Source organism: Callithrix jacchus, chromosome 4 (assembly GCF_049354715.1).
Source record: "Callithrix jacchus isolate 240 chromosome 4, calJac240_pri, whole genome shotgun sequence".
Classification (NCBI taxonomy): domain Eukaryota; kingdom Metazoa; phylum Chordata; class Mammalia; order Primates; family Cebidae; genus Callithrix; species Callithrix jacchus.
Genome location: NC_133505.1, coordinates 18,375,570 through 18,477,376, shown reverse-complemented (window position 1 = coordinate 18,477,376; position 101,807 = coordinate 18,375,570). Strand labels below are relative to the sequence as shown.

The 101,807-nt window shown below is 40.8% G+C and overlaps 1 protein-coding gene and 1 long non-coding RNA gene across 10 annotated transcripts; one reads left to right on the top strand and one right to left on the bottom strand.

Annotated features, from left to right (window-relative positions):
• Positions 1-438: 438 nt before the first annotated feature.
• LOC118152774 (uncharacterized) lies at positions 439-21,210 on the bottom strand. Its single transcript, XR_013533757.1, has 5 exons — positions 21,109-21,210; positions 20,341-20,408; positions 19,378-19,538; positions 2,997-3,167; positions 439-1,681 (listed from the first exon to the last, which is right to left on the bottom strand). It is a non-coding gene; the product is annotated as an uncharacterized LOC118152774 (long non-coding RNA).
• EDN1 (endothelin 1) lies at positions 11,721-101,334 on the top strand. 9 transcript variants are annotated; one of them, XM_078368357.1, is made up of 11 exons: positions 67,989-68,119; positions 70,065-70,120; positions 71,727-71,896; positions 90,194-90,324; positions 91,579-91,618; positions 91,890-92,006; positions 94,182-94,246; positions 95,880-96,048; positions 97,930-98,088; positions 98,253-98,396; positions 100,112-101,334. In XM_078368357.1, the coding sequence occupies exons 7-11, from the start codon at positions 94,183-94,185 to the stop codon at positions 100,215-100,217; spliced, it is 642 nt and encodes a 213-aa protein (XP_078224483.1). In that variant the 5' UTR covers positions 67,989-68,119; positions 70,065-70,120; positions 71,727-71,896; positions 90,194-90,324; positions 91,579-91,618; positions 91,890-92,006; position 94,182; the 3' UTR covers positions 100,218-101,334. The 9 variants fall into 9 exon arrangements, with proteins under 9 accessions (XP_078224480.1, XP_078224483.1, XP_078224481.1 ...); XM_078368355.1 differs by having other exon boundaries at positions 67,989-68,169; XM_078368351.1 differs by lacking the exon at positions 70,065-70,120.
• Positions 101,335-101,807: the final 473 nt, after the last annotated feature.

The following is a 101,807-nucleotide window of genomic DNA, read 5'->3' as shown; positions in this document are numbered from 1 at the left end:
ATCTTACCCTACGATGTTAGAAATCCACACGAGATTAATATTCAAATACATGAACATATCTTTGTTTTCATTTGCAGCACAGGATCTTTTATTGTAGTTCTGCTTAATGCTGAATAGGCTTGAAAAGATATATCAAGTACAGGTGTAAACAACATGTGACTTCATTAAGGTAGATGTAGCTATATTGCGGTGATGGCAATTTGGTCAGATTCATAGGACAATGAAGATCTATCAGGGTAAGAGCTCATGATCTGAATATGCAGACAGTCTAATAATTCTTACCATATGTATGTTTATTTTTTGTAATTTCAGGACAATTTTTTTAGAGACAGGGTCAAACTCTGTTGTCCAGTATGGAGCAACAAAGTGAGACTGTGGAGGGCAGTGGCACGATCATAGCTCACTGCAGCCTCCTGGCCTCAAGCAATCCTCCCACCTAAGCCTCCCAAGTAGCTGGGACTATAGGCACATGCCACCATGCCAGGTGTTTTAACTTGGCTCATGAACTCTATCATATCTGTTATTGTAGAGAACTGAAGCAATCCGAAAGAAAAGTGTTTGGAGACTTTGAGTAGATTCTCAAGACAAAACCCAAATGCTGAAACGTTGATGCCCTCACTACAGTCGGTACAGGAAAAGGTGAATATTATCCTGGATGCCCTTATACTGATGCAAGTTGCAAAGGTGAGAGCTTGCATCTGTCAAAGTGTAGAGTTGGTTCTTCTTACATCATAAAACGTGGAAGCTAACATCTCAATGACTTACCTTAAAATCCCATTTTTTCTCTTTTGATCATACTAATGCATTTTGGGGTACAAATAAGAGAAGCTATTTTCTTTGCCAAAAATAGCTTGAGAGTATGATCTGAGCTGAGATATAGAAACTATAGAATACCTCATATTTCTTCTCTTGAAAGCTGATTACCCATCTATCCACATTCATTATTCTGTAGTTTATTCTCAGTGTATTTTCCTAAGATTTGGAAATTTGACAAGTTCATAGATGGGGCCCAAAGTTTCAAACACTCCCTGTATTAACAGTAGATTACAAAGATAGCATGAAAAAGAGGAAAGCAATTGAAGATGCCAACTAGTGCACCTAAAAATCAATCTAATAAACTTGTCATGTGGAGTAGCCAAATACAAAATAATTCACATGTGATATCAGTACAATTTTTTCCTTAAAACAAAAATTTCCTTTTTATTTAAAGAAAATAAAAAATAAGAGAAAGTAAAGTATATGAAGTATCACACTCAGAAATGGCTTCTTCCTGTCATGCCTCAGGGATGTGAAGCAAAAAGATAACAGGTGTATAGATCATAAAGCTGGCAGGTTATGGTATGAGATCTATTGTCCCATCTCCAGCTAGCAGCAAAAGTTCTGGTGACATGTGAATTAATATGAAATCAGGTTTCATAGTGATTTCAAAGCAAGTTTTCACTTTAGTTCAGGGCTGACAGAAATATGTTTCTTTGGAGGGGAAGGATGATGTGACATAGTGATTGAGTCTTGAACCAGGGACCAGAGTACGTGGATTCTTGCCCCAATCCCATCTCTTGGGTTCTTTGTGATTTGCTATCTCTGATCTTCCATTCCTTCCTTTTCGAAGAATATTGCGTGCCATGCCTGCATCGAAAGAGTCTTGCAAGGAAGATCCAATGAGGAAAAGCAGTAGAATTACCTAATAATATATAAACAGTACTGTGCAAGTGGAAGGTGTCATTAATGACATCAGAATGTCTTTGCAAGTACAAATGAGGGTGACACTGTGTGCATGTGTACTGCAGGATGTGGGTCCAGTCACATAGTGGCCCTCCCTGGTGACTCAAGAAAGGATGCACATCTCGGCACCAAAGGAGACCTGATTTTGCCAAAGTGAAGAAGCAAAAATGATGCCAGAGACCAAACGGCAGTGTAACATTATTTATAGGAGACTCTGTATCACAGGACATTTATAGGGAGAAAACTTACGTGTAAAAAAAGAAAACGTACTTTCATCTAGAACAGCTAAGAAAAATGAATTAAAAAGAAAATTCTGGTAAAAATTTAAGCCAAAATGAAACGAGAAACTTGAGGAGTCTACCAATGCTAGTTGTAATCCTTCTGAGAAACAGGAAGACTTGAGAACGAGTGAATTCCTAAACAAGGTAGAGCAAAGCTGTAGTTTTTACTGGTCTAACATCCTCTGTAGTATTAATTAGATACAGGAAACACTCAGAAGAAGAACTGAGAGAGCAAGAGAAGGAGAAGAAAAGGCAAATTTAAAGGATACGACTCCTGCTCCGTGGAGCAGACTCTGGCTTTAGCGCCCTCTTGTGTTTATTCAATATTCCGTGCAAATGAATGGGTTGCCAGCTGCATTATGGAGTTCTTGGAGATATGTGCTACGGTGATCTTGCAGATAAAAGCCCTTCTTTCTTAGATGAGAAATTTAACTGAGATAACTAAGTTTTAATCACTTAATTTAATCTTGTCCTATTTGGACTAGAATTTAGATGTCCTGATTTCTCATCTTTTTGCCACCTTTCATGGTTTTTCACATTTATAAGATAAGATCATTTAATTATCGGACAGTGATTTTCACTCATTTTTGGATTCTGTCTAGCCATCTGCACCCAAAATCGTAGTATAGCACATACCTCTAATATTCATATATAACCCCAAATTAACTATATTGTCACAATTTTATTATATCCCTTGAGATACAAGATACAAAAACAAGGGATAGAATTTATGCTTGCATTTGTCTATGTGAAGTTACTAAAGTTTGAACAATAAATAGCTAACAAAAATAAATTTAAAATAAATTCAGATAATTAAACTCAATATTATTTTAAGGAACTACAGTGGCAGAGATTCTAGGCCAAATCACATTTTAGAGAGGGAGAGAGAGAGAGAGAGAGCGAGAGAGAGAGAGACTGATTTGGGGGGAAATGTGAGCAATTTGTCAGAAAGTAAAAGAGAACTATTTGAATTCTTCCATCAAATCATTTTACCTAGGAAACAGATGATGAAGGATTGCCTTTTTCTTTTGGCTTCAAGAGACAATAGGCAGTGTTTCCAGCAAACATCATGATTTTGGCTCTCCCAAAGCCTTTGTATTGAGAATGCAGATGATATATTTGTCTCTGTTTTGTGCTCAGGTCTGGAATTTCCTAGAATGTTACCTACAAAACATATAGATATTAATATACTGAAGGACTGTTAGCACAAATGTCAACACTTTTTCTTTGTCACCTATATAACAATTATAGTATCATCACACTAAACACAGACTCAAACGTCTCTTCATTCCAGTGTTCCAGAATGGAACACAAAAATGGTATATTTTGATCTGGATTCATTGCCATCGATTAACGTGACATTAGCAAACACTCCCATCTGGGCAGCCCACTTTTGCATTTTAATTTCATTGCGATCAACGTAATGAAGCTGTTGGTGGTTTCTTCCATTTTCCCTAGTATTTGCCTCTTAAATTTGAACTGCAGCCCTTTGTACCTCAATCTGTTGTTACAGATGGAATTTTTTAGAATGCTTTTTCTGTTTCTCCGAAGCAGTTAGAATAGACAAAAAATCACTTCACATCATAAGTTTAAATTCCACCGATAAAATCAAAACTTTTATGAGCCATTATGCAATTGTCCCATAGAGTAAAAGGTTCAGCTGAAAAGTGATATGTATTATTATTTCATTGTAACTTAATAAAATCTTCCTAGGGGAAGTCATTATTTATTTAAAAATAAAAAGCAGTAGAAATCTTTGAGGTATTTTTTTACACCTTTCAGGCTAAGGTTTAATATTCATACATGTATACATACACACAATGAATACATATACAGTTAGAGGTAAAATTTCTGAGAGAAACATTTTTATATTAAAAAGGGGCCAGGCGTGGTGGCTCACTCCTGCAACCCCAGCACTTTGGGAGGCCGAGACAGGCAGATCATGAGGTCAGGAATTCGAGACCAGCCTGTCCAACATGGTGAAACCCTGTCTCTACTAAAAATACAAAAATTAGATGAGTGTAGTGGTGCGCGCCTATAGTCCCAGCTACTCGGGAGGCTGAGGCAGAAGAATCACTTGAACCTGGTAAGTGGAGGTTGCAGTGAGCCAAGATTGCTCCACTGCACTCTAGCCTGGGCAGCAGAGCGAGACTCTATCTCGAAAAAAAGAAAAAAAAAAGAGGAAGGACTTCTGATTATGAACATGACCTCGTGATGGGTTTTGGACTGAGCTACTGAAAAGTAATGAACTCTCAAACTGGACAAAAATGATGAAGTAACTGTTTTCAGACACTGGACAACTTGCCACAAAGGGCTGTCATCCCTAGGAGATGGAATCATAGGCAGGTAGATACAGCTTGCCTTCAGCTTTCTGCCTGGGGCACTTTCCACACTGTGATATAAGCAGTTCACCCAGATGGACAACAGTGGTCTTGCTGGGTGGAGGAAACATTAGAGTTCAGGGCCACCGAAGCCATTATAATTTTTGAAGAGGCATCTCCAAAGATGAAAAAGCTACACAGAAAAGTAGCTCTAGAAATCTGCATGTAGGTTCTTTTGAGTCATGGCCATGCACCTGTGAAACTCCATGATTTCTGGCAGATAAGAAATATAAGAGGTTCTGAGTTGAATAGGTTCCACAGTGCTGAGATGCTGCAGGTTCCACACTGCTGAGGGGCACTGGCCATCTGACCTGGCAGAGTGGAGTTATTTCATATAATACCTCAGGCATTCTGTATCACAGAAAAGCCACACCTTAAAATAGGGCTGATAAACCAAATAAAAAGGGAACAAAAGATTTGAATTAGAGATTTCATTTTAAAAAGGTATACATATATAAATGGTTAATAAGCACATGAAAATTTGCTCAATACCAGTAGTTATTAGAGAAATGTGAATTGAAACAACAGTGGCCTCTCCACCGCTGTACCCACTGGAGTGGCTGTAATAAGAAACAGGAATACCAAGTGTTGGCAAGGGTGTGGAGAAATAGGAACCATCATGCATTCGAGTAGAAATGAACATGGTATATACACTTGGAAAAACATGGTTTATTGTAATGTTGAGCAAAAATTTATATTCAGCCTAGCAGGTTCACTCCTAGAAATCTACTCGAGAATTAATAACATATCTACACAAAGATGTCTATGTGACTGTTCACCACAGCATTATTTGTAATAGCCAAAAGCAAGTAAAGATCTAAATTTTCATCAGCTAGTGATCGGATAAACAAATGTGTGTATCCAGCAATGAAATTGTATATTCAGCAAATAAGTGGAATGATTACTGGTATATGCTGTAAAATATAGTAAGCTAGAAAAACATGCTAAGTGAAAGAAGCCAGGCACAAAAGACTATTGACTTTATATGCAATGTCTAGAAAAGGCAAACTTAGGAAGTCAGAAAGCAGATCAGTGGTTGTCTTGGGCTGAAGGTAAGATTTGGAATTGACTGGAAATAGCATGAAGAAACTTTTTGGAATGATGGAAATGTTCTTATAAAGGATTGTGGTGATGGTGACACAATTCTATAATTTCACTAAAACCATCAAACTGTTAAAAAAAAAAAAAGGGGGTATACTAGCCATACAGGAAATGCTACCTAATAAAGCCTAAAGTCAGTTGATTTACCAGTAGATTAACTGCCTGCCAGAATAAAACTCAACACTAAAGAAAGGCAACAAAATCCAAACTCTCAGCAACATAGCAGCTGCAATATCCCATACGCGATGAAAGTTACTAGACATGAAAAGAAGCAAGAAAATGTGACCAATGCCGAGGAGAAACTAAAGCTGAAAGAAACAGACCTGAGATGACCCAGATGTTGGAATTATGAAATAGAAACTTTCCGAGAGTATTATAAATTTGTTTGAGGATAAAAGAAGAGCATGAATTTTTTTTTTTAGTGGAAAGATGAATTTCAGCAGAGAAATCAAAACCATAAAAATTAAATACATGGAAAATCTGGAACTAAAAAAAGTCAGAAATAAAAAATTCACTGGATGGGCTGAATAGCAGATTGAAACATGCAGAAGGAAGTATCAGTATAAGTTAAATATAGACCAACAGAAAATATAAATTTAAATAGAAGAGAGATTTCTTAAAAATGAAGAATTTCAGCGGTTCATTGAGATATTATTAAGTGGTAACTGGGGTCATAGAAGGAGAGTAGAGTTCAGAGCAGAGGATGCATCTGCAAAAATAATGGCTGAATATTTTCCAAAGGTAAAAAATACTGCTATAGTTCGGATGTTTGCCCCAGTCAACCCTCATGTTAAAATTTGATCCCAATACTACAGGTGGGGGCCTACTGGGAGGTGTTTGGGTCATGGGGGCAGACCCCTCATGAATGGATTAATGCCCTCCCTGGGGGTGGTGAGTGAGTTTTCCCTCTGTTAGTTGCATAAGAATTGATTGTTAAAAAGAGCCTAGCGCCTCACCCACCCCTTGTGCCCTCTCTTGCCATGTGATCTCTGCACACACCAACTGCTTTTTGCCTTCCGTCCACCATGACTGGAAGCCTCTTGTGGCCTTTGCCGGATATAAATGCCCAATCTTGAACTTTTCCAGGCATCCAAATCATGAGCCAAATACATCTTTTTTTTTTTTTTTTTTTTAATGGAGTCCTACTCTTGTTGTCCAGGCTGGAGTGTAGTGGAACAATCTTGGCTCACTGCAACCTCTGCCTCCAGGATTCAAGCGATTCTCATGCCTCAGCCTCCAGGTAGCTAGGATTACAGGTGTGCACCACCATGTCTGGCTATTTTTTTTTTTTTTCATATTTTTTGGTAGAGATGAGGTTTCACTATGTTGGCCAGGCTGGTCTTGAACCCCTGACCTCAACTGATCTGCCTGTCTTGGCTTCCCAAAGTGTTAGGATCGCAGACGTGAGCCACTGTGCCTGGCCATAAATCTTTTTTCTTTTATAAATAACCCTGTCTTAGGTATTTCTTTATAGCAGCACAAACAGACTAAGAAAATGACTACTAACGTCTCATTAAAAACAATACCACACAGCCTGTGAGGGACAACCGTCTTTAAAGAGTTGAATTATCAGCTTAAAATCTGATATCTAGAAAATTATCCTTTAAAAATAAAGTCTGAGAGATTTTCAGTTGATAAAAGTTAAGATCATCTATCACTTATGGCTAGCAACATAAATATCATAAATAAGATATTAAACCCAAGTGCATCTTTAAAAAAATGACAAGTCACAACCAAATGCGGTTCATACCAGTGATGCAAAGATAGCTCCATGTTAGACAGTCTGTTGTTTTACCATATTAATGTTACAAAGATGAAAATTCATCATATCATCTTCATAGATGCTATAGAGGTTTTAGATATGTTCCTTGAGCTCTCAAAAGTATTAAATCATGAATAGATGGATACTTAATAAACACACAAAAGTTTCTAGGACTGCCACCATGTATAAGACGGCCAGGGGAATAAAAAAGAGAAATGAAAAGGAAGAAGCAACTGTATTGATATTTGTAGATTCTGTGATTGTACACATGAAAAACATAAAAACAAGTGAATTTGATAAGATATGAAGTTAATATCAAAATTCAATTAATTACTTAGAATCAGAGCATAAAATGACACCACTTACAATAGCTATAAGATTATAAGAAATAAATATAAGAAATATATAAGATCTATGTAAGATTTCAAATGCTACTAACATAAAAATATTATCAAAATAGAATGATAGGCCTTATTTCTGTGCAGATAGATTCAATATTGTAAAGTTCAGTTTTCTTAAAATATGAGTTTAATGTGATCTCAATTTAAATACCAGAGAAAAAATCTTCAGAATTAGATGAACTAATTCTAAATTCAATGGAAAAATAAAGAAGTAAGAAAAACCAAGTAAATTTTGAAGAAATATTAATAAATTGTTCCTGTCCATACTCCAAATATTATAGGTAATAATTAAAATATAGTTTATTATTGACAAATATATATCCCTATAAATGGGCAAGACTACAGAGTAAAAAAATCTATAAATATATATAGAATGTATATTTTGTATACAATAATATTTGAATTTCACATCACTAGAGAAATGATGATTTATTTAGTAGATAACAGTGGAGTGTTTTAGTAGCCAATCAAGAGAAACATTAATTTGAACCCCCACCTTACTCTTTTGACTAAAATAAATTTCAGATTGATTAAATATTTAGTATTTTTAAGTGTTTAATAAATATGAAAATACTAGTTAAAAAACTGGATAATTATTTTTAATAATAGAGTTTTTTTAAAAAACCCTTTCTAAACACTACACAAAATTCAGCAACCATAAAGAAAGACTAATAAATTTGTTAACATAGAAATGTGTTAAAAATTGCATGGATAAAAAATACAACATGCAAAATGAGTTATAAATGGATAAAATACCTACTAATAGCTAATCGATATGATTTAAAAAGGCCAATAATTCAAAGAAAAAATGAACAAGAACATGAAGAAACAGTTCATAGGAAGAGAGACGTGAAAAAATTTTTCATCTTTGAAAAATCTACCTCATTCATAAGTGAAATGCCAACTAAAACTTCTGTACGGTATCCATTTCCCACAAATGATTAACAATAATACAAATGTTTGTGTGCTATTTGAAAGACTATATTGAGCAACAATTAATTTCATATACTATTGATGACAGTAAAATAATTAGTCCGACCAATTTGGAGGACAATTTGACACTTTCCAACAAACATGAAAAATGCATATTTCTGGGAATTTATTCCATTTTTAGGAATTTATTCTTATTAACATACATGTGGGAAAAATTTGAACAATGATATCTATGTCATATGTGTAACAGCAAAAGTTGGAAGCAAGCTAAATGGCCAAATAAGGAAGAGATTCAATAGACTGTAATTTATGCCTTCAGTGGAATACTGTGCAGTCGCTGAAAGAACAGATAGTGAGGGTACTCACATCATATTGTTATGTTGGGTTGTATTGCATTGTCCTGTATTGCATTGCATTGCATTGTATTGATATGTCGCTAAAACATGCTAAGTTAAAAGGAAACCAAATTGAAGAACAATGTGTCTGTTATATGCTACCTTTTGAGAAAAACTATAAATATGCATGCACACATCTCTACTCTTATCCTTTACACAGATTTATGCTGCCAACATTCATGCCTTCTGGCTACAGGACTTGGGAGTAGGTAACAGGAAGAAATGGGACAGGCTGAAGCTTCATTCTATATATAACCTTTTGTTCCCTTTGAATTATTTACCGTTTGTATGTATTATTTTTAAAAATAGAAAATAAAAATGTTCATAGTTGAATAAGCAGAATAGAAACATTTCAGTGGCTTTCCATTGAATCCAGAGCAACCGTTTCTTTCCAGAGTACAGGCCCTCCTTGTACTGGCTCTTTCCCATTTCTTTCTTTTTTTTTCCCACTCTTGTTGGCCAGTCTGGTGTGCAGTGGCGCGATCTCAGCTCACTGCAACCTCCCCCTCCCAGGTTCAAGTAATTCTCCTGCCTCAACCTCCCGAATAGCTGGGATTACAGGCATGCACCACCACGCCCGGCTAATTTTTGTTTCTATTTTTAGTAGAGACGAGGTTTCTCCACGTTGGTCAGGCTGGCCTCGAACTCCCGACCTCAGGTGATCTGCCCACCTTGGCCTCCCAAAGTGCTGGGATTTCAGGCGTGAGCTACTGCACCCAGCTCTCCCAGTTCTTAAATCCCACCTTGTTCCTCCGACCTCCTCTCACACTGCAGTTTCCAAGTGTATTGACCTTCTTTCAGTTCCTTGCACAAGTCAGTTTTGCCCCCTCAGAGCCTGTGCACTGCTTGCTTTCTGCCTCCAACTCTTTTGTCCGAACTCTGAATTCTTGGGCACCCTCTTTCTTACTCTTTTGGCTTTGGGGTGGTCACCCATTCAGAGAGATCCTTCTTGGCTATCCACTCTAATGTAGAGCCCTTTTTCCTTAGTCTTTTCTTGGGGCACCTAATTCCTTCCATTCATACTTAATTTCTTTATCTGTTGGCTCCTATAGTATTTTCCCATACCCCTCCCCAGGATGGTAAAATTTTATTGTCTTGTCAATATAAGAGTACTTGACACATTGCAGCTGAGTTTGAATGCTAACATCTCTTGAATAAATTAGTTCATCCATTTAAGACCAAAAGTTTGTATTACAAGTTAGCATGAATAAATGTCTTACTGATTGGTATATAGGTGTAAAAATATGGCCCTTATTTTCAGTATTTTCAGCTGTCAAGATGCCAAATATTTTCTGCTGCTTTCTAAGCTGAACTTCCTGGCACAGCTGGTGTATATTTCTTGACAATCTCCAAGCTTTGATCACTTAATAAGAAAAAACAAGCACAGAAAAATGGTATTTTAGCTGTTACTAAATGGGCTAATAACACCAGTAATAGTGTTGAAAAATTTTTCCAAAGTGTCTAATTTTCACAATGGCATTCTATCTAACAGTAAACTAAGAGGTAAGCTGATATATTCAACCACACTTGCTTAGGCGCACTGTTACTTTGTCTACACTGATTCGTGAAAGCATTGCCCATTGTCAACCAATCTAAAAAGGACACAATAGGCTGGGCACAGTGACTCACACCTCTAATCCGAGAAATTTGGGAGGTGTAGGTGGGAGGATGGCTTGAGCCCAGGAGTTCAAGATTAGCCTGGGCAACATAGAGAGACCCCAATTCTACAAAAAGTTTTTAAAGAAGTTAGCCAGGTGTCGTGGCTTCTCAAGAGGCTGAGGTTGGAGAATTGCTTGAGCCCAGAAGTTCAAGGCTGCAGCAAGCCTGATTATGCAACTGTACCCCAGCCTGGGCAACAGAGTGAGACTGTCTCAAAAAAAAAAAAAAAAAAAAAAGTGAATACAATTTTTAAAGTAAATAAACCAAAAGAATATACTAATATATTCAGAAGTCAATAGTCAATATTGTTTAATTTTGCTAAAATCCAATACACAGTGTAATTCCAGAGCTGAACTTTAATAATAGTACCAATGTAACATGGGAAAGCTTTTCATATTTTAAACTGCTTTCCTACATGTTATCTCATTTGATGCTCACCATGAAACCACAATAGAGATTATTTTGGCCAGTGTTTTTGTCAAATTATAAAATATTAGACATGGAAAATGTTTATTGTCATTTACTTCTATTCCTCATTTTACAGATCAGGAAACTGAGGCCGGGAAACATAATGAAAATATGTTCAGGCCTCACAGCTAATGAGGGGCTAGAACCAGGATCTCAGTCCTCTCTTGGGCCACTAGACAATAGCTAAATATGCTTCTGCAACACCTTCATATTAGACAACTGACTTTTTAAATGTACAAATTAGTTTTAATACTCAATCAATTACAATATTTTTTCTTAAAACATGGAATATGGTTCTATCCAAAAGATAATCTACATCCCACTACCCAAATAAAACTATTATTTTTATTTTTGGGTATTTTCTTCAGTATCTTTTTTTGATTTGTATGCTTCATAGAAATGTGTGTGTGAGTGTGTAAGTTTTTTACCTCTCTTAAGTGCAAATTTTTAAATTTTTTAATGCAGACACAATATCTGTACACATTTACGCAGTACATGTGATATTTCATTACATGCATAGAATGTGTAATGATCAAGTTGGGTATTTGGGCATTTCTATCACCTCCAGCATTTATAATTTTTTTTTTTTAATTGGGAACTAATATGGTTTGGCTCTATGTCCTCACCCAAATCTCATGCTGAATTGTAATTTTCAATGTTGCAGGAGGGATCTGGTGGGAGGTGATTGGATCATGGGGGCAGATCTTCCCCTTGCTGTTGTCATGATAATGAGTGAGTTCTCATGAGATCTGATGGTTTAAACGTGTGTGACACTTCCCTCTTTGCTTTCTCTCTCTCCTGCCATCATGTGAGGACATGCTTGCTTCTGCCTTCGCCCTTCTGCTATGATTATAAGTTTCCCGAGGCCTCCCAGCCATGCTTCCAGTACAGCCTGTGGAACTGTGAGTAAATTAAACCTCTTTTCTTCATAAATTATTCAGTCTCAGGTAGTTCTTTATAGCAGTGTGAGAATGGACTAACAGGAACATTTTAAGTTCTCTCCTTGAGCTATTTTAAAATACACATCTTTTTTTTTTTTTTACAATACAGCTAAATGGTTTGTAAAATATTTGCAAAACATTGTCTCACACAGTCACGTAACTTCAAACAGTAAGTTCATCACCTAATATTATTGTACAAAGAAGCTCTGTGACTAGAAGCTCCCTGGGCCTCAGTTTTCTCTTCTGTAAAATGGGGATAATCATACTGCTAATTTCATAGGGCTGTTAGGAGGATTACATTAGTTAATTTTTGTGAAGAGCTTAGAATGAATTCAGTAACATGGTCAGCACTATGTTAAGTATTTATTACATTAAAAAATGTTATAATTAAATTCAAACTATTCTTTCCAATCTTCAACTCAGACCTTTATTTAATTTAGAAAGACACTTGGAAACTTTCAAATTTTTACTTGTCAATTTATTTCTGCCTCATTATAACTCATAAAAATGCTAGTTATTACTCCTGTTAAAGTAAAATGACAAAAATATATTTTTGCTCATTTTATTCTTACCAGTGGTCATATTCTTACCAAATAAATGTTTTCTCTGTGGGCCGGAGCCATTACAATGTTTTTTATTTATTTATTATAAATTATAAAATGATTTAACATTTATTTTGGGATATATGTGCATGTTGTGGGGGTTTGGTGTACAGATTAATTTGTTATCCAGGTGAAAAGCATAGTACCCGATAGACAGTTGTTGATCCTTATTCTCCTCCCACCCTCTACCCTCAATAGGCCCTGGTGTCTGTTGTTTTCTTCTTTGTGTCCATGTATACTCAAAGTTTAGCTGCCACGTTTAAGTGAAATCATATGGTATTTGGTTTTCTGTTCCTGTGTTAGCTTGCTTAGGATAAAGGCCTCCAGCTCCATCCATGTTACTACAGAGGACATGATCTCATTCATTTTTATAGCTGCATAGTATGTCATTGTATATATGTACTGTTTTTTTCTTTTAATTCATCCTACAGTTGACAGGCATTCAGGTTGATGCCATGTCTTTGCTATTGTGAATAGTACTGTGATGAACATATGAGTCCATGTGCCTTTACGGTAGAATGATTTATATTCTTTTGGGTATATATCCAGTATTGGAATTGTCGGGTCCAATGGTAATTCTGCTTTAAGTTATTTGAGAAATTGCTAAACTGTTTTCCACAATGACTGAACTAATTTGCATTTTCACCAGTGGTGTGTAAACATTTCCCTTTTCTCCACAACATTGCCAGCATCTGTTATTTTTTGACTTTTTAATCATAGTCATTCTGACTGGTGTGAGACGGTATCTCATTGTGGTTTTGATTGCATTTCTCTGATGATTCGTGATGTTGAGCATTTTTCATATGCTTCTTGGCCATGTGTATGTCTTCTTTTGAAAGTTGTCTGTCCTTGTCCTTTGCCCAATTTTTAAGGGAGTTTTTTTTTTTTTTTTTTTTTGCTTGCAAATTTGTTTAAGTTCTTTATAGATTCTGGATATTAGGCATCTGTTGGATGCATAGTTTGCAAATATTTTCTTAAGTGATCCTCCCCCATCAGCCTCCCAAAGTGTTGGGATTACAGGTGTGAGCCACAGCGGCTGGCCTCTGTAATTTAATTATATGCTCTTGGCTTAACATATTCTTCTTGGCCAGGAGCGGTGGCTCACACCTGTAATCCCAGCACTTTGGGAGGCCGAGGTGGGTGGATCACGAGGTCAAGAGATGGAGACCATCCTGGTCAACATGGTGAAAACCTGTCTCTACTAAAAATACAAAAAATCAGCTGGGCATGGTGGCGCGTGCCTGTAATCCCAGCTACTCAGGAGGCTGGGGCAGGAGAATTGCCTGAACCCAGGAGGTGGAGGTTGTGGTGAGCCGAGATCATGCCATCGCACTCCAGCCTAGGTAACAAGAGCGAAACTCCGCCTCAAAAACAAAAACAAAAACATATTCTTCTTATATTTTTATTATTCCTGAAAGTTTTTCAAATTATAATTTCAATACCTAGTTAATATGGTACCTAATGAACAAAGAGTAATTTACTTGTCTTGTTTCCCATTTTGGACAGTGAGGCTGTTTTCACTTTTTGCTTTTATAAATAATTCTGAAGAAAGCATTCCATATATATATCATCATCAATATCACTGATAATTTCTATAGGATAATGTCCATGAAGAATGATTACAGGATCAATGGGATAAGTATTTTTAACATTACTGACTCATATTATCAAAATGTTTTCTTAAAATGTTGTGACAATATCACTAACAGTGTGCAGAAAAACACTTTTCAAGGTCTTATCTTCATTAGTGTAGTCATTTAAAGGTAAATTGCTAAATTAATAGGTTAAAATGACTCAGAAATTGTTCTTTCACTTTGCATTTATTTGCTTATTAATGAGATCAAACATCTTGCAATTTGTTTATTTGTAGAATATCATTTAAAGCTCAATTAATCTGCTGTGTTTTTTAACAGCAAGCTAGGACACCACAGATGCAAAGCAATGGAGAGCAGAGATGTTTAGTGACCCCCTACTAAGCTGCTAAGTATGTCAAATGATATTGTTGGGTGCATTCATATGCAAGTTCTGAGAAAGAGACAAAGCAAAAGTCACAGACTTGAGCACATGATACAACAAATACTACTTCACACTGGCTCAGTTTTAGAACTTAAGGGTTTTTAGTTCTTTGTCATGGTTTTTACTAACCAAATGCTTTAATGAGAAATCATTAACTCAATATTAAAAGGAAATAATGGATAGCATGAATAGCTTTTGCATGATGGGTATAGAGGAGTGCTAATTAGGTGCATGTGGCAACTGAGCACTTGAAATGGGGCTCGTATGAATTGAGATGTGCTGTAAATACAAAAATACATACCTTATTTTGAGGACTCAGAACAAAGAGAGGAGAATGCAAACTATATCATTAATGATGTTATTGATTATATGTTAAAATGTAAATATTTTTAAATAGTGGATTGAATTAAACCTATTAAAATTAACGTTACATATTTCATTTACTTTTATAATGTAACTTCTAGAAAATGTATAATTGCATATGTGGCTACCTTTGCCCAGCATGGGTCTAGAGAATTATTATGATCTCAGATTTTAGGAAGAAAGTTATAAAATTTTAGTTTTTTGGGCAGAAATCTAAAGGAGAGGAGAGGAGAGGGGGAAGAGAGAGAGAGAGAGAGAGAGAGAGAAAATCTACCACATAATTAAATTAAGTAAAGGGAGTGCTACAGCATTGATCATTATGACCGGCCAGGAGGTCTCTGATAAACTCAGATATTTATTCACAGATTCAGATTGCAAAGGGCCTACTACAAAGAACAAACAGGTTGGGCACGGTGGCTCATGCCTGTAATCCCAACACTTTGGGAGTCTGAGGGGGGCAGATCACTTGAGGTCAGGAGTTTGAGACCAGCCTGGCCAACACGGTGAAACCCCATCTCTACTAAAAGTACAAAAATTAGCTGGGTGTGATGGAAGGTGCTTGTAACCCCAGTTACTTGGGAGGCTGAGGCGAGAGAAATTGCTTGAACCTGGGAGACAGAAGTTGTGGTGAGCTGAGATCACGCCACTGCACTTTAGCCTGGGCGAAAGAATGAGACTCTGTCTCAAAAAAAAAAAAAAAAAAAAAAAAAACCAAACATAACTAGCTGTTGTCAGGACTCTTACAACAGAACAAGGTAGAAGAAGCTAAAGGGCTTTGAACACTATGTTCAGAGCATGAAGAAGAACCAGAAAGGACAGGCACTGCTTAGGGAAGCTGGGAAAATATTAATATAAAGAAAATCAAATTATGCAATTCTCATTCTGTCTTTGTCCTCTATAAGGAAGACTGATCTTCAAACTGAAAAATATGAAATTTCTTCACAAGAAAAACTGAATTCAAGTTAGAAAAGTATATGCAAGAGAATATCAAGGTGTTAGAAATACATTTTCATCTCTGACTCCAGATAAATTATATTTCTCGGTGATTAAATCATTGATAGTCTTTGGCACTTTAACTTGATTAGTTCTAAAGTTGAACTAATCTAGCAACTAGATGAGTTCCCTGAGAACATGGGCCTGATCTGTTTCATTCACTGCTTTATTCCGGCATCCAGAACATTGCCTGGTGTAGAGTAAGTGCTCAATAAATATATGCAGATAAATAAAAGAACAGAGAACACAGAGTGGCCAGATGATTCAAACAGGAAAATGTTCTGATTTCAAAATGGGGGAAATAAGGATTCTGATTTGTATAGATACCCAGGCATCATCCAGGCAAGATGTCAGCAGTTAAAAAATTTTTGGAATGGATTAATTTGAAAAAAACCTTCCAATGTGCTAGGGTTCTTCTGCAATTTTACATATAGTTTAATCCATACAATAACACAGTCAACTGGTGCTATACACATTTTGCAGGTAAAACTGAGGCCCAAGAGGAATTTAAGTAACTTGCCTGGGAGTGATATAGCTTATAAGCAGAAAAGCTGGCACACAGAATACATCTGTCTGACTCCAAATTCAACTACTAGTTGTCCTCAGAAAGGAAATCATGATGACTCTGTGTATGAACCAACCTGTGTATGATAATCATGAGTATGCTAAACTGTCCCAGTTTCCTTTTTAAATCAAATTGCTAAATTGGTTGATGCCATAGATAACTTGTTTATGTGCTTTTTTTTCTTTTTTTAAAAAAAGCATTAAGATCTTTACCCATATCTGAATATATAAAGAAGTTTCTAGTAGAGGTACTCTACTGGATAAGACAGAAGTTCAGATACCTGCCAAATTCACCTTTGCAGAACTTCATAAAGCACACTGCCGTAAACACAGTGTAAGGGGATTTCATCCAGGCATTTGATAAGGTCTCTTGTAATAGCATTGCAAATAAGGCTGGATGACAATCAGACCAATTAGTAGTATGTGGAACCACGGGCCCCTATTGATGTCAAACTGAAAAGAAGTCTGAGTCTTGTGGCAAAGAGCGCTGTCCTTGCCCTTTTTGTATTCAAATATGTGGCCAGTGACTTGGAGAAAATAATAGCATTCCCATGTTTAGCTGATCACACAATTTTATACCAATTCCTACACTTGGACAGTTGCATACAGCCTCTCCTACTTTGTGTGTGAGGAGCTTCCTCTAGTAGAGGAAGTGATGTCAATGGAATTCCAATAAGAGGTATGTCCTATTTAGACATTTAACCCATGAATTTGTATATATACATTGTAAGTCATCTTTGGCACTTCAGCCCTCAGCCAACAGAATCTCAGTCTCCATTCCTACCATTACTCCAGAAGGGTTCTTGGGTATGGATGAGGCATTCTCCTTGGCATGCATTCAAGTTCTCCTCTGCAGCCACTAGTCCTGTCGTCTCTACCCCACAACTATGGAATATCTCCAAATAACTACTCTTTTATTCTCCCTGTTAATGAAAACTTCCGTTAGGGTGACGTGAGGTTAGTTGTTGACACAACTTCCTGCTTCAAAAATAATTCCTTCCTTCCCATCTACACTTGCGACCCCAGTCACAGCTCTGAATTGCGATTTCCATTTCTGACACATTGCCCTTGCAGAGACAGAAGAGGAGTCTTTATCCACCATCCCCATGTTAGAATCCTCTTCCTAGCTTCTCAGTGAAGTTGCCTCACTCTCAAGCTCCCCGGCATGTCACATTCCATTTGTTTCATTTAACTAAGATATATTTAGCTTTATGCTATGCTAGGAGCTGATAAGAAAATCATTATTACAATTAAATGAGATTTATTGAGTGCTTATTCTATGCTAGGAACTGAGCTAAGAATGAGGAATTAAAAAATATATATAAAGACATATTCCTTGCTCTTGAAAAATGTGAAGTTTAGAAAAATGTAGGTAATAAGTAAATCAACTTCAATTCGGGTAATAGATGCTAGTAGAAACACATGTGTGATGCTGTGAGACCTTGGTCTCTAAATCATTCTGAAGAGGAAATCACATGAGGGGAGTCTTTAAGAATAAGTACAACTGGCCCTGTAAATTAAAAGGGAGTTCGGAGTTCCAGGCAGAGTGTCAGCATGAATGAAGGCAAGAATGACTGCTGGGATGAAGTGTGGGGAGCTGCATTCATTTTAGCATGGGAAAAGTATACAGGCTAGGCATGGTGGCTCACGTCTGTGATCCCAGCACTTTGGGAGGCTGAGGCAGGCAGATCACCTGAGGTCAGGAGTTCAAGACCAGCCTGGCCAACATGGCAAAACCTGTCTCTACTAAAAAATACAAAAATTAGCCGGGCATGGTGGCATGCGCCTGTAATCACAGCTACTTGGGAGACTGAGGCAGGAGAAACACTTGAACCTGGGAGGCAGAGGTGGCAGTGAGCCAAGACTGAGCCACGGCACTTCAGCCTGGGCAACAGAGTGAGTGAGACTCTGTCTCAAAAAAAAAAAAAAAAAAAAAGCAAAGAAAAAAGTCTAGAGTAGAAGAGAGATGGCAGGAAACAAGGTGGTGAGAAAGATAGGTTGAATTTGGATCATAAAAGATTTTAGACTCTCTTTGGAATTATGTGGGAGCCAAGGAAGGGTTTTAAGCTGGCTTATGACAGGATCTGGTTTGCATTTCAGAGGGATCACTTCTGGCTGCTGTAATGGATTAAGATGGTAGGGAACAGACAAGAGGAAAGGCTGGGTGCAGTAGCTCAGACCTGTAATCCCACCACTTTGGGAGGCTGAGGCAAGGGGATCACAAGGTCAGGAGATCAAGACCATCCTAGCCAACAAGGTAAAACCCTGTCTCTACTAAAAATACAAAAATTAGCTGGGCGTTGTGGCATGTACCTGTAAGCCCAGCTACTTGAGAGGCTGAGGCAGGAGAATTGCTTGAACCAGGGAGGTGGAGGCTGCAGTGAGCTGAGATCGCGCCACTGCACTCAAGCCTGGTGACAAAGCGAGACCCTGTCTCAAAAAAAAAAAAAAAAAAAAAAAAAAGGAGGAAGGATTGTTAAAGGGATGGGTAGTCATAGAAACAAAAAGCGGTGAGGGTCTGAGCTGGCCCCTGAAAGCAGATGGGTTTGAAAACCATTTAGGAGGTAAAATAGAAAGAATGTCATAGAAATTTAAATTTGGGGGTGAGGAAGAGGGAGGAGGTATAAAGGAACCTGGGTTTCCGGCTTGGACCAGTTGGCAGGACATGGGTGTCATATACAGGCTATTGCCTAAAAGTGTAGGTTAATTAGGGGAATTCTTTTGGCCTCATTGTTGGAACTGTTGAGTTTGAGATGCTTGTGAAGCACACAGGGGATGCAGTTGCCAGAACTTACAACTCCAGAAGAGTGGGCTGGGCTAGAGACCATATTTGGTCGTCACATATGGACATCTTTATATGGACGTCATCAGCATATCATGGCTCAAAACCAGGGTCTTGATGAAGTCATCCAGGGAGATGGTATAAGATGATCAGGGCAGAGAACTAAGAATAAAACTATAGAAAAAAGTTTATTGTTAGTCTTTGTTATCTTATTTTGTTTTGTTAAAGTGGGGAATCTTGCAGATATTTTAAATGCTTACAGGAAAGAGATAAAGGAGAAAATTTGAAGATGCAAAGAGAACATATAAGTGATAATTTTCCTGGGGGCAGAATGTATTTATTTATTCATTTATTCAATAAATACTGAGTGCCTCTAGTAGGCTGGGAATAAAAGGCCCCTTCCCTCATGCAGCTTACATCATAGTGGTAAGGAGAGTCCCACAGGAAATAAATAAATAATAGGGTATGTTAGAAGGTGACAGGTGCTACAGAGAAAGATAAGGCTGCATAATAAGGATGAGAGTACTGGTGGAGAGGACAGTGCATGTGAGATTTAAATAGTGATTAAGGAAGAATTTCCTGAAGAGGCAACAACAGTTGAAAGGCAATGAAAGAGAGAGCCAGGCAGATCTCAGGGGAAAAAACGTTTCTGGGCAATCTGCTTTATTCGGAGTCTGCTGATTAAATGTTAATCTCATCTAAAAATTACCTTTATGGAAATGTCTAGAATAGTGTTTGATCAAATATCTGGGTGTAGTTAAGTTAACAAATAAGATTAACCATCACAGAGGCCAATGACAGAAGCAGGAAGACCAACTAAGAAGCTCTTGTGCCTGGGTGCGGTGGCTCATGCCTGTAATCCCAGCACGCCTGTAATACTTGGAGGCCCAGGCAGGCATGTCATGCGGTCAGGAGTTTGAGACCAGCCTGACCAACATGTTGAAGCCCCCGTCTCTACTAAAAATAAAAAAATTACCTTGGTTTGGTGGCGCACGCCTGTAATCCCAGCTACCCAGGAGGCTGAGGCAGGAGAATCGCTTGAACCTGGGAAGCAGAGGTTGCAGTGAGCCAAGATCTTGCCACCGCACTCCAGCCTGGGTGACAGAGCAAGACTCCGTCTCAATAAAAAAAAAAAAAAAAAAAAAAAAAAAAGCTCTTGTATGAGGACAGTGGAGAGGTGATGATGGCTTGAGCCAGGATGTCACAATGGAGGCATTGAGAAATGGTCAAAGCCTGGATGTCTTTGCAGGCAGCAGTCACTGTGCCAGGAGTCTAAACATGACAGGAAATGGTTTCTGTGGTCAAGTTCCTCACAACCTTTAACAGTTATTAAAACTGTAATTGTGGCCAGGTGTGGTGGCTCATGCCTGTAATCTTAGCACTTTGGGAGGCAGAGGCGGGCGGATCACCTGAGGTCAGGAGTTTGAGACCAGCCTGGCCAACATGGTGAAGCCTCGTCTCTACTAAAAATACAAAAATTAGCTGAACATGATGGCACACGCCTGTAGTCCCAGCTACTCAGGAGGCTGAGGCAGGAGAATCGCTTGAACCCAGGAGACAGAAGTTGCAGTGAGCCAAGATCGCACCACTGCACTCAAGCCTGGCTGACAGAGTGAGACTCCATCTCAAAAAAAAAAAAAATCGTAATTGATTATTTGTTCATGGCATCTCCATTACCTTGTGAGACTCCATCTCAAAAAAAAAAAAATCGTAATTGATTATTTGTTCATGGCATCTCCATTACCTTGATTATACCTTCCCAGCTTGAATCATACTTAATATCTTATTCCAGCAGAATGGCACTGGAACTTACAGGAAGAGAGGACACCAGTCACTACATCGGACTGATGCATACTTACTATCAGTCCTGCTCATAATTCCCAACAATCACAATGAATACTACTAACTCATTAAATCCCACATAGAGTGCCTTGGCTACTGAATGCAGATAACATAGAGTGCTTTATTAGGTCATAGAGTGTCCTCAGGTCTCCTTTAAGTGGGATAACAAGAAGCTAGAGATAATTTAAAGATGAACAGCTTAGGTGGTGGTCATAGGGGGTCGGGAGATGGTCTGGAAATCAGGTTTCACAAATAAATTGGAACAGTTAATTTAGTGAATAGAAAATGTATTTATTCATTTGACAAAATTTTTTGGTCCTTTCTATCTCTCTTACAGGGATAGGTCTTACAGAGACAAGAATAAATAAAATTCAACTTTTGTCTCAAAGAATCTAACAGTGAAACAGAGTAGGGATAAAGAAAAGAAATGATTTGTTTCCATACGGTATGCTATGAGCTATGATGGGGGCTGGTCCATGCTACTCTGGAAGCACATCAAAGAGACACCAGAGCTAGTCTTGGGGGATCTGAGAAGGCATCTTAAGATTGTCAGAATTTTAGGAGCATAGAACATAGTTATTTAATGAGCAACTTTATTAAAACGATCCATTTAAAATTCAGAGTTCTCTACCCAACTGTAAACCACACAAGAAAACTATACTCTCTTATTCATCTTTTTTCCTAAGCATTTACCACAATTCCTGGTCTGCACAAATGTCGACTGATGTGAACTCACCAGAATAATCAAAGAATTATTTTGGGAGAGGTGATATAATGTAGAAGATCACATATCTGGACTTTGGAGCCAGAGAGACCCGGATATGAATCTCCAGTTTACTCATCTGTTAGATGGTGCTAACAATAACTTTTTATGGTTACTATACTATGTGAGATGCAAGCCACTGCTTAGTTCTTAGCACAGTGCATGTGTAGAGAGACTGTGAGCATTAGTTTCCTTCCTACTTTTAGATGCATCCTTGATCGTGACTACTTGAAAGCAGCAAAGATGCCTTGGATTTCTGTCCACACCCAAATCTCATGTCAAATTGTAATCACCAATGTTTTAGGTTCAGCCTGGTAGGAGCCAGTTGGTCGGGGAGCGGATTTCCCCCTTTGGTGCTGGTTCTCACGACATCTAAATGTTTAAAAGTGCGTGGCACCTCCCCACTTCTCTCTCTTTCTCCCACTCCAGCCATGTAGGATGTGACTGCTTCCCTTTACCATCCATCTCAATGACTGAAAGGTTCCTGAGGTCTTCCCAGCTGTGCTTCCTATATAGCTTGTGGAATCATGAGCCAGTTAAACCTCTTTTCCCTATGAATTACTCAGTCTCAGGCATTTTTCTTTTTCTTTTTCTTTTTTTTTTGAGATGGAGTTTTGTTCTAACCCAGACTGGAGTGCAGTGGCGTGATCTCAGCTCACTGCAACCTCTGCCTCCTGGGTTCAAGTAATTCTCCTGCCTCAGCCTCCCAAGTAGCTGGGATTACAGGCATGCATCACCACACCCGACCAATTTTTGTATTTATAGTAGAGACAGGGAATTTCTCCATGTTGGTCAGGCTGGTCTCGAACTCCCGACCTCAGGTGATCTGCCCACCTTGGCCTCCCAAAGTGCTGGGATTACAGGTGTGAGCAACCTTGCCCAGCCTAAAGTATTTATTTACAGCAGTGTGAGAACAGACTAATCCCTGCCCTTTCATTGCAGTGACTATCAATCAGTTTTTTAAAACAAACATGTTTTTCTCTTTACTTATCATGAGATAGTTTGAGTGTACTATGTCAGGTATTTGAGTGGAAAATATAAAAGCTATATATTGTACTTATCTGGCCCTCCTGGTAGAATTTCTGGTGCAGAGCCCAACCTTTGCTTGCCCAAATCAGGGTTGTGCTGCTCTCATCACCTTTCCCAGGAAGCTCAGTGCTGCCCTGGCTGTGGTGGGGCACAGAAACCCATTTACCTTCAATATTCAGATGGTAGAGTGGATGGTCCAAGTTGGACTTGGGAATCCCCACTCTGATTTTGAAGCCTAGGCTTGAGATGGGGACTAAGAGATGAGAAATGTTGTAAAGATGGAGGCCAAGACTGCTGGAGAAACTGAGATAGGTGGCAGAACTTGACTCCAGAGGCTGCACTCAGACTCTGGACCAGATTGAAGACTAGCAGATGTAGGGCTGGGGTCAGAAGCAGCTTTCCATCAGAGAGCCCACAAGTGTGCCATGTCAGTTTACTGTTGCCATGGCAACATCTGAGCTTACTTCCCCTTTCTATGGCAAGACCCCAAAGTTACTACCCCTTTCCTAGAAATGTCTGCATAAACTGCCACTTAATCTAGATGCAATTAAAATTGGGCATAAATATGACTGCAAAACTGCCCTGAGCTGTTACTCTCTGCCTGCGGGGTAGCCCTGCACCGCAGGAGCAGTCCCGGAGCTGTAACACGGCTGCTTCAATAAAGCTGTTTCCTTCTACCTCCAGCTTGCCCTTGAATTCTTTCCTGGGCAAAGCCAAGAACCCTCATGGCACAAGCTCCACTTTCAGGCTCACCTACCCTGCATCAAAACCATGCAAATGTGGGGCAGGCTTTCAGAAAGCTGAGAGACTGGCATCTAGAAGGCCATTATTTGAGGTGGCTTTCTTTTAAGCATCCTGAAAGCATTTCCACTGGGCATTTCAGATTCATTTAAGGGGATCCAGAGGTATGCTTCTTAAACTTTCCAGCAAAACGTCCCTCAAGCCAAAGGGAATAAACAGGTAGCTTCAAACAGTCGGCCTCATGCCCGGAATGTATTTGAAATCTTGTTTTATTTTAAAAATTATATGACTTTTGCATTCTACTTTATAATATCACCATTGTTTTAATAACCTTTCCCAAAAAGTCTTGGCATAAAATGAGCACTGCAGAAAAATGTTTCATATTCGTTTTTGGCCTTATATAATCCTTGGCACACAACTTGAACTAAGGCATACCTAACCCAGATTGAGAGGCATGAACCTAGAGACGAGTACTGAACCATTTGATTGGATGCATCCTCATTCTTTTGAGGCCTGGTAGCTTACAAACCTAGAGCAGAAAAAGCAAGCTAGTGGGTGGCCAATAAATCGTGGTTGAATGATATAGGTCTTCTCACGTTCTTATCTTAATCTAGGCATTTTCAACACATGCTTTTCTTTCTCTAGAAGCTTATTTCTCTTTATTTGAAATCAAACAAAGCTGGTGGCAATGGTTCACGCCTATAATCCCAGCACTTTGGGAGACTGAGGTGGGTGAATCGTTTGAGCCCTGGAGTTTGAAAAAAGTTTGGTTGGGGAGTGAAAAAAAATAACTTTTATGTCTATCCAATATTAAAAATTTCTTTTAAAACAAGTTTTTTTTGTTTCTAGTAGCTCCTTTCTTTTCTTTCTTTCCTTTTTTTTTAAAACACATTATAGGTTGGTTTTATGGCTATGTATGGTGATCTCATGAGAATACCATAAAAATAAGCTTTTGCTGAGTTGGAGGATAAAAGGAAATGGGAAGAAATCCAAACGCGTCCCAATATTACAATAATGGTTCCATCTGCATTTAAGAAATTATTTTTCTGCAGCTTAGTGATTTGGAAAAACGTATTTTTAGTTTCCTAGGAATAAAAAAAATTAAAACAACTTTAGATACTACATGGGACAAATTTTAATTTTCTACTACCTTCTATCATAGACTCTTTTCTTCTATATTTTATTTTATTTATATGTTTTTTGAGACAGGATCTCATTCTGTCCCCAGGCTGGAGTGCAATGGTACGATCATGGCTCACTGCAGCTTCAGCCTCCCTGAGCTCAGGTGATCCTCCTACCTTACCTCCCGAGTAGCTGGGACTACTGACTAATTTTCCTTTTTCTTTTGGTAGAGATGGGGTTTTGGCATGTTGCTTAGGCTGGTCTCAAACTCCTGGGCTCAAGCTATCCTCCTGACTTGGCCCATCAAAGTGCTAAAATTATAGGTGTGAGACACTATGCCTGACCTGTATTTTGTTATTTTGAGAGATTTATTCTAATTCATAATTTGGAGTGCATTTCTCATTTTCTTGTTATGTTTCTAATAAGGAGAAATGACTGACTATTTTAGATTGAATCCATTCTTAATTATCTCTTGATACTTGATTTAGGACATTTCTGGATTACTTTTCCTCTTCCTGGTCCTTTTCTCTTTCTTTCCAATTCGTTTGTCAGATAAATGTTGGTTGGATAAACAAAGGAGTTGGTCCCTAACCCGAGAATGCAAATTCATTTTTTAGTATTAAATTTAAAAATACATTCCAAGAAGGTAAATTCAACCCACCCACCCCCTACCTGAAACACTGAGTACTGACTCTCGTTCTTTCTTCTCTTGACATGTCCTCTGTAGTGTGAGCATTAGCCAAGTGTCAGAAAGGTTAGTCACTAGAAAGCTACCTAGAAATCAGAATTCCCTCTTCTTTCAATTTTTGTGAAAGTTAAGTCATCATGGGGCACACGTTCTGAAATCCACAGTCTGTAATGAATGTAAACACAGAATGGGGATTTGTGAATGGGGCCCCAAAGGGTTGGCTTTCTAGATTCCAAAAAAGGACAAACATTTTCAGATGTTGCATGCACAGTGATTTCAGACATCATTCATGACAGCTCATTTCTGCATTTTGTGGTCGGACTCTAAAGTATGTCATCGCAGAAGTCTCCCCATCTTGCCCTGAATTTGGTGGGAGAAGGGTCTGACACAGGGAACTTTGTCCCTGAAAACAGCACTGTGGCAGCTAGTAATGACCTTATATGGTAGCACGGCTTTACACTCTCTGTCCCAGAAAGATCTGTATGGAATGTGGTGACTTTTGATGCTGATAAGGACATTCCACAGGAGAATGCTGAGGTCGGGTTGACGAAGGATCCCTGTGAACGGTTACCCATTAACGTTGGTTCTGGTTTCAGACCAGTGAAGAGTAGCCGTCGGCATAGTTTTCATTAGTCAGACATTACAACCTGGGTCTGGCCTATTTTTCTTTGAAACATTTGGAATTGTCAAGCCAAAATGCATTTCCTATGGAGTGAGTGAGTTTGCCTCTGCCAGACTTTCCATGTGGTAGTTTATTATTATAGAAGTGACATGGGCACCCAGAGTCCCTGGCAAGCTATTGTTTGTCTTTGCTGAGAACAATAGGAAGAGACCAAAAAAAAAAAAGTCCTTCAGAAAATAATTTATCTAGACTTTTGCAAGGCAATGAGAAAAAAAATTGCTATTAGGCTGAGCCATCTACCCTGTGTCACTGAGGATAGAAAATGTCTCTGAAGATCACTCATGTCTAAGAAGTTTCACGTGGATCTGGGTCCAATTATGGCTTAAAATGTGAAGTTTGGGCCGGATATGGTGGCTCATGTCTGCAATTCCAGCACTTTGGGAGGCCAAGGCAGGTGGATCACCTGAGGTCAGGAGTTCCATACCAGCCTGGCCAACATGGTGAAACCCTGACTCTATTAAAAATAAAAAAATTAGCTGGGTGTGGTGGCAGTCGCCTGTAATCCCAGCTACTTGGGGAGGCAGGAGAATCACTTGGACCTGGAGGCAGAGGTTGCTGTGAGCCAAGATCATGCTACTGCATTCCAGCCTGGGTGACAAAATGAGACTCCATCTCAAAAAAAAAAAAAAAAAAAATGAAGTTCAGGGGTTCAGAGAAAATCCTTTTCCCTCATAAGTGAGGAATGAAGAACAGAAGCACTCTGAGGATACTTCCATGCGGTCAGATGGGCACACCTAGTAGAGTGGCTTTGTCACATTGCACTATCTATTGTGGGACACTTCTCAGCTACCAGACACAGAGTTTCTGCTGGGCTCAACCCAGCTTTTCGTCTTTGTGTTGCCAGCACCACAGCACCCTGCATAGCACATAGCAGGTGCTCAAACTTCCTCCCTTCCCGTCTTCCTCTTTTACTTCCCCTTCCCCGTCTATCCTCTCCTTTGTCCTTCCCTTTCTTTTCACTTTCCTCAACCTCATTTACTGAGAACTTCTTATATCCCAGGCACTGTGCCCAAGCCTGATGCATGGTGAATTTCAGTGACATACATCGTCCTAAATATTAAGAAAAAAAATCCCGTGACCAAGAGCCTTTGGTTTTCAACCTCATTCTGTGCAGCTTTCAATAACTTCTGGTTTCTGCACTAAAATAAAATCACACTCATTATTTATTGAGCATGATCTACAGACCAGGCCTAGTAGTAGTCACCTACGTCATTAATTCACTTATCCATTCACAAATATTTGTTGAGTACCCATTGTGTGCTAAGTGCTGGAATTACAGCAGTGAATAAACATGAAAAGGCTCCTGAAGCTCATGAGTGTCCAATTACTTGCATTACTGTATTAAAACTTATATTATTCATGACTCTCTTGAAGCTCCTGGTGGGGTGAAGGGAGAGAAGCAATGCGCAAGCAAACAATACACATGTATGACGTCGGGAGGTAATCAGCAACACAAAAATGTAACGACATGGAGGCACTGGAGAGAACTAGAGAGGTCCTATGAAAGCCAGTGGAAAAGCACGATAGCCAGAGGGAACATCAGGTGCAAAGGCACTGGGGCAGAGAGCACCTGCGTGTTCAGGATTGTGTTTTGGCTGGAGCAGAGGTGATGAGGGGGAAGTGACTGGAGAGGAGATCCACACAGCTGGCAGGAATGATGTCTCCTACAGCTTCTTAAGCCACTCTAAGGGCCTGGCTCTCCCTCTGAGTCAAATGGGAAGCCAGTAAAAAAATGTTGAACAAAGGCACGTAGGGCATGATTTACTGCATGGTACAGTGGTTAGGTCCTGGGGTCTTGGGTCAGGCTACTGTTTTGGGACTGTGCCTGTGTTTCTTGTTAGTTGTGTGATTGAGGTTAAGTTACTCAACTTTTGTGCACCTCTGTGACAACCAGACCTACCCCTTCAGTTGTCATAAGGATTCTATAAATTAATATTTGTAAAGTCCATATTGGTTAAGTATATAAAATGAATGGTTTTTAAAACATCACTTAAAAATGCACTGGATAATTATGAACTGCCTTTGAACAGTTAACCAAGTGACTTCCCAGAGGGCACAGGTCTTAGATGAGCAGGTCAGGATCCAAACCCAGGTCTACGTGATCCTGAGACCCATATTTTTTTTACCATACAGCACAGTACTTGCCTCTTTCCTCTGCAGTTTCAGCTGCTGGAGCCATCATTAATTAGATAGTAACAGAGTGTATTATGGGTTGAATTATGTCCCCCTCAAAATTCATGTGTTGAAGTCCTAATTCCAGGTACCTCAGAGTGTGACCTTATATGGAGACAGGGAAAGGTAATCAAGTTAGCATGAGGTCACTAGGATGGGCCCTTGTCCAATATGACTGACGTCCTTATACAAAGACGTCCTTATATGTGTTTTTGTTTTTGTTTTTGGAGACAGTCTCGCTCTCTCACCCAGGCTGGAGTGCAGTGACACAATCTCAGCTCACTGCAACCTCCACCTTCCGGGTTCAAGCAATTCTCCTGCCTCAGCCTCCTGAGTAGCTGGGATTACAGGTGCATGCCACCACACCTAGTTAATTTTTTTTGTATTTCAGTAAAGACAAGGTTTCACCATGTTGGCCAGGCCAGTCTTGAACTCCTGAGCTCAAGCAATCCATCCTCCCTCCTTGGCCTTCCAAAGTGCTGGGATTATAGGCGTGAGCCACTGTGCCCATCAAAAAAAGGATATTTGGACACACACATACAGAGAGAGAGAGAGAGAGAGAGAGAGAGAATGCCACGTGAAGATTTGAGTTATGTTGCTACAAGCCAAGTAAGTTTGAGAAGCTTGGAAAGAGGCCTGGAATAGCTCCTTCCCTGGCATCTTCATCTTTTGAAGAGGAAGCATGGCCTTGCAAACACCTTGATTTTGGATTTCAAGCCTTCAGAACTGTGAAATAATACATTTCTCTTGTTTAAGCCGACCCGTCTGTGGTACTTTGTTATGGCAGTCCAAGGGAACTAGAACGCTGTGTTTAGTTATCCTCAATATTTTATGCACTCAAAGAAGCCTTTGCCAAATGTCTAGTGAAGACACAGTGCTAGACTCCTTCCCTAGGGAAGGGAGCTGGGTTTTGTGCAATTTCTGTATTGTCCAAACCCTTTGTCCCAGGAGTGAATGAGAAGCTGCAGCAAGTCACTTACAATAAAAGGGTGATTGCAAGTAGGAGTGATCACCTGGGTCTCTGACGTGTGCTAATTTCCTCATGTAATTAACCTGTCAACACCGTCTGTTAATAAACCTAGGGGGTTGCCAACATTGATCAAATGCAACACGAGGAAATTGGATCCTATGGAAAAAATGTCACATCAAAGTTTCAGAAGCATTTAAAAAAATCTGTTCTGATTCTGCTGAGTTGTTAAGTAAGACAAATCATTCCTGACGAGTTAAGATCGCTGGCACCTGGGTCGTCTGTTGAGGCATCTCATTTTGATTGCCCGTTGCATGGTTTCATTTCAGCCTAAGATCTTAATTCCTGCAAATGATTTCCCTAGCATATATGATGAAAAGTAATGTGCCTCCTGAAGATGGATTTAACAGTATTCAGCTATGGGAAAGACCTGTCAGGAACTGGGTCTTTATTCATTCTCTCAATGTTTGTGCAGTGCAGTGGCATGTGAATGTTCAATAAATATACTTTCATGACCACACAATATTTTCTCTTAATCTTGATCTCTTCTCCTAGGTTATTCAAATTCCCTATGTTAATAATAGAGAAAAGGACCTATAATTTCCATTGAATTCCTGTAGCTTACGCGCTATGCTAGAAATACTTGGCAAATTTCCCTGTAGCTGCTGTGAAACAGCCTCAGAAGCTGGCGGGGCCATCAGTGGAAGGTCTGATACATTGTTCAGCAACCTCATAACTATCTCACAATTAATCTAGATTTGGCAGGGCGTGGTGGCTCACACCTATAGTTTCAGAACTTTGGGAGGCCAAGGCCCGGGGAGTACTTTAGTCCAGGAGTTTGAGACCAGTCTGGGCAAGACAGAGAGAACCTGTCTCTAAAAAAAAATAATAAATAAATAATAAATAAAAAATTAGCCAGGTGTGAGTGTTCATGTCTGTGGTCTCAGCTTCTTTGGAGGCTGAGGTGGGAGGATTGTTTGAGCCCCAGGGGGTCAAGGCTGCAGTGAACTGTGATGACACCACTGCACTCCATATACTAGAGCCTAGACAACAGAGTAAAATTCTGTCTCAAAAAAAAAAAAATCTAGATTTACGGATTATGGATGTGGAAGACTATAGATCTTGTTTTGAATTAAGCTCTGTCACTCACTATACCTGTTTTAGAAATACCTTCTGATGGCCGGGCACGGTGGCTCACACCTGTAAGCCCAGAGCTTTGGGAGGCCAAGATGGGTGAATCACGAGGTCATGAATTTAAGACGGGCCTGGCCAACATGGTGAAACCCTGTCTCTACTAAAAATACCAAAAAATTAGCCAGGTGTGGTGATGGGCACCTATAATCCCAGCTACTCGGGAGGCTGAGTCAAAGAATTGCTTGAACCCAGGAGGCAGAGGTTGCAGTGAGCCAAGATTGTGCCACTGCACTCCAGCCTGGGTGACAGAGTGAGACACCATCTCAAAAAAAAAAAAAAAAAAGAAAGAAATACCTCTGGGGGCCATGCTCCCTAAAAATAATTTACATGAAGAGTATAGACAGTTTACTTCTTAAAAAGCAATTGATTATCTGAAAGAAGGAATGTTCATAATAATTTTTCTGGTCAATGCTTCATTCATGTTGATATTTCCATAGATAACACTAGTTACTTTTTGCTAGTTCTTGATTTACATGTTTCATTAACTTAGCTAGATGCCTTGTAGCACCTAACAGCTCACCCTTTCTGAGCAACTTCTCAGAAAAGGATTCATGACAACTTCATTTTGTACAGCTGACTTACCACCCCAAACTTGTCCTGTGATGAACCCCAGGAGCACTTGAACCCTCGGCGATGGCAGTCAGAAAGTATATGCTAATGTTAAGCAATTCCTGTAAAAGGGAAGTGAGGCAGTGGTTCACCTGATACTGGAGTGTCATAACCAGACGCATGAAGTAGGAAGGAAGCCTCATTGTGGGGCAGTTCCGCCACAGTATGAGTGGCTGCAGAAAAAGTTAGCTTGAGGGTTCTGTGCTGCACCATGTCACCTAGCCCTAAATTCATATGTTCAAGTCCCAAACTCTAGTGCCACAGAGTATGACTGTATTCAAAGATGGGTCTTTAAAGAGATAATTCAGTTAAAATGGGATCCTGGGAGTGGGCTTTAATCCACTTTAAATGGTGTCCTTAGAAGAAGAGGAGAGGAGGACACACACAGGGAACCCTACGTGAGGACATAGGTAGAAGGCACCATCTATCAGCCCAGGAGGGAGGCTTCAGAATGAACCAGCCTTGCTGACACCTGAGATCAGACTCCTCCAGAAGAATGAGGACATAAACTTCTGTGGTCTAAGCCACCCCATCTGTGGTGTTTGTTATTGAAGCCCTATCTGACTAATATAGCAGATGTTGGGTTTATACAACTCTCTCCTTCATAGACTGCAGAGGAGTTAATCTCCTACTTCTTGCCTGTTTTCCCTCAGCATGAGCCACCCTGGCCTCCTTGCTGTCCCTCCCATGTGCTGTTCCCTCTGTCTGAAACATACGTTTTCCAGATTCCTGGCTCCTTCCCTTGGTTCCTTCAAGTCTGCTGGCATCTTGCCTTCTCAGGTCTCCTCTGTCCACTTATTCAAAGTTACAAACCAACCACCTCCTACCGTCCCCCAGCACTCTTTATCCTCTTTTTGTTTTTTGAGATGGAGTGTTGCACTGTTGCCCAGCCTAGAGTGCAGTGGCATGATCTCAGCTCACTGCAACTTCCACCTCCCAGGTTCAAGCCATTCTCCTGCCTCAGCCTCCTGAGTAGCTGGGACTACAGGTACAAACCACCACACCCACCTAATTTTTTGTATTTTTAGTAGAGATGAGGTTTCACCACCTTGGCCAGGGTGGTCTTGATCTCTTGACCTTGTGATCCACCCGCCTCTGCCTCACAAAGTGCTGGGATTACAGGCATGAGCCACCATGCCTGGCCCTCCTTGGTTTTTTAATTTCTCTCTGTAGGGTTTATCACCTGCCAGCACCCTATAGAATGTACTTATTTAATCATTGGACTTCTCCATTAGAATGTAAACTCCATGAAGGCAGAGATTTTTGTCTGTTTTATTCACTGATATATGCCACACAGTAGGATACTGCAGGGCATGTAGTAGGAACTCCAGAAATATTTATTGAGTGAAAATATTAATCATCATCATCATACTTAATGTGAATTGAGCAATATGTGCCAGATACTAAGTGCTTTACATGTATTGGTTCATTACATATGCATAGATACACTAAATATCTGTTCCCTCTGTCGGAAACATACATTTTAATAAATATATATAATTAACATATTAATTATATTTATATTTAATTAATTAACATATTAATTATTATGGTAATGTATTAAGTATTTCATGGGTACAATAAAAATATTCCTGTGTGGTTGAAAAAATATTGATTTATTTCCTCTTTGTTATATATTGTGGGAATGTGAGAAATAGGTTAAGGAATTTGCTTAAAAGCAGAGTAGGCAGTGATAAAGCGTGTAGGGAAACTTTGATTCAGGACAAAGATTCGTCTTATCAGAAAGGAGGTTCTGTATAGTTGGGTGTGGTGGCAGGCGCCTGTAATCCCAGCTACTCTGAGAATTGCTTGAACCTGGGAGCTGGAGGTTGCAGTGAGCCAAGACTGTGTTACTGCACTCAAGCCTGGGCAACAGAGATAGACTGTCTCAAAAAAAAAAAAAAAAAAAAAAAAAGGGAGATTATGATACATGGGAACTAGGATTTACTAGTTCCCAATGATTCAGTCCTTACCCTGTAGGAAGCATAATGTCTCCCTCAGAAAACCAGGGAAATAAAGAATAAAGCAATCTGCAAGCTAGAAAGTGTAGAAATGAAATGCAAAGACTGGATTACAAAGCACAGTATTGTGCCCCATCCAAACACTCCCTACCTTTCTCACTATAGCCTTCTAGATAAGAAACAGTTTTTGATTGGCTAGTATAATTTTGAAGCCGACAATTTCTTGGAAATACTAGATTTTAATCCTGGTTGCGTTTGTGTTTTGTGATCTTTATTGATTACCTATTTCAGCATAGTTAGAGTAGTTTATAGTTGCTAGGGTCAATTATAATGTAAAAAACATCCATAATGCTGTTGGATTTTTTTTTTAAAGAAACAAATCTAATGAAAACCTATAATTTGAAAGCATAACAGGTGTAAAATTGCTACCTCTCCTCCTTCTGCTCATTCATCATCTCCTGGCTTGGAGACAGCGTCTGGAGACCGAATTGAATAATTTGTAGGGGGAAATGATACACCTTTGTAAATTAAACACAACTGCCACGAAGATTGATTAAATACAACTTACCTGAAACCTCATTACAGATTCAGGTGAAGTTCCTCATCAGTCTTTCTATGGAAAAAAAGAAGAAACAGCTCCCAAATCTGGATATGGTTTCCCCTCTAATAGATCTCACTTTTTAAGAAGTTTTCCTTCTGTGGTATTAAAAAACCATTTTTTTTCTGCTGCTTAGAATCCTGAAAAGTCATAATGCCTGATAAATGAATGCCTCATTTATGAGTCACATTTACTTTCACACATATATGTGGGAGAATCCCTAGAGGTGTGTCTGGAGATTACTAATGGTAAGTCTTGATTTATTAACTCAGGGGAAGGTACATAGACTGTCTCCAAGGGTCTGTACTCCTCTCTCTTATTAGAGTACTTTGAATAATTTTCCCTTACCACATTGTATATATATACACATACACACACAAACTTAGATACTTATGTATGCATATATGTATATTTATATAAACATATGTATATTCATACATACATGTATGTGTGTATACATTTAAGTATTGTCCAAGTTTGAAAATAAAAATGATGCATTTTCACCATAAAGAAAAATCATGTAATGCAGAAAGGAGCAAAGAAGAAACTAACAACTCAGACAAAATCACATCTCCCCAAGGAAAAAAAAATAGTCTCGGTCCTTGGTGAGCATCATTCTAGATGTCACTCTAAGCCTATATTGCAAACTAAAATGCCTTCAGGAGTTGAGAGGAAATTTCATGGTTGAGATTGATGTCAGAAAACTCAATCCTTTCGGTCTACCTTGAGCTTTTCCACATGGGTATGGAGAAATCTTTCTCTACTCTAAAAACAATTTTTTAAACTACAGCGCAAGCACGATGATATATAGCAATAAATGCTTTCCTTGCTGGGAGAATAATAAGAGTGATGGCAACTGTGGCAAACTGAAGAAGATATGCCCCGCCCGGAGGATGCAGGTATTTTGCAGGTAAAGCAGATGGTTGCCAAGTGGCAGTGTGGTCCCAAGCGGCAGTACTGTCAGAACTTCTGCTCTGCTACAAGAAGTGAGACATTTCCCTTTGTACTAAAAACTTTCTACTTCAAAAATGTTTTCTCGAAATTGTTTAAAGTCTCCATGTGATGGCCCACACCTGTAATCCCAGCACTTTGGGAAGCCGAGGTGAGAGGATCGCGTGAGCTCAGGAGTTCAAGACTAGCCTGGGTGACATAGTGAGACTGCATCTCTACAAAAAATACATTTCTCCCTGTAGGGCTTATCAGCTGCCAGCACCTTATAGAATGAACTTATTTAATTATTGGACTTCTCCATTAGAATGTAAGCTCCATGAAGGCAGAGATTTTTGTCTGTTTTGTCTGATAATGTCTGACATTATCTGGAGGTGGTGGTGCATCCTGCATCCAGCTACTCAGGAAGCTGAGGTGAGAGGATGGCTTGAGCCCAAGAGGTAGAAATTGCAGGGAGCCGAGATTTGTGCCACTATACTGCAGCCAGACTCTCGCTCTCTCTCAAAAAAAAAAAAAAAATGTTGTAAAAGTGTTACAGTGTAGCCTACTCACGGCTATTTGTTATAGACAATTAGATAAATGGATGGATAGATAAACCTATAGCTAAATAACCAGCAAGTCAAAAGATTTTTTAAAAAATAAAATAATTCCATAGAAGCTACTTACTTTTTAAAACATCAAAATTATACTTAAATTTGAAAGAAGAAAACAAACTGACATTAAACTGAAAGAGTTGCTAAACTTCATTAAGCATTTCTTCACCACCAAAGAGTCCTCTGAGCTTAAGAAAATTATTGTGGAAAACATTGTGAGATTGGAGACTTAATTATTATAATAAATGATCACTGTATTTTTAACTACAGGTATATGCTTTAGCTTAAGACTATATGGATTGACTTCCTACTTATCATATCAGCCTTAGTCCACTTTTCTCAAAATGGTAGGGAATTATGAGAATCTCATAATGTGGAGTGATCTTCCTTCCTTAGTACTTCTTCCAGTGGTGGAGGTGTGCTTAAGAACCATAGCACACCTGAATTTTCTGTTTCTTTTTATCAACGTGACTACGACTCTTTAATGTTTATGGAATAATGCTATGCCTTTCTTATTTGGTTGTTGCTAGATAAAATTTTTCATTCTTTAAAACCTGGCAGGTGCAGTGGCTCATGCCTATAATCCCAGCACTTTGGGAGGCTGAGGAGGGAGGATTGCTTGAGCTCAGGAGTTTAAGACCAGCGTAGACAACATAGCAGAACCCTGTTTCTACAAAAAAATACAAAAATTAGCTGGGCATGGTGGTGTGCGTCTGTAATCCCAGCTACTTGGGAGGCTGAGGTGGGAGGATTGCTTGGGCCCAGGATGTCAAGGCTGCAGTGAGCTATGATGGTGCCACCGCACTCCAGCCTGGGTGACAGAGTGAGAGCCTGTCTCAAATAAATTAATTTAATTTAATAATTTTTTATTTAGAGGTACCAGAGAAAGTGGTTTTTGTAATCCTGCAACATTTTGCTGTGTTTATCTAGAAACTTTTCTCAACTTTCTTTAAAGGTAGTATATTTACCAAGAAACTGTTATGTGCAATCAGTATGTATCATACCACATAGTGTGAGTCATGGAGTTTATTTCCAGCATTTCTGGACGTATCATTAATTTAGCAATCAGATACTAGCCTATATCATGCGGCCGTCTGTAATTGCCTGCTTGTGTAGCCATATATACTATATATCAACTTCCTGGGTTATTCAACAATGGTGTCCCCAGTTACATTTTTAAAATTTAATGTATTTTATGACTAAAATAGATCTTACAGATCAGTCGACTCTTTCATCTTACAGATGATGCAGTTGAAGCTCAGAGATCAATTTGAAAAGCTTTTAAGTTCTTCAAGGAACTGAAAATCACTCAAGCTTTTTGTACCCTCACTCCTTTTTTCATCTCTGATGTGTAGAACAGCATCTTGTATGATCACAGATAGATCAAACCCAACAAAAAATCTGCTGCCCTAAGCCCCAGTATTGAGAGGCTGCTGGTGGTGAGTGAAGAGGCTTTCCACATTTTCAAAGCAACCTTCCTGCCCATGACTTCATAAGCACATGGACGCTGCTTACCTGGGTGTAAGGTGTGATAGGTGCCGGGCTTCATGGTGGGTGAAATGTATCTGTATTAGTCTGTTTTCATGCTGCTGATAAAGACAAATGTGAGACTGGGCAATTTACCAAAGAAAGAGGTTTAACTGGACTTACAGTTCCACATGGCTGGCGAAGCCGCACAATCGTGGCAGAAGGCAAGGAGAAGCAAGTCTCCTCTTCATGGATGGCAGCAGGCAGAGAGAGAGCTTGTGCAGCAGAACTCCTCTTTTTAAAACTATCAGATCTCATGAGACTTATTCACTATCAAGAGAACAGCGTGGGAAAGACTTGCCCCCATGATTCAATTACCTCCCACTGGGGTTCCTCCCACAGTACTTGGGAATTCAAGATGAGATTTGGGTGGGGACACAGCCACACCTGATCAGTATCTATCTCCAGATTTTATAGTAAAATATAGATTCGGCCGGGCGCAGTGGCTCAAGCCTGTAATCCCAGCACTTTGGGAGGCCGAGGAGGGTGGATCACGAGGTCAAGAGATCGAGACCATCCCGGTCAACATGGTGAAACCCCGTTTCTACTAAAAACACAAAAAATTAGCTGGGCACGGTGGCGCGTGCCTGTAATCCCAGCTACTCAAGAGGCTCAGGCAGGAGAATTGCCTGCACCCAGGAGGCGGAAGCTGCGGTGAGCCGAGATCGCACCATTGCACTCCAGCCTGGGTAACAAGAGAGAAACTCCGTCTCAAAAAAAAAAAAAAAAAAGGTTCAGGGAATAGAGCTTCAAAAAAAGAGAGTACTCTGTGATTTACAGCTACCTGTATGTTTTTGTTTTGAGACAGGGTCTCACTGTCACCCAGGCTAGAGTGCAGTGGCATGATGATGGCTCACTGCAGCCTCAACCTGTTAGGCTCAAACGATCCTCCCACCTCAGCCACCCAAGTAGCTTGGACTACAGGCATGCCAGCACATCTGGCTAATTTTTTTTTTTTGGTAGAAAAGGGGTTTCATCATGTTGCCCAGGCATCTTAAACCCCTGAACTCAAGTGATCCACCCCACTCAGCCTCCCAGATTGCAGGGATTACAGGTATGAGCCACTGTACTCAGCCCTGACCACCTGATTAAGAGAATAATTTTAAAAGCTTAACCACCATTTGGAGATCAGAGGTCTGGATGAAAAAAAAAAATACTACCTTATTTATTCCTGTGAGCATTTTATTTTATATAATATGCTTTTTAAAATATGTTTTTACCAGACACTCCCTCCTGTACCAACCCCTCCTCGCCACCAGCACACACGCATGCTCTTGTGTGTGGGATTCATTTTTTTGTTTGTTTTTTGGCATTTGTAAAAATGGGTTCTGTGGTCAGTACAAATAATCTAGTGGTCTTTCACTCATCACACTAACTCCTCTCTCTCCCTTGAAGATGCTTTCATCTGACATTTAACATTACAGGCATAAGCATGCAGGTGACAGCCATACCATCACATCCACATGTAACTATTTTTTTTTCCATGGGAAGCAAATAACTTAGGAGTTTTTATGAAGAACACAATTGGTCCAATAGTTGTGTGTGTGTGTGTGTGTGTGTGTGTGTGTGTGTGTGTGTGTGTGTATTCAATGGAACAATGTTCAACCAACCCTTGATACTTTACACTGAAGAGAAATAAAAACGAGACCTGGAATGAAGAGGATTATCAATTATTTATTTAACGAAACTCAGTTCATGTCAATAAACATTCATTGTCAGTTTATTTTACATTGGGAATAGCGCTATGCTTCCAGCCCTGGTACTCACATCCGATTCTCCATCCAAAATCCTGGCTTCCCAGCTCCCAGACCCCTTTATGTCCACTCATTTGCTTCTCCACCACACCTTTACTATGTATTCTCAGACCTTTCAATATCTGTAACTGCGCCACCTCAACAATCCCAATTTTAAGTGCCCTGTCTCTGATTACAACCTCCAGACTTTCCCCAATATGCCCACTCCAACACTATCTTGACCTCCCAGATACCGCCAATCATTGGCACTATTTTTAAAAAGTCATTATTATTTTGAAATATGTCAGGAATCATTTCATACAAACAATATAAAGAATAACACAACAGTTATGTATCTACTATCTAACTATAGATATAAAATATTACCAAGAGCATTAAACCCTATTACATAGCCTTCTCAACTACATTCCCTAGGTAAACACTAGCTAAACTCTGTATTAATAACTACCATTCTCACTCATTAGTTTTTCTCCTTTATCCCTCTACATAATACTGTTTAGTTTTGCATGCTTTTAAAATGATAATTACTGGTATCATACAGACTGTATTCCTTTATGACTGCCTTTTATTTTCTCTTGATATAATGGGAGAGTTGCCCCTGCTGGCCGCAGCCCTATTCATCATTTTCATTTCCACATCTTATTATACGGTGTGAATATGCCATCATTATTTAAAACACATGTTTCTGTTGATGGACATTTGGTTCTCCCATTTGTTTGTTTTCAATTTCAAATGATGCTACAGTGAACATTTTCGAACACCTCCATATGCACAGATAAATGCGTTTTTTTCTGGGAGACATAGCCATGCGCAAGGCATCCTTGTCTTCCTTTTAACTGGTGCCATCAAATTCTTTCCAAATTGGTTATACCTCCGAATTACCACCGTTTTTCCCATCAAACAGCTCAGGTCCTTGCTTCTTTTCTTGTCCAGTTTAGATTCCCTGAAGCCTCACTCACTAAATGACTTATTTCCATATATTGGGGCCACCTGCCCTTCCCCCTTTCACGGAGCCTTCCTAACAAAGCCCGGTCTTTGGCTTAATCTGATTCTTATTATTCTGAACTGAATGTAGGTAATAACACAGCCCTGCTGACCGATCCGCTGCACCGATGTGACCTCATGGGTGCCCTTACTTCTACCAGGCAGTCCCAGCTCATTCCCTAACCAATTCTCTTTCCCAGACATCTGTTCACACCTTTCTCCTCCAAATTCTGTCTTCACTCTCAAATGATGGCCATTTCCCTTGCTTTTACAATGCTATAAAAAGAAACCAGAGAAGAACTTTCATGTCTTCCCACCTCCTGATCAGTCAGCCTACTGCTCGCATATCCGTGACCCTCTTTCTTCCCACCTGCCAGAAGAGGGGAACTCTGATCCTGCCTAAAGCCAACCCCTTTTCTGGACACTGGATTCCCTCTGTCTGACATAGCTAAAGACTTTTCTACACTGATTTCCTCCATTGCTCTCATATCATGATTTTCCCCCCTTTCTGCAGGATCTGTCGTTAGCATACAGACATGTTCTGGTATTTCCCATCTTAAAATAAAAATGTCCTATCCTCCTGTCTCCCACTTCCTCGTGTATCTGCTTTGCTGTATGATAAACTACTCAAGAGTTATCCATACCAATTGTCTCTGTTTCCTCATTCCTATTTATTTTGACACATTCAGTGAAACTACCATTGCCAAGCCATTGATAACCTCCAGGTTATCATCCAATGATCAGCTCTCAGTTCTCGTCAGCTTGACAGCAACAGTTGAGTCAGCAACCTCTGAGTGTTCACAGAGGCTGCAGCTCTGTTGCTGACCAATTCAAACTGGTCTGCAATTTGAGTGGAACCCTGGGAGTTGAGCCTTGAATCTGCAGCACTACTTGATTTTCTTCACTATGCTTCTAAGGCACTTTCCTTGGAAGTTATCCTCTTCCTGCCTTTCCCTCCCCACTGTGGCTTCTTCTCTTTCCTTTTCTCGACCTTCCTTTCCTTTCCAGCCTCTAAATGTTTGAGTACCAGTAGGTTCAGACCTTGCTTCTCAGTCTGCAGTCCACCCACTGAAGCTCTCGTCTGTCCCAAAGCTTTGAACACCATGGATATGCTGGTAACTCCCAAAAGCATATCTACAGTCCCCTTTAAGGGACACTGATGCGCACCACTGTTTATATGCCACACCTTTACTTGGATGTCAGTGGGCATGCGTACCAAATAGGATTCTACGTTCCTTCCTCCTGTCTGTCCACAAATAGCTCTGCCCTCCACCTAGTTTCCCAGACCACAAACCTGGGATTCAACCTTGATTCCTCTTTTCTATCTCACATCCCACAACCAATCTGTTAGCCTATCTTGTCATCCCAAATTAGCATATGTCCCCTGAATCTGACCCATTTTCAGAACTTTCCCTACCAGCATCCTAGTCCAAGCGACTTTCTCTCTCCCAAGCTACTGCAGCAGCCTCCTAAAGATCTCCCGGCCTCCACTCTTGACCCTACACAGCATGTTTACAGAAAATCGGGCTACTCTTCTCTTTGTTCCTTTCTTCTTCCAAAAGTATTATTGAGGTATAACATACATTCAGTAAGGTGTTCAAGTCTTAATGTTTGACTCCATTTTTACAGGTGCATTTGCTGCAGTCTGATGTTGGTGTCCCCTCCCCAAAATACATATGTTGAAACCTAAACCCAAATGCAATAGTATTTTTTTTTTTTTGAGACAGAGTCTCACTCTGTTGCCCAGGCTGAAGTGCAGTGGCACAATCTCAGCTCACTGCAACTTCCAACTCTCAGGTGGAAGCGATTCTCCTACTTCAGCCTCTGAAGTACCTGGGATTACAAGCATGCACCACTGTGCCTGGCTTATTTTTGTATTTTTAGTAGAGATGGGGTTTTTACCATGCTGGCCAGGCTGGTGTTGAACTCCTGGTCTCAGGTGATCTGCTCACCTTGGCCTCTCAAAATGCTGGGATTACAGGAGCAAGCCACTGGGTCTGGCTCCCAGTGCAACATTAAGAGTCTTCAGGAGATGATTAGATCATGACAGCAGAGCCCTCTCGAATGAGATGAATGTCATTATAAAAGGGACTGAAGAGGCCAGGCGCGGTGGCTCATGCCTGTAAACCCAGCACTTTGGGAGGCTGAGGCGGGCAAATGGCCTGAGGTCAGGAGTTCAAAACCAGCCTGACCAACATAGAGAAACCCCAGCTCTACTAAAAATACAAAATTAGCTGGGCGTGGTGGCACATGTCTGTAATCCCAGCTACTCGATAGGCTAAGGCAGGAGAAATGATTGAACCTGGGTGGCAGAGATTGTGGTGAGCCAAGAGGGCACCATTGCACTCCAGCCTGGGCAACAAGAGTGAAATGCCATCTCAAAAAAAAAGAAGAGGCTGGAGGAAACTTACCTCCCCTTTCTTTTACTGTTCCACCACGCCAGGATACAGCTAGAAGGTGCTGTCTCGGAAGGCAACATCTATGCCCTTACCAGACACCTAATCTGCTGGCACCTTGATCTCAGACTTCCAAGACTTCAGAACTATAAGCAATACATTTCTGTTGTTTATAAACTATCCAGCCTAAGGTATTTTGTCATAGTGCCCAAATGCACAAAGACACTGTATATGGAACATCTGTGAACATCTAAACCACTTCTAGCACCCCAAAAACCTCAACCATGACCTCTCCCAGTCTATAACCCCCAAACATAACAACTCTTGTGACTTCTTTCATGATAGATGAGTTCCACTTTTTTGAACTTTGTATGAAGGGAGAAATACTGAATGTATTCTTTCATAGTTGGTTTCTTTCATCTCTTCATTAGGTCTGAAAAAAATTCCTTCTCTTGTATTTAGCTGTACTTTGTGAGTTTTCATTGGTTGTCTTCCACTGTCTGACTATACCACAATTTATCCTTTGTAAAGTTAATGAACATTTGGTCTGTTTTTAGCCTGGGGCTATTACAAGTAAACATGCTCTGAATGCTCTTGTACGTGATTTTTAGTGAACACAAGCTGTTATTTCTTTGAGGTATATTTTTCAAAAATTTCTATTTAATTTTTTACTTTATTATTATTATTTTAGAGGGGAGGGTATCATTATATTGCCCAAGCTGGTCTCAAACTCCTGTCCTCAAGTGATCCTTCCATCTTGGCCTCCCAAAGTGCTGGGATTACAGGTGTGAGCCACTGCACCTGGCCTCTTTGGGGGACATATTTATTTGCATATATGTATATACAAATACATAGGATTGGCTCGGATAGAGAACTCTTGTACCATACATCTGAGTGCTGCTAAATGCCAGGTCCTCTGCCAGGTGCTGAACACCAGCATGGTCAAAAGTATATGTGCGGACCAGGCATGGTGGCTCACGCCTATAATCCCAGAACTTTGGGAGGATGAGGCAGGTGGATCACTTGAGGTCAGGAGTTTGAGACCAGCCCAGCCAACATGGTGAAACCCCATCTCCACTAAAACAAAACAAAACTGAACATAAATTAGCCAGGTGTGGTGGCAGGCACCTGTAATTCCAGTTACTTGGGAGGCTGAGAGGCAGGAAAATCACTTGAACCTGGAGTTGGGGTCGGGGCAGGGTGGAGATTGCAGCAGAGATCATGCCATGGCACTCCAGCCTGGGCAACAGAGTGAAACTCCATCTCAAAAAAAATAAATAAATAAAATAAAAAATGTTTATGTGCATTCAGCTTTAGTAGAGTCTGTCAATTCATTTTCCTAAGTTGCTTTACTGACTCACATTCCCACATAAGATACGAAGATTCTGGTTCCTCCACATCTTCACTGACGCTTTCGTTTTAACCATTCTTCAGTGTCATAGTCATTTTTTCAAACATGAAAATCAAAGCACGAACTGTCTCCTGACTACAGTTTCCCAGGGCTCCTCCTGGCGCTTCTCTGGGCCATCCTTCCTTTTCCGCCCCTTCCCCTCACTGTCCTGCGCTCTCACTCCATTCACCAGGAGTGTTTCCACCTCTGGATGTTTTCTCCCTGTTCTCCAAAGCCTGCTGTGCCCTTTTCACAGGCATCGAAGTCCTCTGCTTTTTCGTTTTCTTGAATTTCCTCAAATGGCACCTCCTTAGAGGATCTTTGCCTCCTGCCACACTCCTAACGCACTCTGTCTTTACTCTGATTTATTTCTCTTCATGGTACTTATCGGTTGTTGACTATATGTGATAACACTTGTTTATTTGTTTATTCCTGGTCTCCCACAGTGGAATGCACACTCCATGAAAGCAGGAAAGTTGCCTTTCTTGATTGTCCCTGCATACTCGGTGTTCAGTGCCCGGCAGAGGACCTGGCATTTAGCAGCACTCAGATGTATGGTACAAGAGTTCTCCATCTGAGCCAATCCTTTCTCCCCAGCAATTTTATCCTGTCATGTGCACACTTACAATCATTTTCTCCTCTTTACTTTTATCCCATCTCCATTTTTTCCTGTCCACTTCTGTTCTACTTTTTCTTCCTCCTACTCTATTATTCATAGCAGGCTTTGGAATTACAGAGACGGCAGGGCATCACGTTGGATGTTGAACCTTAAAGTCCTCAATTGCAGGGCAGCAGGCAAGGAAAAAAGCATAGCAAACACTTCTTTTGCAACATTAAAAACACATTATGGCCAGGCGCGATGGCTTATGCCTGTAATCCCAGCGCTTTGAGAGGCCAAAGTGGGCAGATTGCTTGAGTGCAGAAGTTCAAGACCAGCCTGGGCAACATGGCAAAACCCCACCTCTACTAAAAAATACAAAAATTATCCGGGTGTGGTGGTGCACACCTGTAGCTTCAGCTACTTAGAAGGCTGAGGTAGGAGGATTACCTGAGTCAAGGAGGTCGTTGAAGCTGCAGTGAGCAGAGATTGTGCCACTGCACTCCAGACTGGGCAGCAGAACGAGACTCCACACCCCTCCCCCCAAAAATGCATTATGATACTCTACACTTTATCTTGAATTTTAGCTGAAGGCTTTCACAGAAATTCTCCTCCCTGTTTCTCTCTCCCTCTGCCTCTTTCCTTTTCCCTATACCTCCAACTAGACATTTCACAGACAGATCTCTGGAGGAGAGTGAATTCTATGTAACAGCAAGCCCCTTGTGCTGTTGGTCACAGAACCAGACTTTCAGAGCCAGAGACAGCTGTAAACCCTGCTCTCCCAGATGGAGAGCAGCCGGAGCCGGGATTTTGGTAGAGAGAGTTGAGAATACATTAGGGACAGTGTGATGAGAACAAAAGAGGCAGCTAAATATTCTCCACTCCATCTCAGTGTGCAAGAGGGCAGCAGTCCAGATTTGTCATCGTGCTGGGGTCTGGCAGGGTCGTTACTCTATAGCCAACGAATATTAATTAGAAAGAAATGGAAAATAACACATATCTGGGGGTGTGCCTGCCTGCCTCTGTCTTGTGCAAACAACAATAACTGGAAAATATGACTTAGTTCCTCACTAGATGGAGGGAGAAATCTGGAACTGTTCTGAGATGACGAAAGAATAGAACTGGATAAGGAGAATAAAATGCTGTTCCTGGTTTGAAGAAGAGAAACAATTTATCTTTAGTAACACCAAATGCAAAGAGTACAATCCAGGTAGACTCCTCTGACACCGGCACCATCACAGAGAGGAGAAGGAACGTCAGGCTCATTCACATGTGTGCAAATGGCCAAGCAGTAATCTAGGAGGACTGACGGGTATCTGTGGCCTCTGGGTAGACACAGGCAAGCCTAACCCTGCCTGGGCCTGTGTCTAATGGCAAGGCTTGGTATACTACAAGCACCTTGTCATTAGGGTTTATCACGCTATAAGTTTCTAAGTAGTGCCATCGCCCAGGAAAAACTGATTGATTTATACAAGTGTGGATTTTTTTTTAGACATCCTGTTCCATGCCTTAGGGTTTCTAGTGTTCTCTAGCTGGGCAAGTTCAGACTCACTTTGGTCTTGTTCGGGGTGTTTTCTGAGCCTACGCTCACTCCGTGTGCGGAGTTTATGGCTGTGATAAAATACGGCTCTGGCATTCGCTGTAGTTCTCTATGGAAAACCTCTCTTCCCTCCTCCTTTCTGTGCAGAGGTTGCCTCCCACTGTAGAATCTGAAAATCTCAGATAATCACATTCCTGGTGTGTTTGTAGCTCAGCAGAGCATTGGCACCCAATCCTGGGCAAAGAAATGTTAGGGTTTCCAGAAAACAGGTTTTTTCCCCCAATTTCCAAAGAGAGGTTTCTTCCTGTCTCTGCCTTCCTTGGAGGGAGCATGTGATACTTGGCACCACAAGCACAGTCTTGTGATCCTGTGGGAGCAGCCCCAAGGACCACGAAGAGGCTGCCTTAGGGCCCAGGCATCACTGAATGGCTGAGCCAACCTGGAATTGCTTCTCTCTAGGCCTCTTTTAGTCAGATATCTTGCTTCTTGCAGAAGGAGGATTAACAATGAATTACAGCATATTTAGTCTGCTATGCATTAATGATAGTATACTCACAAATCTCCCTTTCTAGGCCCCTCAGGGCTTCTCATTGAAAGTAGAATAAAGCATGGTCAGCCCCTCCATCTCTCCAAGCTTCTCAGGCCTCGCTCATGTTCCCCACATAGTCCCCCCCTTCATTTTCCTGTGTGTTCTCACTGTCAAATCCTACCTTAGGGCCTTTGCACACACTGATGAACTGAATCCCATTCCTTCCTCTGCACTGACTTTAAAAGTTACTTCCTAGGAACAGCCTTGCTCTTTATTTTTGAGACGGATTTTCGCTCTTGTTACCCAGGCTGGAGTGCAATGGCGTGATCTCGGCTCACCGCAACCTCCGCCTCCTGGGTTCAGGCAATTCTCCTGCCTCCTAAGTAGCTGGGATTACAGGCACGCACCACCGTGCCCAGCTAATTTTTTGTATTTTTAGTAGAGACGAGGTTTCGCCATGTTGACCAGGATGGTCTCGATCTCTTGACCTCGTGATCCACCCGCCTCAGCCTCCCAAAGTGCTGGGATTACAGGCTTGAGCCACCGCGCCCGGCCAGCCTTGCTCTCTTAACCTACAGCAGATGCCTGGTGTTATTTTCTCTGGCAGTTCCCTGCTCTTTTCCTTGGAGGCTGTAGCCAATGGTGCAGGGCTCCCTTAACAGGCATTCCAGTCTCCTTCTAGAAGACAGGGCCTCAGACTAAAACTGCCTTTCCCAGGCTCCTTGCAGCCAGGTTCTAGAAGTGGTTGAGATTCTGTCCATCAGGCATCCCTGTGGGAGGTAGTTTAGACCTGCTGCTACATGGTGAGAGAGAGCTGGATAGAGGGGTTCGTCTGGCTGGCTGGAGTCCTGGCAGCGGATGTGTGATTCTCTCCTTAACAAGGGTGGGAGCTCCCTTGGTGGCCTAGTTCTGCAATAGTTGGAGTGATGATCTTGGAATTTTAGCCTAAAGTTGTTTCTTTGGGCCTCTTTAGAATATGGAGCTAGCTGTACTCTTTATGCACACCTTTCTGCTTAATTTGTCTAGAGCGTATCCTGTGGTCCTTAATTACAAACTCTGACACATAAAGCAATAGTCGTTGCAATTTATAATTAGATATTCATTTCATACATTTCCTGATTCCCTGGTATCTCCAACTAGCCTCTGTGCTCCAAACACTTAACATAGGGTGCAATGTCTGTAGCCCAATATTGATTGCTGGGTAAATAAGTAGACGATTGAGCAAAACCAGACATTACACGTAAAGTTATAAGAAAAGAGAAAGTCCTCAAGTTCCATCTTTGGTATTTAAATCTTGAGTGATTTGAAAGAAACCAGAAGCTGACATTTACAATGAATTCCCAGCTCGCTTAATTCACCTGGCAGGCTCTTTGCTGTGATAGCCAGAGTAGAAGAACAGAGATCCAGGGAATATGAATTCCAACTTTTATTAAATGCAATAACAGTCTTAACCATGGTAGTTTTGTTTCTTAAAAAATGGGGAGGAAGTTGGAGCTGAGGAGACTGAAGAAAAAAGAGGAGAAATTCCCCAGCTCAGAAAACCCCTCCAGAAAGATCATCTCTTTAGGAAACAAGACAAAACTGTGGTTGGTATTTCTCCACTGTGGTCAAAGGTTCCAACTCAAAGTCTGATGTAGCCCACGTTTAATTCAGTTCTGTGTATTGATGTATGTTACATGAATGAGTATCGAGTTTGCTCTCTTACTCCAATATAATTTATAGTACATTTCTTCTGACACACAATAGGCATATATGACCAGCATATTATTTGTGCAAATAAATAATGTATTTCCTCTTCTCTCTGTCTCTTTTTTTTTTTTTCAGGGACAGGGTCCCACTTTGTCACCCAGTGGTGTGATCATAGCTCACTGCAGCCTTGACCTCCTTGGCTCAAGCAATCCTCCCGCCTCAGCCTTCTGATAGCTGGGACTATAGGCTTGCTCCACCAGGCATGGCTAATTTTTAAATCTTTTGTGCAGAAGGAGCCTCACTATGTTGCCCAGTCTGGTCTTGAACTCTTGACTGCAAGCAATCCTCCTGCCTCAGGCTCCCAAAATGTGGTGGCTCACACCTGGAATTAACAGGTGCGAGCCACCACACCTGGCCCTCTTCTCTTTCAATTACTCCTTCAATGCTTATACTTGACATCAATGTCCAAAATCTTTACTGAATCCAGAAGCCCCCATGAGTAGATAGATCATTAGACTCTCAGTTTTACTCCCCAGGTAGTTGGTATTCCCTAGTTCTGAAATGCTCTTTCTTGTGACCAGAGTTGAGGACCCTGATACCTGCTCATGTCCTTCCTTCTTGCCCATCTTCTTCAACATGAATCCCTAACACATGCACACACAAGCATGCACACACACACACGCATGCACACGCACACTCTACCCATCCCTAAGATTCCATGCTCTAGGGATTCAGGAATCTAGAGGGTGCTATCAGCAGCCTGTCTGGGGCCATAAAGCATAACTGCCAAGCTGCAGGATTGAAGACAAAATTCTGATGCAAAGATAGGAGCACAGATAGGGACACACAAAGGCAGATGGTACCATAGCCCAGGAACCCTAGATCCCTAGATCCCTGGGTGTGTGTAAGCAAAGGGGGAAGGAAAGGAGGGAGTAGTAAGGGAAAGGGTGAGGAACTCATGCAGTTTATTTCGTAGTGCCTTCAACTCAGGACTCCTAAACCTCTTAAGAATCAGTTTCATCAGCCAGGCACGGTGGTTCACACCTGTAATCCCAGCACTTTGGGAGGCAGAGGTAGGTGGATAGCCTGAGGTCAGAAGTTCAAGACCAGCCTGGGCAACAAGGTGAACCCTTGTCTCTACCAAATCGACAAAAATTAGCTGGATACAGTGGTGGGTGCCTGTAATCCTAGCTACTTGGGAGGCTGGGGCAGAAAAATCGCTTGAGTCAGGAAGGTGGAGGTTGCAGTGAGCCAAGATCTTGCCATTGCACTCCAGCATGGGTGACAGAGTGAGACTCCATCTCAAAAAAAAAAAAATCAGTTTCATCTTAAAATAGCTAAACCAAGTTTGCCATTAATAACAATAATTTTTCATTTAAAAGTTTTATTATGTGGTGAAAATGTTTAAAATCCTACTCTTGGCAATGTATAACACATTATTACTGTGGTCACCATGCTCTGCAATACATCCCTAACACTTATTTCTTCTGTTTACATGAAAGAATAAATTTTGAATATTCTCACCACAAAAAAATTGTAAGTAGGTGAGATTAAGTAGTATTTTAATTAGCTTTATTTAATTTTTCTACAATGTATGCCTATATCAAAACATTATATTGTACCTCCTAATATATACAATTATTTGTCAATTAAAAATAAGAGAATATTAAATAAAAATTAAAACTAGAAAAATGCTTTATTATTGGCAGTATGTGGGTCATGCAAAAGAATATATGTAACATCTCTCAGTATTGTCACATAATGACTACACAGATGCTTGTGAGGCAATGAGGTTCACATGTCAACACTGAGCCCTGTATCGCAAGTGCCCTAATTTTTCATAGTCATCTGACATTCCTTTTGCTCACATAAACTTTCAAGCTAGATGTTGAAAAGAAGGCTAAAAATGCAGCTACCAGGGAGAATTGACAAGTTGGTATGAATGAACTTCAGGCAAGGCATAAATGGTGGCAGCCAGTCGTGAGAGGGTGAGAGGGGAAAGGTTCTCAAGTCCTGGGAGATGAGGGACAGGAAAGGATTCACACCTCCTAAGGAGGAGGGAGAAAGGGGGGCTAGATATTAAAAAAGAAAATGCTCCAAGTTTTATAAGACTTTTCCCACACTTGCACCCGTTAACTCTCTCTATTCAGAGTTAAATAAAAATTGTGAACAGAAGTACTCCAAAATCTGTTTTGTCACAGGTGAGAAAATGCACAGCTTTGTAGAGACTATTTCCAAGATGGTAATATTTATAATTTATGGAGTGCATATTAAGTGTCTTATGCTAAACTCTGAGGCTATAACTCAGGAAAATGAGATTTAGAGCTCAAGCATGCTACAGCCCAAAGGAAGACAGACAAGAACTTAGACAATTCCAAAATAGTCTCAAAGGGTGATTCTCTTACCGCAGTTCCATACACACTTCCACTGCATCCTAGAGTCTCTTCAAAATTAGGATAAAACATTTCTTGGTGCAGTGATTTTTTTTTTTTTTTTGAGATGGAGTCTTGCTCTGTCACCCAGGCTGGAGTGCAGTGGGGCCATCTTGCTTCACTTCGACCTCCACCCTGAGGGTTCAAGTGATTCTCCTGCCTCAGCCTCCTGAGTAGCTGGGATTACAGACATGCACCACCATGCCAGGCCAATATTTTTGTATTTTTAGTCAAGACAGGGTTTCACCATGTTGGCCAGGCTGGTCTCGAACTCCTTACTTCAAGTGATCCGCCCACCTTGGCTTCCCAAAGTGTTGGAATTACAGGCGTGAGCCACTGTGCCCGCCCAGGTGCAGTGATTTATTTAATGCCTATCTTCACTGATACTTTGTTAGCTTCAAAAGACAGGCCTTGTGTTGATCTGGTGGACTGCTACACCTTACCCTGGCAGGCACTTCATGAATAATCATTAAGTATATAAGTGATTGGGTAAACAAATGAATTCTAGAAAACAGGCAAACATGGAGTGTTGAGCCCCCAGTAACCAACCTGGGGGTCAGAGAGACTTTGGGGAAGAAGTGATATTTAAGCCAAAACCTGAAAAAGAAATGACATTTAGTCAGGTAAAGAAAGAGCAACTCTTTAAAAACTTGGAGGTAAGAGCGCTTGGGGCAGCCTGAGAATGCTGGAAAGTAAACTGCATGGCTGGAGCTGAGAGATGCTGCTCTGTCCACGGGCTCTTGTGCAAAGTAGAAACTTGTCATCTCAAGGTGAATAAATTGCAAAATAGCACCCCCTCTCTGGGATGATTGAGTCTCTCCGTTGTGCACCAAGAGGCTGAGGTCAGCCTCTACATGAACCCCTTGTTAGGGAGCCCTCCTCTAGGATGCCACCTGCACAGGCATGCCCAGAAGACTTGGGAGGAGGAAGGAGGGTGCCGAGAGCTGAGCTAGACTCAAAAACAGCTTTTATGGCGCTCTAAGGAGTTTGAACTTTGCTCTATGGACAGTGATGCACTTTTAAAGAACTTTAACCTAACAGTGACTCTCTTACAGAAGTTTATTCAACAGACTTTTCTTGTGCTCCTGCTTATGCAAGAGGCACACCAGTAAATGCGGTTCTAGGGGTACACACAGTGAGGAAAAGGGACACAGTACCTGTCCTGGTGGAATTTACGCTTTACTAGTGAAAGAATGTGTGCTGGGGGACTCGTAAGAGACAGGAACACCATGAAAGCAACTTGAACTAGAGGGAGAAGCTGTTAAACAATCCTGCAAGGTCAACATGGTATTCTATTTTACAGATAAGGAAACTGAAGGTAGGGAGGTTTAAGTAACTTATCCGAGACTACGCATGTGAGTTTCAAATGCATTTTGGTGTGATTTCAAATCTCATATCCTTGCACTACAGAGACAAGAACAAAAAGCGGAATAATATGTTTTTACATAAAATTGAAACATGAATATAGAAAAGATGTATCATTACATTTACACACACACACACACACACACACACACACCCCAATCTTCCTTCCCACTCGCCCATGCACATACAACCTACTGAAATAAAACCTGACCATCCTTACTCTTCAGAAAATACAGTCTGGAAAATGTTTGTCAGGACATGGCCAGTGGCTTAGCTTTAATCCCTATGTGGGCCTATTCAAACTGGTTAATTCTTTCCTGGAGAAAACCATTCTGTAATTGCAGCCCTTGTCTCTTAATTTAGCAGAGCCTCTTACAGGTGGATGCCATTCATGGGGTCCCACAGCTGTAAAAAGCCAGTATGACTACCTATTTCAGAACTCTTAAGATCAGGAAAGCAATTTTGTAAATTAATGTCTGTTATCTCTCCTTTGTGTGTGTGTGTGTGTGTGTGTGTGTGTGATGGAGTTTTGCTCTTGTTGCCCAGGCTGAAGTGCAGGGGCTTGATCTCGGCTCATTACAACCTCTGTCTCCCGGGCTCAAGCAATTCTCCTGCTTCAGCCTCCTGAGTAGCTGGGATTACAGGCATGCACCATCATGCCGGCTAATTTATATATTTTTAGTAGAGACAGGGTTTTACCATGTTGGCCAAGATGTTCTCAATCTCCTCACCTTGTGATCCTCCTGCCTCGGTCCCCCAAAGTGCTGAGATTACAGGTATGTGCCACTGTGCCCGGCTATCTCTCCTCTTTTTTTTAAAGCTGTTAGGGGTAGAAACTCCAAGTTCCAAAATTTCATCACCCTGACTAATAAAATGCCCCTTCCCCTCTTTCAAATACAATCAGGCCTGCTTTAGGGGAGGATTGTCTCCTTTTCATTCCAGCCTTGTTACTATGTAAGTGTAATTATATTTTAATAAAAACTAGATTTATAGCCAAACAATAAGCCATGAGATTAAACAGCTCAGGATTGGCTGTGAACTTTCAGCCATCGAACCCTGGCCCTCTTGCCTCCCTGCAGCACTAACCTTCTGCCAGGAGTGGGTGATTGAACACCACTAACCCTCAAGGGCTCCTGGGAGCTGCAATTTTTGCTTAGCATTTTAATTTTAAAGACCAGTGTTCCATCAACACTACAATTCAACGAATCAAAAGTCAAATCTGTACTTAACAGGAAAAGGTAAAAGCATCAAATTAAAGGAATGAAACAAATTTGAAAACTGATGGAAAAGGAAAGTCATATGTAGTAAAATCCACTCACGACATGTTTCCTTATTTTTCCCATATGCATTTGCTACCCAACTTTGACTATTAAACATTATTTTTTTTCTTCTGCTAAAACTAAATAGTAAATTGACTTCTAGATTCTTCTGGGGTTGTGCTCTGAACAGAAACAAAATGGAAATATTTCAGTAGCTTTTTAGACAATCGTTTAAAAAAAAACACATGGCTATCTGCAGAATTGTAGGTTAAAGCTATAAATTTTGTTTATTAAACAGAGAGGAATTGGTGAAACTGAAAGACACTAACTCTGATATTTTCTTGAAATAATATTCTTGTCTGATTTATTTTATTAGTTGAGTAAAAACTAATCACTCAAGTTACATATAAATGGTAATTCTTCTTTATAATAAGCTTTCATCTCTTATGTAAATGTAATGTGTTCAGTGATAAAAGTGGATGGAGTCACCTAATTGTCATTTCCCAAGGGAGGTAAACTTTATTGTCTTAGTCTCTTGGCTATTACCCAGTTAAACAAATTTTGTAAAAAAACAAAAAACAATAGACTTAAAACCACAAAGACCTCTTTAGTATTTGGATTAAATAAAAGAAAGGGTAAAATGTTGACATTTTCCCAGGAGACAGCAGTTCTTCACATTTTTATATAATCTCTTAATATGAAGCATATAATGTATATATTTTAACTACATGTTTTATGTTTTATTAGATAAAATTATAAACTTTATCATATTATAATTTTATCTAATAAAATATATAATTAGAATATACATATTATATGGTAACTAACATTATAGTCTCTAACAATACATATATCTGATTAGATCACCATATGAGAAGTCTGTTCGTATTTTCAGATTTTGGGCTTATTTTCTTTCACCAGGTAATAAAAGGTCCAGTATCAAATAAATAAGGGTCATATGATTCCCAGATGACATGACCAGGGTACTCATAAAATTCAGAGGAGCTGAGTCAGATCATCTCAAGAGGATGAATGCAGTGCTCCTCCAAATTCAGTAACTTGTGGAATGTAGCAATCTTGTATTTTCTGTGAGCCAAGCAGCCTGATGCTGTCAAGCTCATCTTTCATTTCCTCTGCCTTTCGCAAGTGTTACTGTTTTCATTATTAGAAGGAAAAAATGCATAAATGTCTTAGTTAAGATGAAATTGCCTATATTAAAATGAAGTTGATCCTAAATGATTCTTTCACTCAAAGTATTAATAGACTAAAGGAAAATGTTTCAAGCTACGAATTAGTGGTATAGTTTATGAACGGTAGCTGTTGTGATTCATTTATATGCCTTTTGGTTACCTTATAATGAAAGGTTGTTGGATACAGCCTTTGCAATGAGAAAATCAACACAAGGCTCTTGAAAAGGCGACTGGCAAACTTTCTTTTATTTTTTTGTACTCATTAGTAGAAAGAGGGGGCAGGTCACTTTCAGAAGGATTAAAAGGTCAAAAAACTTGGTGAAGGGATGTCTACACAAGCATTTAGAAAGCTGTTATCAGAGGATCAGCTAGAAAACAATCTTAGAGCTAATCCTTTGGCTGGATCCAAAGAAAACTGGCAGGTTTGAGTTTTCTCTTTTTTCTCTTTGTTTCCCTTTACAGGGGCTACTTCCCACAAAAAGCCTTTCAGTTGCCTTCATTCTGAGTTATAAGACTCAAGTTTTTTTCAGCTCTTTTATTCTGTTTCCAAGCCTAGCCCTTACTATCTCTGTCCTGCCTTTTCCTGATCGCTTCCATTTTGCTCGTTTTTTATCAGAGGTTCCCCCTAAAGCCCTCTTAGCATCCCCTACAGCCTAAATGTTCATGGATGGAAAACTGAGGGAAAAACAAGACTGACATACAGAATTCTAACATTAAAGAAGACGAAATTATCTAGTTTACCCTCCTTCCTCCTCCACCCTTTTACAGGTGAACAGAATTCATGAAATTGCCCAAGGTCACATCCAGGTGGCAACTGCACCAGAACCAGAGGTGTCTTAATAATAACTGCAAATTGGTTGCAAAGTCCTTGGGACAATCCATGCTGCTCTCCCTATCTAAGGCTCCGGTGGTTTTATACAGAGCTAACCACATGGGCAAGATTGCTGTTGGTGATTTGTGTGATGCCAACTCACTGAGACCCAGTGGCATCACATTGGCATGTTGAAAATAAAAAGGGGTGGCATCTGCTTTACATACGGAGCCTCATGACCTATAGTCATGTCTGGAGGCATCAGTCACTGGACTACGAAGGGGAAGTGGGGTTTGAACTACCTTGGGGTTGATGTCCCAAGAACACCCTGCTTCTGCTCCTCCTCCCTGCACTCTTTGAACTGCTGCTCATGGGAGCCTGAGTAATACAGAAATTGGAGGACAACCGCACAGCACAAGTGTAGGTTTGACAGGCGTTTACATAATGCTCTAGAAGAAGCAACCAAATAAAGGCTTTAGCTTTGCTGGGGCTCTCCCCATGCCCCTTACCTGCCAAATCCTCCTTTTGCAACTCACGCTTCTTGGTCTTTAGTCACAGATCCAGGAGCCCACCTGTACATCTGTATCAGGGTTAGGAAACTGGATCTTGTTGACGATGTTGAATGTACTTTGCTATTCACTATTTTTGTGGTTGGAAAAGCCTCCTAATATCAAACTTTAGAATCAAGCACCACCTTGTGGTCTGATGCATTTATTAAAGTGGCACAATTTGAGAGCTGCAACTGGAAATGCTCCCTCAGCTGGTGGTAGAAAGTGAGGATCTGAAAACTGACTCCCAGGTGTCTAGCTGGAAGCAAGAACCCCCAGGGTGTCTTTCCGCTAATTCTCTGGGTTCTCAGACCAGGTAACAATGGCACCCCCTTTCCGGGGGTGAGTCCCACGTTCCTGACAGTAACGCACTATGCTAGACATGTATGGTAAGTAGCCAATGTAATCCTTTCAAAACCACAGGGAAATGTTCTTATTACTTCAAATTTAAGTGAGGAAACTGAGGCTGAGGTCACTTAGTGGTCCAGTCATAGATAAACGGCAGAGCTTTGATTGACTTGGAAGTCAGGTCTTTCTGAAACAAAAGACTCTGCTGTTAAACACTGCTCTTCTGACCTCTAAGGCTAAGACCAAGCCCAATGTCCACTTCAGGTTCTTCTGGGGGATTTTGGCTCTGGGCTCCAAACCAAACCAGAGCTGCTAGAATCCTACCTGGAATTCACTCAAGGTGCTGGAAGCAACCTGTTCTCCAAGGTTACACTGATCAGGAAGGTTTGCATTCAGAGATGGGGACTTCATTGGTGTCCATGGACCTCCTGAGATAGCCAGAGTTTAGGAATAATTTTGGCTTTTGAGGACAGGCCAGACAGCAAGCGACCAGACTCTAAATCACTCATGAAGAAACAAAACCAGAAATAGTTAGGTGGCAAATATTCACTGGGACAATTACAGTGCTTCCTGAACAGTGCTTCAGTTATTCTTTAAAAAGGATGATTTTATCACGTACATTGTTTTAAGGGGAGGACTGGAGTATCTGCTTGACTGGTCTACAAGGTTAGCAAGTAATAGTAATGTGGGCCAAGTCATGGTGGAAGGGAGATCTCGCCCCTGCTCTTCCTCCAGTGATATTGTAAGTGTCCATGGGTAAATCACTTCTTTGTCTCTGGGTTTGCATTTTATCATTTGTAGAATCAGGGTTGGATTTCTCTAGGAGGTAGATGGTTCTAAAGTACAATGCAACTGTATGGAAACTGTGAGGCAGCAAACTCAGCTTTCTCCATTTCCTTAGAAAGTCCGTCCTGCTCAGACTTCCTTCCTATTCTCAACTGAATCTGCTGCTAATTTTGGTAACACAATGACTTGTACATAGTGATGTTTAATAACATCTCTAAGGACAACGATATAGGGGAACATGTGCTTCTCTGTTTTTCCAAAGTAGACAAATCCACATAGTTCATGACTCCCTGACTTTCCATACACCAGAAACAGATACAAAAAGTACCATCAGAAGAGGAAGCACTGTCACGGGCGGTCTTTCCTTGAATGGCTAGAATGTAGTGCCAAGACAGTGCCTGTTTGTTTCAAAGCCTCTCCCATTCTGCTTTCTTCCTGTGCTTTCACTCTGAATTTCTTCCTTGAGATCTCTATTTGTCAAGCTATTCTTTTAACAGATAATCTGTACTAGAGTAGACTCTAAAACAGAGCTGTCCAACAGAACTTTCTGCAATGTAGAAAATAATGTTTGTGCCGGTCATGGTGGCTCACACCTGTAATCCCAGCACTTTGAGAGGCTGAGGCGGGTGTATCACCTGAGGTCAGGAGTTTGAGATGAGCCTGGACAACCTGGTGAAACCCTGTCTCTACCAAAAATACAAAAATTAACTGGGCGTGGTGACATGCGCCTATAATCCCAGCTGCTCTGGAGACTGAGGCAGGAGAATCACTTGAACCCAGGAGGCGGAGGTTGCAGTGAGCCAAGATTGTGACAGAGCGAGACTCTGTCTTAAAAAAAAACAGAAAAAGAAAATGCTATTTGTGCTCTGCAATGGCCGTAGGTGGCTACTGAGCATTGGAAATGTGGCCAGTAAGACTGATGGACCAAGGGTTTAATTTTATTTAATTTTCATTAACTTAAATTTAAATAGCCACATGTGACTGGTGTCTTCCATACTGAACAGTGTAGCTCTGCAATATTGCCATCACACAGACTTTTGTTGCAGACATACTGGTTTCTCTGAGACACAAAGCATACATCATAACAGAGCTATCCTGATACTGGCTTTACAAGCAGACTTTCAAAAAATTGTTTCTCAATGTTTTTCTTGTATACAAGACTTCATAACAATAACAGTATTTTGAAAATGTATTTTATGTTTGAGATGACTGAATTGGTTCTTGGCTTATTCAACTGAATAGTTGAAAAGGAATCCCTGTTTCATTCCACAGGAATAAAACTTACTCCTTGGTTGCAAGTAAAAAGAAAAGTATTATCTCACTTCAGAGATTTTTCCATTCAATAAAGGAATAAATTTGAATGTACATCTTCTAATACCTCCCAGTGAAGGAGTAATTTTGATGCCAAATAAATTTTTTTTTTTCTTAAACTGTGTCTCACTCTGTCACCCAGGCAGGAGTGCAGTGGCATGATATTGGCTCACTGCAACCTTTGCCTCCCAGGTTCAAATGATTGTCCTGCCTCAGCCTCCCCAGTAGCTGGGAATACAGGTGTGTGCCACCACACCTGGCTAATTTTTTTGTATTTTTAGTAGAGAATGGGGTTCCACCATGTTGACGGTGTTGGTCTCAAACTCCCGACCTCAGGTGATCCACCTGCCTTGGCTTCCCAAACTGCTGCGATGAGGGCATGGGCCACCATGCCCAGCCCTGATGCCAAACAATTAATAATAAAAGTAGATTTTCACTTTAAGAAGGGATCTTTATATATAAATTCACTTTCCTAAAATATTCGATATGGAAGATGAAATTAGGGGAAAAACTGTCAGAATTCTAAATGCTCTATTATAAAACTCCTATCCTGAGTAAGCTTTAGTGACAGTCCCAGTGTGCTTCTTTAATTAGGCTAGTATTTCTTAACTGGAACAAAGATGGAGAAAACCTTTTATCCTCAAAGAATATAAAGAGGTTGTCAGGGAGGAGACAGTCCTGAGAAAGTGATACCTAGGCTGGAAGAGAAGACCAAAAAGTCTTATGAAATTGTAAACTTACAAACTTTTTATGAATTTGTTAAATTTAGACAAATGCATGGATGCTTGCATGAGAAAGGATATTGCTGTACTGCTATATTTTAGAATTTATGAGGGATATCCAGTAAACAAGAGATTCTGACTTTGCTCTGGAATGAAAGAGTGGAACTCCTAGTGTCGTTCCTCATATTCTGCTGAATGACTGAGGTTTTGATCCTGGGACCATATGATGATCTGCTGCTCCACGACTGCCTGTACTTTATAATGATGCTATACAGACACTGATGTCCCGTTGGATCCGAGCTCTAGTTGAAGAATGTTTCATGTACTTCTATTCTTGGTGCAGAAAGTTGTCTCTATTATAGAAAGTGACTTAACACTCCCAAACTGCATTGTTGGAGAATGGACATTTCTCATGTGCTCAAAGGTTAATACATGGAAATCAATCTAGACCCATAAAAAAGGAAAACCCGGCTCGGTGTGGTGGCTCATACCTGTGATACCAGCACTTTGGGAGGCCAAGGCAGGTGGATCACGAGGTCAGGAGTTCAAGACCATCCTGGCCAAGATGGTGAAACCAAGTGTTTACTAAAATACAAAAATTAGCCAGGTGTGGTGGTGGGTGCCTGTAATCTCAGCTACTCAGAAGGCTGGGCAGAGAATTGCTCGAACCTGGGAGGCAGAGGTTGCAGCGAGTTGAGATCACGCCACTGCATTCCACATTCTGGGTGAAAGAGCACCATAGCCTGGGTGAAAGAGCAAGACTCTGTCTCAAAAACAAAACAAAATAAAACAAAAACCCCAAAGTGCTACAGAAAACCAATTTAAGTCCATGTTTCTTCTCTTCTTCCTCCTCCTACTCCTCTCCTCCTTCTCCTTCTTCTTCTTCTTCCTCTTCTTTTTTGAGAGACAGAGTCTCACTCTGTTGCCAGGCTGGAGTACAGTGGCACAATCTCAGCTTACTGCAACCTCTACCTCCTGAGTTCAAGCGATTTTCCTGCCTCAGCCTCCTGTGCGTGCCCCCATGCTCAGCTAATTTTTGGTATTTTTAGTATAGACGGTGTTTCACCACGTCGACTAGGTTGGTCTCGATCTCCTGACCTTGTGGTCCTCTCATCTCGGCCTCCCAAAGTGCTGGGATTATAGGCGTGAGCCACCATGCCCAGCCTCATGCTTCTATTTCTTTGTGATTTGGTTTTCACGAGAGTTTGGGTTTGAGGAGATGTAGCAGTTCCTCTGGGGTATGATAGCATATTTGTGCTATGATAAGTCCTGTCCCTGTACCAGTGGAATCATTTCTCAAGTCCTGTGTCATGGGGGAAGTGAAGGTCTCCCCGGCCCTCTCTAATCCCACTTAAGTGTCTACAGAAGAGGGGCTAGCACCATAGGACAGGAAGTGCCACAGACTCAGTGACCTCTGTGCCAGGAGGAGCATTTGTCAGAGAACCAGCCGTGAACATACACAGAGGCGGAGGGGAAGCACTTTCCGGTGTTAACTAATACAACCCTCAGATTGCCAGCTGTCCTCACTTAGACCCACAGCTGATGCAGCTGTGGTTAAAGCAGGGACATTTAGTTCTTGTAGAAAGAGAGATGCAGAATTCTTCCCTTGCAATCACAAGCTGATACAAGAAAATCAGCATTGTAGCCACAAAATCGAAATCAAACAGGAAAATGAAAGAACAGGACCCAGCCAGGCTGTGCAACAAGGCATTGCCTTTAGCTCCTCTTGACCAAAGGCATCCCAATTTCCCAGTGAAGATGAAATAGAAATTACATGAGGACCATACTGTTGATTATTTCTAGATCGGTGTCTAAATATATACAGCACTGAAGCCAATTGTTTGAAAAACTGCATGTATTATATCAGTTGGGTGAGTTTAGCCCTTCTCAATGGATCTTTTAGTTACTGGAATAAAATTCCAACTTATAGAAACTTCTTCAGTATAAATTAGGCAGACGTTCAGCAAGGCCTGTGAATACTCAGTTCCTAGCACACAGTGGGCCTCATTCTATATTGACCGAAGAGCCTCAATTCTGGGTTCTGTGACAATTTTGGGCCCAGAGTAGGCAAATGAGATAAGCAGCATTGCGTGCAGAATGTTGCCTCAGTTCTCTGTGTTCCTCTCTATCTGTCATGTACATTACGCTCTCTATAGTAACTGTCCACCTCCATAAACCCATTTAAAAATACACATATTAACATAATAGGATTGCTAATTATATTTGAATGTTCTTGTTTCTTTTCTGACTCTATAATAAAGCATCAAAATGCTAGCTAGGTCATGGCCGCCTAGAAGAAAAACTACATTTTCTTGACTCCCCTTCTAGCAGATATGACTAAATGACTAAGCTTTGGTCAATGGATATAAACAAAAGAAATGTATATGGCTCCCAGAATGTATCTTTTAGGGATGGGGGTAGGCCCTTCTCCTGCCTCTTTTCTTATCCCACCCCCAATAACACAAATATGATGATGGCTTAAGCTAGAAGAACCATTTTGGACCATCAAGTAAAAATCTGTTGAAAATAGAGGGAACAGGCCTGGTGCAGTGGCTCGTGCCTATAATCCCAGCACTCTGGAGGCTGAGGCAAGAAAATTGCTTGAGCCCAGGAGTTTGAGAACAGCTTGAGCATCATAGGGAGACCTGGTCTATACAGAAAATGCAAAAATTAACTGGGCATGGTGGTGTTTGCCTGTGGTCCAAGATACTCAGGAAGCTAAGGTGGTAGAACCACTTGAGCCCAGGAGGCAGAGGTTGTAGTGAGCCAAGATTGCAACATGGCACTCCAGCTTGGGTGATAGAGTGAAACTCTGTCTCAAAACAAACAAACAAACAAAAAACCACGACAAGCAAAAAGAAAGAAAATCAGCATGATAAAAGTCTAGGTTGAGAGAGAGAGAGGATTTGGTGGAACACAGATGTTATAAAATAAAAGCAAAGATATTATGGATAAAACCCATCTTCAGACATCGTTCTGACTGCTTATAGGCAGAATTGGTTGAATTCAAATAGACCACATGCCATGAAGTTTTGTACTGACAAAGAGACCAGCAGTCTAGCCTGCAAAAGCCTTTGACCACCTTTCCCAGACAGCACTAGCAGGAAGACTGTGAAAGCTGTAAAGCCTTCAGGAAAGGTGAACACTTGGGAGTATGATGAGCAGGGGAACATTTCCTAAAGGGAGAGCAAAACCACAGGTGACAGTGAATGAAGAAGTCTTTCCCAGTGAGCAGATGAGAGTCCAGCAGACTCATGATTTTGTTTTCATTCTGCCCAGTGGGATCTGATAATTTTTAGAGATGAGTAACTATTTTGTGATTCTTACTTTTTGATTTTCTGAATGGGAGAAATGTTTGTTTATAGTTTGTCCCGTTCTTATTGCACTGGTAGGTGTGCTGTATTAGGTAACTTATAGTTTTTTGTAGGGTTCCTGAAAATGAGTAGTCATGCTCAGACCTGATAGACAGCATGGATTTAGAACCAGATGCATGAACTTGATGGAACTTTGGGATTCTTTCTCTGGGAGTAGAGGCATTGAGTGCATTTTAAACATGGAAATAAGAGTACACTGTGATACATGGGTGGCTAAAGGGGAGACATAGCTGTCCTTCAATATCTATTCTTCCTCAGGTTCTATGAAACTGAAAGAACCAAGGACTGGAAGTAGCAGTGGTGTTCAACTCCCAGGAAGTGTCTTTAATGGGAGATCATGTGGCTTTATCTGCCTCTTCTTTGCATCCTGCTGCCTGCATGCGGATGTGATGGCTGGTGCTGCTTCTGCTGTGTGCTGAGGGAGATGGAACATCAAGGTAGAAAGCCCTGGACTCTCTGAGCCTGGTGGAGCCATTATGCCAGCCCCAGATCACTTACATTCATGAGTGCAAATTTTTATCCCCTGAAAACCACTTTGATTTTGAATTTTCAGTCACTGTCAGCTGAACCCAATCCTAACTTCTCTTGGAAGACATTTACACTGTGGGAAGATTAGAACTCATTTTATAAGCAGGCATCTGTAGAGATCTTGGTGGGAGAGATGGCTCAAGGAGAGAAAAAGAGGGAGGCATTGGTACAATTGGGGTTTTCTAGGCCCAGCACTAGCTTCATAAAAATTATTTGCAAAAGAAGCATGGCTCTATGTTTTCGTCTGATGAGGTGGCCCATTGCTCTATGATAAGTGGAATATTGATGTAATTGCTCACCTGTTCTTTTGGAAACTAAACGTATTTAGAATTGAAGCCAGTTTATTCTTTTCTTCTCTTATTCATTTTCATAGGAGATGATCATATGAGTAACACTTTTTTGAAGACTCAATCATTGTTTCCAGTCTGTTGCATTCTCTAGCAGGTGGTTTATCTTAAGTAACTTTTGCAAATTACATTTACATACTTCTGCTACAAATTTAAACTCAATAAACCACATACAACAAGGGTGTGGTGGTGGGAATTTCTTTTGAAAGAGCCCAGCCCATGCTGTGCAGCCTGCCCCCATCTTTACTGCTTTCCCATAATAGGCTTGGGAGAAGGAAGTTAAACCACAGCCCCATTAGGTAATAGGCTATGCATTAATGCAATTTATCTGGAATGAGGAAGGAAGAGATCCAGCTTTGAAAGAATTTCCTCAACAGCATATTCCTCTTTGCTGCGAAGCGGTTGCACTTCAGGTGACACCCAGGAAGCAGCCTGGGAATCCCTTGACCATCTATACCAAAGACTGTCTGGAAGTGTGCAGTCTCTAGGGATTTTGAGGGTGTCACCCATTAGTTAGTGTGATTTTATCATCAGTTCTCTCTAGGCTAATTTCTAATGGGAATGGTCATGCTCTAAAGTGGTGGAGGGATTTGAATTCACCTGATTGCAAGGACTGGGTCTACCACCTAGTAATTGTGTGGACTAGAAGGTGGTGGAGTGAGTGGTGACCTCTGCAGGGTGTGACCTCTCAAGTCAACTGCTTGAGTCCCAACTCTGCCTCTGCTACTTTCTGACTTTGTAACACTTGCCCTGGGCAAGATATTTTACCTCTTTGTGCCTCGATCATTTCATCTATAAAATAGGTCTCTCTATGGACCTACCTTATAAGGTTGCTGTGAGTGACACACGCAAATGTGGTCATAAAGTATATCCCATGGTGTGCGGCGTAATTTATTTTTTGAGGGGAGATAGTGAGGTGCTAGTTAAACCCTGGGATGAGGCAGATCCTGGTTTGAATCTCAGCCTCGCTGCTCCCTGGCGAGGTGGCCTTGGATCTCTGTTTGCCTTGCCAGGTCACTCTGGCTTCTTCCTCCTCTGACCATGCTTTCACTACACTGACCTTTCCATTTCTCCAGCCCTTTCCATGGGGCTGGATATAATATTTCTTCTGGTTGGAATGCTCTCTTTAACCATTATAATTCTCGTGAAGGCTGTTTCTGTTCTCTAGACTGTGTTCAGGTCTCTGTGATATCTCTCGAGGAATTCTGTACCTACCCACCTGAGCACTTAGAATTGGGCTGGAGTATTCATTTGTATAATTGCAGTTGATCTTTGAACATCTTTAGGAATAGGGTCACCAACTCTCTTTGCAGTAAAAAATCCACAGGTAACTTTTGATTTACCAGAAACATAACTAGTAATAACTGCTGTTGACCAAAAGCCTTAGTGATAGCATAAACAGGTGATTAATACCCATTTTGTATGTTCTAGGTATATTACTGTATTCTTATAAGCTAAAGAAAAGAAAATGTCATTTTAAAAATCATCAAGAAGAGAAAATATATTTGCAATTCAGTGAATGAAAGTGGATCATGATAAAGGGCTTCATCTGCCATGTCTTCACATTGAGTAGGCTGAAGAAGAAGAAGAGGAGGAGGAGGAAGAAGAGGAGGGGCTGGTCTTGCTGTCTCCTGAGTAGCAGAGGCCGAAGAGGTGGAAGGGGAGGCAGGAAAGGCCGGCACACTGGGAATAACTATTATTGATGAAAATCCTTGTGTAGGTACATCTGCATAGTTCAACCCATGTTGTTCAAGGGTCAACTATATTCCTATCTGTACTCAGAACTGTGAGTTCCAACAAGGGTTAACAAGTCCTGCGTCTGTCAACCCAATGTCTATAGTAGTGCCTGGCTCAGAGGGGACACAACAAATACCTGAATGCTGAATTAATACATACATAAACAAAATGAGTGTGAGAAGAATTTCCTTTTCTGATGGTCTTATAAACTATGAGCTACTTGAAGACAGATCACATTCCATTTATTGTTATATCCCCAAAAGCCTACAGTGAACAGGAACTTATGTATTTGTTATGTGAAGGAGTAAAATGTATAATGATTCCAATTTAATTCACTAAAATGTAACATTCTGTTTTGAAAATTAATAAAATTTCTTTAGGAAAGCTTTTGTTGGATATAACCTAATTTATATGAATATTCTTTTTTTATTTGTCAATTGAGAAGGTAGTTGCTTATGACGGAAACTCTCTCTCTTTATGTTACAGATGTCAGCTCATTGCAGAATATAAGCTAAGACTTGTAGCACAGTCATTCTGAAAGTTTTTGTTCTCAGAATTCATTTACCCTTTAGAAAGTATTGAGGATCCCAGTAAGCTTTCATTTATGTGGGTTATATTTACTATATCAAAGAATATATTTACTATATCAAAGAAATATTTTTAAAAACATTTAAAATATTTGTTTAAAACAACAATAAACTCAACACAAATTAAATAAATTAACTAATTTTAATAAAATCAATTATATTTTCCTTGTGGATCTTTTGCCCATGCATGATTTTGCCAGGTAACGCATCAATTATTTGGAAAATATTAATTCATTGAGTGAATTTTTGAACTTTCCAAGGCTGGCTATACAATATTTTTTAAAAATCTCATTTGTTAATATCATTGATCTCAATAGAAAAGTCTTTGAGGCATTGAGAAGCAGTCAGGCTTACACAGCAGATACAATTTCACCAAAATTTAAAGTTTTGCTTGAAGGTTCCAAGGTTATTTTCAGCTACAAATAATGTTTGTCATTCTTTTTTTTTTTGAAGTGACAGTCTCTCTATTTAGTCTCAAGGAAAAGTCAGTCAAATAACCAAGTCTGAATAGCAATAGTTTGCAGTCAGCTGTCTTTTAAGGAAAAAATAGTTCCAAGAAAAAATAGGCTATTTCAGTCTACAACTCATAGCAACTGTGTAAGTGTCAGAGTAGATTATAAGTGCTTCGTGCTCATGGTGATGGCAAATGTCAACATAAAGAAGGCAAATAACATCTTAATATGATTTTTTTAAAAAGTTTTGATCTTATGGTCCTGCAAAAGGATCTCAGAGAAGCCAAAGACCACACTTTGAAATTTGCTGCTCTAGGGTTTTCTAATACTAAATTCCAAGACTCATCGACCCCACATAGATGACATTTACAATAATATGGCTTTTAATTAAGCAACTTTTCCTACATCCTCTACCCTATCAGAAACAGATAAACCACGGGCAAAATGTTACAAAAGACTGTGATAACTGAGTTTAAGATTAATGTACAGGAAATATTTTACCAATACCACCCGTAATTATTAGTGTAAAGAAGTCACAAAATGTCTTTTAAAAAATTCTACCCTGAAAACATTTCAGAATTTAAGAAGTGGCAATGATTAAATAAATGGCTACAAACTCCAGTCTGAATGCATTTTCAGCAGCTATTTCCCTAAACATTTATCATGTATTATGTTATTTTAACACATCTCTGTGATATGGTTACATGGGACTTGATATCATCTCCATTTTAGAGATGAAGAAACTGAGAAGAAAATGACTTTATTCACCCACCATCACTGAGGAAACTGGAGGTGGAACTGGGTAGCCTTCCTGATAAATAGTTCAATGCCTTTTCTTTTTCTCTCTGTGGAATCACCTGGCCAGCCAGACTCAGCACACGTTTCATTTCAATAAACAGAATATTCCAGTGAGCCCAGTGACTCTGGAAATCCCTAAAGTGGAGTGTTCCAAATAGCTGAAAACCTGTGGGGAAAGTGTGACCTCTGTGTGCCTTTTCAGCTTCTACTTCTGCTAAGCGGTGGAAATTCATAGAAAGGAAGAAATTCTTTCAGCCTGGGTTATATCACTTGGTAAATTTAGAATTCCAGATTATAGAAACACCCTCAGATGACCAAGCCCTCCACCCCTGATGTTCTGAATGCTCTCATTCTGAAAGCACAAATGCATTTTTCCTTCCCCTTTGGAACCAGAGGGTAAACTTGGCCAAGGAGCCTGCCGGCCATTGGCCTGGTGTAAGTGAGTGGGGTGATTACTTGGAGATTTAGGCAGAAAGTGTTGAAGAGGAAGAGGATGTGGGTGGGCAGGGACAATCGGCTGAAGATAAGGGAAATATGATCTTCTTGTCTTGTTAAAGCAGAAAACAGTTCATATTTACTAGCTGTTTATAGGTAACAGAATCATCTCCATGTGTCACCAGCAAGTAATTGCCAACAATGCTGTTTTTAGGTGACCCATATTTTACCCCACAAAGGAAGAAGAAGATTCTTAAAGAAATTGCATACACTTCTGTTGTGTGTAGAGAAGAACAGCTGCTTTCCTCCCTCTTCCTAGCCATATGGCTCTTGAAAATGCTCTTAGCCTCTTCCTCTCATAATTTCCATCATGCCCTCCCTCTGCCCTTTAGATTGTAGCACAGGATTTAAATGGAAGGTGCAGGGGAAGTGTTTCTGAGTGGTCTGCCCAACCCAAGCCACCTGTGGACAAGGGGCAGCATCTGAGAGGCTTCCTTCCACAGCCACGTCTTAGGGTCCAAGAGACCACAAGAGCACCTGCGGCTCAGATGCATGCAATCACTTCTTAACACTTGAAAAAACTTGCCTGGGTGGAAAACCATTTTCCCAGACAGCAATCTGCTTAGGAGTTGCAATGACGTTGTCCTTCTGTGCCAAGAATATCAATCAGTTCAAAAGTCCCTCTCCTGAGAGCCACTGGCAAGGTCCTGGGCATGCACACACAGGCAGCATCTGTAACCCTGCTGCTTGGGGTTAGTGTGAATGTCAAGGCTGTATATTAGAATTAATTGTTCTGCCACTATCTGGTTTTCCTATCTCTTTTCCTCCTTTTATATAATCTTTTGGCTTTTTTTCCCCTCCCTTGAACTTGTTGTTTCCAGTTTTACTGTTCTTAGTTTAGCCTTGTGTCCCTTTGGGATGAAAGGAGGAAAAAACCCTGGATCAGAGAACCTAGGTCCCCGTAACACTGTCACCCGTTAGCCAATGTCACACCACTAACCTATCTCCACCTGTTTTCCATCTCAAACTAGAGAAAACAGTACATATGCTGATTGCTTTTTGAGATCCTTGTAAGAATCAATTGTTATTACGTAGCAGTATTGAACATATTTATTTGCTTTCATTGCAGTACCCAGAACACCAACTGGTGCATAGTGGGTGCTCAATCAACATTGGTTGAATGGATGACTATATTTGGAAATACTTTGTGAGATCACTATGCATGTTTTTATTACATGTTTCATGGATGATCTGGTAGCCTGCAGTGCTCTAGGCCTTGGCTCGTGTCATGTGTAAGCAGGCTGGCTCCCACCATGCCACAGCTTGCTGGGGATCTTTTTCCAGGCCACAACATCTACTTGGTTTCTGTGATTCCAATTCCTGTGTGGATCTGACTCACTACCTAGAAGGTTGCGCTAAGTGAACTTTGCTGTGTAAATGCTGTTGCTGGAGGGTGAATGTGGGTACCTAGAAATGCTGGTCTTATAAATGAGTAACATGTTTCTGTATAACATGGAATGACATGGATGCTGGCACTGAAAATCCTGTTAGTCTTGGAAATTTCAAGGGAGTTCCAGACCAGATCAAACAAGAGATGGTGGATAAGACCACTATTTGGCAAAGGACATTTAGAAGTATTCTAATGGATGATTTCTTTTTTTCCTTTTTTTTTTTTTGAGATGAAATCTCTCTCCAGGCTGTAGTGCAGTGGCTCGATCTCAGCTCACTGCAAACTCTGTCTCCCAGGTCAAGCGATTCTTGTACCTCAGTCTCCTAAGTAACTGGGATTACAGACATGTGCCGCCACGCCCAGCTAATTTTTATATTATTAGTAGAGACAGGATTTCACCATGTTGGCCAGGCTGGTCTCAATCTCCTGACCTCAGATGATCCGCCCACCTGGGCCTCCGGAAGTGCTACGGTTACAGGCATGAGCCACCACACCTGGCCACAATTACAGTTTTAATAACTGTTACAGCCTGTGAGGGGATCTCCTCCTAAATTCAACTTTTCTTATCCTAAGGTACTTAGGAACCCCTGTAACCCACTGTAACCACTCCTCTAAAAAGCTGGCACAGGGAACAAGACTGCTTGGCCAGTGCAGTAGCTCACGCCTGTAATCCCAGCACTTTAAGAGGCCAAGGCAGGAGGATTGTTTAAGCTCAGGAGTTTGAGACCAGCCTGGGCAACAAAGTGAGACTCCTATCTCTACAAAATATTTTTAAAAAAATTATCCATAGTGGTCCACACGTATAGTCCCAGCTACTTGGAAGGCTGAGGCGTTGGAAGAGTGCTTGAGTCCAGGAGGTCAAGACTGCAGTGAACGATGGTTGCATCACTGCACTCCAGGGTGGGCAACAGAGTGAGATCCTGTCAAACAAAACCAAACTAAGAACAAAGATTCCCCACCCCCTGAAATCCAAAAAAGACTGCCTGGCACCTGAACTCAAAATGTTTAGAACATTTTTCCTGACCCCCGACCTCTACCCTCCACAATGAGCCATCAACCTAATAACAAGAAAGAGCAAGAGGCCTGGGGTCCCTCTGCTGTAGCACAGTCCCAAGGCACATATCTATCTGTGACCCGGTTAAGCATGTATCTCCCTAGGAGACCAAGCACGGAAGCAAAACTGCAGACTTTCTCCCTATGAGCTCCTGCATGCACCGAGCGATGCTGGCTCAGGTTTCCTTGGGGCTGTGCCATGACAATATCCATTTTGAACCAACCAAGGTTTATAAAAAGCATTAATAACAATATAATAGAAGAACAGAATTAAATTATATAGTACTAGTAATCTCTGTAGAATTGTTTGCATCCTGGTACTCATATTGTCAAATAAAATAATCATTAAGAACCATATTTAATTTTCAGTTAATTAACTTTACTTAAGCTGTGACTATTTCAGGAGTAATGGTCCTGCTTGGAAATTCTTCACGTTTTGTACATTATCACCTCAAATGTCCATGAGGAGGTAAAACTACAATCATGTATAGCAGGCTCAATGACTTGTGTCAATATAATGAAGGGTATAAAACAGTAAGAGAAAAATGAGGAACCAAAAACACAATTTATATTGTTAATCTAACTTCAAAATAACAGACTTAACAAGCATGCTCTGAGAAAATAACCCTATATATCTCTGAGTCTATTTAAAAGCCTGCTGAAATGATTTCTGCAAACTGGCAATTGAAGCGGTTGAAGATGAAGGATTATTCCGATTTGCATAGTCTATAATGCCTAGGTGCAAATCTCTTCTTTGTATGTATATTACTAAAAAAAATTCCTAAACTCCATTTTGCTGGGCACAGAAGATTATTGACAAATTAAATGTGCCATTTCTGCATCTTGTGTAGCTTGTTGGGACAAGCAGGACCAGCCAGAAGTCCTTTTAAATTTAACAGGATTCATGGTGAGTTTATGCTGAATTAGCTAAATTTCTCTTTTACATGTTCCAGTGAGGGATTGTGGGGACACAAGCTAACAAAATAATGATTCTGACTGAGGAAATATCTATAGAATGGAATGTCAGTGAAGACAAGGACAATCAACAATAGCACATAGGATGAAGGATGCAAGTGACTTAGGAATTGTAAATAGACACTATTTTAATCATAGTTTCCAGTTGTGTTTGGAAAAAAATTATGACACAGCGTATTTTAAGAGCTTATAGTAGTGCCTGACACAACTATGCTTTATATAGTTATTTATTAAATAAATAAAACATATAAGATACCAAGATAAATCTAAAACCTTTAAAGTAAAATGATAATCCCTATAGAAATAAACACTGGTATACTGAGAATTTCTGTATGAAAAAGGTAAAACTTGATTTATTTAGTACATTTCTTCCATTTCAGAAGCAAAATACAAAGCAAACAAACATCTGAGGAAAATATTTCTTAGCAAATATGGTGGACAAATATACAAAAAGCTCTTACAAATCAATAAGAAAACTAATAAGACTTCTTGTTAAGTAAAGTACATAAACAGACATGACAAAATATGACATTCTGATAGATTTATGAAAATAATACTTTTATTCAAGGTCATACAGTTTTTAAAAATTGGTAAAGACTGCAAGTAATCTTCATATTTAAGAATATTGTTAAAATTTTAAAATCAAAAGTAAGGAGCTCATGGGTAAAAGGATCTTATATGAAAATCAAGCTTCTTGCCTTCTCCCTACTCTGAGTTCAATTCTCTGAAAGCAAGCACTTAACTTTGTTGCTTCTCATATTTATCTTCATATCTCTGAGTGACAAGCTTGAATTGCTTTTCCTATTTTATCAGTTTTATACCTTAGATATTGATTTCAGCAGTAACATGAAATTTCAGCTCTCAGCATACACCCTCCTCTTCTTCCCATTTTACTCATGTAATTATATCACTTTTTGAATCACTACATTTTTGTCATATGACCATGTAAATATCGTTCCCTGTGAAACTCACTAATGTTTAATGATTATATGTCTTTTACTGTTTTTTGCCCCCCATCCTTCTGGAGTTTCATATCGCCTTTATTTTTTTATAGCACCAATTGCCTTTATGATATTGTTTTTTTCAAACTCTTGATTATATCAGGTACGTAAGCAAATTATCTCCTGGACTTAGACCACTGATCCATAAAACTAGATCTTTTGGCTCCAATCTTGGCTACTCGCTCTGCAAAAATTTGTTGAAATGTTATATGAAAAGAGGGTGTGGTGAGACACTCAAACAGTACTGGTAGAGTATAAACTGTTACAACCACTCCAGAAAGCAAGTTGTCACTATGTGACAAAAGCTATAAACATTCCAATATTTTGACCCTATTTTTCACTTCTACAAATTGCTTCTAAGAAAATAATCAGAAATGCTATTCAGATTTATATGCAAAGATGATCGCTGTAATGATGTTTATGTGAAAAGGTGGAAGTAACTTGAGTGTCCAGTTATTTGTGAGTTGTTAAAAGGTTGTGGAGTACTCTGGATTCACTGAAATTCATTGGTAGAACACTTTTTGAAATCTGCTTCAGGGAAACACCTCAAGGAGAAAAGTAGCTATCTTCAAGCAACTAAAACTGAAGTACAATATGAGAACCATGTGATTCAAGCATCTGAGCCATGTTACACATATTGAGAAGTCCTCGGCAGAGCCGACAGAGTCTGCTTTTAAAGGAATCTGCAAATTGAAGGATACAAACAGGTATGCTCTGAAATCTCAAGTGTGGATTAATTGCTGTAGTGTGGCTGCTCACGCGGGCAACCCTATGTAGCATGCATGTCCCAGTTGGGAAACAGGGGCTTGATTTTTAAATTTAATGATGGTTGTGATGTTCCCAAGCAATGAGAAAGAGGACAGCTATGGATGAATGGGTGTAGGGGTTAGGCAAGGATGTGAAACTGACAAGGAGGGGAAGAGTATTCTTACACAAAGTCTGAATGTTCACACAGGGGATACAGAACACTTCCCCTAAGGCTAAGGTGCTGAGGAAAGGCTGTGTGGGAGGTAAGTAGATGCACCTTGAGAATTACAAGGGGAACTATGTCATCTGGGGAAATCCAGGTTGCACCTGGGATGAGGTGGAGGAGGATGTATTTTAAAAGATTCCAAATTTCTGAGCTCCCTGGCAGCAGAACAGGGTTTCCAGAAGACATATGGTTAGAGTTAAAGAAAGGTCAAAAGGGGAAGGATGGGCCACAGAAAGGTCAGGCCGCTCTCAATGGAATGGAGAATTATAGACATGGGGAGGGGGTCACCAGAATTAGTCTGTTAGGTAACAAGGGAGGAGATATTCTAGGAGTCGAGGGCTACAGAGGAAGGGCACATCAACAGAACCAATGGGACAGAATTGGCAGACCCAGCATTTCAAATGAAACTTTGGAATGAACTTGGGAAGATGCCTCCACAAACTATTGTTTCAATATCTCAGATACTCCTAATTGCCATAGGCCTGTTGGGATTTTTGAGGGCGACTTCATGCACAAATATTTTGGGGAAAACCTGATGGCTAAGTAATTTGAATGAATGCTTTGAAGGGAATGAAGTGGTAGGGAAGATGGATTTAAAATTATTTGTTCATTAAAGTAAAAACATAGATGAAAGAAACTTTGGGGTACACCAACAAAGGACAGAAAATGCAGTATTAGCTCACGATCCCTGGACCAGGTTGTGTGCCTTGAGGGAACAAGAGGCTTGTGTGGGAGCCTTCTGGGACTGTGTGAAATCCTGGCTGAGTTCTGACTCAGGGTGGGCCAGATGTGGGTCTGACTTCCCAGAGAATGGATCTTCCCTTGCTGAAGCACAAATCTGCTGGGAATGGCTCTGACTTTGGACTCAAGGAGGAGTGAGAGTAGAGAAACTAAAACAGGAAATAAAAATGTTGTATGGCTTATAAGTAGACACATAAAAATTTTCAAGGCCAGGCACGGCAGCTCATGCCTGCGATCCCAGCACTTTGGGAGGCCGAGGCGGGTGGATCACTAGAGGTCAGGAGGTTGAGAGCAGCATGACTAATGTGGTGAAAACCCGTCTCTACTAAAAATACCAAAATTAGACAGTTGGGGTTGTGGGCACCTGTAATCCCAGCTACTTGGGAGGCTGAGGCAGGAGAATGGCTTAAACCTGGGAGGGGGAGGTTGCAGTGAGCTGAGATCACGCCATTGCACTCCAGCCTGTGTGATAAGAGCAAAACTCCATCTCAAAAAAAAAATTTTTCAATTAACCACTTGGCAGTGTTTTGCTTTCCCAGTTCTCCAAATGTTTATGTTTAACCTAGAGCATAATTCAAAGTGGGTGGGGTTGTGGGAGCTGAGTGTTTACATGTGCTGTCTTATTTCTGGGTAATTATAAGGAGTCAATGTGCACATTTTCTTTAGAGCAGAACATACACCTGTGAAGACAGCCCTATCATCTTATAATTATTTGCATTTTAAATATTTTATTGGCCCAAATTTTGAGAAATGGATCACACAGATCAAAGAGAATGTACTTCATATTCTGACAGCCAAAGAAGATTCAGGGAATCTCAAATACTTTTAAGCCAGCTTGTGATCTCCAGATTTCTAGGTAGCTACACTTGAGTTTCCAAATTTCACCTAGTAAATGTACAATTTTGGGTAATTCTAGGGAACACTGCCCAGTCTTCCAAACCAGTGGAAGCAACTTCTTTGAGGAATTAGCATAAAAAGAATCTGTTACAAAAGATGGGGTGTACAAATGCAAATTTTTGATAGAGAACAAAAATTCACCTAAGATCTGGTTGTTAGCTCTGCTTTTACACAGGGTACTAGGCATTCACCAACCAGCCTCATTCTTCATTCCCTTGACACAGTCCAGTCCCACTGCTCTGGGTTTGTAGAGAGACTTCTATCTTCCTAATACTCATTTCTTAACTTCCATCATCAGAGTTCTCACGGAAAAACCTTTCACCACCATAAATCAACTTGGATGTTATTGATACTTGGCCTGGAGTTACACAAACACAATGAGATTGTGGAAGAGAGGGTTAAATGGATTATTTTGGACATCTTTCATGAAAATTGAGGCTTCACATTTCTCTCCTATGTTTTCTTTTTCTGAGTGGCTCCTTAATTTCAGTATAATTTTCTTCATCCTTTCCAGTTCTTTGTTTAAAAAAAGGAATGTGATTCCTAGAAACTGTTTTTGTGTACTAACTTTTGCATTTTAAGTGATACTTGGTTGTCTTGATTTCTAAAGATCATAAAGGTCTAGCTTTTCTAAAACTTAAGTTTAAGTTCATGAATTATTGTTTTGAACGTCATTGAAATGTTTACAATTATTTCCATTGAGAAAATAATTTCATTCTACCAATACAACTATTTTTACCTGAAACACTCAAGAGGTTTTGCTGAGTGAAGAATGAAGAGTTACTCCTAATGTAAAATTAACAGGCAGGTAAGCTTTCATAAATAGTATGAATATTCTCATTTTTCCTATGGGCAGGTCTTTGCTCACTAAGATTCCAATGGCTCTAGTAAGAGGAGAAACCCAGGCACCTGAAGTAGTATAGATGGGAGCAAAGGCTTGTGATTAGGAGCTTGAAGTCTAAGAGAGATCAAGTCTGGCTTGAATTTTTAGCTCCAATAACAGTATAGACATGACAAAAGATTCTTAACCTCTCTGATCTTCAGTGTTTGTAGGCGACTAAAGTAGGTATGGAAAAGTGGGTTTCAGATAATGGTTCTGAAGGACGGAATCATCATTTTCCCCAAAATAAAAGAAGCAGATCTATAAGAGGATATGAAAGTTTCTTGTTTAAATCCAGTAAGTGGGTTGGAAGGGAAAAAATTGAAGAGAGAGTGCTCTAGAGCAGGATGTCCAATCTTTTGGCTTCCCTGAACCACATTGAAAGAAGAAGAATTGTCTTGGGCCACACATAAAACACATGAACACTAACAATACCTGACGAGCTAAAAAAAAAAAAATCTCAATGTTTTAAGAAAGTCTATGAATTTGTGTTGGGTCACATTCAAAGCCATCCTGGACCACAGGCTGCCCACAAGCCATGGGTTGGACAAGCTTGCTGTAGACAAAAGGTATGGTCTGGAAATATCCCCAGAGCCAGAAGATGGGAGAACTAGAGAAGATGAGCTGGGGAGTAGGAGGAGATGAAGAAAGTCAAAGATGACTAAGACAGTCCCCACAAGTTCGTAATATTAATACTAGGATCTTTTTTACTAAAATTTGATACCACAGGTCACTTGATTTCTTAAATGGGGATTTCTTTTATGAGCCACATCCTCAACTTTGCCGTTCCGTCTACTTATTTGAAGAGACAAGTCCGACACATTAAGGGCTATCCCATTTACCCTGATGTTAAGTGCAAAAGGATTGCAGAGTCAGAGATGAACGTGGGATGGAGTATGGCTGCAGGCTCCAAGGATGAAGTCAGGTTTTGAAGAAGTTTCCTGAATGCCAGCAGCAAGTGGAGGTCTGTGTTTAGCTGTGACCAGGTTGTAGACAGCTTTCTGCTAGACCTGTCCAATGCCAAGTGGCATGTGCTTGATACGTAATAATTTCTGAATTTGATGAGGGAATGAAAACAAGAATCTACCTGCTATGGGCTGCACTGTGTCCCTTTCCTCCTCAAATTCACATGTTGAAGTGCTAACCCCCCCGCACCTCAGAATGCCACTATAGTTGAGATATAGGTTATTTAAAGAGGTAACTAAGGTAAAATGGGGTTACTAGGGTGTGGTTTAACCCAGTGTCCTCATAAGAAGAGGAGTTTATGACATGACAGAAAGACACCACACATGTGCATGAGCAGAGGGTTGCCCATGTGAAGACAGAGGGGGATGGTAGCCATCCACATGCTAACAAAGGAGCCTTCAGTAAAATAACTGTGCTGGCATCTTGATCTTGGAATTCTATGCTCTAGAATTGTGGGAAAGTATATGTCTGTTGTTGAAGACACCCAGTCTGTAATTATTTGTTACGGCAGCCCTAATACACTCATACACTACCCATTTTATTTTACCTTCCCTTCAAATAACAATGATATCTTAGTTATATGTGCTGTCTGGTCCTATGGTAGTAACCAATTTTTAACAGTCCTAAATGACTTATTTAGGGAGAGAGGAGAAAATGAAGTTGGAGAAATGCAGAATATAAATGAATGGGGAACAGAAACAGAAGTCTACATGAAAAGGTCTATGGTTGTGATGGTGCAAGGCTACCATGGTTAAGTTGAAGGAACCCTTCCCTTCTTTCCCAGTGACTCAGAGACTGGTCACTGCTTGACAAGGTTTCTCCCTGGAGAATTCACTAGTATTAGAAGAGGACACAGAAACCAGGGCCACCCTTGTAAGTCATTGTTTCAGATACAGGACAGTGTGGGGGAAGATGTGATGACGCATAGAAGCTTGAATCTGAGCCTTGGTTAGGAAACTAAGGAGGCCGTAGGAATTGCCAGGGTGAGGAAAAATTAATTATGTGATTTTGTCTCACACTTTGATACATACAAAATAAGTCTAGAATTAACATCAAGGAAGAAAAAGGAGCTAATAATTATTGAGTCATAGTCTTTAAGGAATAGGTGTCAAAGATAGTCTTGAAAGAGAAAAGAAGTGGAGAAGATACTCCAAAACTTGAAATGGAATGTCAGGTGTGGACAAAAAGAGTCTGGGGTAACAGGGAAAGGGTTTAGAGAAGAGCAGGAAGGAAGAACACAGTGGGGGTGCTGTTATTCCAGGTGCTAATAAATGCCTTAGAACTGCTCTCACTAATCTAATGGGGGTCCAGGCAGGAAAGGCACAGTTCATCTTCTCCAAAATCTCCCATCCCAGTGATGAGCATTGACACGTAAAGTGTGATGACTCTACAGACTTGTAAGTGTTGAGGTGGGAACCCATGGTGTGAACTGGGAGCACAGAGGAGGGATCCCTTGCCTGGTGCTAAGGGAAGGGGGTCAGAGGAGGCCTCCCCAAGAAAGGTGACATCCAAGCCAAGTCCTGATAGAGAGTGGGGGTAGGCAAATGAAGAAATGTGTGGAAGTACATTTCAGGCCTATGGAAAGTTTGTGAGATGGGAGAGCATGAATCATTCATGGAACCATAAGGAGGTATTATGGCTGGGATAGAACAATTTTTCTGAAATGTGGTCATTTTCTCAGTGGTAAAGAGGTAGGGCAAAGGGAGAGATGCACAGTGTCTCTCAGAACTTAAAAATTTTAATGATGCAATTGATGGATATGTATATGTACTATGAATCATTTAGATGATTTGCATATATTTAAGAACTATAACAGTAAAGAAAATTTAAGACAATGCCAAATTCAGCAATATTATTTTCATTTTAAAAGGATGTATTAAACACTGACGAGAGATGCACTAGAGAATTATAGGCAGAACTTTTTTTTTTTTAAGTTATGGGTTACCTGTAAAGTTCCTAGTCCTAACAACAGTTGAGGAATCCACAAATTTCTGAAGTGTGAGTTAGCACCCCGATTCATCTGACCATAGGAAAAGCTTTAGTGGACTCACACAATTCAAGTGAGATTCTTGCACTGTCCTTGAGTTTCAGTAAGTGCCTTTCCTTTCAGAGATCCTGGAGAATTAGAATTGTGAAGAAAGTCTTCCAGGGAAGCACAAAAAGAGCCATTGCCCTTAATGGACATTTGAGGAGGTCATAGAATAAAAGAGCAGGCTCTGTTAAGAAATAACACTAGTGGGGCTGGGGATGCTAAATAGAGGGTGGATTCTTTTGTTACTCCTATGTGGTACCTGGCTTCCACTTCATCTGGAAGAAATGTCATCTATTACCTTCACTTGGCCTTCACTCTTATTTTAATAAAAAAGAAAAAAACCCTTCTCTTCAGAGCAGGTACTCGGTGAATTATCACTATGACTAAACAAAGTGTCTTTCGCCCAGAGAATTAAAAATATGTACACTACTCCCCCATGGAATTTATTAGAGCAGCTAAAACTTGAGTAGGAGATGTAACTAATTCAAATGGATTTTATTCTGATGTAGATAAGTAGTAAAATTTAGAAAAGCATGAGGCAATTAGCAACTGAAGACATTGGTAATAATATGCTATTTCCCTTTTTGGCAGAGAGTGCAATAGAGAGAGATCAATTCTAAGAGTAAATTGGTTGCATATTAATGCAGAGCCTGTGATACAATCAAAACATGAGGCATATTTACTGTATCATGGGGAGTCCTCAGAAAAGAACATACCTCCCCGATGTAGAAAGTGGACATTTATTTTAAAAACTTCTGTTTTTCTCAGCTCAATTTTTAATGTATGTTTCTCCCCCAATTAGAATATGAGAATAGGGACTGTATTGTTTACAACTATCTGTATTGCCAGCATCTAGAACACTACTTGGTCTCTAATAGGCTCTCCATAAATATTTCCAGAATAAATTAGAATCATCTACACACTTACTTTGACATGTACTGTCTGGTGCTTTCAGATTTGTCTTACTCGATTTTTGTCAGAGCCAGTCAGATGTCTCATTGGTCCATGTGGAAACTGAGGCTCAGAGGAGCTAACTGTCCAATGACAAATAGCTAGCAAGTGTCAGATGTGGGATTCAGCCCAAGCCTTGTAACTTCACTCTTGAGAATGTTTTCTTGTTTACCTTGGATTTAAGGGACAATTCTGGTTCTTTGCTGGGAGGACTGGGCACTGGCTGCTAGAAAGCCTTTGGAATTCTTTTTTCCTTCTGCTAGTATTTTCCCCCGAAAGACCCATGATATGAACTAGATAAGTGACTAGTGGATTTCCTTCCAGGTTTCAGTATTTAGTGATATATCAAGACATCACGCAACCTCAAAACACTTCTAATCCAAGAGCACCTCTAGTGGTAGCCGTGGGGGTCCCCCAGACTCTGGCTCATAAACAGGCTGTCTGGCCTCAGGACCCTCATTTGGCCACTTGGGGCCCTTCTCTTATAGACATGCTTCCTCATGCCACATGGACAGACAGAAAGTACTGTCCTAATGAGTCATTTTTGGCTCTGAAGCCACTTCTCACTCAGAGCAGGAGAGGGATGTGATAGAGTCTTGGCATGAATTCTTAAAGGGAGAGACTTGGCCTGGTTACACATATTTCTTTTGTTATAAAATCCTGATTAAAATAGACATCTTTCATTTGACACAGCAAATCTGTAGTTGTTTATTTTCTCTCTACTGTAACCAAAATTTACTTTTTCCCCAACCTTGGACTTGACCATGAAGATAATTTTTAGATATCTGATCACCTGCCATAATATTTATAATATATTTCATGTAATGTTGATATTATACATTTTTTAATAACTGTAACATTTCTCACTTTCTTCATAATAAGATCTGGGGCCAACACTTTCAGGTCAGTTAAACAAATGGTATTTTTAAAAGTTGTAGGGGACACTTAACAGGTAAGAGGCCTTGCACCCGCGTTTCCCTTCTTAATTAGCTGGTTAGATTGCAGACTCAGTCTTCGAGTGAGAGGGACTTGGTTTGTGTGTTTGGGGGCACTGCGTGTTTGTGTGTGTGTGTGCGTGCCAGTGTGTATTTGTACATAAGTTAAAAATAATCCTAACACACAAGGAGTTTTATTATTTACACAAAGATGTTGGTAGTGTCAGGGAAGTTTCTAGGAGGGGGCTTTCCATCCAGATGGCATTTTCTACTAGCAGAAATAGAAGGGAACGATTTGACCGTTAGTGCAGGCACTGTGCTGGGAACTCCATGGAGGCTATGGATTCAATTTGTACTTAAAAGTAAATTTTACTGAGTACTTTCTAAAAGTAAGTTACTGTGCAAAAGCTGGGAATACAAAGATGAATAAAGTACATTCCTTTACGCCAAGGAATTTATAGTCTGGAAGGTGAGGCGGGTGAACAACTGGTGATTACAATTGGGTGTAATACGTGTTACGCAAGAAGTCTGTACCAAGTGACTATGCAGGAGGACTTAGGAGAGGCACCTATATTTTGTCTTAGCCAGACGATGCTTCATAAATATGTATGTGGAGGGGCTTTAGGGAAGACTCCCCCAAGGAGGTGACATTCACCTTGGATCTTCAAATGCCAGTGCAGAAGCAGAGGGACAGCTTCACTGCAGGCAGAGGGGAAAACATATAGAGCTCTCAGAGACAGAGTTGGACAAGTTCAAGGCCCCTGCTCAAATACCTCTGGCTGGGAGGCAGGGCCATTTTGAAGAGTTCAGATTCATTTTGATGGTTGTGGGTAATGGGTCAAGGATTTAAAGTACGGGAGAAATAGAATCAGTTTTGCATTTATAAATATACAAATCTGTTAGCATTTTGAATATAGACATATGATGATTTTTGTTTTGCTTTTTTTGAACTTTTGCTTCTTCAGAAGGATAAGAAATGAGGGACAGGGACTTTGCTATAAACAGACATTCATAGGATCACCTGATTATTATGCTTGGTGGTCTAATTCTCTTCGCAGGCGACATTTTATTGGAAAATCTAGTGTGTTATGAAATTAACTGACTTAATTGTCTTGCAATGTGATGAATGGATTATGGAGAAAATGACTCTTGAGGCTGGGAACTAATCATGAGGTTGTTTGGGCACTCCAATGAGTGGCAGTGCTACTAGGAGATAGAATTGATAAGATTGGGAAGGAGGGGCTGAAGAGACAAGAGTCAAGATGTCTTGTGGATTTCTGGCTTGGGCAACTAGGACAATGGTAAAACAATAGTGAACATTTACTGAGAACCAACTATGCACCAGGTACTGCTCTACATCGCTTTACATATCTGAGCTCATTTCATCATTACAATAATCCACTCTTTTCACATTTCGCACATGAGGAAATGGAAACAGAAAGGGTAAGTAGCTCACCCAAAGTTACACAATTTGTAAGAAATAGATTTGGAAGTTGTCAGTTCTTAAAGGTCTTGCAGACTAAAACAATGGATAGAATTACTCAGGAGGTATCTGCTGGGTGAGGAAAGGGCCAAGGGCAAAACTCTGGGAAATCCCAGTATTTCAGGAATCGGTAGAGGAAGACTTATACATATTTCAATATGTCAGGAGTCATCCTGTGAAAGAGGATTGAGTTAAACCAGCACAAGAGGTTGGAGACCTTGGAAGACAATGTCGTGATAGACACCAAGGGCCTCCAGGGTTGGATTGCCACCTGCCTATTCCGGATGAGGAAATGGAATCTGGGGAATGGTAGAGCTGAGATTTGCTGGAAACCTTGGATCTTGTTTTCTCCCCATGGCTCCACAACTCCACTGGGATGAAGGCAACATTTGTAGGACAAGCCTGTGGGTTTTATTTTTGTTTTTGGACTCGATAATCTGGATTGATGAAGGATGAGGGAGTGGGACTTGGTTATGAATTAAAAATCAGATCATCCCCTTCTTAGAATGCTGGTTGTACATTTAATTTCTTCTCTAAGAAATCATTTGCTGGAACATTTAGTGAGTAAGAAAATCACTTGCTTTAAATTATAGTTCTTCTTTTCTCTTTACTAAGAATTAGCTAGCAAGTATCTAGGAGGAGAAGCAGAAAACCCCAATTATCCTCCAAATATTCATTGGTATAGTGAACCTTTAGAAAGTTTGTCGGGAACCCTTATGCTCAGCATGTTGAATATTCTTCCCAGGTTAAAATTCAGCAAACCTCATCAGTTCTCAGAGATCTCTGCCTTCCTCAAGCCACTAGGTAGCCAAAATCATTTCCTTTCCTTTTACTGAATGGCATCTGCTTCAGAAGATACCATTTTGGTTTTTGGTTTTTGTCCTTACAATAACACTGCTAAGACAGATCGGGGTCCTTGAGGGTCTCTAATCCCTAAAGTCTGGCCACTCTTCCTTCTTAGTCTGAGCCATATATATCATTTTTACATATACCACACATACCATGTATTTCCCATTTGTTCAAATCCTACATTTAAAAATCTCTGGGAAAAGCCAGTTCAGGCCGGGCATGGTGGCTCATACCTGTAATTCCAGCATTTTGGGAGTCTGAGGTGGGCAGATCACTTGAGGTCAGGAGATCCAGACCTGACCAGCCTGCAACATGGTGAAACCCCGTCTCTACTAAAAATATAAAAATTAGCTGGGCGTGGTGGTGGGTGCCTGTAATTCCAGCTACGCAGGAGGCTGAGGCAGGAGAATAGCTTGAACCCCGGAGGCAGAGGCTGCAGTGAGCTGAGATCATGCTACTGCACTCCAGCCTGGGTGACAGAGCGAGACTCTGTTGGGAAAAAAAAAAAACAAAACCCCAGCTTGAATACTCGAGTCCTTTATGAAGTTTAACACTTGGCTTATTTTTTGAAAGAATACTACCTTCCCTACTTCCTTCTGAATTCATGTTTTTCATCCTCCCTCCTCCAGCTTTCTCTGGCAGTGCTTGCAGCTGGAATCTCCCAATTTAGTTATCATAAAATCATCATAGTTATAAAACCTGCTTGGATAGCCCTGAGCATAACTTGTCAACTTATATTTATTTCTCTGTTTACTTGTTTGGCTCTCTCTCCCACTACCTTAAAGATCTAAGGAAATAGGAATTTAGTATTTTTTTATTCACCATTGCAAATCCTATTTGATTTTAAGTCCAGTGTTCTTTTTCCCACAATATACAGGTAGCAGAGGCAGAGAGGGGAGGTATGTCTCCAACACAAGGACTCTGGTAAAGAGATGAGAAGGATAGGAGATTTAGCCACTCCTAAAGCTAACCAGAAAACTCCATGCTAGGCAGCTGGTGTAAGGGCTGGATCTGCAGCGGAGATGAGCTGGGAGCCAGAAGATGAAGTGTTGAGATGGAGGATAAAGGAAACTCCAAGCCGAGACAGGAGCTCAAGCTATCTCTGACACACATGGGAAGCCGGCAGGATGGGGTCAGAGGTCAGAGAGCAATCAGGGTAATGTTGGCTTAGGATAAATTTTGCTAAGTCAGGGTGTCTGAGGACAGCTCTCTTTTTATCAACCATTTTGCATGCTCTTGTTCTTCAAGGGCCTGTGCCCCCTTGCACATTCATTTCGCAGAAAGATGCCGATAGAAAAATTTTAGCTGAATAGGAAAAAACCCAAAATATCTGGTGAAATGAAAATGATCAGAACCTTAAATGAAACTGTGGCTTATCATTCCTTTCAACAGTCCAAAAGGGAAAATCTAGCATGAAGGCAAACAGATACCAGAGATCACCAGAAAGTAGATTGTGAAATTTACAGTAAAAATTGGGTAGAAACTTTCAGAGACTGTTGAAAGGGAAAGTGTTCAAGAGGAATGGGAAACTACAAATTGAAACCAAAAGTATCATTATAAGCAATCCAATCAAAAACAATGTTGATAGAGAAGAAAAAAGATAACTAGAGATCTGTTAATAAACCAGGGAGAGGTTTTATTAGAGTTGCCTTTTAAAAGAAAGCTACATAAATAATGTAAGGAAGAGAATATAATCAAGTACAGATGTAAACATGGCTTTAATTTATCTGTGAGAAACTGGCTCTGTGACAGAATAAGAGAAAGGAAAAGCTCGTTTCTAGAGTGAGCTGAAGATTGCAAAAATACTAAGCTGTGGTAAGTGGCTGAACAGTAAAGGGGCCTATCAAAGCTATATATTCGATGAAGGTGAGCAGCAGGAACCTGTTTTTTTCTGTATTGATGTCACTTTTAATATTATAAAAACATAATGCCTGGAAAGAAAATTTCTTCCTGCATATTCTATAATAACTCAGATTTATTAGTAGCATATTCTTTTGTTACTAATAACTTTATATCCCACAATAAGCTTTTATATGCACTATTTTACTTAATAGTACTTGACTATTTTCTCCTAACACATTTTCATAAATGAGAAAATCAACATTCTTCATTCTCTACCTTCCTACTTAAGACATTTTAGTGTGTTGCTTTATCTCTACACAATCTTCAGTGCTTTACTTTATCTCTACAACCCAAAAGAAAGTTTCTGTAAGAAGTGTAGTCCCTAGCTGGGGTCAGTGGCTCACACCTGTAATCCCAGCACTTTGGGAGGCTGAGGTGGGTGGATCACCTGAGATCAAGAGTTTGAACCAGCCTGGCCAACATGGCAAAACCCTGTCTCCACTAAAAACACAAAAATTAGCCAGACATGGTGGCCTGCACCTGTAATCCCAGCTACTTGGAAGGCTAAGGCAGGCGAATCACTTGGACCTGGGAGGCAGAGGTTGCATTGAGCCAAGATTGCACCACTGCATTCTAGCCTGGGTAACAGAGCAAGCCTCCATCTCAAACAAACAAAATATAGTCCCTAATAAATAAAGAATGATAGGAAATTAAAGTAAAACTGACTTTTTTCCTCAGATCACTTTTTTAATAAGATATTTACAAGTTACATTTTCTCCACTGCCTACTTCATAACTCAAGTCTGGCACTTTCAGCTGGAATTAGGAAGAGCTCACGTGCTCAGCCTCCAAACCGTATCTACATTCGGACTGCCTGATTCTTCCTCTTTCAGACCTCTCTGTACAGTGTCTCTTGTGTTTCAACTTTTGACTCTTCTAATTAGCATCTCTGCCATAAATTGGATTTTGATATTGTTTTTCCCCAGTCAACATTTAGTAATAGAGCTTATATCAAACACTTCTTCCTCTGCCCTTTGCATTGTTTTTTTATGTTCTGCATTTGATGATACCTTGCTCTTTCCTTTTCTTCTGAATTCTTGATTTGAAAAGAACTTTGTGTAGCTCTTTGTATCTCTTATTAGCTAAAGAGTAAGTGTTTTTCCAATTCATACAACAGTCTCCATCATTTGACATACAGTCTCAACTAACCACTTTCCTTTACGCATCTTGAGATAAGTGGCACATGCTACTTTCTCATTTTGTAATGGAAAAAGGCAGAGAGAGATTCAGTGCCTTGACTATCTGAGTGAGGAGTTGATCTCCAAGGAGGTGTTTAATAAGTAGACCTTAGTTCCTGTTGGATGATCTATGTTTGGACCATGTCATTACTAATAGTTTCACTTTCCTAAGCAGTGGGTATTCTCATAATTTGGAATTCTGGCTAAATTAAAGACTGGTCACTTTCCGTAGTTATGTTCTCTTTTTCCAGTATGTTATTTTTGCTCCCACTTCGACGTTAGTGGGTGGTGGCTTTTCCAAAGGTGGCTGCCGTTTTCAGATTCTGTTTCCTAGAAGGGAACAAAGCCCTTGGAAAATCACTGAGAACTTATTACTTATTGATCCTTTCTTTCATTTTGTATCTAAGGTTTTGAACTGATATCATTTTCAATTTAAAGAAATAAGATGAGTATAGATTAGATCAAAAAAACTAAAAAGTATAATTAGAATTAGGATGTCCTTGATGTTTTCTGGTCATCGTTTGAGAGCAGAAAAAAATCAGTATGTAGATGTACACATATGGGAAAAAATGCTAACCAGCCAAAGAGGAGAGGTGGGCATTTGGTTGAGTTTCTGTGCATGTCGGAAACAGGTGCTCTTTGTCTCATTTTGTTGGATGCAAGTCGTAAAAAAGTGGTAGAATGTCCCTTCAAAGGGGAGGAGTATGGGAGAGAATTGGGAAAAATGAAGCCACTGGTACAGAGACCTGGTCATTAGTCCAAAAAGATAGTTTCTTCCAGATAGTGTACAAAAATAGAATGGATGTGGGGGGAGAAAGAACAGTCAGAAAGAAACAAGGCTGTGCAAATGCTTTATCTAGAAAGTGTTAGCCCTCCCTGGCTAATCTGAAAACAGTTTGGAAAAAATAGTTTAAACAAGCTTCTTTGCAGTTCATGAGATGCTTTCCACTCTGTAGCAAGATTATGGGCTTTACAGGAACACTAGCAGCTTTGAGATCGTTTAAATCATGCTTCATTGCTTCTCTCACACTCCGGGAAGGAGGGAGGTTGGGAACGGGGACAGGGCTCCAGGCCTGATCCTCTCTCTCTTCCTCCTTCTTTCTCTTCCTCTCCTCCTCTTCCTTCTTCTTTAAAAGTAAGGTTTCATTACTGCTTCCCTTGAAGTGTTGCAATGGCCTTCTCTTGAGCCATAGGCATACACACTGTATATTTCTTCATTTAATTCCATTTTTCTCTTTCCCACGTCTCTAAAATGAATCAACATAATAAAGTCATAATTTGGAGTACTGGCTACAGCAAAGATTGACACACAGTGTCATCACTCTTCATTCTTTGCTCTTGCAAGTCACATGTAGGAAAGAAACATCTTTCAATGCCCTTTTGATTGCCCTTGATAAAGTCTATACTTAGGGAAATAGCAGTAATTAATAAATGCTAAATAATATTAACACAATGTATGCAGGAGTTTTTAACCTTCACAGGAAAAAAAATTAAAACATTAATTTCCAGGAAAATTATTCTTGTAACTATCCCAAACTTTTTTTTTTCCATCAAAAGAACAAATGGAAAAAGTGCAAAAGCCAAATCAAACAGAATCCTTGATGTGAAATATATTTTGGAGCATGTGGAATTAAATTTGAATTTGAAAATAAATCCAAATGTCCATTAAAAAAGTTATCTAACCAGTGAAATATACTCTTTCCATTTTCCCAGCATACTCATGTTTGGGAAAACATGATTATCTGAAGAGAAATTTACTTTTAGTAAATTAGAGTTTGAGGTGGGAGTATGAATGATCTGTAACAGGGCAGCAGGTATGAATTACAAGTTATCCATTTATTCAATCTCTTCTCCTGGAAAGAAGAGATGAGAAGAAGTGTTGAAAGCCAGAGAACTTTTCTAAAATGCTCTAGGGAATTTTTCTTTCTATAAATATCTGAGTCCAAAAAGGGAGGATTTGCAAAATGTGGAGGAGGAGATTTGAACTCATGCAGTATTTTCTAATAAATATAAAAATCCGAACCTTTTAATGGTGGCATAGTCCACATCATAAACCGTCAAAGTCACTGGAGCTTATGTACAGGAAGGGGTTTCTCAGGGAACTGTGGCCAGATTTAGCATCTTCCTCTCCTTTTAGTGCCTGGACACTCATCCTTAGGACTTGAGAATCATATGTGACAACTATGCAGACTTCTTGCAGTCTCCTGGCACATTACAGAGATACTGGAAGTATTCACCACACACGTTGTCTACATTTTCTCTCATCATCATCATCATCAGCCACCTGTGTTCTCACTGCAGCTGCAAATCCAGTAGCCAAAACCTCCTGTTAAAATTATCTGGCCCTTCTTATTCATGTTCTATCCTTTGCCAAAGCTCATAAACCCTCTTACTTTTGAAAATCTTTCCCACTACCCTTTAAAACCTCCATTCAGACTTTTTCTCAAGTTGCGTTGTAGCTTGTGTCATCATAGCTGCCTTGTAGGAGCCTCAGCTTCTTCATCCCGATCATAGTTATCTTTTTTTTCACCAGTATCACTTTTCCTCCAGGGGTATCTATTAATCCCGCATCAGTCTATTGACTAGCGAATATAAAAGCCATGCTATCTTTACATTGGGACACACAACGTATCTAGAATTCCTTTTGACCCTAGTGGGGGCTTCATAAACATGGATGCACATCACATTTGAGAAATGGAGTAAAGGAAGTTTTCTGAGTCTGGATTTCTTACATGAAAATGAATTTCAAATAGTGAGAAATTTCAAATGAAATTTCTCACTATTATTTTAGGATAGCTCTCTGAATTTTAGTAGGACACCAAAGACCTTTTATTACACAAAAATTGATAATGGTTGAAGATAATTTTTTTGCCACTATATTTGATGTGCCAAATAAACTTCTACAAAACAAAAAAAAGAAATGCATCATATTGCCAGCTACTCAAGAGGCTGAGGTGGGAGGACTGCTTGAGCCCAGGAGGTCAAGGCTGCAGTGAGCCGTGATTGCACTCCAGCCTGGGTGACAGAGTGGAAACTTAGAGAGAGAGAGAGAGAGAGAGAGAGAGAGAGAGAGAGAGAGAGAGAGAGAGAGAGAGAGAGAGGAGAGAAAGAAAGAAAGAAAGAAAGAAGGAAACAAAAAGAGAAAGATGGAAGGAAGGACAGGGAGGGGAGGAGGGGAGGGGAAAGGGAACAGGAAGAGAAGGGAGGGAAGGAAGGAAGGGAAGGAAGAGAGGGAAGGGAGGAAGGAGAGGAAGAAAAGAAAGACAAAAAGGAGAAAAAAGAAGGGAAGGGAAGAGAGGAAGGAAGGGAAGGGAAGGGAGGAAGGAAAGGAAGGAAGGAAGGACTGAAAGAAGGAAAATAGGAAAGAAAGAAACCATGTAGGTAGCTGCCATATTTCCATGAAATCTGCCACCCCATTCAGACACATGGAAAGCTTGTTTGAAATGACTCCACAAATGAGACTTAATGAAGTGACTTGGCTCCACTCCCCTCACCCTCAAGTAGTCTTCTTTCCCTGCATCAGAGTCCCTTTAGTTTCAGATGTCATTCATGACATAGAATGAACATTTAAAAGATGAGGAGGCAGCCACAGGCTGTCACATTTTTCTGAGATGTGCGAAATAGGATTCTAATGTTAATAATAATAAATTATCCACAAACAATAATGTTCTAATATAATTATTAATCATTAATTACTAATACATAATCATATCACTATTTTCTCTTAGTCTACTTTATTGGTTCAGATGTGTGCATGGATGTGTGTCAGTGGCACTCAGAGAGAGATTTAAAGAGAGGGTGGGAAGTGAGAGAAAAGATAACTGTTGCAACACTGAAGCAAAAAGCCAAGAGGAAGGTATCCTAAAAACTTTTCGGGATGTAAACCGTGTGTTTTTCTAGATTCGAGATGCCAGAACATCTTTTTTTTGAGATGCATCTTTAGGAGTTTTTGTATGGAATTTTTTTTTTTTTTTTTTGAGATGGAATCTCACTTTGTCACCAGGCTGGAGTACAGTGGTGAGATCTTGGCTCACTGCAACCTCCACCTCCCGGGTTCAAGCAATTCTCCTGCCTCAGCCTCCTGAGTAGCTGGAATTACAGGCATGCGCCACCGTGCCCAGCTAATTAAAAAAAATTTTTTTAACAGGCTTTCACCATGTTAGCCAGGATGGTCTCTATCTCCTGACTTCATGATCTGCCTGCCTCAGCCTCCCAAAGTGCTGGGATTGCAGGCATGAGCCACAGCACCTTGCCTTATGTGAAATATCTGAAAGTTATCTTGAAAGTAAAGGTCAGAGACAGGACTTGAAACAGGGCTTAACTCTCAGTGAAGAAGGTATAAGATAATGCAGTTGACGGAGCAGTGGTGGGCATGTTCCCCAAGGGTGGTGAGCGTGCCTGTGTTAGTATATAAGATACATGTATAAACATTTTTATTTTTAATAGCTTAATGAATGTATAATTAAATGTTTAGCATGTGTTAAACTATGATTTCATGTAGATTTTTTTTAGCCATACCAATCATAGATTTTTTTAGCCATACCAACCATGATTTCATGTTTACTATTGCTTACAATAGTAATGATATAAAATTTTCTTAAAAATTTTCATGTAAAATAAACAAGTCAGTTAAAAGGAAAATATTATGTAAAAATGTACAGGTGGCACCCAAATATGGTAAAAATTGTGAAGCCGTTTAATGATGACTGAGCCTTGGGAAATGCTAGGTTAGAGAATTGGAAATACTCTTTTGTGTGATGTGTGATGTGTCACAGGCCTGTTAACTATATTACATACTTTTTCACATTAACTATATTACATAATTTTTCACTAAGTTGCTACATAAAGTAGAAATGTCCAGTAGTCACCAACCCAAGACTGAACCTGGCCTAGTGCTGTGCATATCTTCACCTTGCCTAGACTTCCTCATTCTTTGTGAAAAGGCTTCCTCATTCTTTGTGTGATTTTCAAGCAACTTAACGACTGTTAGCTTTGCTGAGCTAAATGCAACATCTCATACCGAATGTATTGGCTCAGCAAAGTAACAAATTTTATTACGCAAAAGTTGAGAAAGCAAAGCTGGGGTGCTAAAAACAGTACACTTTGCTACTGTTTAGTATCTGTACTTGGGACTCAGCATGTTTTATTTCTAGATATCTATTAATACAGAGATACAGGAAGAAATACATAAAAAGTAACTTTATCAAATAATTTCCAGCATTCAAGTGTAGCCTCAAAAGCAAGAACAGGCCAGGAGTGGTGGTTCATGCCTGTAATCCCAGCACTGTGGGAGGCCAAGATAAGAGGATCGCTTGAGGCCAGGATTTCAAGACCAGCCTAGGCAACATAGTGAGATCCCTGTCTCTACAAAAAAATTTTAAAACTTAGCTGGGCATGGTGGCTTGAGCCTGTTGTTCCAGCCACTCGGGAGGCTGAAGTAGGAGTACCACTTGAGCCCAGGAGATTGAGGCTGCAGTGAGTTATATCTGCACCACTGCACTCCAGCCTGGGAGACAGTGAGACCCTGTCTCTAAAAAGAAAAGCAAGTACAGCCACAGCAAACTTTCTATTGGGGGAAAAAAATCCTCCTCTTTACATCGCTCCCTTCCTTCCCTTTCCTCTCTGAGAATGACTGTGGCTGAAGAGCATCATCCCCCTGCAGTCCTCTGAGGGGTAGGGTGTGGTGGGGCTATGAAGGCAGCCTGCATATTGCACTCCTTTGTCCTGCTATTTTAACCTCTCCTTCCTCTCCCCCACTCTCTATCTAGCAGTGCCTTAAATGGAGGAGGCGTGGGGTATCTAGCTTGTAAAACTGGTTTGTTGGGGTTCTTCTTTCCCCCCACTTCTTGATTCTTTGGGAAATGTTTTGCTGGGAGGCTGCCTGGCAGTGCCCTAGCTGCCTTCTGTGGGCTTGAACTGGGCTTACCTAGGCCTCTACAGGAGGAAAAGGGGGCTGCTGCCAGAGGGAGAGATGGAGAGAGGGACAGAGAAGGCAGATGCCACCCCTTGCCCCTGTCACATAAAGAAAGAAACTTGGAAATACATACACTCTCTCTATCATACACACACACACACACACGCACACAGAAAGGGACATGGAAATACATACACACACTCTATTACACACACACACACAGAAAGAGACATGGAAATACATATACACCTGCTCTCTATCTCACACACACACACACACAGGAAGAGATGGAAATACATACACACTTTATCAGACACACTATCACACACACACAAAGAGACATGGAAATAGACACTATCACACACACACACAAAGAAAGAGACATAAAGATACATATGCACTATCACACATACACACACATACATACACGCACGCACATGGAGGCACACGAAAGTCAGGATACAAAGAGACAGGGGCAACATTATATTGGCACGGTGGGGCCCTTCCAGGTCTGAAATCCTTTCTTCCTTATTATTTACTTTCCCTGAGCTCGAGAAGGCCCAGGTGTGGGCGGATGGCTGGCCACGTTTTGTGTTTCCAATTCATATTCACTGGATGACACAGATGGGGCGGGAGCGCTGCTGGAGGCACGTGGGCAGTTTCATTTTGCTCCACTTTTCCCCCTGAAGGCTGGACGCTGCTGGAACCTGCAGGGGCAGCCTCAGCAAGGTGGGTTGGCGTATACTGGGCTGGGAGACCCAGGCTGGACCTGAGAATAAAGGGGAGGAAGGGGTGGTGGTTCCCAGGTAGGGCCTTGAGGACAAGTTGGTCCTGACTGTTGCCAGTGTTTGGTCAAAGTTGCCAAAAGGTTAAGAAAAAAAAAGTTGGGGGAATCCCTGCCAACACGTATTTCCCAGGCCACCTTTATTCTGCGGGGGGTGGTAGGGGTCGCCGCTTGGATCCTTTGAATGTGACATCAGCTCTCCTCTCCTCTCCCGAGGTCTGCTGCCCGAGGGAGATCAGGGCACCCCTGCCTGGCACAGACGGCAGCACTGGCTTCCTGCTCGGTGCTGCCTGTCCTCGGGGAGCTGTGGCTAGGCCCTGGGGCTGGGCTGAGGTAAGCGCACCGTGAGGCCAGAGGCCCAGGCAGAGGCCTTAGGGATAGAGTGGAGGCATCTCTGGATGTGGGTGTGGGTGTGGGAGGGAGAGTTCTTGCTTCTCTCTCCCATCTCTGACTCTTGCCTCAGTGGCTTTTTTAGGGGACACATGTCACTATGGACCTGTCACTGCCACTGTCCCCCGACTGTGACTTCCAGGGAGATCTGAGGGTCTGAGCTGTCCAAACCCACGGCTTTGCTGTTGGGACAAAAATCGTCCTTTTGATTTTAGAAGGAAGAGGGAGGAAAGGTTTCCCAGCATGTGTATTGTGCCAGCTTTGGAAATTCGTCCATGCTTGAATTCCACCATCCATCCCCAGAAAAACTGGAGCAAAACAAAAAAGAGGAGATGGGCACAGTGTGGATTTGATGTCGTCTCCTGGAAAGAGACTCTAGATTTATCCCATAGGTCTTACTGGGCCACTGTGAGCACTTTGGTGGAGAACAAACAAAAATTCTGGGTGCTCAGTTGTCTCACCTGAAAAATGGGACTGGTGGAAAAATCCAGTGTGTCCCATGGTCGTTTTGCTTATTTTATTAAGGCATGTTGTCACCTGTACAGTAACTGCCCCATGTGGCACTTCAGAGGGGTATTTCTAAGTAAAATAGACAGGAAATTGTTTAGAAAATGTAAACACATTACTAAAGGTGAGGTATCATCTGATTCCTTGTTCGAATGACATTTCTTCTTTCTCAACATCACCCTCCTCGAATATTCACTTAACCTTATATAAGAACACATTTTTTTGCCCTAAATGAAGGGCACCCCCCGCAATCCCCGCCAAAAAAAAAAAAAAAGAAAAAAAAAAGTCCCAGAAAAGATGTCCCTGCTTGTGCGGGGAGCAAATGGAATAATCCGAAGCGCATTCCTCTTTCCTGTGTTAGACACCATTCCTTGACCTTCATCGGGCCCCCGAGGCAGGTTGCGTTTTCTTGCCATTTGGAAGGCTTTTACTTTTTGTCCTAGTAAAACATCAACCCCTGCAGCTCTTCATCTCCCCCTGGTGTTCTTCTCCCGCCATGTCTTAAGATTGGTGGCACGGATCGAGCTGACGATTTAAATTCCTGTATGAAATACACCTTTGCGTTTCAATCAGTTCAACAGCCTTCTCCACAGGGGAAGCGTGGTTACACAAAAGAATTTATGCGGGCTTCTGATCAGTGATAGGGAAAGGATTGGGTATGCGCCTAAACGAGCTATAATTTTTTTTAAAGCTTCCCTTTCTTGCCAATCCCTCACGGATCTTTCTCCCATAGATGCAAAGAACTTTAGAAAGAAAAAAAAAAAAAAAAAAAAACCCGCAGGAAGGGGGCTTGAAGAGAAAAATGTATGTTGATCTGCCAAAATAGTCTGACCCCCAGTAGCGGGGGGAGTGACGAGGGAGGGCAGTCCCTTGTTTGACCGAGACTAGAATCGGAGAGACATAAAAGGAAAATGAAGTGAACAACAATTAAAAAAAAATTCCCCGGCTCACAACAATACAATCTATTTAAACTGTGGCTCATACTTTTCATACCAATGGTATGACTTTTTTTTCTGGAGTCCCCTCTCCTGATTCTTGAACTCCGGAGCTGGCAGCTTGCAAAGGGGAAGCAGACTCCAGCACTGCACGGGCAGGTTTCGCAAAGGTCTCTAATGGGTATTTTCTTTTTCTTAGCCCTGCCCCCGAATTGTCAGACGGCGGGCGTCTGCCTCTGAAGTTAGCAGTGATTTCCTTTCGGGCCTGACCTTATCTCCGGCTGCACGTTGCCTGTTGGTGACTAATAACACAATAACATTGTCTGAGGCTGGAATAAAGTTGGAGCTGTTTACCCCCACTCGAATAGGGGTTCAATATAAAAGCCGGCGGAGAGCTGTCCAAGTCAGACGCGCCTCTGCATCTGCGCCAGGCGAGCGGGTCCTGCGCCTCCTGCAGTCCGGGATCGCCGCTGCCGCGTGCCCCCGCAGACGCTCCGCTCGCTGCCTTCTCTCCTGCCAGGCGCTGCCTTCTCTCCCCGTTAAAGGGCACTGGGGCTGAAGGGTCGCTTTGAGATCTGAGCAACCCGCAGCACTGTGAGGGACCTGAAGCTGTTTTTCTTCGTTTTCCTTTGGGTTCAGTTTGCACGGAAGGTTTTTGATCCCTTTTTTTTTTCAGAATGGATTATTTGCCCATGATTTTCTTTCTGCTGTTGGCGGCTTTCCAAGGAGCTCCAGAAACAGGTAGGCACGCTCGCTGACTTGTACCGTCTCGGAATTACAAGTTAATGTGCTCTTATCCACTTTCGTGCTTTTCTTACTCCTGTTTTTCCCCGTTCTTTTTAAGACTGCAGCTTAGAGAGCAAGTGTCTGAGAATTATGGCTCAAAGCTACTTAAGTTTTCTAGTGAAAAATGTTAAGACTCCTTTATTGGATACAATTAGGTACAATTAACTATAACATGGTATTAAAATAACTTACTGTTTTGTTATTATTATTGCATTGTGTGTTTCCTTGGCTTTTGAATAATAAGAGTATGGGCAAGATACAATTTTGTCAAATGTATGTTTGCAATATATGTGTTTATACAAATACACAGGACATATAGGAACTTAAACCTTACTTAAACACTGTTTTAATAGTGTGTTAACGTGTAAAATATTTAAGCATTCCAGCTTGAAGCCAAGGAATTTTATCCAAGTCAGTCATTCAAGCAGTATATGTGCAGTAAAATCACCTGCAGAACAAAAGTCTGTTGACTACACCCCCCCCCCGCCCCCGCAGGCAGTTTCTGGGTGAAGCAGATGTTTTCTTTGAAATTTGTCATTATTGACTTTAGGTTTCTTTTGGCAGGTTTTTGGCATCCAACACAGTGTGAGCTCTCTTTTCAGTTTTATTCACCTGTCCTGGGAGGGGAGCTAGGATAATTCTTGGCTGCTTAAGGATTTAGGCAGTGCGTGTGCATCTGCCCGGGTCCCCCTGTTTTTGGGGTCAGTGCACTTTTTTTGTCTTCTCGTGACCCTTACTAAAGAGAAAGGATGTCAAGGGAATGAAAATCCTGGAATGTGTCTGATCATTTGAAATGTACAAAATTGGGCAGATAAGCTGCACGGCTAAATTATCAGGAGGAAGAGGCAAGGCAGTAGTGGGGAAGGGGGAGGCAGCGGATCCCACAGGAGCTTGATGCCCAGGGATTTGGAATTCACAATCCATGCAGCCTTCCCTAGGTCCCCTGACCTGCTTCTCAGCTCCACCTTAGGTCACTGGTTTCTATGGAGTTACCCTCCTGAAATGAATATTGTATAGTTAATTTCTCTCTCCAATCATTTCCCCCACCTAATTTCGAAAGGTATATATTATCTGGGGTACTCTGTGCCCTACACAAGGTGTGCAGTGGGTGGATACCCTCTAAAGAGAGGGTCATCCTGAATGGGGAAGTGGTCCCAAAGCTAGGAACAACAGTGCGATTTCTTGTCTTTCATCATGTGTCAATGTTAAGCCACAGTGGATTGTGCTGTCCTACTAAGTTCCTTGCAGAAGCCAACCAGATTTTCAACAGGCAGCATTCCGAAGTATTTCCCTGAGCCTGCTTCAAGAGGGGTGGGGGAAGTCCCTTTTCAGGCATTTGTCTCCTCTGCATTTGTGTAATCTCCCTGAAGGTGGATAAGCCAAGAGGATGAGGGGGAGGCAAAAGGTGAAGTCATGTTAAGGAGGGAAAAAATATAGAGCCCTTTTTCTGTGTTTCTTGCTGATGGCAGGCAGGCTGTGTGCTTCATCTGCTTTTATCTGCTTTGCTAGCTCTGACCCTACTGTGATCCAGCATGTCTCTGGGCCTCTGAGGAGACATCACACACTGACCTGCTCTTTCTCTCCCCAGCGGTCTTGGGCGCTGAGCTCAGCACAGTGGGTGAGAACAGCGGGGGAAAACCCACTCCCAGTCCACCCTTGAGGCTCCGCCGGTCCAAGCGCTGCTCCTGCTCGTCCCTGATGGATAAAGAGTGTGTCTACTTTTGCCACCTGGACATCATCTGGGTCAACACTCCCGAGTAAGTCTCTAGAGGGCATCGTAACCCTAGTCATTCATTAGCTCTGGCTTCACCAGAAGCCCAGTTTTAGAGTCTCTTTTCTAGGGACTCTGAGGGTAGCCTTTCATCATAGTTTCCCTCTATTCCTGAAAATAGCAATGGCTTGGTTTTTAGCAACCAAGCGGAGGGTCTTCTGGGGCCCCATAGCTCAGGCTACCAGTGATGGGATAGACAGAAGGAGCTGAGGATAAGCATGAGGCCGCTGCACATTTCAAATGAGGAAGTTTCAGTGAGGGGAGCCTCTGGGGGACACTGTCACAGTGTATCTGACAGGGTTTAGGGTTAGGGAATGGCCGAGGTCAGATGTGGGTTAGGGCAACCTGTGCTTCTCGTGGGAGGGTGGAGACTGAGAGGCAGAAGGGATTATATAGAGGGTGAGAATCTCTTAATTTTACTTATACAAACACCTAGGCTCAAAATATTGCAGTCATTTGTGCAGGAAAGAGTTTGTGGCAGAGACAGAACTGGAGCTTGGCTTTCCTTTGCTGCGATATTTTCTCTTTAGACATGCCCATTTCAGAACAGAAATAGAGATGCTGGCCATAGGCTTCTCTTTCACCTACAGAGAAGAAAAACAGTGTTTCCCCTCTGCCCTGGACACTAGTTCATCCCCTATCAGAAGCAGTCAGGAACAAGCACACATTTACTGTGCGTTTAGTGTCCCATTTGGCGAAGGAGAACCAAAATCCAAACACTATCAAACCAAACCACAAACCACAAAGAGCCTAAGAATTACTAAGGGGATACTTCCAAAGCGAGGACTTTATTTCTTAGATGAGAATCAAAATGGACGCACTGGAAATTATTGAAGAACCCTCTGGCAATGAGTCCTTCCACAACCATAAGATATCACCCAATGGCAGGAGAAATGTGCGAACATGTATCTCCTCCTCCCCCTACGGCGGGGGCACTTTTCGCATTATCCTACATGGTTTGAATTGAAAATAGGTTTTAAAAATCCTGTGAGTTGCCCGGGTGTGGTGGCTCGTGCCTGTAATCCCAGGACTTTGGGAGGCCGAGGCGGGTGGATCATGAGGTCAGGAGTTCAAGACCAGCCTGGCCAATATGGTGAAACCCCGTCTCTACTAAAACTACAAAAACAATTAGCTGGGTGTGGTGGCATGCACCTGTAATCCCAACTGCTCAGGAGGCTGAGGCAGGAGAATCGCTTGAACCCAGGAGGCGGAGGTTGCAGTGAGCCGAGATCTTGCCACTGCACTCCAGCCTGGGCGACAGAGTGAGACTTTGTCTCAAAAAAAAAAAAAATTCGTGAGTCATGATTTTGCATTGAAGTATCTTCCCACTGTATACCCACAAATGGTTGTTAATTAAATAGACCATTAGAAAAGGAAGAAAATATAAAGCAGTTGCCAAGCAGAGATGTCTTAATTTTTGACAAAAAATAAACAATGTTGCTTGTGTCAAGAAGAAACTGAACTTTGTGAAGAATCGAAATGGAATTCCACTGGGGGCGATGGGGAGGTTGGGGAGGGATAACATGGGGAGAAATGCCAGATGTAGGTGACAGGGGGATGGAGGAAGCAAACCACACTGCCATGTGGGTACCTATGCAAGAATCCTGCATGATCTGCACATGTACCCCAGAACGTAAAGTACACTTAAAAAAAAAAAAGAAAAACTTGTTTTTTCTTGCTTAGGTACATGCAGTCAGGGCCACTGATGCACAGGTGTTCCTAACTGTGACACTTCACCCTCTGAAATGACACTCCCAAGTACTGTGTGATGAGCTCCCTGTGTACTCAGTGGAATGGGTGTGCCCTTGTGTCATTTTAAAGACTATTAATTATGCTAATATCTTTTCTTCCTCTCTTTGGATAATAGGCACGTTGCTCCATATGGACTTGGAAGCCCTAGAGCCAAGCGAGCCTTGGAGAATTTACTTCTCCCACTGGCAGCAGCAGCCCCCAAGAATAGATGCCAATGTGCAAGCCAAAAAGACAATAAGTGCTGGAATTTTTGCCAGGCAGGAAGAGAACTCGGGTGAGCAGAAACACCTTTGCTTTTCAATCCGTTTAACAGCCTTCTGGTCTCCTTCCTATCATGGTGCTGTCTTCCTGTTTCAGGGACAGTAACAGAGGCATTGAAAGCCAAGGTAAATCTGAAGATAATATTGCTGAAATGTTTTTCCTTGTGTATTTTAACAGGGCCCTAGACAGTATGGAGATTGCCCGGGATACCCATAAGAAAGGAAAACACTGTATCAAGCTTGGGAAAAGGTTTGCTCGTCAGCAGTTAGTGAGAGGAAGAAGAATCAGAAGAAATTCAGATGAACGCCTAAGACAAAACAGGTAAGAGGGAAGGAAGTAAAATTAGGAAGAGGTTCACAAGTACAGCCAGCCCCGGTCAGTGACGGCAGTGGCTGTTCCTCCAGCCCTTCTTACCTGGGCAGGGGAAACACTTAGAAAACAGTAACAAGGAGATCTATGCATTTGAAAGATTAAAAAGAGCAAAAGAATTCCTCCTAAATATTTCCGTGAAGCTCTGGAATGCAAACGGATGCCCTCTCTACTTTTAGCACGTACGATTTCATCTACAGGTAGATTTCCCAACCAAAATATATCCAGAGATGCCTTTGTCATTCGGTCATATACAGCTTTTACCTCTCTGAGTCAACATGTTTACCACTTTCCCTGAGAAATCAAGAATCATTTTGGGGAGAGGACATTTAGAAAAAGAATCAAAATGTCATGCATGGATAATCAAGTTCTTCAAAAAGTAGCAGTTATTCAGATGGCCGAGGGAAAAATGAAGTCATTAGATAGGCTTGGTAGAATTTAGAACATGCTGTTTTTCAGGTTTATGATTTTTATTTTAATAGGGAAATGTATTCTGGTGCAGAGCCAGTATCGTTCCAAAAAGCTCTCTCTTTTCCTGGTCAGTCATGCGCTGGGACAGAGAAGGGATCTGGATTAGGCAACATCTGAGCTGCTCTTTGGTGATAACCTTTCCAAATTCTAAACGTTTTGGAATTCACAAGGCTTGAAGGAGGAAACCTACTCTCCCATCTATCACATGTTCTGCATTTCTCTATCATGGTCTATGAAAACTTTTCCTAGAAATCCAGTGGCAAGAAGTCCTATGATTAAAGTGTTCTGAGCTCAGGCCAGGCAGTCATGAGCTACTTCTGAGTTGTTTATTGCTGATTTGTGGGGCAGCCTCAGCCATCAGTTCCTTCACCCCTGCCATGAGAGTTTCCATATTTATGGTTCCAGGCCAGTAATACTTCCCACAAGATCAGTTTCTGAACTAACCTGGAATCTTTTTATGAGTTTGTATTATGCCAACTATTAAATCAACATTATAGTTCTTCTGTCTGTATTTCTCCTATAAAAAGAAAACATTAGGCCTGCAAAAAAATTCTTTTTTAAAATAATTGCCATAAAGTATTTGCTCAGGGCCTACTGTATGCTTCTTTTCTTTATCTCTCTTTTCCACTAAGTACCTGTTAATTCATTAAGATGCCTGTAACTATTCAAAACCTATGCTGAGTTCTTCAACGCAAGGTCGCATAGTGGTGAAGGTTGGGCTGAGGCTACAGAAGAAACCAGAACACCTCTAGGTTATTTAAACATTGTATTTACTCAAAAATTAGCTAGGTGTGGTGGTGTGCACCTATAGTCCCAGCTACTCTGGAGGCTGAGGCAGGAGAATCGCTTGAACCCGGGAGGTTGCAGTGAGGCGAGATCGTGCCATTGCACTCCAGCCTGGTGACAGGGCAAGACTCAGTCTCAAAAAAAAAAAAATGTATTATTGTATTTACTGCTCAATTCCCCTTAGACTTGACCATAGGACCCCTCTCTCCCATTCTGAGCATAGGGGCAGGCTTTATTTATACTATGGTAACAGATACCACTTGAGGTTTTCTCAAAGAGTTGCAGTGGGTGGTGAAAGTTCACAACCAGATTTAGATTTTGTTTGTGCCAGATTCTAATTTTAGATGTTTCTTTTGCCAAGGGGTGATTTTTTAAACTAACATTTGTTTTTTCTTATCTTGCTTTATTAGGTCAGAGACCATCAGCAACAAGGTCAAACAATCTTCTCGTGATTCCAAGCTGAAAACCAAGCCCTCCAGGGAGTACAGTGTAACCCACAACCGAGCACATTGGTGACAGACCTTCCAGGCCTGTCTGAAGCCATAGTCTCCACGAAGAGTCCCGTGGCCGATTCTGCACTCTCCACCCTTGCCGGGATCAGAGCAGGAGCATCCTCTCTGCTTGTTCCTGACTGGCAAAGGACCAGCGTCCTCGTCCAAAACATTCCAAGAAAGGTTAAGGATCCCCCAAACTGTCTTCATTGGCTTCCATCGGTGGTAACTGCTTTGGTCTCTCCTTTCATGTGGGGATAACAATGGACCTCTCAGAAAGCAGAAACACACAGTGACATTCGAATTCAGGTGGCATCCTCAGAGAGAGGAAGGAGATTCCACAGAAGGGTGGAGTTTCTGACGAAGGTCCTAAGGGAGTGTTTGTGTCTGACTCAGGCGCCTGGCACATTTCAGGGAGAAACTCCAAAGTCCACGCAAAGATTTCTAAGGAATGCACAAATTGAAAACATACTCAAAAGGCAAACATGCAAGTTAAAAAAAAAAAAAAGACTTTTGTTTAAATTGGTAAAATGCAAAACTAAATGAAACTGTTACTACCATAAATCAGGTTATGTTTCACAATTATGAGTCTACCTCAACTATATTGCACTCTGGCAGAAGTATTTCCCACATTTAATTATTACCTCCCCAAACTCTTCTCCTGCTGCCCCCTTCCCCATCCCCCATACTAAATTCTAGCCTCAGAGAAGTCTGGTCTAATGTGTCAGCAGTAGATATAATATTTTCCTAGTAATCTACTAGCTCTGATCCATAAGATAAAAAAAGATCATTAAATCAGGAGATTCCCTGTCCTTGATTTTCGGAGACACAATGGTATAGGTTGTCTATGAAATATATTGAAAAGTAAATGTTGGTTATGCTTTAAAGCAGTAAAATTATTTTCCTTTATATAACCAGCTAATGAAAGAGGTTGGATTGAATTTTGATGTACTTATTTTTTTATAGATATTTATATTCAAACAATTTATTCCTTATATTTACCATGTTAAATATCTGTTTGGGCAGGCCATATTGGTCTATGTATTTTAAAAATATGTATTTCTAAATGAAATTGAGAACATGCTTTGTTTTGCCTGTCAAGGTAATGACTTTAGAAAATAAATATTTTTTTCCTTACTGTACTGATTTTGAATCATTACTGAAATTTCTAAGGAGTGGGCCAACGTCGTTAAGAATTATAAAGGCAAATGGTTAAAGATGGTTTTGTAGAAAAATGACCATTGGAAGGATATTACAGTCTAAGCTAATTATAAAAAGAATTTAATCTATATCTTAAATGTTGATTTTATATTGCACTGAGGTAAAAACACAAAAGCAGCTTTAACACCTCTGTCTTCTCTTGGGTAGCAGCCTCCTGCTTCCCTTTCACCTGAAAATCCTCCAGGGACTTCATCCATTAACTTGGCTCAGGCAGGATTCAACAGTTTAAGCTGATGGTGTGGTGAGAGATGCTTTCTCCATATTAATGGACTGAAGGAAGTAACGGCAAGACAACCCCCCAAAACATACCTAGTTATACAAAGTTACACACCAGAGTTGCTTTTAGAAAATGGCCTGCTCAGAGCAAATAGAGGCTTCCAATGGCTTTTGATTT

What these genes read in the sequence shown, in the direction of transcription:
- EDN1 (XM_078368354.1), top strand. Translation starts at nt 94,183, where the DNA reads ATGGATTATTTGCCCATGATTTTCTTTCTGCTGTTGGCGGCTTTCCAA. An exon ending in CCAAGGAGCTCCAGAAACAG is followed by an intron (nt 94,247 to 95,879) that starts GTAGGCACGCTC and finishes TTCTCTCCCCAG; the next exon opens with CGGTCTTGGGCGCTGAGCTC. An exon ending in CAGGCAGGAAGAGAACTCGG is followed by an intron (nt 98,089 to 98,252) that starts GTGAGCAGAAAC and finishes GTATTTTAACAG; the next exon opens with GGCCCTAGACAGTATGGAGA.